This window comes from Tamandua tetradactyla, chromosome 10 (assembly GCF_023851605.1).
Source record: "Tamandua tetradactyla isolate mTamTet1 chromosome 10, mTamTet1.pri, whole genome shotgun sequence".
Taxonomy (NCBI): Eukaryota; Metazoa; Chordata; class Mammalia; order Pilosa; family Myrmecophagidae; genus Tamandua; species Tamandua tetradactyla.
Window position 1 is genome coordinate 6538719 of NC_135336.1, and position 144179 is coordinate 6682897.

Consider the following 144179-nt stretch of genomic DNA (forward strand, 5'->3'; position numbering starts at 1 on the left):
CTTCGTTTTTTTTCCTCAAGATGTTTTTAGCAATTCGGGGCACCCTGCCCTTCCAGATAAATTTGCTTATTGGTTTTTCTATTTCTGAAAAATAAGTTGTTGGGATTTTGATTGGTATTGCATTGAATCTGTAAATCAATTTAGGTAGGATTGACATCTTAACTATATTTAGTCTTCCAATCCATGAACACGGTATGCCCTTCCATCTATTTAGGTCTTCTGTGATTTCTTTTAGCAGTTTTTTGTAGTTTTCTTTATATAGGTTTTTTGTCTCTTTAGTTAAATTTATTCCTAGGTATTTTATTCTTTTAGTTGCAATTGTAAATGGGATTCGTTTCTTGATTTCCCCCTCAGCTTGTTCATTACTAGTGTATAGAAATGCTACAGATTTTTGAATGTTGATCTTGTAACCTGCTACTTTGCTGGACTCATTTATTAGCTCTAGTAGTTTTGTTGTGGATTTTTCCGGGTTTTCGACGTATAGTATCATATCGTCTGCAAACAGTGATAGTTTTACTTCTTCCTTTCCAATTTTGATGCCTTGTATTTCTTTTTCTTGTCTAATTGCTCTGGCTAGAACCTCCAACACAATGTTGAATAATAGTGGTGATAGTGGACATCCTTGTCTTGTTCCTGATCTTAGGGGGAAAGTTTTCAATTTTTCCCCATTGAGGATGATATTAGCTGTGGGTTTTTCATATATTCCCTCTATCATTTTAAGGAAGTTCCCTTGTATTCCTATCTTTTGAAGTGTTTTCAACAAGAAAGGATGTTGAATCTTGTCGAATGCCTTCTCTGCATCAATTGAGATGATCATGTGATTTTTCTGCTTTGATTTGTTGATATGGTGTATTACATTAATTGATTTTCTTATGTTGAACCATCCTTGCATACCTGGGATGAATCCTACTTGGTCATGATGTATAATTCTTTTAATGTGCTGTTGGATACGATTTGCTAGAATTTTATTGAGGATTTTTGCATCTGTATTCATTAGAGAGATTGGTCTGTAGTTTTCTTTTTTTGTAATATCTTTGCCTGGTTTTGGTATGAGGGTGATGTTGGCTTCATAGAATGAATTAGGTAGTTTTCCCTCCACTTCGATTTTTTTGAAGAGTTTGAAGAGAATTGGTACTAATTCTTTCTGGAACGTTTGGTAGAATTCACATGTGAAGCCATCTGGTCCTGGACTTTTCTTTTTAGGAAGCTTTTGAATGACTAATTCAATTTCTTTACTTGTGATTGGTTTGTTGAGGTCATCTATGTCTTCTTGAGTCAAAGTTGGTTGTTCATGTCTTTCCAGAACCCGTCCATTTCCTCTAAATTGTTGTATTTATTAGCGTAAAGTTGTTCATAGTATCCTGTTATTACCTCCTTTATTTCTGTGAGGTCAGTAGTTATGTCTCCTCTTCCATTTCTGATCTTATTTATTTGCATCCTCTCTCTTCTTCTTTTTGTCAATCTTGCTAAGGGCCCATCAATCTTATTGATTTTCTCATAGAACCAACTTCTGGCCTTATTGATATTCTCTATTGTTTTCATGTTTTCAATTTCATTTATTTGTGCTCTAATCTTTGTTATTTCTTTCCTTTTGCTTGCTTTGGGGTTAGCTTGCTGTTCTTTCTCCAGTTCTTCCAAATGGATAGTTAATTCCTGAATTTTTGCCTTTTCTTCTTTTCTGATATAGGCATTTAGAGCAATAAATTTCCCTCTTAGCACTGCCTTTGCTGCATCCCATAAGTTTTGATATGTTGTGTTTTCATTTTCATTCGCCTCGAGGTATTTGCTAATTTCCCTTGCAATTTCTTCTTTGACCCAGTCGTTGTTTAGGAGTGTGTTGTTGAGCCTCCACGTATTTGTGAATTTTCTGGCACTCTGCCTATTATTGATTTCCAACATCATTCCTTTATGGTCCGAGAAAGTGTTGTGTAAGATTTCAATCTTTTTAAATTTGTTAAGACTTGCTTTGTGACCCAGCATATGGTCTATCTTTGAGAATGATCCATGAGCACTTGAGAAAAAGGTGTATCCTGCTGTTGTGGGATGTAATGTCCTATAAATGTCTATTAAGTCTAGTTCATTTATAGTAATATTCAGATTCTCTATTTCTTTGTTGATCCTCTGTCTAGATGTTCTGTCCCTTGATGAGAGTGGTGAGTTGAAGTCTCCAACTATTATGGTATATGAGTCTATTTCCCTTTTCAATGTTTGCAGTATATTCCTCACGTATTTTGGGGCATTCTGATTCGGTGCGTAAATATTTATGATTGTTATGTCTTCTTGTTTAATTGTTCCTTTTATTAGTATATAGTGTCCTTCTTTGTCTCTTTTAACTGTTTTACATTTGAAGTCTAATTTGTTGGATATTAGTATAGCTACTCCTGCTCTTTTCTGGTTGTTATTTGCATGAAATATCTTTTCCCAACCTTTCACTTTCAACCTATGTTTATCTTTGGGTCTAAGATGTGTTTCCTGTAGACAGCATATAGAAGGATCCTGTTTTTTAATCCATTCTGCCAATCTATGTCTTTTGATTGGGGAATTCAGTCCATTGACATTTAGTGTTAATACTGTTTGAATAATATTTTCCTCTAACATTTTGCCTTTTGTATTATATATATCATATCTGATTTTCCTTCTTTCTACACTCTTCTCCATACCTCTCTCTTCTGTCTTTTTGTATCTGACTCTAGTGCTCCCTTTAGTATTTCTTGCAGAGCTGGTCTCTTGGTCACAAATTCTTTCAGTGACTTTTTGTCTGAGAATGTTTTAATTTCTCCCTCATTTTTGAAGGATAATTTTGCTGGATATAGGAGTCTTGGTTGGCAGTTTTTCTCTTTTAGTATTTTAAATATATCATCCCACTGTCTTCTAGCTTCCATGGTTTCTGCTGAGAAATCTACACAAAGTCTTATTGGGTTTCCCTTGTATGTAATGGATTGTTTTTCTCTTGCTGCTTTCAAGATCTTCTCTTTCTCTTTGACCTCTGACATTCTAACTAGTAAGTGTCTTGGAGAACGCCTATTTGGGTCTAATCTCTTTGGGGTGCGCTGCACTTCTTGGATCTGTAATTTTAGGTCTTTCATAAGAGTTGGGAAATTTTCAGTGATAATTTCTTCCATTAGTTTTTCTCCTCCTTTTCCCCTCTCTTCTCCTTCTGGGACACCCACAACACGTATATTTGTGCGGTTCATATTGTCCTTGAGTTCCCTGATACCCTGTTCAAATATTTCCATTCTTTTCCCTATAGTTTCTGTTTCTTTTTGGAATTCAGATGTTCCATCCTCCAAATCACTAATTCTATCTTCTGTCTCTTTAAATCTATCATTGTAGCTATCCATTATTTTTTCTATGTTTGCTACTTTATCCTTCACTTCCATAAGTTCTGCGATTTGTTTTTTCAGTTTTTCTATTTCTTCTTTATGTTCAGCCCATGTCCTCTTCATGTCCTCCCTCAATTTATCGATTTCATTTTTGAAGAGGTTTTCCATTTCTGTTCGTATATTCAGCATTAGTTGTCTCAGCTCTTGTGTCTCATTTGAGCTATTGGTTTGTTCCTTTGACTGAGCCATATTCTCAATCTTTTGAGCATGGACAGTTATCTTCTGCTGCTGGCGTCTGGGCATTTATTCAGATTTCTCTTGGTGTTGGACCCAGCAAGGTTGTAATATTTTTCTGTGAAATCTCTGGGTTCTGTTTTTCTTATCCTGCCCAGTAGGTGGCGCTCGTGGCACCCGTTTGTCTGCGGGTCCCACCAGTAAAAGGTGCTGTGGGACCTTAAACTTTGGAAAACTCTCGCCGTCCTGGGGGTTCGCTAGCCGAAACGGCTTGAGCCGGCCCGGGGTCCGAACGCAGGGAGGGTTGCTGGTCGCCGCAGCCAGGGAAAGAGCCCGTCCGAATTTCCTAGTCGGCCCTGGGCAACAAGCGTGGCGGGAGGGCGCCAGCGGCAGCGGCCTGCCCGAGAGAGTGCACGTTCCCCGGGAGTCACGGGTTTGGAAGGGGCCTCCCCCACCCGTCACCGTTCTCCGCGGCCTGGGGGTTTCCGATCCAATTCTCTCAGTTGGTCTGGGGGCTGCGCGTGGTGTGGGCGCCAGCCGTCTTTGTTTCAGGGGACCGCCTCTCCCATTCTCCCAGCCAGCCTGGGAAGGGGGAAGGGAGTAACTCCGGCCGCTTGCCACCCCGCCCGGTAAGGCCCGCGCGCCTCGGCGATCTCACCCGAGCTGCTTCTCTCAGCCAGCCAGCCGTTCCAGGATGGGGTACGCTGTCTTTTTTATCTCTGTTGTGGCTTTGGGTGCTTTCTGTATCGTTTCTACTCCCCTAGTAGGTGTCCTGGAGAAGAAACTAAGATCCGCGCGTCTTACTAAGCCGCCATCTTCCAGGAAGTCACCCCTCTTCACCTTTTTGACAAAATCTTTTGAAGTGCAGAAGCATTGGATTTTGAGGTGTTCCCATTTATCTATTTTTTCTTTTGTTGCTTGTGCTTTGGGTGTAAAGTTTAGGAGGCTACTGCTTATTACTAGGTCTTGAAGATATTTCCCTACATTTTCTTCTAGAAGCTTTATGCTACTAGTTCTTGTATTTAGTTGTTTGATCCACTTTGAGTTAATTTTTGTGTATGGTGTAAGATAGGGGCCCTGTTATTATTCTCTTGGCTTTTGATATCCAGTTCTTCCATGCTCAATTATTGAAAAGACTATTTTGTTCTAGTTTAGAGGCTTTGGGGGCTTTGTCAAAAAGCAGTTGACCATAGATTTGGTGGTTTATTTCTTCATTCTCAGTTCAATTCCATTGGTTGATGCTTGTATCTTTGTGCCAGTACCATGCTGTGTTGACCACTGTGGCTTTATAATCAGCTTTGAAATCAGGAAGTGTTAATCCTCCCACTTGATTCCTTTTTTAGGATGATTTTAGCTATTTGGATTCTCTTTCTCTTCCAGATGAATTTGGTAATTAGCTTTTCCAAATCTTCAAATAGACTGTTGGAATTTTGATTGGTACTGTGTTGAATCTGTAGATCAATTTGGGGAGGATTGACATCTTAACTATATTTAGCCTTCCTGTCCATGAGCTGGGAATGTCTTTCCACCTATTTAGATCATCTCCTTGGAGATGTGATTTGATCAAGAGTGGTGTGGCATATTTCTCAGGGACTGGAGCCTAGCCATGCTTAAAATTTTTTAATCCTTCTCTCCCTCTCTACATTCACTCTCTGCCCTCCGTACCTGTAACCCCCCTCTCTGTTCCCCCCTTCCCCCTCTTGTTGTAGACCGCCCATTTCTGTAGCTCACCACTAAACCGCAAGCCTTCCTGTTATTCTCTTCACTCCTCTATACCTAACCTAAGCCCTCAGCCTAGCAACTGCCTCCTGCCTTGTGTGATTGGCTGTCCCTTCCTGACGTGTGCGCCCAAGACTCCACCCCTCCCCGAGAGTACTTAAGCCCCACGCTTACCCCGCTCTGGGTCGTCGATAGAGCCCCGGGGTCTTCGGACCCCAGACGTCTCACTCTTCGGGTTCCCGGGTGACCCATCCCGGAGTGTAACAATAAAGACTTAAAACCCGCATCTGGCCTGAGTGACGACTTCTTCGCGACCGCCGGCAGGGGAAAGACGCTGGCTTCGGCTTACCCAGGTTAATTCCTGCGAGCTCGCCCCAAACCCACCCAGTGTACCGGTCACGCGGCCCGGCTGAAGCTATCAGCGGCAGAGTGGTTGTTAAACTGGATTAGGTGACGACATGTCTCCACCCATTTGGGTGGGTCTTGATAAGTTTCTGGAATCCTATAAAAGAGGAAGCATTTTGGAGGATGGAAGAGATTCAGAGAGAGCAGAGAATGCTGCAGCACCATGAACAAGAGAGTCCACAAGCCAGGGACATTTGGAGATGAAGAAGTAAAACACTTCCTGGGGAGTGTCATGAAACCGGAAGCCAGGAGAGAAAGCAAGCAGATGATGCCATGTTCGTCATGTGCCCTTCCAGCTGAGAGAGCAGCCCTGATTGTGTTTGCCATGTGCCTTCTCACTTGAGAGAGAAACCCTGAACTTCATCGGCCTTCTTGATCCAAGATATCTTTCCCTGGATGGATGCCTTTGAATGGACATTTCTACAGACTTGTTTTAATTGGGACATTTTCTCAGCCTTAGAACTGTAAACTAGCAACTCATTAAATTCCCCTTTTTAAAAGCCATTCTGTTTCTGATAAATTGCATTCTGGCAGCTAGCAAACTAGAACATATGGTATGTATGATTTTTTTCTTTTATCTTTTTATTTCTGTTTCTGGAGTGATGCAAATGTCCAAAAAAATGATCATGGTGATGAATATACAACTATGTGATGATATTGTGAGCCATTCATTGTATACCAAGTATCGAATGTTTGTTTGTTAAGAATGTTTGTATGCTAAGTTCTATCAATAAAAAGATTTTTTAAATGAAAAAAAAAAAAGACTCTGGACTGCTAGAACACAGCTCAACAGTTCCAGGTACCTTCCTCTGGCCACTCCAATACACCATAAGCTAAGAAGGGATATCTGTATAATGCATAAGGATAACCCCCAGGATAATCTCTTGACTCTGAAATCTCTCAGTCACTGAAACTTTATTTTTTCTCATTTCTATCTTATCCCTTTTGGTCAAGAATGCTTTCTCAATCTCTTAATGCCAGGTCTTTGGTGTATCCAAGGCTTTCTGTCCCAAATTGCCAGGGAGATTTACACCATTGGTAGTCATGTCCCACATAGGAGGTGTTCTAGTTTGCTAGCTGCTGGAATGCAACACACCAGAGATGGATTGGCTTTTAATAAAAGGGGATTTATTTTGTTGGTTCTTCAGAGGAAAGGCAGTGTGTCAGTTAGATTCAGTTGTCAACTAGGCCAGGTGAGCATACCTAGTTCTGTTGCTGCGGACACAAGCCAATGATATGTGAACCTCATCTGTTGCTAATTACATCTGCAGTTGGCTAGGAGGCGTGTCTACTGCAATGAGTGATGTTTGACTTAATTGGCTGGTGCTTAAATGAGAAAACGCAATGTAGCATAGCTTAGCAGCTCAGCATTCCTCATCTCAGCACTCGCAGCTCAGCCCAGGCCTTTGGAGATGCAGAAAGAAGTCACCCCAGGGAAAGTTGTTGGAACCCAGGGGCCTGGTGGGAGAAGACCAGCAGAGACCATCTAGTGCCTTCCACGTAAGAAAGAACCTCAGTGGAAAGTTAGCTGCCTTTCCTCTGAAGAACCAACAAAATAAATCCCCTTGTATTAAAAGCCAATCCATCTCTGGTGTGTTGCATTCCAGCAGCTAGAAAACTAGAACAGGCAGCTAACTTTCCACTGAAAGTTTCCACTAGCAGCCCAGCTGCTAGGCTGCTACATTGCGTTCTCTCATTTAAGCACCAGCCAAATAAGTCAAACATCACTCATTGCAGCAGACACGCCTCTTAGCTGATTGCAGATGTAATTAGGAACTGATGAGGTTCACGTACCTTGGCTTGTGTCCGCAGCAACAGAACTAGGTATGCTCACCTGGCCAAGTTGACAACTGAATCTAACTAACACAGGAGGGAAAGCAGTGAGTTCACATGCTGAGTTGGCTTAGAGAGGGAGGCCATATCTGAGCAAGAGGTTCTCTAGGGGTGACTCTTAGGACTGATTTTAAGTAGGTTTAGCCTATCCTATGCAGGGACAAGTTTCATAAGGGCAAACCCCAAGATCGAGGACTTGGCCCTCACAGTTGCCCCTACTGCTTGTGAGAATATCATAAATTCTTCAAATGGGGAAGTTGAACACCTCTTCCCTTCTCCCTATTCCAAGGACACCCCACAAATGCATCTTTATTCATTGCTGGAGGTCATTCTTACACAAGCTCCGGTTAGGCATTGCTACCCATCATAGCTTACCAAATCCCAACCAAAACCATTCCTGCCAACCCAAAAGAATACTTTGGGCATTATATAATATTCTACAAAGGTTCCATGGAGTAGGATAACTTTCCAGAAACCTACAACCTTCAGACCTGTCCCTGGACCAGATAAGGCCTGAAATGCAGATAGCTCAGTTTCTCCAGAACATCAACTAGTTCCATCTGTCCCCCATCCCATTTTGTCAACAGCACCTTTCAACATGAAAAAATAGAATGGGCATGGCTCAAATACCCCTGAAGAGTGGGGAAAAGATCAAAAAAGATGGTGGAGTTATACAGAGAAAGTCAGTTTTAACAAATGAGCATGAGTGCTAAATCAATAAATTCATATATTTTTAGACTTCAGAATCTTAGAGCAGCTAGAAGTAAAAACCATATACTGTGGAATTTCAACCCATACCTAACTCTGAAATCTATTGTACCAGTAATGTTTGCAATGTACTTTGAAATGTATTGCTTTTTTGTATGTATGTTATTTTTCATAAAAGGGGGAGAAAAGGAGTATTATAATAGAGAAGATAGGATTTAACAAATGAATATGTCTGCTGAACCATTATATTGATATTCTTTTTTGTCTCCAGCATCTTGGAGCAACTAGAAGAAAAAATGAAAAATCATGGAACTGTGACCAATACCAAACTTTGAAATCTGTTTCATAACTAATTGTTAAAATGTACTTGGAAATTTATTGCTTTTTTTCTACATGTGTTATATTTTGCAATAGAAAAAAGTTAGAAAAATAAAAAACAAAAAAAAAATGTATTAGCCAAATCCCTTGAGGGATGGGAGAAAAAAATATGAAACTATTAAACTTTAGCACTGGGGAAGCCCATGAAACTGTGTCAAACTTTAGGTATACCCAAATCAGGAGGTCAAGCCCTCGATCTTGAGGTTTGCTCTTATGAAGCTCATGTATGTAGCAGAGAAGTTTAGCCTATCTGTAGGGATGCCTAAGAGTTACTTCCAGAGAATCTCTTTTGTTGCTCAGATATGGCCTTTCTAAGTCCAACTCTACAAGTGAAATCATTTCCCTACCCCCTAAGTGGGACATAACATCCAGGCATGAAAGGCTCCCTGGCAGCCTGGGAGAGGACTCCTCATGATGAGTCTAGCCCTGTGATCATGGAATCAATAATGCCACCCTAACCAAAAGGGGGAAAAGAAATGTAACAAATAAGGTAAAGTGGCTGAGAGAGTTCAAATAGAGTCTAGAGGCTACTCTGAAGATGTGCTGGTTTGAAAGGAAGTATGCCCCCTAGGAAAAGCCATGTTTTAATATAAGTCCCATTTCATAAAGGTAGAATAATCTCTATTCAATACTGTATGTTTGAAACTGTAATGAGATCATCTCCCTGGATTTAGTCAAGAGTGGTTGTTAAACTGCATTAAGGGATGACATATCTCCACCCATTTGGGTCAGTCTTGATTGGTTTATTGGAGTTCTATAAAACAGGAAACATTTTGAAGAAAGAGATTGACAGAGAGCAGAGAATACTGCAGCACCACGAAGCAGAGAGTCCACCAGCCAGTGACCTTTGGAAATGAAGAAAGAAAACGCCTCCCAGAGAGCTTCATGAAACTGGAAGCCAGGAGAGAAAGCTAGCAGATGATGCCATATTCACTATGTGTCCTTCCAGCTGAGAGAGAAGCCCTGACTGTGTTCACCATGTGCCTTCTCACTTGAGAGAGAAACCCTGAACTTCATTGGCCTTCTTGAACCAAGGTATCTTTCCCTGGATGCCTTTGATTGGACATTTCTATAGACTTGTTTTAATTGGGACATTTTCTCGGCCTTAGAACTGTAAACCAGCAACTCATTAAATTCCCCCTTTTAAAAGCCATTCCATTTCTGGTATATTGCATTCTGGCAGCTAGCAAACTAGAACAGAAGGTCACTCTTATGCAAGCTTCAGCTGGATATTGCTACCTGCCATAACTTGCCAAGCCCTAACCAAAACCATTCCTGACAAATCTAAAGAATAGTTAGGGCATTATATAAGGTTCTGCAAAGGTTCTATGCACTAGGGTAACGTTCCAGAAATCTACAACCTTCAGATGGCTCTGTGGAGCATAGGCTGAAATGCAGAGGGGCCAGCCTCTCCAGAAAATCAACCAATTCCATCCCCATATCCCATATTATTAACAGCCCCTCCTAACATGAAAAAGTTAGAATGGATATAGCTCAATTACCTCTAAATATTGGAAGAAAGATCAAAGGTGATGGTGGAGTTGTACAGAGAAGGTAGGGTTTACCAAATGAGTATGATTGCTGAGCCATTATATTGATATTCCTTTTAGTCTCCAGTACCTTAGAGCAGCTAGAAGTGAAAACCTAAAATCATGGGATTACAACCATACCAACTCTGAAATCTGTTCTACAATAATTGTTGTGAAGTGCTCTGAAATTTATTGCTTTTCGTATGGATATTACTTTTCACAGGAAAAGAAAAATACATATTTCTTGTAGCCTCCAGTGTTTTGGAGCAGGGGAAGGGAAAATATGAAATAATGGAATGGTAACACATAACAAACTCTGAAATCTGTTCTGTAACTACTTGTTGAAGTGTACTTTGAAATCATTTTTTTCTTTCCTTTCTTTGCATGTAAATGTCATATTTAACAACAGATATATTTAAAAATAAAGGCCATCCATTTTTAGTATATTGCATTCTGGCAGCATTAGCAAACTAAAAAATTGTTTAGTAATATGTTCTTTAATTCCTGCATATTTCTGAATTTTTCATTTCTCCTTCTGTTATTGATTTCTAGCTTCATTCCATTGTGGCAAAAGAAGATACTTTGTATGACTTCAATATTTTTGAATTTATCATGACTTGGTTTGTGGCCAAATATATAGTCTATCATGGAGAATGATCCATGTGCCTTTGAGAAAAATGTGTATTCTGATATTGTAGGGTGAAGTGTTCTGTATATTTCTGTTAGATCTGGTTATTTATTCTATTCTTCCAGTCTTATATTTCCTTATTGATCTTTTTTTTTAACCTCTTAAAAATATTTTTTATTGAGAAATACCCACACACATACAGTCCAACCATATTATGCAATCAATGGCCTACAATATCTTCACATAGTTGTGCGTTCCTCTCCTTGATCATTTTTAGAGCATTTGCATCACTCCAAAAACCAAGAAAAAAGAATGCATATATTCCATACCCCTTACCTCTCCTTCTCATTAACCCACAGTATTCCAATCTATGAAGGTGTACTTTTGATTGGGTAGTTAGAGAAGGTCCACCAAGGAATAGAGCAGATGAAGAGAAATCAGCACTCAAAGACCTGGCAGAAAGCCTTCTGACAATTAGAAGTAGAAAGGCTCTGATTTGGAGTGGGCTTGGCTTTATTTAGGAACTGATGGGAGATACTGACAAATGGTTTGAGTGAGTTGGAAAGGTAGGCAGGAATGAGATCATGCAGTGCAATGATAAAGAATATGGGTTTTATTCTGATGGCAATGGGAAGCCACTAGAAATTTGAAATGGGGTATGTTGTGATCTGGTTTATGTCTTTTAATTCTGAATACTATGTGGGAAATGGATTTAGAGAGAGCAGAGAGTCTAGTTTAGACAATAGATAAAAAATTGCAACTATTTTTTTTTTGCATTGGTAGGCACCTGGAATCGAGCCCGGGTCACCAGTATGGCAGGTGAGAACTCTGCCTGTTGAGCCACTTGAGATTCCAGCTATTTTGAGCATAGTGGGATGGAGATAGAGATTTATGTTGTAGGCAGTCAAGGAAAACTACCAGGTTTTCTGTCTAAGCAAATGGGTGGAGATGGGGAAAAGGAGGGCAGGGGGTATTTAAAAATTCTACTTTGGGCATGTTAAGTTTGATCTGGCTTTTGGAGGTGTCAACACAATTGGAGGTATCAAATAGTTGACTGAATGATTTGTGAATCTGGAATTCAGTTGACTGGCTGGGACTGGAGATGGTCATCAAAGCTGAGATCATTAAGAAGAGAGAGAGGAAAATGAGGCAAGGGTCAGGTTCAGTGCTGTGGTACCTCAACTTTTTAAGGATAGAATGAGGAGGAGAATTCAGCAAAGGATATGGAGATGGAGCAGCTAATGAGGATGAACATCTTCCAATTAGATTTTTTATCCATTAGTGAAAGTGACATTTTAAAATATCCTACTATTAATGTAGAGCTATCAATATCTTCCTTCAAATATGTCAGTATTATCTCAATATATTTGGGGGCCTTGTCATTAAGTGGATGTATATTTATAATTGTCACATCTTTTGTTGAATTGACCCCTTTATCAGTATATACTTTCCACCTTTGTACCTTGTCCAAGTTTGCTACTGCCAGAATGTGATATACCAGAAACAGAATGGCTTTTAAAAGGGAGAATTTACTAAGTTGCAAGTTTAAAGTTCTGAGGCTGTTATAATGTCTAAATTAAAGCAAATCTATAAAAATGTCCAAATTAAGGCACCAATAAGAGGTTACCTTCACTCAGCAAAGGCTGATGAAGTTCAGGGATTCTCTCTCAACTGGAAAGGCACATAGCAAACATGGCAACATCTGCTAGCTTTCTCTCCAGGCTTCTTGTTTCACGAAGCTCCCCCCAGGGCATTTTCCTTCTTCATCTCCAAAGGTCTCTAGCCACATGGGCTCTAGTAGTTCTTATGGCTTTGCTACTCTCTCCAAAATGTTTCCTCTTTTAAAGGATTCCAGTAAACTAATCAAGACATGCCTGGAATGGGTGGAGTCACAGCTCCCTCTTATCAAAGGTTAATACCCACAATTGGGTGTGTCACACCTGTGTAGATAATCTAATCAAATTTCCAGTCTACAGTGCTGAATAGGGATTAAAAGAAATGGCTACCTCCATGAGACGTATCAGGATTAAAACATGGCTTTTCTAAGGTACATACTCCTTTCTAACCAGCACATATTTCATAACTATTTTTGACTAAAGTTTAATTTTATTATTTTAGTATAGCTACCCCAACTCACTTTGGTTACTACTTGCATGGTACATATTTTTCATATTTTCACTTTCAACCTATTTGTGTCTTTGAATCTGGATGAGTCCCTTGTAGACAGCATGTAATTGGGTCATGCATTTTTAATCCATTCTGTCTATCTCTGCCTTTTGACTGGAGATTTTCATCCATTTACATTTGAAGTCACTGCTGATAATATGGGGCTTTCTTCTGCTGTTTTGCCATTTAGCCTTTGTAAATCATAATGTTTTATCTCTTGATTATTCCATTAAAGTCTTTTTATGGTTTTGATTTTTTTGTATTGTACCATATCGAGTGACTTATCTATATGCATATATATTTTCATATATTTTCCTTGTGGTTACATCATATTAAAATTTAGCATTGTAAATATATAGCTACCATATTTGATATGATACTAACTTGACTTCAATAGAACACACATATGCTTTTCCTATATCCTACTGGCCCCACCTTATTTTGTGTTTGTGACCACTTATTTCTTTGTACATTGTATGCCCAAACCCTTAGATTTATCATTACTTTTTATGCATTTGCACTTTAGCACCTGTAGGAAGTAAGAAGTAGAGGTACATAGCAAAAGTATAATTATACTGGAATTCATAATTATTCAAAGATTACTGTTTTAGTTTGCTAAAGCTGCTGGAATACAATATACCAGAAATTGAATAGTTTTTAAAAAGGATGTTTTAAGTTGCAAGTTGCAAGTTTACGGTTCTAAGCATGTGAAAATGGCCAAGTTAAGCACCAACAAGAGGTCACCTTCACTCAAGAAAGGCTGATGTTGTCTGGAACACCTCCATCAACTGGGAAGGCAAGTGGCTGCTGTTTGCTGGGGTCTCTGGCTTTTGGACACTTCTGTCAGTTTGGAAGCTACATCTGCTAGCTTTCTCTCCAGACTTCTTCATTGGCTTCCCTGGGGATGTTTTCTTTCATCTCCACAGATCTTTGGCTGTGTGGGTTCTGTAGGCACTAAGGCTTCATCCAAAATGGTTCTCTCTTCAAGGACTCCAGTAAGCAACCCCACCTCAAATGGATGGAGATACATTTCCATGGAAACCAACTAATCAAAAGTTACCACCCACAATTGGGTGGGTCACATCTCCATTGAAACAATTAAAAAGATCTCACCCAACAATATTGAATGAGGATTAAAGAACATGACATTTCTAGGGTACACAATAGTTTCAAACTGGCACAATTACCTTTACTGTAGGTCTTTATTTCTTTATGCCACTTTGAAACACTTTCTAATGTCCTTTCCTTTCAGTCTGAAGAACTCCCTTTAGCATTGTATAGTAGGTCTAGTGGTTATGTGCTCCCTCAGCTTTTGTTTATCTGTGAATGTCTCAATCTCTCCTTCTATTTGAAATAAAAGTTCACCAAATATAAAATTCTTGGTTGGCAGTTATTTTCTTTCAGCATTTTAAGTATTTCAATCCACTTCCTTCTTGCCTCCATGGTTTCTGATGAGAAATTGGCACTCAATCTAATTGGGACTCCCTTGTACATAACACATGGCTTTTCTCTTGTAGCTTTCAGAAATCTCTCCTTGTCCTTTGCATTCAATAATGTGATTAATCTAATAGGGTGTATTTTTCTTCTGTTTATCCTGTTTGCTATTTTCTGGGCTTCTCAGATATGTATATTCACATCTTTTGCTAAGTTTGGAAAGTCCTCTATCAGTATTTCTTTTTCTATTCCTTCTGTTCTTTTTCCTCTTTCTTCTCTTCCTGGGGTGCCCATAATGTGTGTATTGGTACACATGATGTGTCTTAGGTTATTTTCCTTTTCTATAATTTTTTTTACTTCTTCTGCTTCTCAGCCTGACTCACTTCAATTTTCTTGTGTTCAAGTTCATTGATTCTTTTTTACGCCAGCTCCAATCTGCTGTTAAAACCCTCCCAAGAACTTTTCATTTCAGTTATTTTCTTCTTCAGCTCCAGTACTTCTATTTGGCTTTTAAGACAATTTCTATCTCTTTACTAAGAGCTCATATTGCTCACTCAGTGTTTTTCTGATAACCTTTAGTTTTTTCTCTGAATGTTCCTTCACCTTCTTGAGCCTTTTCATATCTTCTTTAATTAATTAATTAATTGGTATGGTTACATTGTGGTCTTCTTTGTTGGTATTCTCTGGATTTTTATCCTTTTCCTTCAGATAATGTACCATGTCCTATTTCTTTGTTTATTTTGTGCTTTTTTTTGTACTCTGTATGTCTTAACATGTTAAGATACCAACTCTGGAATTTATTTCCTGTGATGTCTGTTTCACAATTTAGTGACCATCTGATGATAAGACAGATTTTCTTGAGCTGCAGCCCTCTATTATAAAGTTCTGTCCAAGCCAATGCAGAGGGCAGGGTCCTCCTGTTTCTTGTCCTGGGCTTGGGTTTGTTAGTTGTTTTGGCTTTTCCCCCATGTAATGGTCAGGGTCATGTGTCAACTTGGCCAGCTAATGGTGTCCAGTTGTCTGGTCAAGCAAGCAGTGGCTTATCTGTTGCTGTGAGGACATTTCATGGACTTAAATTATTAACGTGTTGGTTACACATGGCTAATTACATCTGCCATTGGCTAAGGGAAGTGTCTTCTGCAATGAATGATGTTTAATCTAATCACCCAAAGTCTTTCAAGGAGAATTCAGAAGAAAAGATCTATCTGCTTCAGCCAGCCAGTCTCTCCTGGGGAGTTCATTGAGGACGTTCATTGGAGCTGCTAGCTTGCAGTCTGCCCTACAGATTTTGGACTCTTACATCCTCACAGTTGCATGAGACACTTTTATAAATCTCATATTTACAGATATCTCCTGTGGGTTGTGTTTCTCTAGAGAACAGTGGCAAATACACCCTGTTTACAAGCGTTTCAATGTCCTTCTAATTCTGTGGAGATAAGCCTCTGTTTCCTGGGTATTTAAAGCAGGCAAGCCTCTGCCCAGGCTGCCCACCTCTACAGTTTCTTATGCTCCTTTGGTAGTATCATGCTGCTTCTGCTTGGAGGGTAAATTCGGGGAAGGAGGCATACCAAAGAGGTGTTCTCTAAGTCAGTCCTTCCCAGTTGAAACAGAGTCAAAGATTTACAAAGGACAAAACATATTCCAAACTGCCCTGAAGAGGTATAAGGAGTAGCACAAGGAGCTTTCTCCATGATTCCTTGAACTTGGGCTTTCTTGACCTGCCTAGCAAGTACAGCACTATAATTGTATTATGCACCCCTGAGGAATTGTTGTGTTTCCTCCACTGCTGCCTTTAGGGTGGGTTGGAACAATGGCCACCCTCAGAGTTGGACCCTCCAGGGGTCTGAAGTCACTAATCAAAAACCATGATCCGTGATCATCCCTGGCTTTGAGTTGAAGATTTTTACATCCCATTCTGTTACCAGTGAGCTAACCAAGGTAAGCTAGCCACCTCATGGTGGCCTGCTGCAGAAGTGTGGGATGAGCTCTGGTAACAGCCACAGAGAGAGAAATTTATGGCTCTTTGCCACAATTTACCAGCCCCTGCTCTTCCTTGGATACGGGACAGTGTTCTACAGGCTTCCAGAGTTTCAAAGTGTTTGTTTCAGACAGTTCCTGATTGCTTAATAGTTGTTCTAGTGAAAGGGCTGATTGCTGGAACTTCTTACTTCACCATCTAATTCTGGGCAGAGGCAGTGAATTCCCTGCCCAGTGAGCTCAAAGAACAATTCCTGAAGTGCCAGGGTTTTAAAAAGAGAATAATTTAAAGTTAGCAAGAAACAGATGGCTTATCAGCCCTAAAATCTTTCTTCCTGAGTTTAGGGGGTTCAAGGTTTCTATGGATTCTAACAAAGGAAGGTGAAGTCATTACAATTTCAAAAGCAAGTATAAGCAGAAACTATTTACAAATGTAAAGGCGTGAAACTGGGGCTGGAGCCAGTTAATGGTTGACTCAAGTTCCTCATTAGCATTAGGGTGTTCACCCTTATAAATTTCCGAAGTAAGAAAACAGACAAAGGCACAAGATAAGGACTTTTACAATCATTCTCAGGGATCAGGGCAATTGAATTACAGTTCAGAGATTACAGGCATTTCCTCTCTGTCTACTTTAATACACCAAAAAGAAAAAAAAAGAATAGTTATATAATGTTTCAGTAGTCATAATAATTCCTTAAATCCTAACTCCTCGATTACATAAAAATTGTGCTGGTTTGAAATTGTTATGTACCCCAGAAAAGCCATGTTTCTCTTAATCCTAATTCAATTATTATTGGATGATAACTTGGGTGGATTGTTTCTATGGAGATATAACACACCCAGTTGTGGGTGGGACCTTTTGATTGGATTGTTTCTAAGGAGATTTGACAGACTCAATTGTAGGTGTGACCTTTTGATTAGATGGAGATGTAATTCCACTTGTTCAAGTTGGGTCTTAATTATTTTACTAGTCCTTTAAAAAGGGAAACATTTTGGAGAAACTTAAGATGCAGACGTAGACACAGATGTTTGGAAATGCAGAAATCCCAAGAGACACAGCTGTTTCATAGTTGATAGAGACACAGACATTTGAAGATACAGAACCCAGCACACACCACTATTTGCCCTCCCATTAGATGCTAAGCAAGCCAGAATCCAGAGCTGTGCACTGGAGGAGTTAGGTGAAGGCCCACAGATACCTAGAGAGGAAACCACAGACATCAGAATCTGGAAGCAATGGAACCAGGGGTAAGGACCAGCAGATGTCAGATATGTGCCTTCACATGTAACAGACATTGCCCTTTCTTGAATCTAGGTATCTTTTTCTGGATTCCTTAATTCAGACATTTTTATTGTCTTAGAACTGTGAATTTTTAACTTAATAAATTCCCTTTATAAAAGCCAGCCTATTTCTGGTATATTGCATTCCAGCAGCTTTAGCAAACCAATACACATATCTTCCCACAGTCTTTTTCCAAAGCCTACTTTCTACATCTGTAAAATTAGAACCATAAATCCAATCCTGTTTGTCACTTGGTGTAATGTTGTAAAGCTCACATGAAAGCATGGAGAGGACAGACTTTGCCAACTAAAAAATATTATAAAATAATAGTTTTAAGATACAATACAATTCTGACACTAGCCACTAGTTAACCCAGAATTCACAGGTTAAGAGCAGTCATCCATAATACTGCCTTCACTTCAGATACTGGTTGCAAGCTCAGGGGTTCCTCTGTGTCCTGCACTGCTGACCAACTGGCTATAAATTTCGGGGTCCCCACTACCTCCTGAGGTTTTATTACTCACCAGTATGACTCACAAAACTCAGGAAAGTGCCATACCTATGACTACAGTTTTATTTTTAAAAAAGGATATAAACGAGGAGCCAAAATAAAAGAAACCAAGGTCATAGGGATTCAAATGCCAAGTTTCTGGTGTCATCTCCCCATGGAATCAGGGCACATCACCTTCCTGGCACATTCATATTTATTACCAACCAGAGAAACTCACATGCGCTTCAGTGTCTAGAGTTTTAATTAGGGTTAGCTATGTGGTTGAACACAATTTCCAGACCTCCTCTGGTGATATTATGTCAGGGTCAGGGTGATATTATGTGCCTCAAAGTCCCAGCCTTATAATCACAATCTTGGTCTTTCTGGTGTGGCTAGCCCTGACCCTCAGTCATCTCATTAGCATAAACTATGAGGTATGGTCACATGGGCTGCCATAAATAACAAAGACAATTTAATCACCCAGGAAATTCCAGGAATGTAGATGATATCTCCCAAGAATAGGAGATAAAGGCCAGTCAAATTCTTTCTTACATAACAGAAAGGATAGCTGGTGAAGACTGGTGAAGAAAGTGAGAGTCAATTCCTCTCTGTGTTCATTCCCTTAAGGACACATCAAACACAGATCACAAAGTTTACAAAAGAAATTGCAAACATTTTGAATCTTTTTGTCTCCCCCAACACAGTATCAAGTACAGTAATTCCCAGTCTACAAAAATAGAATCTTAGAGCTAAAGATAAAAGACTCTTACTATGATCCCTTAATTAGAAATTCTCCCAAACCTTTCTTTTCAGAATGCATTTTGGGCTGGTGGAATAGAGGGTATATGCCCTGGAATAGGGGATACATACCCAATGGTTACTTTCCTAGAGAAAGCACAGAGTGGAGCAATAATGCCCCTGAGTAGAGGCATTTATTCTTGCTGTCAAACCCTTAATCTACTGTTTAGGAGGGTGAGTGAGAAGGGGACTAGCTTAATGGAAATTCCCAGCTAAAAGGGACAATTGGGCCATAGTTTTCTGGATCCTTAGGAGACCCAATCTCCACGAATAACTCTTCCTTTCATAAAAATTCCCCAAGCTTTTGAACTCACCACTATCCCTTGAATAGCCACCTTGTTAATTCCCCTGGAGTGATGGGAGTTGTAGAGAGGGGAATATTGTCGGAACAGGAAGATCTAGAGAGGGCAAATAGTGTCATAACTTGCCAGTGAGCTTCGAGTCCACTTGAAGAATCCAATTTTCTTTAAAAAGAGTTGACTGATGATAAGACATGAAGGGCAACCTCGGAGGAAGGACACACTTTTTTTTATTATTATCTTATGATATAATTTACATACTATGAAATGTACATATTTTAAGTATACAGATACATTTTCTCAGTTGAGGATGCCAAGTAAGCCACACCCCTATCCAGAATAAAAGCATTACTATCATCTTCCAAAGAAGCCTTGGGCTCTTTCCCAGGCAATCTCTGCCTTCCTTTCCCTTAGCCACCCACAGTCAGATTTATTTCACTATAGATTAGTTTTGCCTGTTCTAGAAATTAATATAAATGTAATCGTACAACATATATTCTATTGTGTATAACTCCTTTTTTTCAAGAAAAACAAGAAAATGTTTGTGTATCATTTATATTGATGACACACAATATTGTGTGTATCAGCTGCATATTCTTTTTTCTAATTTTATTTCATTACATGAAATCACAATTTATCTATTTCCCTGTTTATGGACATTCACAATGTTTCCAGTTAGGAGCTAATAGAATTAAATTGTAATAAACATTCTTGTATAAGCCCTACTATATAAATGGGTTTTCATTTTTCTTTGGTAAATACTTAGATATGAAAATAGTAGATCAAGGAATAGGTAAGAATATTTTAATTTCATGAAAAAAAATTCTTGTTAGAGTGACTTTCAAGTGGTTCCAATTTTATTTCCACCAACAGTTTATGAAAATTCTATTTACTCTATATCATCACCAATATTTGATATTGTCTTTTTTATTTTGGCTATTAAATTGGTATTGTTACCAGATTTTGGTTTTCAGATACTTGGCTACACCATAAGAAAGAATTCAGAGGCACAGCACAGACAGGGAAAGTGGTTAAGAAATTTATTGAGAGAAAAGCACATATGAGCACTCTCACAAGTAAAGAAAGGTGGAGGGCAAGAGGTAAAGGCAATGTGGGACACTTTTTTTTTTTTTGCATGGGCAGGCACCAGGAATTGAACCTGGATCTCTGGCATGGCAGGCAAGAACTCTGCCTGCTGAGCCACCATGGCCCGCCCATGGGGCATTTGTTTTTGTAAATTAGCTTTACTTATTCCCCCTCCCCATTCCTTGTACAGGGTTCTTTCTGCTGTCTTCTCTTCTCCCCCAGGGTGGTGCCTACTTGTAGATGGGGCATTTGGGTGGGTCCATTGGTTCCACCCTTCTCCATAGATGACTCATTCAGATGGGGGTCATTTAGATTTAGATGGGTCAGGTGTTTCCCCTAAGTGGGACACCAGGATGTCTGTGCCAGACACAGGACCTGCTGATCTTGATTAATCATCCTTGTTCAAGGGCTTTTTCACATTTTTTCCTATCACCCTCTCCTGCTCTAGCCTGCTTCAGTATCTCATTTTGGTTTTAATTTGCATTTCACAATTATCAAATAAAATTGAACAATTTTTCATGTGCTAATTGGCAAATGGAAGTACTTTTCTTTTGTGAAGTCCTTTTGCAAGCTTTTTGCCCATTTTAATTTTTTTTTCTTATTACGAGCTTTTATTACTGATATATAAGAGTTGTTTATATATAACTAGATACAATGCAAGTCAGATATATATTTCAATTTTTTTTTCAGCTTAGAGCTTGCCTATTCATTTTGGGATGAATGTCTTTTTGGTTAATGTCTTTTTCTAAGAAATCTTGGCTTAAACTGTGGTCACAAATATATCCTAAATTTTCTTCTAGAAGCTTTATAGTTTAGCTGTTACATTTATGTTTATGAGCTAGTGGAGATTGGTTTTAGTATGCTGTGGGGTATGGACTTTCAACCTCATGTTGAAAAAGACTGCCTTTCTTCATTAGATTTCTTTGGCACTTTGGTTGAAAATTGATTCTTTTGCAGGTCTACTTCTTGCCTCTCTATTCTTTTCCATTAATCTATTTTTACTTTAATACTGTAACTGTGAAATAGGAATCTAAGGGCTGATTTTGGTTACTGAACTATTGTATATATGTTCCTTTTTGCTTTCTGGTATATTAGAATAGACCAAGGGAAATACCTGAAATATTTGAATTACAATCCTTGATCTCTGAGTAGGATTGTGCAGCCTTTATCTTGTGCCTTTGTGACAGTAAAACCCTTGTGACTAACCTTCACTTGTACCCATTTATCCAGTTTTTCAACTTTAGAGTCTTGTCACCACTAAAGACAGCCCCTAATGTTTATTAATCAAGGATCGTGGGTCAATCCAGAACTAACCCACTTCAAGTCCGAAGTTATCTTGATAACAGAGACTAGATCTAACAAGAAATGGGCCCACCTGACACGATCAATAGCTTCGACTTTATAAGTCTCCTACACTTTATTTTTAGTATTATAATGCTAAAAATCACACCCATCATCATATTAAAGCTGCCATTTTCTTTTAAACATTCTGTGACTAAGCATGTAATCAATTTGCACATGCCCAATAATTAAGTCACCTCTAATTACATCATCTGGGGCCACTGTGCTCATTATCCTAAAACCTGCTCACCTTTTGATGCTATAAAGCCATGAGAATTACTGCAATTTGGAGAGACAGATTTTTGGGGGCCAGTAGGCTATCTGATCTCCTGCTACATGCTTAGTATTAACTTTTGGTTTCTGAAATTCTGGTGATGCAAGAATTAGCCATTTAAGTGCATTGGGCAAAAGAATCTACCCCCCTTGTCTGGTAACAATACCACACTGTCTTGATTGGTATAGCTTTATACTTATTATTATTATTTTTCAAGGTTTTAATAAGCCTTGAAAGCAGGTAGTATATGTCTTCCAATGTTGAGAGCTTTTTTTTATAATACTGTTTTGGCACTTCTAAGTTTTTTTGCATTCCATATAAATTTTAAAGTCAGTTTATCAATTTATACCAAAAAACCCTCTGGGATTTTTTTTTTTTTTTTTTTTTTTTGCATGGGCAGGCACTGGGAATTGAACCCAGGTTGCTGGCATGGCAGACAAGAATTCTGTCACTGAGCCACCATTGCACCACCCCCTCTGGGATTTTGATTGAGATTAAATTAGTTCTATAGATTAACTCAGGAGAATTGATATTTTGACAATGTTGAAATTTCCAATTAATGAATATAGTGTATATATCCATTCTTTTACATCTTTAAAATTTTTTCCCAGCAGTTTTTTGTAGCTTTCAATGCTGATGTCTATCCACATTTATTAAATTTATCCCTGGGTACTATGTGCTTTTGTTTGTTTGCTTGTTTGTTGCATATGTTGTATGGTGGGGTCACATTTCATTATTTTTCCATATGAGTATCCCTTTATTGCAGCACCTTTTGTTGAATTTTTTGTTTGTTTGTATTTTGGGAAGTGTATTCACCAGGATCTCCCTCATGGCAGGTGAGACTTTTACCACTGAACTACACTTGCATTCCCTACTTTGTGTTTTGAGGCTGTTATTTTTAAAAGGATTTTAAAATTTTTCATTTTTAATTGTTCACTGGTAAAATATGGAAATACATTTTTTTGTATTGACCTTGTATACTTCAATCTGGTTAAATTCTTTCATTAACTCTATTAGCTTTGAGGATGTTCCTTAGGATTTGCAACATTTGCAATCATGTCACTTCCTAATAAAGATAATTTTATTCTTCTTTTTTCCATCTGTATGCCCTCCCTTCCTTCTGTCAAATAATTCTATAGGCCCAGGATGGAGTTGCTTATGCCAGACCCTGCATAGGCAAACCAAAATGTAACTTGGTGTTTTCTGTAGATGTTGTCTCTCCCAGAACATTAAACCTGAGGCCAATGAATAATAGTCCACCAGCTCTAATTTAGTTTGTGTGTCCTGGCTCCATTAGTTTGGTATACCAGAACCAAATGAGGATAATTTCTTGATACAGCCAATGAAGTCATTAATACTGCTAGCTTGTTTGTTGGTTGTGTTAGTATACGCTTATCTATATACCCTTTCTACTACTTTTTGGAACTTGCCACTACTTTCTGTATGGGATGCTACCCAATTCATGAATTATTCAATACATTTATTAGATTCTAATTTTTATATTGTTGAAAAGTTTTTCTTTTAACACTTCCTTTCATCTTTCTCTCCTTCTGTCCTCCCTCCTTTCTTTCCCTCCTTACACCCTTTGCTTTCTCCCTTTCACCTTCCTTTTCTTCTTTATCCTCTCCTTCTCCTCCTCTTCCTTTTCCTGTCCTATTGCACTGTCTAAGAAGTCCAATTCAATTTGAATACTAGCAGTGAAAGTGAAAATTTGTGTTTTGTTTGTGACTTCTGGTGAATTACATTGATTAATTATGAATTTCCTTGATTGATACTCTTTTTTTTCAATATATAATTAACACATTTTATTATCAAGTAACCTAAGTACTTCAGGAGTAGGGTAGTAGTTTTCAAATAGTCTGTTTCTGAAAGATGATATTTCAAAACAGGGCATATAGAAAAACAAGGATAATCAAAATATTAAATACTCTATAATTTAAAATACCAAAATTCAAACTGCTAATTATGATCTTTACATCTTGGTAGAACCAGTTGGTTAGTTCCCATTCATGAAATTTACCCATATTCTCATGAGACTAAAAATCTCAACACAAACTCAATAATATAGTTTATAGTAATCAATACTGTTTTTTTTTGTGTTTAAGCATGCACTATAGAAGAAAACACAAAATCCCATTTACAGGGATTTTCTCTTCTTAAAAAAGTATGTCATTTTAGGTGTGGATAAAAATATGCTGTATCCTTAAAGAATAGGTTCCTATAAGAAGTGTAAGATAGCATCTCAATACTGCCAGAGTGATTATATATATAACTAACAGAAGGAAACTGGCAGTACTCCACTAACTCTGCTTTAATGTAGCAACCTTTTTTATAGCCGAATCCTCCATTTTTCTTATACTACCAACTGAACATGTACTCTATTGCTTTTGATGCATCTTTTTTGCATTTGTCTACCAGAAATAACCTGACAGTTGCTAGTAGACACTTTATATGCAAGAGGTCTCATGGTAAAAATCTTAGGATAACTTCCAGGCTGGGATGGGGTACCTAATGTTTTGAGTGGTGGTGTTAAGGCTAGAGATGGAGAAGATAAAGCACATATACCATTGTTATCCATAACACTTTTATCTATACATGGTATTTTAGTTTCCTAGACTCACAAGCAAATACCAAAGCAGTGGTTTGGCTTGAACAATGCAAATTTATTAGCTTATGGTTTTGAAGCTAAAAGAAAGTCAAAATCAAGGTGTCATTAAAGTGATACTTTCTCTCCAAGACTGTGTCATTTTGGGGCTGGCTGCCAGTGATCCTTACTCCTTAATTTGTCACAAAGCATAGGGCAGCATCTCCTGGTCCTTCCTTCTCTTTCAGGTTCCACGGCTTTCAGTTTCAGGCTGCTTCCTTGGGGGCTTTCTCTCTCTATATCTGAATTTTATCCTTTTATAAGGACTCCAGTAATGATTAAGGACCCATTCTGATTGAGGTGAGCCACACCTTCTTAACTGAAGGAACTTCCTCAAAAGGTCCTACTTCTAATGGGTTAAATAAATTAAATTTAGGAAAGTGTTTTTCTGTGGTACATAACAGCTTCAAACCACACATGGTTTTACACCAATCATGACGGACTCCAAAAATCTTCCTGTCTTTGCTTAAGGCTTTCTGGACCAGCAGTTTAGATTGATAATAAATATGCATCCAATTTACCATATTAGACATCACATATTTTAAGATACTCCCATACTGTGAAAATTCGAACAATACATAGGATGTAGATGCTTAAGGAAACCCCAAAATAGTCACCCAAGTATCACTGAAATGATCTTTCTGAAGTTGGGGAATCTCCACAAGTATTAAAATGATCCAGCTGGGCTGGAGATTCTGTAGCCTTTCATGGTTGGCCAATATGTGCTGAGCCAAACCAACGTTGTCCTATCCCAGGAGTAGTTGCAACTCCAACAAGAGGACTCTGCATTGCTGAAATACTTGGCTATCTTCTTGAAGTTGTGGGGGTTAATCCAAGCTCTGGACTGGTAATGTCATCATATATACTTCCAGCTGGTAGAGCTCCACTTTTATCTCTTTGAGCTCATACAACTGGTTGTGGTGGTGACCTGCTGGCATATAAAAGTGATCTCATTTCCATTACTCTTACTGAAGAGCCACTCACTGCTGAAGGGTGGAGTCACATGAGCTAGCAAATCCCACATTACAAATCTTGGTAAGAAGTGGACAGTAACTCCTACTTTTGCAAAGGTGGGTGAACCCAGCATGACTGGTTCAGATCCAGGTGGTTCATCAGATTGGTTCAGAACCCTAGGTGCCCTAGGGTTCTACAGCATAGATTGTGATCAGAGCAGCAACTACACTTATCTTAGGACCTTTACAATAGTCAAAAATGGCAGAAACTCTCCCCATGGGTAGTGCTGCACTGATTAATTTTCTAATGTGAGATCATGGCATTCCTATCATAAACCTCACTTGTTAATGATGCATTATTCTTTTAAGGTTTATTGCTACATTTTATTTGCTGATATTTTGAGGACATTTGAACTCCATTTATGAGGGATATTGGTTTGTACTTTTCTTGTAACATGTCTGATTTTGGTAAGAGGATTATCATAATATGTGTTGGGAAGTCTGCTCTGTTTTCTGGATTATTTGTTATAAAAATTAATCTTATTTCCTTCTTAGGTATTTGTTGAAATTGTCCACTGAAGCTATTTAGTCTTGAAGCTTTCTATGTGAAAATGTTTTCAATAATGAATGAAATTTTATTCATAGATGTCAGACTATTTTGACAATTTAGAATTTCTATTTTTTCTTCAATCTTGATACTTTATGTCTCAGGGAATTTGTCAGTTTTTGTCTGTTACTAAATTTACTGACATAAAGGCATTAAGAAATTTTTTTCTTTAAGTGTCTGTAGGTGGTTGTCCCATCTTTCATTACTGATATTGGCAACTGGTATTCTACTTTTCTTTTAAAAAATCAATTAGTCTTGCTCACAATATATTAATTTTGTTAACCTTTTCATAGATTTAGTTGTTTTTGTGAGTGCCTATATTGCTTGTCCTTTTTATATTTCAATGATTTCTGCTCTTAACTTTTCTATTTCTTTCCTTCTGTTTATTTTGGGCTTAATTTGCTTTTCTTCTAACTCTTAAGAGGGAAGTATAGATCACTGATTTTACACCTTTTCACACTCACAGCTATAAATTTACCTTTAAACACTATTTTAACTGCATCCTACAGATTTTGATCTGTTGTTTTCATTACCATTTAGTTCAAAATACTCGTTGATTTCCCTTGTAATTATTTACTTGACACATTGTATATTTTAAAATGTGCTGTTTAATCTCTAAATAGCTGGGGATTTTCCATATATGTTTCTGTTTGGATTTCCGGTCCCATGGTTATCAAAAATACATTCTGTCTGATGTTTCTTTAATTTATAGGTACTTGATTTTGACCCACCATATGTCCTTTGTTGGTAAATGTTCCCATGCACACTTGAAAAAACTGTATGTTCTGCAGTTGTTAGGTAAAATCCTCTAAAAATATCACTTAGGCAAGTTGATTGACAATTTTGTTTATGTCAATATCCTGTAAGATAATTGGTTGTTGTTCTATGAATTTCTGAAAGAGAAGTTCTGAAATCTCCAATTTAATTATGGATTTTTTTCTCCTCTCATTCCTTTTGTTTTTAGTTTCATGTATTTTGTAGCTCTATTTTTAGGTGCTACACATTTAAGATTATTATGTTTTCTTAGTAATTTGACAAATATTGGTATGATACGAAACGTCCCTCTTTTTCTCTACAGAACTCCTAGTTCTGCAGTTAACAGAGTCTCTCCAGCTTTCTTATGATTAGTATTTGCTTATTTTTCTTTTTGTAACTTTTACCTTTAAACCATGTTTTTATATTTAATATGTACCTCCTGTAAACAATATATGGTGGGTCTTGGTTTTTAATCAGATCTGATAATCTCTGTTTTTAATTGGATTTTCTCAGTCTATTCCTATTCAATGTAATTATTATGTTGGCTTAACCATACCAACTTGTTATTCATTTTCCATTTGTTGGGTCTGTGCTTTGTCCCATCCCTACATTTCTGCCATTTTTTGGATCAACTAAATTTTTTTTGTTATTTCACTTTATCTCCTCTATTGACTTATTAGCCATCCCTCTGTTTTATCTTTTAGAGATTACTTTATGGTTTAACATATGTTTTGTTAACTTATCACTGCATATCCTTAAATAACATATACTAATTTACATGCAAAGAAAAACCTTGTAACAATATACTTCCACTTCAGCCCTATCCTTTGCTGTTGTTATACACATTTTACTTGTGCACATACTGTAAACCCCATAAAGCATTTGTTGCTTCTGTTTTAAACAATCTGGTTTCAAAGTCTTAAAAAGTTGAGAGAAATTCTTCAAAATTTATCCATATATTTATCATTTCCTGTGCTCCTAATTCTTTTGGGTCAACCTCAGTTCCCATTTAATATTTCCTTTGGCCTAAAAAACTTTAACAGTTCTTGTAGTTCAAATCTGCTGTTGACAGATTTTCTTATCTTTCATTTGTCTGAAAATATTTTTATTTTTTCTTCATTTTTAAAACATTTTCTTTGCATATGTATTTCTTGGTTGGCAGGTTTTTTTTTTACCCCTTGCACATCAATGATGTCATTTTTTTTTTCCTGATGTAAATTGTTTCTGTATCTTATAGTTTTTCCCTTGTTTGTAATATGTCTCCCTTGTGTGTAATATGTCTCCCATCCTCCCTCCCTCCCCTGACACACTGCTTTTAAGTTTTCATTATTGTTGGTTTACAGAAATTTAATTATCATATATTGTGGTGTGTTCTTTATATTCGTTTTGCTTGGAGCTCACTGAGCTTCTTGTATTTGTGCATATTTCTCATGTCACTAAAAAAATTTCATGTTATTTTGTAAATATTTTTCTCTGCCCCAATCAGTCTTTTGTCTCCTTATGACACTCCAATTGAAGATGTTGTCCCACAGGTCATGAGGCTGTCTTCATTTTTTTCAGATTTTTGTCTCTCTGCACTTCCATTTATATAATTTCTATTGTCCTGTCTTCAAGTTCACTAATCTTTCTTATGATCGTCTACCAAATTTACTTATAATTTGTTCATTTCAGACAATGTCTTTTGATCCTGGAATTTCTATTTTACTCTGTCTTAAGTTTCCCTTTCTTTGGTAAGAGTTTCTATTTGTGCATTCATTATGGATTTTTTTCCCTTTAAATTCTTGAATATAATTATAATAGTTGTTTTAAAGTTCTTATGTGCTGATTTCATCCTCTTTCTCATTTCTTGATTTGTTTCTATTTTCTGAATTTTCTTCTGGTTATGGATTATATATGTATGCTCACTGACATATCTGGTAATTTTTCATTGTATGATTGATTTCTAAAGGATTACATTTTCTGTCATGATACCATTTAGTGTTTTGGCCCAGCAGGCACTTCATTTGTTCATGTCTCAACATAATCCTTTGAAGGTTTGCTTAGAAACTTTTAAAAGGCCAGTTTTTAATGACCATTTCCCTAGACCTGACAACTTCCATTCTCGAGGTGTTCCCTTTCTAGTTTTTACTGAATTTCTGAATGCTTAGCCAAATCTCTCCACCCTGCCTAGTCTGAATGCAAACATCTCCCAGCCCTGTGAAAAATGCTGGTGTTTGTTTATTTCGCAGTTTCCCAGTAGTTGTTTTTCTCTGGTATATTATTTTTACCTGGTTTTATGTTTTTTTTTTTCTCTGCATATATACTGGTTAGTATTCAGCCTAACACTGAAGAGGGTCCCTATGCAGGTTTCTGGAGCGCCTTCTCCGCACAGCAACATTCTCCCTGTCAAACTGCTCCACAAATTTCAGCTGCCCCAGTTGTCTTGAATTCTGATCTCTATCTTTTTAGCTCAGTGAGGTACCTGTGTTCTGTTTTACCTCCCATCCCTGCCCTTCGGTCTGGAAAGCGACTTCAGACAGAAAGCCAGGGTGATCATGGGGCTTCTCATGGTTGCCTCCCTTCTCTCCGATATTACTGAGCGTTCCTGCACTGCCTTTGGTCCACCATAAGAAAACAGTTACTTTATGAAATTCGTCCAGACATACGGTTATCTACTATAAGAGGGCTTGTGTGGTATACATTAACCCTTCATGGCAGGAACATATGCAATCCAAACAAACTGTTAATGCATAACTTGATACCAAATATTGCATTAGTCTTTGAGGATTTGCAGACAAAAGCACCTTCCAGGATGTGCTGGTTTGAAAGGGTGTGTGTCCCCTAGAAAAGCCATGTTTTAATCTAAATCTCATTTCATAAAGGCAGAATATGTTTGAAACTGTAATCAGATCATCTCCCTGGAGATGTGATTTAATCAAGAGTGATTGTTAAGCTGGATTAGGTGACGACATGTCTCCACCCATTTGGGTGGGTCTTGATAAATTTCTGGCATCCTATGAAAGAGGAAACATTTTGGAGAATGAAGGAGATTCAGAGAGAGAAGAGCAGAATGACATAGCCATGAGAAGCAGAGTCCACCAGCCAATGACCTTTGGAGATGAAGAAGGAAAATGCCTCCCGGGGAGCTTCATGAAACAGGAAACCAGGAGAAGAAACTAGCAGATGATGCCGTGTTCGCCATGTGCCCTTCCAGTCAAGAGAGAAACCCTGACAGTGTTTGCCATGTGTCTTCTCATTTGAGAGAGAAACTCTGAACTTCATCAGCCTTCTTGAACCAAGATATCTTTCCCTGGATGCCTTTGATTGGACATTTATATAGACTTGTTTTAATTGGGACATTTTCTTGGCCTTAGAACTGTTCATGAGCAACTTACTAAATTCTCCTTTTTAAAAGTCATTCCATTTCTGGTATATTGCATTCCGGCAGCTAGCAAACTAGAACACAGGCCTCAAGTTGCTTAGTACCTGGGGAAAAGGCAGTCAGTGAATATCACAGGAGCTTTACTCATGCATTCTGTACTGCCTTAGAAGTTAAGAAGAGGGAACATTTCACTGTCTAAGGAAGTCAGAAAATGTTTTCTAGAGGAGATAGCGTATAAACATGGAATTCATATTCTGCCGGTCAGAGAACTGAAAGGCACTTTAAGCAAATGTGCAAAAGAATGAAGATGTTTCATGGCTTTGGAGGAAAAAGTTTTAGTGAGAAGCACTGGATGACTCACATTTAGGCTGCATGGAGGCAGAAGAAAACTGTTGCTAGGTGAAACGGGAAAAATACAGTGCAAGGGGGTGTGAGGGTAGTTCAGCAGTAGAATTCTCACCTGCCATGTGGGATACCTGAGTTCAATTCTTGGCCCATGCACTTCCCAAACAAACAAACAAAGAAACCAACAAAAACAAACAAACAAAAATTTAACAAATGGTGTTGCAATAACGGGATACTCACATGGAAAAAGAATGAAATGTAACGCCACCATAGAGCATACAAAAAAAATACAGTGCAGACCTTGAAAACTCATAAACGTCACATTATATAGATGAACTTTTCCTGTATAGGAACATATCATCATAATGATTGAAAGCCAGGTCTCTGTGCATTCTAGTTCATGACTTACTAGCTGAGATGTGGGATACGTTTATTTTAAACCTCAGGGCTTTTAAATTTCTTTTAAAAAACAAGGTAATGTTAACCTGTCTTATTATCTTAGTGAAGTTTAAATTAGTTAATAGCACTTAGCTCAGTGTCTGGCATTTAGGTACTCAAAAATGGTAGCTGTTTATGTTATTATTGCTTTCTATAGACTAGTGGAGGCAGAGTTGGTTTGGGAAGCAGTTTGTTTAGTGACTAAGTGTGTTATTATGGGAAAACAAAAATGTATTGTTGGATGAATGAGGGACAAACCTCATGTAGTTAAAGGATTGGAAGAAGGAAATCAGAACGAGTAGAACATGGAATGGGCTAGACAGTATGTTCCATGGATGCTGGGAAGGCCACTCCTCAGTTGGCCGAAGCATGACATGCTCAGCATCTCAGGCTGTGGTCAATTATTTTGATCTGTTGGAGTGTGTTTCACCTGCATTTGTTCCAGACCAGAGGTGCCCGGAGGTGTACAGTAACCCTCACAGCTGAGGCATCATTGCCAGGGATGATATGCTCACACGTTCATTACCAAATTTATGATAACAATGTTTGCTATTTATTGAAGATTGTATTTTCTAAAAATAGCCACAATAAGATCTCTGATTGCATATGTTGAAACTCCTCCCATGTAGTGGTGTGGTTTTTATTTCCTCACCTTAAATCTGGCTGGGCCTGAATCTGGAGCAGAAGCAAGTTATGTAACTTCTGAGTCCAGATCCTAAAAGGCAATATGTACACCGTGCCTTGAGGAAGAAGAGGCCACGTAGAAAGGCGCTTCTAGGTTCTGTGAATAACAGCGCCTGCTGTTGATATGTCAGCATATCAACTCTAGACACGTGAATGGCTCAGCCTTTAAGTGATTCAACCTCCAGTTTTCTCAGCTCCACTGCGTCCCTGCTAATTTCGGCCCAAATTGCTGATGTGTGAGTCAAACAATTCAATGTTGTTTTAAAACACTCTGGTGGGGTAGTGTGTTAAGCAGCAATAAATAACTGGAACACTATTTTATCTCTTTAATGATTACTAAAAGTACAACTAATAGCATTTTGACGTCCTTAATTTAAAAAAAAAACCTTAAAAGGGGTCACCACACTCAGAAAAATGTCCCTTGAAGTGGCAATTTTAACCAATAAAGAGAAAGTATAACCGAGACTGTTGTACCTATGGTATTTAGTTTGCTCTGATAAAAAGATGATTCCCTGCCTATAAGAAACTGAAAAGTGTTTGCTGATTTCTATTTCCTGGCAATTATTTTGACAATATATTTTACTTTTACTCAGGATAATGCATTTATTTTCCACTGAGGCATAATTTGCTTTTTTAAAAACAAGAAAATCAAGCTTTTCTTGTCAACAAAACCAGGGGAGCTTAAGTAATTGGGAAAACAGGCATCTTTTAAAATCATTTCTGCCAATTTGTCTCTTTTCCTTTCCACCTCCCCATACTTCCTCCACACAGCTCTCTGCATGCTCTCTCAAACACGGACACAACAGTTGTCAATGACGACTAAAGATTAAGCTTAGTGGGGAAAGCAAGAATGAGAAAACTGGACCTGGAAACACCTCCAGTACTGTAGTTCATTCTCCTTGAGATTGATTCATGTAGAGAGAGTGCTGCTGTTCATGGTTTGAGATGGTCACGGTTTGAGATGTCAGATGATTCATACAGAGAGAGAGCTCTGCTGTCCATGCTTGGAAAAATTTTAAGGCCTTACAAAAGGGAAAGGATTGATTAAGCTATTGAGACCCCACAGACAGATACAACAAACACTTTTCCAACAAAATACCAGAACACACTGCTCAAAAGGCTGACAGTGGGGCCAAGCATGTGAATCCAGGACCTGTGGTCTGTTGCTCTTACAAAGAAGGATAAAGGGAAAATCTTCAACAATAGACCAGTGGCCCTCATCCATTCAGCATATGCCCCACTCCATTCTAACATAAAGCATTCAACCAGCACACTGGCCAGATTTAAAAATTTTCTTTTTAATCTATGCCCAAATACCAGTATACTTTCTGGAAAAACTGGATTTTTCAGACACATTAATTTTTTTTCTCATTTCAAATGAATTCCTGCATTTGCATGCCACATGTATTTTGCATTCATATCTCAGAAACTCTCAATAAATTTCCCCAGCTGACCACTGCAGAAAGACAGAGAAGTGTTTCTCTAAAAGGAAGATAAGTGGCTTATTCGTCTTCAAAAAAAGATAATCAATGTTTGCTGATTGAATCATTTAAACTGGGAAGTAGTAGTTTGCTGTTATGTTTTAAAACAATTTAAAAACAACCAATAAGAACAAGAGCCTTAAGGTAATGCCAATATTATAGGAATTTAAGAACCTAATTAAATATGAAGAATTCATGCTTCGAAAATGGCACAAATGCATGGGGTATATAACTTTTATTACAATTTCAGGAAGTTCATGGACTTATGATTAAGAATCTCTGCCCAACAATAACAAAATATTGTTGGAGACAAGGTAAGCTGGCTTGGATTCAAATTCAGACACCATTTACTGTAAACCTATTCTGTGTCACACTCTGAGCTAGGTATTTCCACTTCAGCATAACCCTGAGGAGTAAAGAAAGCCTCATTTTACAGATAAGGAAGCTTTTCTCTTCTATCATTTTTTCCCCCCATGACATCCAATGATAGTCTTCCAATGAGCACATTTCGGGAAATGCTAATCTAGCTCAAATTCTTCATTTTAAAGGTAAGAAAACTATAGCCCAGAGTCAATAACATTATTAGCTCTAATTTTCCTTTTTTTGAAAAAACAAAACATATTTTGTGATGTCCTCTTTATTACCTAGAAAGAAAAATCATAATTAATATAATCTATTAACACATATCACTTCAAAAACAGGAATATAATACCCTGAATTTAATACATGCAGAAAGCAAGAAAAGAAATTTATAACAAAATAACAATGTATTTTAGTAATGTAATTGTTAAGATACTTCTGTGCTAGAGTATATGAGCATGTGGTCGAATGCATCCACTTCCTAGAATCAGTTTGAATGCTACAGGTGTAGACATACAGCACGAGTATGTTATATTGAGATTCAAATACATTAGCATTGGGTATATATGTAAAACAGTGTTAAATACTAGGCTCAAATAATTATAAAATGGGATATTCATTTTCCACGTGGGCTACAGGACAATTCTTAGTTGTTTGGGACTGTCCTGTGCAACATAGGGCATCTATCAATCTTGGTTCTTGTTCACCAAATGCTAGTAGCAATCAAAAGATCTCACAACATTTCATTGACAATAACAATAAAATCCTGCTTGTTCCTCTACTTCTGATGATTTATTTCTCTAAGCCGAGAGTACTGATTATCTCTTTTTGGAGATCTTATCTTTCTTTTGTTGAAACACTTCCATGTCTTTCTGCTGTGGTCAATTGGGGAAATTTATTGAGAATTTCTGAGATATGAATGCCAAATAAATGTGACATGCAAATGTAGGAATTCATTTGAAATATGGAAAAAAATAATGAGTTTGAAAAATCAAGTTTTTCCAGAAAGGGTATTGGTATTTGGGCATAGATTAAAAAAAAAACACTCTGGCCAGTTTTCTGGTTGTATGCTCTATGTTAGAATGGAGTGGGGCATCCTCTAAATGGATGAGAGCAGTTGGTCTATTGTTGAAGATTCTCCTTCCATTCTTCTTTTTTAGAGCAAGCACTGACAATAATAATGACAAAATCCTATTTCTTTCTCCACCTCTGATGATTTATTTCTCTAATCCAGCCCCAACAAGGTCATCTCAGTCAACATCCTATACATGGGACAGACTGTGTATACCCACTCCCTTTCTTGCAAACCCTCCATGGGTCCTTCTTCCAAACTTCCTCCACCTGGAAGAGGACCTGGAGTTGGTCCAGGTGGTAAGTGTTTTCAGAAAGCTGTAGTTAGGGCCACTGCATATAATTGTGCAGGTTTTGCACTGCTCAATTCCAGGAGGTATCATTTACATTTGTGATGGAGATAATATATTATATTAAAAACAAAGAGTGTATATAGATAGGCTAGAGTCAAATGAAAAGTAGAAGTTAATAAGCCAGAGAAGAAAGTTGAAATAGAATTCCCAGTTGGAGCAGGGAGAGGAAGGAATCCCAAAGCTTTATTGAAAGGTGAAATTATGAAGCTGGAATTTGGGGGGCGGGGGGAAGAAGCAGAAGCAAGATTAGGAGGTCAGAGAGTCATTGTGAGGATAAACCTAATCAAAGCAGGGCCAGTATTCTATTAAGTGCTCTGAGAAGCCCTCAATATGTCCTGCATTGCCAGATGTATGGTGTTTTCGTTTCCTAGGCTGCTCAAAGAAAATACCAAAAAATGGAAATTTGTCCCCTCATGGTTGAGGCTAGGGAAATGTCCAAATCAAGGCAATGCCTTCTTCCCGAACACCAACTATCAGTGATCTTTGGCTCCTCTGTTACATGGCAAAGCACATGAAGGTGTTTTCTGATGTTTCCCTTCTCTTAAGGGTTTCGTTGATTTCAGCTTCTTGCTTCTGTGGCTTTCTCATTCTCTGTCTGAATTTCATTCTCTCATAGAAGACTACAGTAATAGGATTAAGACCCATTCTGATGGTAAAATAGTAGGTAAAAACTACTGACAATGGTTTACACTCGCAGGAATGGATTAACTTTAATAACATGTTTTTCTGGGGTACATACAGCTTCAAACCACCACATATGGTAAGGCTGTCCAGGCTCTCCTACAATCCTTCTCTCCTGGTCACTTAAGCACTGAAGCTGGTACTGGAGTCAACAAGACCTTGGTTGTTCCTTGTCCACATGTTTGTGCTCCCTTTCTGTGATTTCTAGGTCTGGGCTCTCGGAATGAGCAGTGGACTGTGGGCTGTTTTGGGGCCAGAAGTGGTGGAAGATGGTGAGGATGAGTATGAAGGATGGTAAATAGAATTATCAGACCGTAGTGTTGATAACTTACTCTTCTGGGAAAAGTCCCAAGCAATATTACTCTAGATTCTTCAGGGATGGGTGTTGACAAGAAAAGCCAAAGAACATCTGGCCCTGGTAATCATCTCATTGTTCATGGCATTTGTCAGTGTATGCCTTCCATCACTTTGTCCAACTTATCCAACCAAGTCCACTGATGGCCAAGAAGAATGAATATTGAAATGTCTCTGAGGGATGGAAGTAAGTAAAAAGTAGAGGGAGATTGAAGGAGATAGTAGCATGCTATTAACATAAAATTTCTTTGAAATCTCATGTTTTACTTCAACATCTTGTATTCTATAGTACATCAACGTGTTTATATACATATTTGGTGTATGTGTGTTGTGTGTGTGTTTGTGTGTGTGCATGATCTCCTCACTAAAGCAGTTGAGTGAAACTGGCATTATTTGAGAAATAGATATCACGTTTTCCTTACAGTTCAAGTCACCACCAATGGGTACAAACACCTCAATATGAGAAATATTGAGCTAAAATTGTTCTCTGGAGGACCATTGACTACTCTAGATCCTTTTTAGTCACCTGTAGCTCTTCAAGGACCCAGGTTAATGATGGTGTCTGGACTTTAGCTTTAACCTTGTCTGTGTGGCCACTCGGGCTCAGGCTTCACCCCCACTATCTGCTCCAGTCATGTAAACATAACAGCTTGCTTTCTCTGTTGCAGTAAAATCACTGTAGACTTCCTCCCCTTCCCCCCAAAACTCCACACCTCTGGGAGTTCTGACAAGAGAATTATAATGTGATCTGGCAGGGGGAACTTACAGTGGAACTTGGATAACTGTGTTCTCTGCAGGGAATGTAGGAAGAGACTTCACTTTTAGAACACAGATGATTCTGTCTATGTGAAAGTCAGTCCATGGATGGTGGACAGAAAACTGATTTAATTAACTCATCCAATAAACATTTACTGAACCCCTACTTATGTACCTGATAAATACTAGATGCTCATGAGAGTTAAAGTGGATGAGGATGTGAAAAACTTTGAAACACACCCTCTGAAAAGGATTACAAAGTGTAAGTCATGATTAGAGAGCTGATGGGTCATGAATAAAGTGAAGATTCCTTTACTCACAGCATGGCGGTGTGGAGTAGAGAACTAGGGCAAGGTAGCCAAGGTCCAATGTGAAGTTGTCCCATGAGTGGGTTCAGGGCTCTTCAGGTTTCCAGGAAGATCTTGACCACTTAATTATAATGGTTTAGTGCATATTAGCTTGGGTGTCAGGACACTTTATTTCTTTGGTTAGAGTATTTAATGGGCTACAGTAGGCAATCAAAGTGGTGGCATGCCCAAGTTCATAGCTGTGAGCCTCCCCAGTTGGTATATCTCCTGTTGCGCAAGTTCCTTTATCAGCTGCTCCCTCCTCTGGACTTCTTGGGGCAGCATCCACTTGCAGCCCATGGAATGGAATACTGGTAACATTCTGCATTCAGAGAATTGTTCAGTTAGGAGGCCACCATCAGCCCTTAGCACCAGGCTTGATGAGACAGACCATCTGCTTGGAAATATTGGCCTTATGGTCAAGAAGATGGAGATGATTGTTTTCACTTTCTCACGCTCTTCACCTTCCACACACTCCTCATATGAATCAAACATGATTTTTATTTAAAATTCCTCTGAAACTGCATTCTGAAAGCTCACTCTAAACATGTATCACAAAATCTCCATTTTCATTTTACTTGACTTAGCAGCATTTAACAGTGCTAACCACTTTTTTCTTCTTACCTGGGCTCCTTTGAGACTGTACCTTCCTTGTTATATTCCCATTTCTCTGACCTTACTTCTCACTCTGTTTACTTGCTCATCTTCATCTATTTAACTTTTAAACCAAGTATGCCCAAGGTAGAATTTTAGGTAGCTTCTCTTTTCCCTCTATATTCTTTTCCTAACTGCAGCCACATGTGGATTTTATTGCCATCTACTAACTAATGACTTCCCCCACCACCAAACCTCTCCATTTATGCAACTTTTTGCTGCACATCTTTGTGTGACCTACAGGCAGTGGTGTGCTGGAGTTGATTCTTTCTGGTTCACAAGAGTCTATTGCTAAATTTTCAGGAATTTTTAAAGTTGGTTTTGAAACCATTTTTGAAATCAACTGTTATGGGGGTGTTTGCATCATGAAAATCAGAAATCCTACAAATTACAGCTTCTCTTCCACTGGCCTTCCCCGAAAATTCATTTGCACAGCATTACCACAGGCACCGTTAATTCAACATTTCAATACTGCTCTATCAATTCTCTTCCCTAACCTCAAGCTTGGTTCTGTTCCAGCCTTTCTTCCCAGGAGAGTGAAGGAAACCACCACCTACCGAGTAGCTCCAATTGAAACCTTGGAGACAGCCTTAATACCGTTCTCCCTGATCCCTTCACATCTATCCATTTCCCTCGCCTATTTTTAAATCAACTTTGTTGAGGTATAATTCACATGCAATACTTTTAGAGGACAGTGTGCTCCACCTTTTTAACAAATGTATACACATATGTAATGTTATCCCTATCAATATAGAGAACATTTCCATACCAAATGGAATGTTTTTTCCATTCCACCCCCACAACTATTCCTTGTTAAGCTCACATCTGCTCTTTTCCATTATAGATCAGTTTTACCTATTCCAGATTTTATAAAAATGGATTGAGCATATAAAATCTTTTCTGTAATGTTTTTGAAATTAACCCGTGTTGTTATATATATATTGACAATTCATTCCTTTTTCTTGAAGAATAGTATTCTTCTATGTGCATACCAAAGTTAAGTTTCTCCCTTCTCCTGTTTATGCATATTTAGATCGTTACCATTTTTACCTATTATAAATAGGATTTTATAAATATTTGCATATAAGCATTTTTGTGGACACATACTTTCATTTCTCTTGGATAAATACCTGTCAGTGGAATTGCAGATGCCATAAGGCTATACCAGGAAGGCAGGATGCAGACAGTGCTGCTGGTGTTTTCCTTCTTTTAATGTCTTTCTCTGGTGGCAAGAGATATTATTATTATTAGATATCAGATAATATTAATATTATCTGATCTCCTATTTTCTGAAAGAGTTTGTGTGACATTGTTATTATTTCTTCCTTACATGTTTGAAAGAATTCAACAGAGAAGCCAACTGTCCTGGGAGTTTTCTTTCTGGAAGGTTTTTAATAAGAAATTCAATAACTTTAATAGATAGAGGGCTATTTAGAATTTTTATTTCCTTTTATGTAAATTTTGGTAATTCGTGGTTTCAAAGAATGCTTCCATTTCATATCAGAAATTGAATTTATTGCCATAAAATTGTCCAGTATAGTCTTTCTTATCCTTTTCATGACTGTAGAATCTGTAATCATGCCACCACTTTTATTCCTGATATTTATCATTTATATCTTCTTTGTTTTGTTATCCTTCGTTTATATCAAAATTAATTTTACTTATCTTTTTAAAGAATCAGCTTGTATTGTTTTCTCCACTCTTTGTACATTTTCTATTTGCTTGATTGCTAGTCTTATCTCTATTACTTGTTTTCCTACTTTGAATTTAATTTCCTCTTCTTTTTTTCCAGTTTTGTTAACATGGCAGCTTAGATCACTGATTTGAAACTTTTTTCTTTTCTAATATGATCACTTAAGTTATACATCTCCCTCTAAGCACTGTTTTAATTACGTTCCACAAATTTTTATGTGCTGTGTATTAACTTTCATTCCATTCAAAATACTTTCTAATATCCCTTCAGACTTCTCTTTTGATCCATGACTTACTTAGAACCGTATTGTTTAATTATTTTACAGTTCTCTTTCTGTTATAAATTTATAATTTAATTCTGTCTGGTTAGGGAACATATTCTCCATGATTTCAGCCTTTTAAGATTTATTGAGACTTATCCAGCATATGGCCTATCTCAGTGAATATTCTATACACACATACGAAACAGTATTTTTAACATAGATTTTGCTTCCACATATATCATAAGTTTCACAATACATTGTCGCTTTTGCTCCAAACAACCAATTAACGTTAATAAAATTATAAAAAGAAAAAAAGTGTCCACATATTTACTATTTCTAATGCATAATGCATTTCATTTTTGTGTGTGTAGATCACAAGTTTCCATCTGATATAATTTTCCTTTCCCATAAAAACTTAATTTACCATATCTTGTAGTTCAGTTCTGCTAGCAGCAAATTCTTTCAGTTTTTCTTAATCTAAACAAATTCACAATGTATCTTTTCCTTTGAGTGCTTTTAGGGTACTTTTTAAAAAATTCATTTCAGCAATTGGATTATTATGTGCTTTTGGGCTTTATTCTTTGTTGCTTACATTTCTCAGGGCTTTGTATTTCTTGGATCTGTGACTTTATAGTTTTCATCAAATTTGGAAATCTCTTGGTCATTATTTCTCCAAATATGTTTTGCTCTACCTTTCGTCTCCATCTTGGATGCCAGTTGCATGCATATTAGATTGCTTGTTATTATCCCACCACTTTGTTTTTTTTCCTTTTCTTTTTTTGGTCTCTGTTCTATAGTTCAGTTCTAATCATTTCTATTGCTGTGGTTTCAAACTCCTTATCTTTCCTCTGCAGTGTCTAATTGCTATTAGTCCCAGTCAATGAATTTTTAACTTTAGATATTAAAATTTTTAATTCCAGAATTTCCATTTGGCTCTTAAATTTTTTGAACTAATTAATGATATACAGAATGGTGCAAAGCAATGTATAGGGAGGTCCTGTGTCCATTCAAAAAGTGCCATCCCCTTCCCCCCAATGGTTCTACTATGGTTCTACAATTGTCTTCCCAATGGTGATATCTGGGAAAATAATAGCACAATAGCATCAATATTGACATTGGTACAATTCACAGAATTTATTCACATTTTACCAGTTATACATGAAATGTGTGTATGTGGCTCTACCAATTTTATGACAGGTATAGCTTCATTTAACAACCATCACAATGAAGACATTTAATGGGAACATCACCGTGAGACTCCTTTGTGCTGCCTTTTTACACACACACACACACACACACACACACACACACACACACACACACACACATACACCCCAACCCATTCTTAACCTATGGTAACCATCAATCTGTTCCTATTTTATAATTATTTTTTTCACAACTGTTATAGACGTGAACTCATGCAATATGTGTCCTTTCACATTGACTTTTTTACACTCAGCATAATTTCTTGATTTTCAACCAAGTTGTTGTATGTATCAGTAGTGCACCTATTTTTATTGCTGAGTAATTTTCCCTGGGATGGAAATACCAAAGTTTGTTGAACCACTTAACATTCAAGGACAGTCAGGTAGTTTTCAGTTTGGGCTCCAATAAGTAAGGCTACTATGAACATTTGTGTACAAGTTTCCATATAAAACTAAGTTTTCATTTCTCCAAAACATGGTTGTTAGATAGTCCATTTTCAGTTTTAAAAGAAACTTCCAAATTATATTCTAGGGTAGCTGTACCATTTTCCATTCTCACCAGCAGTGTATGACTAATCCAGTTTCACTGTATCCTCACCAGCATTTGGTATTAATACTATTTGGGTTTTTTTTTTGGCTCACGAAAGCACTTTTCATTTGAGGCAAGAATAAGTTTGGCTGAAAGGAATACAATTTCAAGCAATCCAAACCCAACTGTTAGTGGCATTATTTTGACATTATAGATTTTTTTCTCCTTGGTCAGAAAGGGGTATTCAACTTTGATTTCCTAGTTGCACCCCCCCCCCAAAAAGAGGGGAGCAAAGAATGAAAAAGACTTCTAACCCACAGATACTGCTCTTCATACCCCGCCATCCAGTTGGGTTAGTCATCAGGCTGCTAATGTACTGCTGAGGAGCTTGGGTCACACAACACTTGCAAGATAAGAGGAGGCAGGGAAAATAGGAGAGATGGTCACTTGAAGAAGAACTGACATCCAAGCTTCAAAACTCAGTAGTGTAGTGAAGGGGTAATCCTTATAGGAGGAAGTGCTCACCATGGCACAGACCCTCCAGTTTCTGTTGTAACTGAGTAAGGTAACTATATCCACACTATTAGCTCAAAGTCAAAGACCTGAAAGTTCTCAATGATCCATTCTGGTATCATGACCTTGGCGATCACCACCATATTCCTTGGCATGGGGAACCAGATCAGCACCTGTGCTGTGGTTTTATTATGCTTTGGTTGCGACTGTTTTGATCCTGAGAACCTCCAGTAGGGAAGGGTCCTCAGGCTTGGGCCAGAGTCACCACGATGTGTTTACACTGACAGTACTGGGATAACGTCTCCTGAGTTAGGTATAGATGCACACAATCTGGTTAACCACAGGCTTATATTTTAAGTCAGATTTATTTAAGATCCTCTTGATTTAGAGATGGTTGAACGCCAATAGCTTTGATCAGCTGTTCATACAACAGATCTTCTTTAGCTGCCCTCATGTCCGGTCTGAAAGCCTATAAGTCAGTGAATAAGGCAGAGGTTTAGACAGCCCAGCTTGAGGTACTAAGCATCTTCTGGCAGGCTTCTTGCATCAGGCTTTTCTCATGGTATGTGCAGGAAAGCTTGCTGATGATGAAGATGTCCTTGCACTTCACCAACTGCTCCTTGGGCTTCTCCTGGTTGGCCACCCCAACCTCGTTCTCATTCTGGTACACATGGGTGCAGTCACTGTGGTGGTACTTAATGTGAACAGCTACCTTCACAGCCTCTGTCACTTTGCCTGGAGGGACCTTCCAGGTGCCCAGAGCCAGGATGGGCATCTTGGTGCCATTGCAGAGCACGATGTGGTTAGCCGTGGCTACTAGACTTTGTTGACCCCAACCCAGAACCACCTAACACTTACTTTTTATTTTAGCAATTCTGATAAGTATCTAGTGCTATCTCACTGTGGTTTTAAATTACATTTCTCTAATAACTGATGATCTTACTATGTGCTTCTTTCCATCTGTGTATCTTCTTTGGTGAAATATCTGTGCATGTGTTTTGCCCATTTTCTAATTGGGTTGTTTTTATTTACTTTGAGTTTTGAGAATTCTTTATATATTCTAAGTACAAGTCCTTTGTTGGGTATGTGATGTTAGGAATTGAATCATGTCCCCACAAAAGGCAAGCTCAAGTCCCAATTCCTGGCTCTTTTGGTGTGAACCCATTTGTGAATAAGACCTTCGAAATTACTATTACTTAAGCTGTTCCCAAACTGAATAAGGGTGGCCCTTTTTCTAATATGGCTTAAGTACTTATGAGCAAAGGAAATTGGAAAAAGAAATAGATGCCACAGGAAATTGCAAGAGGCTAGAAATCAATGGAACTCAGAGGAATAAGAAGATGCCACAATGTACATTGTTCTGTGATGGAAAAGCCAAGATACCTCAAGGACTGCCAGCCAGCCAGAATATAGCAATGTGGGAGGAAGCAAGCCTTATAGCCTCTAAAACCAAGAGCCAAACAATGTCTGTTGTTAAGACACCTATTGTGCAGTATTTGTTTTAGCAGCTGGGAAACTTAAACACATTGAAATATTTTTTTCCACTCTAAAATTTGTTTTTATACCCTTAACAGGAACTTCTGCAACACAAAGTTTTTTATTTTGATGATGTTCAACACATCATTTTTTTTTCTTATGAATCATGCTTTTGGTGTCAAGTCTAAAATCCTTTTATGTAGTCCAAGTCCCAAAGACTTTCTCATGTATTTTCTTCTAAAAATTTTATAGTTCCATGTTTTGTATCTATGTCCATAATCCATTCTGAGTTAATTTTTGCAAAAAATGTGAGGTTTAGATTGAAGTTAATTCTTTTTGCCTATGGCTGTCCAATTGCTACAGTGCCATTTATTGAAAAGTCTATCCCTCCTCCTTTGAATAGCTTTTGCTACTTGGTCAAAATTTAATGTGGCATATTTATGTGGATTTCTTTCTTGTTTTTCTATTCCTTTCCCTTGATGTATATGTTTATCTCTCCACCAATAAAACACTGTCTTGAGTAGCTATATAGCAAACCTTGACATCAAGAAGAGCAATTCCTGCCACTTCCTTTTTCTTTTTCAAAATGATTTTAACAATTCTAGGGTTTTTCCCTTAAATTTTTCACTATCAAGTATGATTTTAGCCACAGGGATTTTTTTTAAACTGCTCTTATGAGTCTGAGGAAATCCCTCTATTAATATACCTAGAGTTTTTATCATGAATTTTGTCAAATGCCTTTTGTGCATCAATTGATATGATCACATGATTTTTCTTCTTTGGGCTGTTGATGTGGTAGATAACATTGATTAATTTTTTGAATATTGCACTAGCCTGGAATTATTCCTGGAATAAATACCATGTGGTCATTATGTACTATTCTTTTCCTATCTTGTTGGATTCAAATTTGCCAAAATTTTGTTTAGAATTTTTGGGTCTAAGTTCAAGTGAGATACTAGTCTACAGTTTTTTCCTTCTTTCCTTCCTTTTTTCCTTTCTTTTTATGCTACCTTTTCTGGCTTTTGTATCAGGATAATACTGCCCTTATAAGATGAGTTGGGAAGTGTTTCCTTCTCTTTTACTACCTGGAAGGGATTGTACAAAAACAGTGCAATTCTTCTTTGTTTAGTAAAATTTTCCAGTGAAACCATCTGGGCCTAGATATATTTCTCAGGAATTTTTAATTATCAATTCAATCTCTTTAATAGTTATGCTAATCTGGTTACCTGTTTCAACTTGGCTAAAATTTGGTAGTTTGTGGTTTATAAGGAATTGGTCCATTTCTTCTAAGTTGTCAAATTTATGAGTGTAAAGATGCCTGTAATATTTTCTTATAATCCTGTTAATTGCTGCAGGATCTGTTGTGATATCCCTGTTTCATTCCTGATATTAGTGATTTGTGTCTTCTCTTTATCAGTTTTGCTAGTAGAAATTTAGTTGATTTTTCTCAAACAACATGTGTTTTCATTCCATTAATTTTCTATATTATTTTCCTGTTTTCAATTTCATTGATTTCTTTTCTTATATTTATTGTTTCCTTCCTTCCACTTGTTATATATTTTGTTCTTTTTTCTAGTTTCTTGAGAAGCTTAGATTGTTGATTTGAGATCTTATAGATGTTTTCCTATGTAAGCATTTAGTACTTTTGTACTAAATTGTTTTAAAACAAATGACCTCAATTGTTTTAAATTTCTCTCTCATAGAGAAAGACTTAGATGGTTTAAGAAAGTGACTTTTTTAAGTCATTGCTGAGTACAGATCCTAAATGGGTATAAAAGGTTAAAAAAATTTGAAAAAGTGAATTTTGTAGTCATTACTGACTAAAGTGCTGAATGGATGTGAAAAGTTGTGAAAATTTAAAAAGTAAGTTTTGTTTGTAGTCTGCGGACTAAAAGAAGTGATAGAGAATTTATAAAAATGAGTTTTTTCTGTCTTAGTCAATGCTGCTCTCTGCTAAAATGCTCTTATGAAAAGTTGTAAAAAAAACTTTTCTTAATCACTTGAGCACTTTGCCTAAAAGATAACAATTTTATATCATATCAGAATAATATGTTCGTTAATGTCTATGTTAACTTTGTCATCCTTTCTTTCAAAAAATAAGTCTTCTCATACTTAAAACATACAAAGGATTTTTCTTTCACCTTATAAAAGTGAAGTGCTAAAATAGTTTAACATGTTACACAAAAAGTGCTTTAAAAGTCTGACAATAGTAATGTCCAGAGTGATGCTTCTATAAATCCCAGAGTGACTTGAACAGTGAATTAAAAAGTATTTGCAAACTCAACCTTAGGGGAATGGCAAGAAAGGGGAAAAATTCAACTTCCCCATGTGGAGAATTCTTAATATTTTCATAAACAGTGGGGACAACCAAAGCAACAGGCCAAGCCCCCAGTCTTGGGGTTTGTTCATATGAAACTTATCCCCAGAAAGGATAGGTTAAGCCTACTTAAAATTAGACTAAGAGTCACCCCCAGAGAACCTCTTTTGTTGCTCAGATGTGACCTCTCTCTCTCAGTCAACACAACAAAGCCCTCTCTGTGGGACGTGACTCCCGGGGGTGTGGACCTTCCTGACAATGTGGGACAGAAATCCTAGAATGAGCTGGGACTCAGCATCAAGGAATTGAAAAAAACCTTCTCGACCAAAAGGGGGAAGAGAGAAATGAGACAAAATAAAGTGTCAATGGCTGAGAGATTTCAAATAGAGTTGAGAGGTTATCCTGGAGGTTATTTTTATGCTTTATATAGATATCACCTTTTTAGCTAAGGTATATTGGAGAGGCTGGAGGGAAGTGCCTGAAAATATAGATCTGTGTTCCGGTAGCCATGTTTCTTGAAGATGATTGTATAATGCTATAGTTTTTGCAATGTGACTGAAAATAAAACAGCATTACAATAATTAAAAGGGATTTCTATCCTTCTCAAAAAAAATCTTCCCTTTCAGACTCTTTTAATTCTATACCACACATTTTGATATGCTCTGTTTTTATTTTTATTTAATTCTCTATATATTAAATTTCATTTGAGAGTTATATTTGGCCTATGTGTTATTCAGGAGTGTGTTGCTCTAATAAAAGGAGTCAATGATGGGGGATATAAGGAAATTCTGTATTTTCTGCATGATTTTTCTGTAAATATACAACTTCTCCAATTAAAAAAAGCTTATTGCTTACTTTCCAAGTGATTGGATATCTTTATGTTGTCTTTCTGTAATTAACTTCTAGCTTGATGCCATTGTCATCACAGAATATATTCTGTATGACCTCAATTGTTTTAAATTTATTAATATTTCATTATGATTCGGTATATGGTCTATCTTGGTAAATGTTCCATAGATGCTTGAAAAGAATGCGTATTCTGCTATTTGTTGGGTAGAGAATTCTATAAATGTTAATTGGATCTTGCTGTTATATGGTAGTGTTCAGTTTTTCTATATCCTTGCTGATTTTATGTATAGTAGCAGTTCTATCAAATGCTGAAAGGGGGGGATATAAGTCTCCAATCATAATAGTGGATTTCTCTATTTTTCCTTCAGATCTAGCAGATTTTGCTGCTGTATGCTGTAGCTCTGGTTTTTTTGGTGCATTTAATTCAGGATTGCTTTATCTTCATGGAATATTGCCTCTTTATCTTCATGGTATATTGCCTCTTTGTCCCTAGTAAATTTCTTTGTGCTGAAGTCTATTTCATCTGACATTAATAAAGCCACTTCACTTCATTTGATTAACATTTGCATGATTATTTTCTTTCACCCTTTTACTTTCACTCTAGCTATGTCATTAAGCTTGAATTGAGTTTCTGGTAGACAGCATATAGTTGGGTAGTGGCTATTTTATTTTCTTTTTGTTAATCCACATTGCTAACCTCTTTTAATTGGTGCATTTAGACCCCCATTTACATTAAAATAATTATTAATTATGTTAGGGCTGAAACCTACCATTTTATTAATTGTTTTCTGTTTTTTTACCTCTGTTTCTCATTCCTTTGAGCTTTTTTTTTCTTGCTATCCTATGGATCACTTGAATATTTTTTAGAGTTCAATTTTTATTTATATATAATGCTTCTGAATATATCAACTTTGTTTTCATTGTGGTTATTGTAGGTCTTACCATATATGTACATAACTTATGACAGCCTACTAGTGTCAATGTTTTGCCACTTTGAGCAAAGCATATAAACCTTACCTTCAGTTCAGTCTCTTTATCTTCCCTCACTTTGTAGCCATTCCTTAAGGATACATCTGCTAGCAAAAAATTTTCTTATTTTTTCTTCATCTGAAAATGTCTTGATTTCCCCTTCATCCTGAAGGATATTTTGTGGTATAAGGGATTCTGAATTAACAGTTCTTTTTATTCAGCACCTGAAAAAATATTGTGACCTTCTAGTCTCCATGGTATCTAATTAGAAATCTGCTGCCATTTCAATTATTTTTAATCTGTAGATATGTTGTCATTTTTCTGTGGTTGCTTTCAATACATTTTTTTGTTTTGTTTTTCATTTTCCAAACTTTAATCATGATGCATTTAAGTGTGAATTTCTTTGAAACTTTACTATTTGGGGTTAGCTCAGCCTCTTGTATCTATGGACCTAAGTATTTTGCCAAATTTGGGGAGCATTCAGCCATTTTCCTTGAAATACTTTTTTAGGCTCACACTATTTCTTCTGACTTTTTGGGACTCTACTGACACAGCTGTTCAATTTCTTTCATTGTCCCACAGATTCTCAAGGCTTTGTTCATTTTATGGTCTATTTTATCTCTAATATTCAGATTGAGTAAATTCTGTCAATCTGTCTTTAATTTAATTAATTCTATCCTCTGTCAGCTCCATGCAATTACTGAATCAATCTAGTAAGTTGTTATTTTTGTTATTGCATTTTTCAGTTCTATACTTTCCATTTGGTTCTTTTTCATAACAGCTGTTCTTTGTTCAGATTTTCTATTTTTTAAAACTTGTTTCAAGAGAATTGTAATTTATTGTTGAAGCATTTTATGGAAGATGCATTAAAATCATTGTCAGATAATTCCAACATCTGATCCATTAGCATGTCAGTTTGAAACTATTACGTATCCCAGAAAAGACTTGTTGCAATCCTGATCCGGTCTTGTGGGAGCAGCCATTTCCTTTGATGCTGATTCAAAATTGTAGGTGGGAATTTTTTTTTTAATAATTTATTTTATTTTATTTTTTTAAATAAACCCCACCAAATATATGTAAACATTCTTATTTTGATCATTCCATTCTACGTATATAATCAGTAATTCAAGATATCATCACAAAGTTGCATATTCATAATCATGATCATTTCTTGGAACATTTGCATCTATTGAGAAAAAGAAATAATATGAAAACAGAAAAAAAAATTATACATATCATACCCCATAACCCTCCCTTTCATTGATCACTAGCATTTTAAACTAAATTTATTTTAACATTTGTTCCTTCTATTATTTATTTTTATTCCATATGTTCTACTCTTCTGTTGACAAGGTAGATAAAAGGAGCATCATACACAAGGTTTTCACAATCACACAGTCACATTGTGAAAGCTATATCATTATACAATCATCTTCAAGAAACATGGCCACTGGAACACAGCTCTGTATTTTCAGGCAGTTCCCTCCAGCCTCTCCATTACATCTTAAATAACAAGGTGATATCTACTTAATGCATAAGAATAACCTCCAGGATAAGCTCTGGACTCTGTTTGGAATCTCTCAGCCATTGACATTTTGTCTCATTTCACTTTTCCCCCTTTTGGTCGAGAAAGTTTACTCATTCCCTTGATGCTGAGTCTCAGCTCATTCTAGGATTTCTGTCCCACATTGCCAGGAAGGCCCACACCCCTGGGAGTCATGTCGCATGTAGACGGCGGGAGGGTGGTGAGTTTACTTGTTGTGTTGGCTGGAGAGAGAGGCCACATCTGAGCAACAAAAGTGATTCTCTTGGGGGTGACTCTTAGGCCTAATTTTAAGCAAGCTTGACCTATCCTTTGTGGGGTTAAGTTTCATACAAACAAATCCCAAAACTGGGGGCTCAGCCTACAGCTTTGGTTGTCCACAGTGCTTGTGAGAACATCAAGAGTTCAACTTGGGGAGGTTGAATCCTCCCCCATTCTGCAGATGGGAAACTTTTGATTAGATTATCCCCATGGAGATGTGGCACACCCAATTGTGGGCATGACACTTTGAACAGATGGAGATGTGACTCCAACCATTCCAGGTGGATCTTGATTAGTTTACTAAGCCTTTGAAAGGGGAAACATTTTGGAGAAACCTCAGAAATGATAGATCTGGCAGAAACTTCAGAGCAGAGCTGACACAGATGCTGACACTTGAACAACCGAGGCAGAGATTTTTGGAGATGCTTGGAGCCCAGCAGATGTTGGCATGAGATGTTAAACAAGCCAGAACCTGGAGAAAGCCAAAGAAAGCCAAGAGGTGAAAGCCAGACCTGGAGTGGCAAAGTGGAGAGGAACCCCTACAGAAACACAGACTGAAATCAACAGAGCCCAGGAGCAAGGGACAAGCAGATGCCAGCCACATGAATTCCCAGCTGACAGAGGTGTTCTAGTCTCATTGGCTCTTCTGAATCAAGGTATCTTTCCCTTGATGCCTTAGTTTGGCATCATTTTCATAGGCTTTGAACTGCAAACTTGTAACTTATTAAATTCCCTTTTTAAAAGCTCTTCCAGTTTCAGGAGCCTGGGAGCTGAGAGGCAGAAAGTTGGAGCCTGGTGTGCAGGTGTGGAGCCTGCAGGAGTGCATGGACAGGAGCTGGGGACTGAGAAGTAAGCTAGGCTGCATTCTTTGGGTGTGCTACCCTCACCAGGGCAGCTCTGTTACTGGTGACTGATCCCACACTTCACACACCCTCACCCCCCTCACCCACTCCCATTCAAGATTCCACGTACTTATGGTGTTCAATTAAGCCAACCATACAAGCTAAATTAGGAACCCAAAATATAAACTTTGCACCAAATAAACATCTCTCACTTTAGTCTCACACAGAAGTTGAGTTTTTAAAATATGGATGATATCAACCCATACCCAGTTTTCTGATATACCTTAGTCCTATCCAGATCACCTTCATTCATATCTCTACTCAATGTCTGATCACTTTTTCAACTTTTTAAACAATCCCTGTATGGAGTACTGCTGACTTTCATAGCTTCAGACATCTAATCTTAGTCTCAGGTATCACATAAATACCTGAAATTTCTGGGAAAGACCATGCTATATACAAATAGCTCAGTATCTCAGAATTTAGAATTGACAATTACACCTTCTGAATATATATGCCTTTCATAAGAGCTTACAATCTAGGACCCTTTACAATATGCCCCCCAATCTGATATCCCATGCTTTCAATATTAGTTCACCAAATTTTTGTATTATAGCTAGCCCATAATATTAAGGCATGATAATATTTGCCTTTTTGTTTCTGACATTTCATTCAACGTATAGCTCTTAAGGTATTCATCTTTTTGCACACCTCATAACTTCATTCCTACTTGTGGCTGCTCAGTAGTGCATTGTATGCATACACCATAGTTCCCCCTTTCATTCTTCATTTGTTGTACCCTTTGGCCACTTCCATTTATTGTGGATCATGAACACTGCCACCAGAGATACCAGTGTATTAATGTCCATTCTTGTCCCCAAACTCAGCTCCTCCAGGTATATACTGAGCATCAGGGTTGCAGGATCATATGGCAACCCACCCCTAACCTCCTGTGGAACCATGACACTGCCCTCCAAATCCTTGCACCTCTAACTTCCCTACCAACAGTGAATAGGTACATCTCTCTCCACATTTTCTCTAGCACTTGTTTCTCTCTGTTCATTTTTAAATAGTTTATTCACATGTTATATAATTCAGTCTAAGTGTATAGACAAGCCCTCACCACAATATTCTACCTGAAGACATTTACTTTTCTCCCATAAAGAATCCATGCCCCTTTCCAAATTCCCCACCTGTTGACATTTAGTTTGGGCATATCAACTTTGTTACAGTCATTGGAAGAATATTACAATGTAACTTTTACCTATAGACCCTAGCTTGCATTGATTGTACCTTTTCCCATATACTATTTATTTTCAACACCCTGAGATACTGACATTCCTTTGTTCTTCCTTATGCAAAAAAGTTTTCTAATCTGTACATTTAATCACCAATATTGTACACTCTAGGTATTCTTAAATTATACTATCTCAGTTTTTATCATCTATCTTTCCTCCTGGCTTCATATATGCCCCCAGCCTTTCTCCTTCTATAATACTCACATTCAGCTTCATCAGTGTACTTATGTTTCTGTTACAGTCAGGTAGTATTGTGCTATCCGTTTGTGAATTTTTACAATCATTCCTGTTGCATAATCTGTTTTCCTTCAGCACCAATTACCCAATCTCTACTCTATTTCTAGCACCTGATAACCTGTGTTTTTAACTTAAATTCTCCAAGTTCAGTCATTAATATTAGTTCATATCAGTGAGAACAATAAGTATTTGTCCTTTTGTTTCTGGCTATATTCACTCAGCATAATGTCTTCAAGATCCACCCATGTTGTTACATGCTTCATGACTTTATTCTGTCTTACAGCTGCATAATAGTCCATTGTATGTATATACCACAGCTTGTTTAGTCACTCATCTGTTGGTGGACATTTGGGCTGTTTCCATCTCTTGGCAATTGTTAATACTGCTGCTATAAACATTGGTGTGCAAATGTCCATTTGTATACTTATCCTCATACCCTCTGAATAGATAAATAGCAATGGAATTGCTGACTCTTATGGCAAGTCTATACTTAGCTTCCTGAGGAACCATCAAACTGCCTTCCACAGTGGCTGTACCATTTTATATTCCCAGTAACAGTGGATAACTGTGCGTGTTTCTCCACATACTCTCCAGCACTTGTCATTTTCTGTTTTTTTTTTTTTATAATGGCCATTCTAGTGGGTGTCAGATGATATCTCATTGCAGTTTTGATTTGCATTGCCCCGTTAGCCAGTGAAGTTGAGCATCTTTTCATGTGCCTTTTAGCCATTTGCATTTCTTATTCTGAGAAGTGCCCATTTTTAAACTGGGTCGTTTGTGTTTTTGTTGTTGAGTTGAAGAATCTCTTTATATATCCTTATCTGACATGTGGTTTCCAAATATTGTCTCCCATTGTGTAGGTTGCCTTTTTACTTTCTTGACAAAGTTCTTTGATGCAGAAAGATGTTTAATTTTGAGGCATTCCTGTTTATCTATTTATTTTTTCAATGCTCAGACTTTGGGTATAATATCTAGGAAACTGCCTCCTATTACAAGCTTTATAAGATATTTACCTACATTTTCTTGTAAAAGTTTAATGGTCTTAGCTCTAATGTTTAGGTCTTTGATCCATTTTGAGTTAATTTTTGTATAACATGTGAGATATGGATCCCCTTTTACACTTTTGCATATGGATATCCAGTTCTCCAAGCAAAATTTATTAAAGAGGCTGTTCTGTCCCAGGTAAGTTGGCCTGAATGCCTTATCAAAGATCTATTGTCCATAGATGAGAGGGTCTATTTCTGAACACTCTATTTGATTCCATTGGACACTATATCTATCTTTATGCCAGTACCATGCTCTTTTGAACACTGTGGCTTTGTAATATGCTTTAAACTCAGATAGTGTGAGACCTCCGATTTCATTTTTCATTCTCAAGATATTTTTAGCTATTTGGAGGCATCCTGCCCATCCTAATAAATTTGGTTATTTGTTTTTCTAGTTCTGCAAAATAAGGTTTTGGGATTTAAATTGGTATTGCATTGAATCTATAAATCAATTGCATAGAATTGACATCTATGCTATATTTATTCTTCCAATATGAACATGCTATGCCTTTCCATTTATTTAGGTCTTCCATGATTTCTTTTAGCAACTTCTTGTAGTTTTCTGTGTATAGGTGTTTTTTTTCCTTAGTTGAATTTATTCCTAAATATTGTATTATTTTGGTTGCAATTTTAAGTGGAATTTTTTCTTGATCTCCTCCTCATTTGCTCATTACTAGTGTATAGAAACACTACTGATTTTTGAGTGTTGATCTTGTAGCCTGCCACATTGCTGTACTCATTTATTTGCTCTAGTAGCTTTGCTGTTGATTTTTTTTGAATTTTTGACATATAGTATCATATTATCTCCAAATAGTGAAAGTTTTACTTCTTCCTTTCCTATTTGGATATATATTTTTTCTTTCCCTCATCTAATTGCTGTTCTTAGAACTTCCAACACAGTGTTGAATAACAATAGTGACAGTGGACATCCTTGTCTTATTCCTAATCTTAAGGGTAAAGCTTTCAGTCTTCCTCCATTGAGGATGATGCTAGCTGTGGGTTTTTCATATATTCCTTTTATCATATTGAGGAAGTTCCCTTCTATTTCTATCCTTTGAAGTGTTTTCATGAAGAAAGTATGTTGAATTTTGTCAAATGCCTTTTCTGCATCAATCAAAATCATGCTTTTTCTGCTTTGATTTGTTGATATTGTGTATCATGTTAATTGATTTTCTTATGTTGAATCATCCTTGCACACTTAGAATAAATCCCACTCAGTTATGATGTATAATTCTTTTAATGTGCTGCTGGATTCAATTTGTAAGAACTTTGTTGAGGATTTTTGCATCTATATTCATTAGAGAGAATGTTCTGTAATTTTCTTTTCTTTTAGTATCTTTCTCTGTCTTCGGTATGAAGGTAATGTTGGCTTCATAGAATGAGTTAGGTAGCCTTCCCTTCTTTTCAGTTTGTTTGAAGAATTCAAGCAGGATTGGTGCTAATTCTTCCTTGAATACTTGGTAGAATTCACATATGAAGCTATCTGGACCTGGACTTTTCTTTTCTGGGAACTTCTTGATGACTCATCAATCTCTTCACTTGTAATTGGTTTGTTGAAATCATCTATTTCTTCTTGAGTCAATATGGTTGTTCATTCCTTTCTAGGAAGTTGTCCATTTCATTTACATTGCCTAGTTTATTAGCATATAGCTACTCATAATATCCTCTCATTACCTCCTTTATTTCTGCGGGATCAAGGGTTATACCTCCTTTTCCATTTCTCATTTTATTTATTTATTTATTATCTCTTTTTTTTTATCAACCTTGCTAAGTGTCCATCAATTTTATTGATTTTCTCAGAGAAACAACTTCAGGTTTTGTTGATTTTCTTGATTGTTTTCCTGCTTTCAATTTCTTTTATTTCTGCTTTAATCATTGTTATTTCTTTCTGTTTGTTTGCTTTAGGGTTAGTCTACTGTTCTTTCTTTAGTTCTTTCAAATGAACAGTTGATTCCTTGATTTTTGCTCTTCCTTCTTTTTTTGATGTAGGCATTTAAGGCAATAAATTTCCCTCTTAGCACTGCCATTGCTGCATCCCATAAATTTTGATCTGTTGTGTTTTTATTTTCATTTGCCTCAAGACATTTACTGATTTCTCTTGTAATTTCTTCATTGACCCATTGGTTGTTTAAGAGTCTATTGTTTAGCTTCTATATACTTGTGAATTTTCTGGCCCTTTGCTTGTTATTGAGTCCAACTTCATTCCTTTATGATCTGAAAGAGTGTTTTGAATTATTTCAAACTTTTAAAATTTATTGGGACTTGCTTTATGACCTAACATGTGTTCTAGCCTTGAGAATAATCCATGAACACTTGAGAAAAAAGGTGCGTCTTGCTTTTGTGGGGTGTAATGACCTGTAAATGTCTGTTAAGTCTAGTTCATTTACTGTATTATTCAAATTATCTGTTTCTTTATTGATCCTCTATCTAGATGTTCTATTCATTGATGAGAGAGGGGAATTGAAGTCTCCAACTATCATGTAGGTAGTTGGAGATGAGGTGTCTATTTTTCTGTTCAGTGTTTTCAGTGTCTGACTCATATTTTGGAGCACTCTGGCTTGGTGCATAAATATTTATGATTGTTATGTCTTCCTGTTGAATTATTCCTTTTATTAATACATGGTGTCCTTCTTTGTCTCTTTTAATTGTTTTACATTTGAAGTCTAATTTGTCAGATATTAGTACAACAGGTCCTGATCTTTTCTGATTGCTGTTTGCATAAAATATCTTTTCCAAACTTGTCACTTTCAACCTATTTTTGTCCTTGGGTCTAAAATGAGTCTCCTGTAGACAGCATATAGATAAGTCCTGTATTTAATCCAGTCTGCCAGTCTATATCTTTTGATTGGGGATTTTAATCCATTAACATTTAGTGTTCTTACTGTAAAGGCAGTACTTTCTTCTACCATCTTGCCTTTGGATTTTATATGTCATATCTATTTTTTTTTCTCTTTTTACCTTTGCTGATAATCTTCATTTCTGCATTCTTCTCCATACCTCTCTCTCCTGCTTTTTCCTACCTGCCTGTATTATTCCCTTTAGTATTTCTTGTAGAGCCAGTCTCTGGGTCACAAATTCTCTCAATGATTGTTTGTCTGAAAATGTTTTACTTTCCCCTCCATTTTTGAAGGAGAATTTTGTTACATATAGAATTATTGGTTGGCAGTTTTTCTCTTTTAGAATCGTAACTATATTGTACCACTGCCTTCTCACCTCCACGGTTTCTGCTGAGAAATCCACAAACAGTCTTATTGGGCTTCCCTTTTATGAGATGGATTGCTTTCCTCTTGCTGCTTTCAAAATTCTCCCTTTCTCTTTGACATCTGACAGTTTGATTAATAAGTGTCTTGGAGTATGTCTATTTGGATCTATTCTGTTTGAGGTATGCTGAACTTCTTGGATCTATCTGTAATTTTATGTCTTTCATAAAAGATGGAAAATGTTCAGTGATGATTTTCTCCATTAGTCTTTCTCTTCCTTTTCCTTTCTCTTCTCCTTCTGGGACACCCACAACATGTATATTCATGCACTTCCGTCATTATTCAATTCCTTGAGACTTTGCTCAAATTTTTCCATTCTTTTCCCTATATTTTCTTTTCTGTGTTGGATTTCAGATGTCTGGTGCTCCAGTTCACTAATCCTTTCTTCTGCTTCTTCAAATCTATCATTGTAGGTTTCCATTGTTTTGGGTTTTTTTTAAAATCTCTTCTACAGTGACTTTCATTCCCAGAAGTTCTGTGATTTGTTTTTTCCAACTTTCAATTTCTTTTTGTTCTCTGAATGCCTTCTTTATATCCTCCCCCAACTCATTGATTTGATTTTTGATGAGATTTTCCATGTCTGTTTGAACATGAATTAGTTGCTTCAACTCCTGCATCTCATTTGAATTGTTGGCTTGTTCCTTTGGCTGGGTGAGATGTTCAATTTTCCTAGTGTGACTCATTTTTTACTGGGTCTAGGCATTTGATTTCCTCAATTAGTTTACTCTGGAGATTGTTTTCACTCTTTTACATAGACTTTTCTGGCTGTATGGCTTTATTCTTTATCTGTTCTTTGACACTTCATTTCAGCTTATTCTAGAACTCCATCATAGGTTTTGTTTTTCTGATGAGAATTTTTCAGTTCTTGTTTTTCTGTTTCTTGCCCTGCCTATATGGAGCTTTTTAATTTTTTTCTATTTTTTTTTACCTTATTAATTGTAATTTTTAAATAATTTTTTATTAATTAAAAAAATTACAAGAAACATAAACATCCTTAATATACGCTCATTCTGTTCTATGTATAGAATTGGTAATTCACAATATCATCACATAGTTGCATATTCATCATCATGATCATTTCTTAGAACATTTGCATCAATTCAGAAAAAGAAATAAAAAGGCAACAGAAAAATAAAACAAAAACAGAAAAAGAAAAAAAAATTACATACCATACCCCTTACCCATCCCTTTCACTGATCACTAGCATTTCAAACTAAATTTGTTTTAACATTTGTTCCCTCTATTATTTATTTTTATTCCATATGTTCTACTGTTCTGTTGACAAGGTAGATAAAAGGAGCATCAGACAAAAGGTTTTCACAATCACACAGTAACATTGTAAAAGCTATATCATTATACAATCATCATCAAGAAACATGGCTACTGGAACACAACTCTATATTTTCAGGCAATTCCTTCCAGCCTCTCCATTACATCTTGGATAACAAGGTGATATCTACTTAATGCGTAAGAATAACCTCCAGGATAACTTCTCAACTCTGTTTGGAATCTCTCAGCCCTTGACACTTTGTCTCCTTTCACTCTTCCCCCTTTTGGTCGAGAAGGTTTTCTTAATCCCTTGATGCTGGGTCTCAGCTCATTCTAGGGTTTTTCTCAATCCCTTGATGCTGAGTCTCAGCTCATTATAGGATTTCTGTCCCACATTGTCAGGAAGGTCCACAGCCCTGGGAGTCATGTCCCATGTAGACAGGGTGACAGTGGTGCATTTGCTTGTTGTATTGGCTGTTGACAGAGGCCACATCTGAGCAACAAAAGAGGTTCTCTTGGGGGTGACTCTTAGGTGTAATTTTAAGTAGGCTTGACCTATCTTTTGTGGGGTTAACTTTCATGGGAACAACCCCCAAGACTGGGGGCTCAGCCTATAGCTTTGGTTGTCCACAGTGCTTGTGAGAATATCAATAATTCAACTTGGGGAGGTTGAATTTTCCCCCATTCTCACCATTCTCTGAAGGGGACTTTGCAAATACTTTTCCACTCACTGATCAAATCACTCTGGGATTCATTGGGGCTTCACTCTGGACAAACCAACAAAATCTCATGTCCTACCCAAGGTTCCATGTACTTATGTTGTTCAACCAACTATCTACATACATTGTAATAGGAGATGCACTAGTCAAAATATAAATATTGTACCAAATAAACATTTTTTGCTTTAGTCTCACACATAAGTTGAAATTTTAAAATATTAATTACCATCTATTTTCAGCACTCACAGTAATGACATTCCTTTGTTCTTCCTCATGCAAAACATTTTAAATTTGTACATTAGTCATTATTATTATACACTCTAGGCATTCCTAGATTATACCATTTCAATCTTTATCATCTATCTTTCTTTGTGATTTCATTTATGCCCCCAGCCCTCCTCCCTCTATCATTCTCACATTCAGCTTCATTCAGTGTTTTAACATAATTGTATTACAGTTAGGTAGTGTTGTAATGTCCATTTCTGAGTTTTTATATTCAGTCCTGTTGCAAAATCTGTATCCTTTCAGTTCCAGTTACCCAATATCTTACCCTATTTCTATGTCTTGATGGTCTCTGTTGCCAACAAAATATTCCAAGTTTATTCACTAATGCAGTTCATATCATTGAGAAAATACAGTATTTGTCCTTTTGTTTTTGGCTAATCACACTCAGCATAATGTCCTTAAGGTCCATCCATGTTGTTACATACTTCATAACTTTATTCTGTCTTACAGCTGCATAATATTCCATCGTACGTATATGCTACAGTTTGTTTAGCCACCCGTCCATTGACGGACATTTTGTCTGTTTCCATCTCTTGGTAATTGTAAATAATGCTGCTATAATAATTGGTGTGCAAATGTCCGTTTGTGTCCTTGCTCTCATGTCCTTTGAGTAGAGACAGTATATAGATGGGTCTTGTTTTTTAATCCATTCTGCCAGATTATGTCTTTTGATTGGGGAGTTCAATCCATTAACATTTAATGTTATTACTGCACAGGTAGTACTTTCTTCTACTATTTTGCCTTCTGGATTTTATATGTCATATCTAATTTTCCTTCTTTTACCTTTACTCATAGTCTTCTTTTCTACACTCTTCTCCACACCTCTCTCTTCTATCTTTCATACTGTCTCTAGTGCTCCCTTTAGTATTTCTTGCAGAGCTGGTCTCTTGGTCACAAATTCTCTCAATGATTTTTTGTCTGAAAATGTTTTAATTTCTCCCTCATTTTTGAAGGACAGTTTTGCTGGACATAGAATTCTTGGTTGGCAGTTTTTCTCTTTTAATAATTTAAATATACCATCCCACTGTCTTCTCGCCTCCGTGGTTTCTGCTGAGAGATCTGCACATAGTCTTATTGGGCTTCCCTTCTACGTGATGGCTTGCTTTTCTCTTGCTGCTTTCAAGATTCTCTCTTTCCCTTTGACCTCTGGCATTCTGATTAGTAAATGTCTTGGAGTACGTCTATTTGGATCTATTCTCTTTGGGGTACACTGCACTTCTTGGATCTGTAATTTTAAGTCTTTCATAAGAGTTGGGAAAATTTCAGTGATAATTTCCTCCATTAGGTTTTCTCCTCCTTTTCCCTTCTCTTCTCCTTCTGGGACACCCACAACATGTATATTCATGCGCTTCCTATTGTCTTTCAGTTCCCTGAGTCCCTGCTCATATTTTTCCATTTTTTTCCTATATTTTCTTTTTCTTGCTGGATTGCAGATGTTCCATCCTCCAGTTCAGTAATCCTATGTTCTGTCTCTCAAAATCTACTATTGTAGGTTTTCACTGTTTTTTCATCTCTTCTACCGTGCCTTTCATTCCCATAAGTTCTGTGATTTGTTTTTTCAGACTTTCCATTTCTTCTTTTTGTTCATTCCTTGCTTTCTTTATATCCTCCCTCAATACATTGATTTGGTTTCTGATGAGGTTTTCCATGTGTGTTTGTATATGCTGAATTAAATGTTTCAGCTCCTGTATCTCATTTGAATTGTTGGTTTGTTCCTTTGACTAGGCCATATCTTCAGTTATCCTAGTGTGATTTGTTATTTTTTGCTGGCGTCTAGACATTTAATTACCTTAATTAGTTTATTCTGGAGATTGCTTGCACTTCTTTTACCTAGGATTTTCTTGCTGGATGAATTTGTTGTCTATCTGTTCTTTGACATTCAATTCAGCTTTATCTGGACCTCTAGCTTAAGTTTTGTTTAACAGAGAAGAATCTTCAGTTATTGTTTTCTTGTTTCTTGCTCTGCTTGTATGGTGCCTTTTCTCCCCCACACTTAGGACGGTCTACTTAGGTATTATAGACCCCAGCCAGATTTTCCCAGACCAAACTGGCCTCCTATCAGGAGGAAAGAGTCACCTGTGTTGGTTTTCCCAAAGGGTGTGACCTAGCAGGTTGAAAGACTTTCCTGTGAAGTCTCTGCATTCTGTTTTTCTTATCCTGCCCAGTATGTAGTGCTTGTCTGCCTGCAGTTCCCACCAGCATAAGATGATGTGGTATCTTTAACATTGGCTGAGGGCATGGTGGAGACAGAGGAGAGGTTGTAGGCTGGTTTTAATGGCTTCAAATTACCAAGCCCTGCTGTCTGAATTCCTTCAGGGAGGGATTCCAATTGAGTTGGGCTTTACCCCTCCCCTGAGGAAGGCACAGGCTCTAGAGAAGCCCTCAAACGAGCTTGTTTCTGCCTATGCCTGGGGCAGTTGAAGCCTGAGGAGCCCTGCCGCTGTATCCAAAGGCAGTCAAGCCTTTGCAGAAACACAGTCACAAATACCTCTGTTTCCTTCTTTTTTTCCCCTTTTTCTGTCAGCCCTGCCCCCTTGGCACCGGGACAAAAATGAGCGACCTCCACTTTGACCAGGTTCACCTGAGCTGGGGCCTATTTTTAGTAGTCAGAATTTGTTAATTAATTTCACAATTGGCATTTGGTTGGGCTCAGCCCCTGCTGCTGGTAAAGTCTCTTTCCTTTCCTCTCTGGGAAGCAGCCTGTGGGGTAGAGGTGCCGGCCACCATGGCTTGGGGCACTCACGGTTCTGGGGGGGCTCGCAGCCGGTCCAGCTGGTTCAGTTTGGGGTACGCTGTGTGTTCAGCCACTGATGTGGCCCCAGGAGCTTTTCTGTACTGTGTCTGGTTATTTAGTAGTTGTTCTGAAGAACGAGCTAAAATGCACACATTGTTAAGCCGCCATCTTGGCCCAGAACCTCCTTGTTTTATTTTTTGAGAAAGGTTCTCTCAGATATTGTAGACCCCAGTTAGAATTTCTCAGACCAGAGTGAGCTCCTCTCAGAAGGAAGAATTGCCTGCATCAGTTTTCCCTAAGGGTGAGACCCAGCAGGCTGACAGACCTTGCTATGACACCTCTGAGTTCTGTGTTTTTCCTATCCTTCCGAGTATGTGGTACTTGTCTACACACAGCTTCCCACCAATGGAAAGTGATGTGGTGCCTTTAATTTTAGCAGACTCTCTCTGCTGGAAGTGTGGTTGAGAGAGAGATGAGGTTGTAGGGTGGCATTAATTGCTTCAGTTTTCCAGTCCCTGGGGCCTGAATTCCTTGAGGGAGGAATTCTACCTGAGCTGGGCCCCACCCCTTGCCTGGGAAAGGCACAGGCTCCAGGGAATTAACTCCTTTCACTTGACTAGTCACTTGGTCTCTCAGACAAGCTTACCTTCATCCTTGCCTGGGGCAGTTGGAGCCTGAGAAGGCTTGCAGTTCTATCTAATGAGCTTTTAAGTAGTAGAAACAAAGCAAAAAAAAAAAAATCCTTTCCAGAGCAGGACACACATTCCTTGGGTTTGTCAATCAAGAGCTTATGTTGGTATGTTGCTGTATATATCTCCAGGCTCTATGTGGCCCCTTTTTAAGGGTCCAGCTCTTTTCAGATATTTTGCACTGCCCAACTGCAAAATCCTCCACTTTTTTCTTTTTTCGCATCAGCATAGTCCCCTCTCTACCAGGGTAGCTTTAGTTCTTATTCCAGGTTTATCTGAGCTGGGGGTCTATTTTCAGTAGTCAGAATTTGTTAATTAATTCTGCAATTGGAGCTTGGTTGAGCTAGATCCTTACTGCTAGTAAAGTCTTTTTCCTTTCCCCTGGTGGAACCAGCTGTCTATACCTTTGGGGGAGGGACACTGGCTTACCCAGCTTTGGTGACTTACAGTTCTGTGTGGGATTGCAGCTGGTTCAGTTTGTCCAGACTGGTGCATGCTGTATGTATGCTGTGGCCCCAGCAGTTTTTCTGTATTGTGCCTGAATATTTACTAGCTGCTCTGAAGGGCAAACTAAATTCCATACCTCGCTAAGCTGCCAGCTTGCCCCTGTTCTGCATCTTTTTGGCCATTAGCTCTTTTGTGTGTTTGAAATCAGTTGTCCTGTCCTCTAGTTCACTTATTATTTCTTCTGCCTCTTCAAATCTTGCTGTTGCGTGTCTCTAGTACATTTTTTTATTTGGCCTACAGCATTTTCAATCTCTGTGCTATCTGCTATTATTCTATTTATTCTTTCAAATTTTTCTTTATGCTCTTCCAGTGTCTTGATCTCCTCTATGTCATTAGCCATCCCATTAATTTTACTTAGTAGAGTTATATGAACATCTTTGATTAATTGTTCCAAAGGCTATATCTCCTCTGGTGCATTAATTTGGGCATTAGCCTGGGCTATATCTGTCTGTATCTTCATATACTTAGTGATCTTCTTTTGCCTTTGAAGCATGTAAGTATCTTTATAGGATTACTTTGGGAGCTGATTTACTTCAATAATCTAAATCTTTGTATTTGTGGGATGGATGTGGAATGAGATGTGGGGCATGGGGCAGGCCACAAAAGTGCTGTGACAGGTTGCAGTGCAGATATAGGCATGGGTTGGAGATGCTATGCTGGTGTCTTTGAGCATGGGGTGCAGGGTGTGAGGTTGTGGAGCACAGTATGGGGGCTGTGGGGGTAGGGTGCAACTCAAGCAGACCTTGGAGAAAAGGAGCAGGGTGGGGTATGGGGCACACAGAGGTTGGGCATGGCAGGAGGCAGATGGGGGTGCTGTGCAGATGCCTTGCATAGGCAGGATGTGAGTGGGCATGTGGTGCATAGGTGTCAGGGTGTGTGGTAGGTGACACAGAGGTCAGGGCACAGGGAAGGCAGGCTATAGATGTTTTCTTGCACAAGAGGAGGGATTCGGGGGGCCTGGGATGCAGATGTGTGGCTCTGTAGTCACAAGTCATGGGCGTTGTAGGACATGGGTCAGGGGAGGTGATGTCGAGTGGTCAGAACCATGGCGCTGGTGTGTAGGTGCAGGAGATAGGGGTAGGGGTGCATTTGTGTGCAGGTCTAGGGTTGTCTAGCACAGATGCTCCTGTGAGCACCTGCCAGATAATAGGAGCAGGGTGCTTGTGCCAGGAGGTGGGACAAGGATGGGGACATGTGCCGTGCAGGAGGTTGGGGTGCAAGAGTCAAGAGTTTAGTGCATGGATGTGTGGGAGCTCGGCGGGGAGTATGTCTGTGCTTCTGCATCGTTCTGGGGGTGGGGGGCTTGTGTGCATGTGCCGGGAGCTCAAGGGCAGTGGGCTGGGGTTACGCCTGTATGGGCTGCACCCTGCCACCACATCCAGGTGTGGCCTGGATGTGCAGGTCAGCACTTGCCCAGAGCTGGGGAGCACGGTGCAGGTGAATGTATGTGTATGTGTGGATCTGGGAAGATGTATGCTGATGTACACGTGTGTAGAGCTCAGGGGGTTTGGGATGGGGCTGCACTATTGTATGGGCTGGGTGAGGGTATAGCAGGTGACCACCTGAAGAGGGTAGGGAAGGGGGGTCAAGCGGCTTGGTACCTGTACATGGGTCTTGGGAGGGGTGGGTGAGACTGTGTGCTTCTGTGAGAGAGAGATGGGTTAGGCTGTTTGGGCTGGTGCAGGCATTGATGTGCACAGCAGAGGAGTGGGGCAGGAACTCATGGGACTGGGGTAGGGTGGGGGCAGAGGGGTTGGGAGGTTCAGGACTAGGGCACTTGGAGTACAGTTGTGGGGGCAGGTGACAGGGTTCAGGTGCATGGGGTGTGAGGTGAATGACAGGGCACAGGGTGGGGGGGCTGCATGTGTGATGGTAGTGTCTTCCAGGAATGTGGCTTGGCTTACTTCCTTGTTCCTGTTTCCCTGTCTGCGCACTCGTGAGAGCTCCGGGCTTCCATTTCAAAAGGGGCACATTAGGCTGTTTGTACTAGCTGGAAACTTTCCATTCTCTACATCTCAATTCTTCAGGTTTTGCAACCAGGGTTTCCCTATGCCATGTAGAAGACCCTCCCAGGTCACTTCCACCTGGAATTTCTGTCTCACTCACCTTTCAGTCCCTTCTCTAAATGTTCTTTGTAGCAGGGGTGAACTTGATCATCTTATTCTGCCATCTTCCTGGAACCAGAAATGGGTGGCTTTTATAAAGGGAATTTATTAAGCTACAAGTGGCTTCTGATTTCAAACAGCTTCCCCAGGGACATTTTCTTTCTGCATCTCCAAAGATCTCTGTGTTGACTCTAAACTTTGCCCAAAATTGTTCCCTCTTCAGTAAGTGAATTAAGACCTGCCTCGAGTGGGCAGAGACACATCTCCATGGAGACCACCTAATCAGAAGTTCCCACCCCTAATTGTGTGAGGCACATCTCCATGGAAACAACCTAGTCAAAAGGTCCCACCTAAACAATAGGTCTGCCCTCACAAGACTGGGAAAAGAACTTGGCTTTTCTGGGGGATGGGGGGAGGGAATAGTTTCAACCAGCACAAACAATCAATGAGTCAAACAATAAAATACAAAGAAAATTAAGAAATACCTTGAGATGAATGAAAATGAAAATATAGCATATCAAAACTTGTGGAATGCAGTGAAGGCAGTGATGAGATGGAAACCTATAGCTTTAACTGCTTAAATTGAAAAGAAGAAAGATTTCAAATCAGACCTACCTTCAAAACTGGAAGACCCAGAAAAAGAAGAGCAAACTAAACCCAAAGCAAGCAGAAGGAAGGAAATAACAAAGATTAAAGTGGCAATAAATTAAATAGAGAATTAAAAAAACTATAGAGAGAATCAACAAAATCAAAAGTTGGTTGTTTGAAAAGATTAATAAAGTCAGCAAACATTTACTAAACTGATGAAGAAAAAAAGGTAAAGGACAGAAAGGGCTAAGATCAGAAATGAGAGGGGGCATTACCACTGACCTCACTGAAATAAAAAGGACCATAAGATTAAAAATTGCACAACTGTATGTCAACAAATCAGATAACCTAGATAAAATGGACAAATTCCTAGAAACACATGAACTACTTACACTGACTTGAGAAGAAACAGAAGATCTCAAAAACAAACAAACAACAGGTTATTAGTACATAGACTGAATCAGTGCACCAAAACCTCCCAACAAAAAAAAAACTTTGGACCAGATGGCTTCATAGGGGAATTTTGACAAACATTCCAAGAAGATTTAATTTCAATTCTATTCAACATCTTCCAAAAAATTGAAGAGGGGAAACACTCCTTAATTTATACAGTGAGCCCAACATCATCCTCATACCAAAACCAGGTAAAGATGCCAAAAGAAAAAAAAATACAGATCAATATCTCTTATGAATATGACTGCAGAAATCCTCAACAAGATATTAGCAATCCAAACAGAACAACATTAACATAATTACACACCATGAGCAAGTGGGATTTATCCCTGGGATGAAAAGCTTGTTCAACATAAGAAAATCATATGGACAGATGAAGGGGGGGAACCCACATGATTATCTCAATTGATGCAGAAAAGGCATTTGACAAAATCTAGCACCTTTTCCTAATAAAAATGCTGAGAACACTAGGAATAGAAGGAAGCTTCCTCAATATGATAAAGGGCATTGTTTTAGTTTGTCAGTGCTGCTGGAAATGCAATATGTGAGAAATGGGCTGGCTTCTACAAAAAGAATTTATCAAGTTACAGATCCACTGTTCTAAGGCCATAAAAATACCCTAAATAAGGTATTATCAGAAAGATACCCTGACTCAAGAAAGGTCAATGTCTGTCCCATGAGAAGGCATGTCAGTGGTGCCTGCTGATCCTTGTTTTTGGTTCCATTGCTTCCAGCTTCTGATTCTAGTGGCTTCCTCTTTAAGCATCTGTGGGACATCACTTAACTTCCCCAGGGTAAAATTCTGGGCTCTGACTTGCTTAGCATTTAATGGGAAGACACATGGTAATGTCTGCTGAGCTCTGCATTTCCAAACATCTGTGTCTAGGCATCTGCTTTCTCTGTTGGCACTCCAAGCATCTCCTTGAGCACTCAAAGTACCTTCAAATGTATACATCCATGCTGCTTCTGAGTTTTCTTCAAATGCTTCCCCTTTCAAAGGACTCCAGTAAACAAAACAAGATCTACCTTCGATGGGTGGAGCCGCATCTCCATCTATCAAAATGCCACACCTGCAATTGTGTGTCACATACATATAGAAGTAATCTAATCAAAAGTTTACACCCACAATTGACTGGGTCAATGTCCATGGAAACAATCTAATCAAAGATTTGTACTGTACAATATTGAATCAAGTTTAAAGGGCATGGCTTTCCTTGGGAACACAACACTTTCAAGTCAGAATGGCATATATAAAAAACCCATACACAAAAACATCCTGTTTAATAGTGAAAGACTAATGTCTTTCCTTCTATGATCAGGAATAAGACAAGGATGCTCACTGTCACCACTGCTCTTCAATATTGTACTGGAAATTCTTGCCAGAACAATTGGAAAGGAAAAAAATAAAAAGCATCTAAATTGAAGAAGAGGAAGTAAAACTTTCCCAATTTACAGATAATATGATCCAATGTACAGAAATTCATGAAAAATCTACAACAAAGCTCTAGAGCTAATAAATGAATTCAGCAAAGTTGAGGTACACAGTCAACACCAAAAAAAATCAGTAGTGTTTGTATACACAAGAAATTAACAATCAGAAGAAGAAATTAAGAAAATTAAGAATTGCATATACAATAGCAACAACAAGAATAAAATATCAAGGAACAAATCTAACTAAGGAGGTAAAGAACTTATACAAAGGAACATATGAAGCATTGCTAAAAGAAATTTAAAAAGACTTTAATAAATGGAAGGACAATCCATGCTCATAGATTGGAAGACTAAATATTTTTAAAATGTCAATCCTACCCAATGTGATTTACAGATTCAATACAATCCTAATAAAAATTCCAACAGCCTTTGCAGAAGTAGAAAATCTGAAAGGGTAAGGCCCCCCAAACAGCCAAAACCATTCTGAAAAAGAAGGATGAAGTTGAAAGACTAACACTCCCTGATCTTAAAACTTATTACAAAGCTATGATAATCAAACTAGCATAGTACTGAAACAAAGACAGATATATAGCCCAGTGGATTCAAATTGAGAGCTTACAAATCAATGCTCACATTTATGGCCACTTGATTTTTTTTTTTTATTTTGCCGATTGATTTTTTATAAGGGGCAAAAAGCATTCAATCAGAAAGAAAATTCTCTTCAACAAGTGGTGCTGGGAAAACTGGATCTCTATTTGCAAAAGAAAGGAGGTCTAGAGGTCATTCTTATGCAAGCTGCAGTTAGACTTTGCTACCAATCAATAATTTGCCAAACTCCAACCAAAACCATTCCAGCCAATCCTAAAAAACACCCAGGGCAATATATGAGATTCTACAAAAGTTCTATGTACTAGGGCAATTTTCCAGAAACCTACAACCTCCAGATGGGCCCCTGGACCAGATAAGTCCTGAAAACTAGAGGGCCCAGCCTCTCCAGAACATCAGCTAGTTCCATCTCCCTACCCCTTATTACTGACAGTCCCTTTCAACATGAAAATGTTAGAATGGCCATAGCCCAAATACCTCTAAAGAATGGGACAGAAAGGTCAAAGGTGATGGTGGAGTTATATAGAGAATACAGGGTTTAACAAATGAGTATGATTGCTGAATCATTAAATTGATATTTCTTTTAGTCTCCAGTGTCTTAGAAGTAAAAACCTAAAATTGTGGAATTGTAACCCATACCAAACTCTAAAATCTGTCATACAACTAATTGTTGTGCTGTGCTTTGAAATTTATTGCTTTTTTGTATATATGTTATTTTTCACAAAAAAAGAAAAAAAGTCAATTGTGTTGATAAAAAATATCTATTACTTCTAGCTTCCTATATTCTGGAGCAGCTAGAAGGAAAAATCTGACATGATGATATGGTAGCTCATGACAAACTCCGGGATCTGTCCTGTAATTACTTGTTGAAGACTGCTTTGAAAAATATTGCTTTTTAATTTCTTTTCTTTGTATATATGTTACATTATACAATGAGAAAATAGAAAAAAAAGAAAGGAGGACATTCTACATTGCACCTTTTATAAAAATCAACTTGAAATGGGTCAAAGAGCTTTTAAGGGCCAGAACTATAAAACTCTTAGAAGGAAGCAAAGAAAGAACTCTTAGTACCTTCAGGACCTTTGTTAGGCAATGGCTTCTTAGACTTTACACCTAAAGCACAAGAAACAAAAGAAAAAAATAGACAAATGAGACCTTATCAAAATTAAAAACTTTTGCTCTTCAAAGGGCTTTAACATGAAAGTAAAGCAACAACCTACACAATAGGAGAAAATATTTGGAAAATACATATCTTATAAAGGTTTAATAAATGGAATATTTAACAAAATACTTAAAGTTAACAACAAAAAGACAAGTAATCCAATTAAGTGGGTCAAATACTTGAATGAACATCTCTCCAAAGAAGACATACAAATGGCCAAAAAGCATATGAAAATATGCTTGACATTGTTAGCCATCAGGGAAGTACAAATAAAAAACATAGGATAGCATTTCATACCCATTAGAATAGCTACTATTTAAAAATTGGAAAATTACAAATATTGGAGAGGATGCAGAAACAGGAACACTTATTCTTGGCTGGTGGCAATGTAAAAACATGCAACTACTACAGAAGATGGTATGGCAGTTCCTCAGGAAGTTAAGTATAGAATTACCATATGACCCAGCCATCCCATTTCTAGGTATATACCCAAAAGAATTGAAAGCAGAGACTTGAGAAGATACTTTCACACTGATGTTCATAGTGGCATTTTTCACAATTGCCAAAAGATGGAGACAGCACAAGCGTCCATAAAAAGAAGAATGGATAAACAAAATGTGCTATATACATATAATGGACTATTATTCAGCCATTAAAAAGTTTGAAATTCTGATGTATGCGATAACATGAATGAACTTTTAAGACATCATATTGAGTGAAATAATGCAGACACAAAAGGGCAGATATTGCATGACTCCACTGATTTGAAATAATTCAAATAAGCAATCTCATAGAGTCAGAATCTAGAATATAGGTTACCAGAGGATGGGGTTGAGGTTAGGAATGGAAAGTTAAGTCTTCAAATGAATAGGGTTCCTATTTGAAATGTTGACAGTGTTTTAGTTATGGATAGTGGTAATGTTAGCACAGTATTGTGAACGTAATTAACAGCATTGAAAAGTATAATTGAGTGTGGTTAAAAGGGAATATGTTCAGTTGTATATTCAGTAATAGGATGAAAATTAAAAAAAAAAATTCCATGGAACTGCATTACATAAACAATAAACTCTAAGCTAAACCTTGTACTATAGTTAATAGTACAAAAATAAAAATGTACTTTCATCACTTGTAACAAATGCGCCACACCAATGTAAGGTGTTAACAATAGTGTTTGGATATGGGAATCCTGCACTTTTGCATGATTGTTCTATAACCCCACAGCTTCTCTGAATGAAAAATAAAAGTAAATAATTTTTTTAAAAAAGAAAATAGGCTCAGAAATGTGTGTTAACACACATTTAACTAGAATTAAACCCTAGGGCTTCACTATACTGTTTGTCATCTTTTCCATCACAGTGGCTCATTTAGGTATGTCTCTGATAGGCTTCTCTGTATGGGCTAATTCCCTGGGCTTGCCTCTTAATTAGCACAGCCTCTGAGCACTAGTCGACTATTCTTGGCAAACTCTAAATGCCAGCTTCTTGTCTTTTCAGCTATGTGTTACAATATTGGTATCTGGCTGAACCTGAATAGTTCCATACAGTCATTTTCAGGTAAGGAACACAACCATATTTAAAAGTAAAGGAAAAAGAATTCAGCAAAAATATTTCCAAGGGAAAACAATGAGTGGCTGGCAAGGATCATGACTCCTACCTCCTCAAAGGAATGAAACTACAGGAGTGCATAAATGCAGGTTGTTCTTCTGAAAACAAAAAAGAGACTCTTCAACCAGGGGTCAGGTAATTCTCTCCTTCTCCAATCTGCCCTCCCTTGACATACAATCTCCCAACCAGAATCATCACCTCCCTACCTTGAAACTTACCTGGGAAAGGAAAGACACCATGGGAATAACTGAAGGAATATTTGCTCCCATCCTGACATTGGCTTACTGTGTGACCTTCAGGGAGTCACTTTCCTTCTCAGAACCTCAGATTGTTTGTCTTTAAAGTGGAAAGAATCCTACCAGATATATACATTGGTGAAATCTGTTTATCTTACACCTCAGCTTCACTGTGCTTGGCAAAGAGTTCAAGGGAACGCATACTCAATGAAACCAGTTATAATTAGTCATGGCCATTTAGAGGATGAACTAGACAGAGAAGTCTGTCCCCTTTCCCACAGGCCTTGATACATTTCACAAGAAAACACATGGGGAATATAACGATGGTATGCTGTTTTCACCTGCATTGTTAATCTTCAAGGAACACTTCTATGCCATGCTGGAATCGGGAAGTTGCAGGGGCCAGTGGGTGGATGGCCAGGCTTTAGGGAGCAGGGGAAAACTTGCGGACTAAAATGGCTCAGTATGAGGAAATTTCAAGAGAGAAAACCTGCTCCTGGAAAGAAGCAGTACTTTGCTACCAGGCCAAACACACCCCTTGGCATTTCACAACCCTTTATGAAGAAAGAGAGAGGTAGCTCATCTCAGCAACAGCTCTGCTGCAGGCAGTAAGAGGGCAATGGAGAATTCAAGTGTTGCCTATTGCAGTTATTATTATAACTGTTGTCATTATTATTATCATGTTGCACATTCACTTAATGCTAACAACAAGGTCTGTTCCCAAAACAGGTCTTAAAAAAGATGTAATTGCTGCCCAGAGGCCTAATTTTTGAGCTGATGTTTTTCTGGTAATCCATTCTCACAGTCCTTTGGTGCCTATTGTGGTGGATATGTCTGTGTGCTTAGACCAGCCTGGCCAGATAAATATCAACAAGCTATGCACACAGAGTTACTGTTTTATGAACACTTTACTTTTACCAGGGCCTATTCTCAAGATAATGTGACAGATTTATTCACATAATTATGTGTATACTACCATCTTCTAAGATAGGATTTGGAGAACCTAAAAAATGCCTGGTTTTGGAAATGACCTGATAGATCCAATTTGATCTAGTGCTCAAGTTCTGCCCTTGGTCACCCCCACTTGCCTATGCTTGAGCACCCCTGGTGTTGGAAAACTTAGTAACTATTGGAGCAGTCTGTTCAATTGTTAGACTTCTCTGACAGGAAGTTCTTTCTTCTATAGTACCTCAAGTGTCCTCTGAATTATCTTCTTTCTCAATTCAGACAGCAAGGTACTCTAATCTATATAGGAAAGCGGAGGTTTCTTTTTATTTTCACCCATGCCTCTGCCTTTTGTTGGCTCTTCTAATGCTCTGGTTCCTCTACGTTTGTCCTCTAGGCTCCCTGGACACCATGTGCCCATTCTCCACTAAATGACCTGATGCTTGATAAGGCTTGCCTAAACTTAGTGGCTTAAAACAAATTGATTCCATTATTTCCGGTGATTCTCAAGATAGGCTCTATGGTTTTGCTGAGGCTCCCTCATGCAGATACATTCAGTGGAAAGCTTAGCTGGGCTGAAAGTTACCAGATGGCCTCACTGTGATGTTTGGCAGTTTGTACTGACAGTTGCCTGGGACTCCTTTGTTTTCTTTCACATGGACTTTCATTCTCCCTTAGGCTAAACTGGTGTCCTTACGTGGTAGTCCCTGGACAGTCTTCTGAGAGGTCAAAAACAGACACTTCAAGACTTCTTATGTTACAAACTTAAAAGTTGCAAACCACTTTTGTCACGTTTTATGGTTAAAGCACATCACAAAGCCAGCCCATATTCAGGGTGGAGAAACAGAGTCCACATCTTGATGGAATGGAATGTATTTTTCATTCTACCAACACCCCATCTGCTAGACTGTAGAAGATGCAGGTGGAGCACAGGGCCTCCCCCCTTTTTTTTTTCTTTGCATAAGCAGGCATCAGGAATCGAATGTGGGTCACTCACATGGCAGGCGAGAACTCTGCCACTGAGCCACCATTGCCCACCCGGGCATCCCCTTCTTGCTTGCCACTCTGTTACTTCATTTTCTCAAGACCAGTATTGTTGGTTGTATGGTTACATGCAAATTTCTTTTCTGAAAAGTTTCAGTGATTTTAGAAGAAAATTATTATATAGAAAAGCATATAGTTCTAAAAAAACGTGAACATTGCCTTGACTCTCAAGAATAAAGGAATTTAAAGGCTTGTGAGGGAATCCTCTATGAACACTTTCCAACTGTCAGCCTGGATCCTCTGTCTTCAGATTCTAGTTTCCTCCTCCCTCATCTTACGTGCCCCATTGTTCAAGGCTCTCTGTTCAAATTTCCATCCCCATTTTCTTCTGGGAAACCTTGCCTTTTCACAAAGGAAGAGAATTTGCCCCTAGATCTCCAATACATAAAATGACTTAAACCTGAATCTTTTGATCTTCTTATTACCCCAAGCCCTCGGTGATGTTGATCACCAGCCAAATCTCACGACAGGCAGACTTGCGACTGGTGCTAGATCCCAGAAGGAAATGAAAATGTAGTCACCTTTGCAGTTTCCTTTTTGATAGCCTCAAGTGAAGGCTGAAGCTTCAGTTCCTCTTGCAAGGGACCTGTTAAAAAAAGATCACCTCCTGTTTTAAGTCTGCCAAAGCTTCCAGAATGCAACACACCAGAGATGAATTGGCTTTTAATAAAAGGGGATTTATTTACTTAACTTATAGTTTTTCAGAGAAAAGGCAGCTAACTTTCATCTGAGGTTCTCTCTTCCATGAGAAGGCACAGGGTGATGTCTTCTGGCCTTCCTCTTGGCTTCTGGGTTCCAATACCTTCCTCCAGAGAGATTCTTTCTGCATTTCCAAGGAAGTCTGGCTGAGCAGTGAGTGCTGAGATGAGGTATACTGAACTGCTTGGGCTGTGCTGCATTGAGCTCTCTTCTGACCTCTCTCTTTTAAGCCCCCAACCAATTAAATTACACTTCATTCATTGTGGAAGGCACTCCCCTTTTAGCTGACTGCAGATGTAATCAGTCATGATGAGTTTCACACGCTAATGGATCAAGGACACAGCAACAGAACTAGGCACCATTACCTGGCCACATTGACACCTGAACCTAACTACCACATCTTCCAAGGACAAATATCAGTTATATGTGTGTATGTGTTTGGGTGGAGGGGTTGGGCATGATTTACATGGTCTGAATACACACCGAGCGAGTTTTTCTCAATTAAAATGGAGTCAATGGAATGTCTATTATTGAATGAGAAGTATTTGGCTTCTGTCCTGCACAGCTTGGTCCCTTCCATAATAATAAAAGAACAGTTTTAACCTTAATTCTTGTTCTCCTTATTATTCTGTTATCCAATAAAAGCACCTGTTTTAATTTTTTTAGACTGCTCAGGCAAATACCATGCGATGGGTTGCCTTAAACAGTGGTAATTTATTTTCTTATGGTTTTGAGGCTAAGATAGGAGACCAAATCAAGGCATTGTGAAGGCAATGCTTTTTTTCCCCTAAGACTGTGTGGTCTGGGGCTGGCTGCTAAGTGATCTTTTGTCCTTCACTTGTCACATGGTGTATTGGTTAGGGTTCTCTAGATAAACAGAATCAACAGGGAACACTTGCAAATATAAAATTTATAAAAATTTATAAATTTATAAATTTATAAAATTTATAAAAGCAAATATTAAATTTATAAAAAATTTAAAAAAATTTTAAATTTTTTAAAATTTATAAAAGTAGGAACGCAGAGTCCAAAATCCACAGGGCAGGCTGCGAAGCCGATGACTCCAATGGATGGCCTGGATGAACTCCACAGGAGAGGCTCACCAGCCAAAGCAGGAATGCAACCTGTCTCCTCTGAGTCCTCCTTAAAGGCTTCCCATGATTAGATTTAGCATCACTAATTGCAGAAGACACTCCCCTTTGGCTGATTACAAATGGAATCAGCTGTGGATGTAGCTAACGTGATCATGACCTAATCCTATGAAATGTCCTCATTGCAACAGACAGACCAGCGCTTGCCCAATCAGATGAATATGTACCACAACTTGGCCAAGTTGACACCTGTCCCTAACCATGACACATGGCAAGACACAAGGTGGCCTCTCCTGACCTCTCTGTTCTCTTCCTGGTTCCAGTGAATTTCAGATTCTGACTGCTCTTGTGGCTTTCTCTCTTTCTGTCTGAATTTCATTAAGTTATAGAGGACTCCAATAATAGGATTAGGAGCCATCCTGATTGAGCCAGGCCACAATTTAAGGTCCTCTTACAATAGGAATGGATTAAATTTAAGAACGTGTTTTTCTGGGGTGCATGTGGCTCCAAACCACCACAGTGCCCCGGACTGTTGATTCAGTGATTTCTACTTCACACATACACACCACACCTTTCTGAAGGGTCATGCTGACTCTTCTTACTACATCCTGGAGGAAATCTATCTTATAACCTCTACCCACCAGTAATGATTTCCTCCTGAGGACATACAGACGAAGTCTAATTCATATCAAAGTCTAATTCATATTCATATTTTATGAATTAGAGAGCCTTTATTAGAGGTTTTCATGTATTTCAAGATAATTGCCATGCCTACCACCAGTCTTCTATTCTCTTAGTGAAACCCTGAGGTTGACTTAATAAAATGTGTTACCTGGCAAATGCCATTTGATTGATATTAAAAAGAAGAAAACTTATTTGCATTCAAATTTATTTATTTTCCTAGATATTTCAGTAGTGCAACCAACAGAAATCCAAATGATTGGACACAGGATATGGATGATGCATGGGATATGGAATATAGGTTTAAATTATTAATTCTCTTTCTATTTCTCTTCTTTTTCATCTAGCTCATAGTCAAAGAAGACATGAAAGAAGGCTGTAAAAACAGATTGCATGTTCAATCTAATAATTCTTTTTCCAAACTGGACAAGTTCTACAAATCTGTTTAATAAGTATTTAATAGCAATCAATAGATTTATTAAACATTTCTATATGTCAGTCACTGTGCGTCTGGCACCTGGACAACTCTTGGTAAATGCTTGTTGAATGAATATTAGATATCACTGAATTCATATTGGAATTTGGAAACTATAGCTCTTATGACCTTAAACCGACTGAATGTGGCCCACCTACACTATCAAGGGTAATCAACTTTGTTTAAGTTAATTGATTATGGATCCTAATCACAGCTACAAAATACCTTCATAGCAATATCTAAGACAGTTTTTTTTTTTGCCAAGCAACTGACACTGTAATCTAGCCAAATTGACACATAAAACTAAGCATCACAAGGAGGTTAAGTGACTGAGCCAAATTCTTACATTTAGAAAATGCTAGAACCTGCGTCTTTTTAACTCCAAACCCAATACTTCTCCAACCCCATCAATCACTGAACTCAATGCGTTCCCTGTTCTGGGCACTGGGGGATATGGGGTAGAGCCAATAAAAGAGGTTTCTGCCTTTGTATATTATTCTTTATGTGTGAGGTAGAGCAGTTAGGACTCAATTAGGAGAGGAGGGGAGGATGGATTGATCGGGAAAGCAAAGTAGCGGGGGACATAGACTGAGGGGAGCTTAAGAGGCAAGTTATGGAGAGAGGAAAATGCTGGGGGTGCTCAACAGATACAAGTAGACCCATTTGGTTGGCTAAGAAGGACTCATTCTGGGGGTGCTGGGAGGGTGGTTTGCAGCTCTGTGTGAGTTTGACTGTAGTCTCTGATATAGTTTGACTATGGAGTACTTAAAATAACAAATTAAGAAGACTTGTTACTATGGCTTGGTCAAGGCCAAGAATACTGACTGGGCACATTTCCAAAGGTGTAAATCAGCCCGCATCAGAGAAAATTCCTTCTGTGTTGATGTTTGGCAAGTTCTGGTCTGGCTTGCTCCCTACTGAAATGGTATACTATGAGATTAATATGTAGGTTTGAGATAAGGGAGCAGAGTAGTTCATTTGACTTGCTTACTTGTTATTAGAGTGGAGGAAAAATAAGAGCTATTCACATGGTATTTGGCATATATTTTCCTTAGGAGTCCCTATAAATCTATAGCAATATAATTCAAAGATTCAGAATGCTATAGTCTACCCATCTAACCCTTAATCTTGTCTCATACAAAGTTCAACGAGAGGGAGCCAATGGATACTTTCAGAAGAATTGCCACTTGATGGAAAACAGTGTGATGGGGGCAATATGTCTTGGCTTAGAGTGGAGTCCCAGGAGGCAGGAAGACCAGGTAAGAAACATTTCACTACTTCAGGCCAGAAGTGGGAAATCTGAAGAATTTGTGCATCCATTTATTCATTAAATCACTCATTTATTCATTTATTTATTCACTCAACAAAACTCATAGAGAAACTACCAAGTGCCAGGCAATGAGCCAAAGCTCTTGGAATCAGGCTCGAGCCACCATAATTATATTGTTGGTATTCAATATTTTAAGCTGATAGGATGTTATAGAATTCAAGGTGTCCAGCAAAAGAAATGGATACTTGATTATGCAATGTGCTCCATGGCTATGGAAGTGGGAGTCCACTAAGTGGGAGCTGGACTTAAATTTCTACTAAAGTATCTTCCAAACATGGAAATAAAAGAATATAGAATTCATGTTTATAGATATACATATCTGAACCTATAATGGGTCATCTTGACAGGATTGATCTTGAAAGAAGCCCAAAAAGGAAGTGGGAAGATTTATTTCTTTACTTCTGGAGGAAAAGCAATGTGGGGAGTGGGCAACGGTGACTCAGTGGCAGAGTTCTTGCCTGCCATGCTGGAGACCTGGGTTTGATTCCTGCTGTCTCCCCAAGCAAAAAAAAAAGCGACGTGGGATCAAGCAATCACAGGCCAAGTCTTCTCAGAAAAGTTGGTTAGGAATGTGTAGCGTTGTCACAATTATTTCACAAAGAAAAGAAGAATCACCTTCCAGGCTTAGCCTGGTCCCCAACTCAAGAAAGCATGGGATTGGTTTCCTTTTTCCTGGGCTTGGCAATTTAATTTGCTCCAATTAGGAGAAAAGTTTGGATCAGTTCCTATCCTCAATAAGTTCACCATTAGGTGTTTGGAACAAAGATGCATTCTTAGTAATATGCTTGTTTCTTTAGCTTATACCTACGTCCTGCATTTGCACCAGCTCCTCCTCAAAGCCTCATGAGATTATTTCTGACACAATTTATTATGTAATCTCTCTGAGACTCAGTTTCCTCATTTGTACAGTGAGGCTGATAATACTTTCTTTTCAAGCACTGTAAGGATTAAATGGAAATAAGCAATTTATCAAACATGGTACCTGGCACTTGGCTGGCACCTAATACAGAGAGGTATGCTTCTTTTTATACTTCTCTCAAACTATCATATCCAGGAAAAGTAAAATACTTTTTGAAAAGATAAAATACTTTTTGCCCATTTTGTGAAAGAAATATGGCAAGAGCAACAAGAAGAATTATTTTTCCCAGTTAAGTTCTAAGTCCCTTAAGTTTTTCATCTCAAGATATGTGAGAATGAGACAAGATACAGGATAGCATTTTGCACACTATTAAGTACGGTGAACACATGAGGGGGCATCTTAGGTCTGAGTGGAGATTGCTCTGCTTATTTCAGACAAGAATACCTGTTTCCCAAAGCTAATGTCACTGCCTAGAAAGACATTCATTATTAGCCCTGTGTGCTATGCTAATCATAACCACAAGTGGACTTGAAGTTTCCCATCATCAAGCCTTCTTACGCCCCAATTTGTGCAGCCTGCTGTCTGCTCAGTTCTGGAAGCTTGGGTCACTGAGGCTGTCAACAGATAAGGTCATCGGGGTGAATCTCCGCCCATCTCCTGCCAGCCTGGATCTGACTTTGCAAGAAAAGATAAATGAATAATATGCCCATGGAGAAGGGAGAGAGTCACTTATAATTAACAATTGGGATAGACAACAGAAGGCTGGTCAGGAAGGCAGTGTACATTGTATTGCTGCCCTGCAATTGCTGCTCTAATTCCTAGCACTTTCATGGGCAGATCAATGACAACACATGGAGGATCTCTCTGAAAACTGTTTCTGGGGGTACTTCTGGGAGGAGTAGAACCAAATCCCACCAGAGCTTTCTTTTGCCAAATCCATTATGTGTGTCTTCTTGACTATAGACCTGATGACACAGTTCTTAACTTAAAATGGACTCATTTCAGCATATTCTTTCTCAAAAGAAATGTATATGTATGCACATATGTAATACCTATATACATACATCACAGTACAAACCCATACATATATTCATGTATGCATACATAGCTGGCTGCCAGAGTTAAAGACCTGGTTCAACTACTTACCAGCTGTATAATCTGGGCAAGTTACTTAAATTCTCTGTGCTTCAGTTTCCTCATCTCTAAAATGAGGATAATATAAAGTGGGGATAATATCTAGTTCACAAAAAATTGTATAAGATTTAAGTGAATTACTACATATAAAGTATTGAGAATAACACCTGGCATATAGTAAGCATTCAATACATGTTATCTATATCAGTCAGGGTTTGAACAGAGAAGCAAACCACTTTGAGAATAAGAGGTATATTACAGAGATTAGATCATTGCAATTATAGGAGCGGGTTAAATTTGCTATTTAAGGTTGTAATTGCTGCATTTGGGTCTGGGCCTGAAATCAGCAGGGCTGGAATTGTAGAAGGGAAGATGGACATAGAGATCTCAAGGACAGACTAGAATACACAGCAATGATCTGGAACAGTAGCTGTTTCTCATCTCCTTTAGTTTTAAAGATCCTGCTGACCTGCAAGATAAACTGGATCCCTGCATCACAGAGCAGCATCTGCCCTGGCCAAGGACTCAGAGAAGTTGAAGGAAGAGATCAGGAGATGCTGCAGCTCCAGCTATGCCCCAGATTCATCAAGTGAACCACAGATAATCGACAATGTGCATAAGCTATCACAGTGCCTGCCCTCATCAACCCTCAGAGTTTAAAAAAACAAACTGACTTTCCTTCACATCCCCCTTCTAAATCTCACAGAAGCCTAATTTAGAACCTTAACTTGTGGCCACTCTAACTCAGAACCATATAAGGAAGGGAAATCTAGGACCTGTAGTTCTAGCTATAGTACAAAACCATTATATTATCTATTTCTCTTAATATACACTGGGAAACTCAGACACAGAGATGTGAAGTAACTCATGCAAGGTCATAAGAGGGGAGATAGATAGGACCTGGAACTATGCTTTCCCCTTCTGTCATCCAGCCTTCTGGTGACAGGAGGTTACAAATCATTAGAACTTGTCCATCTGAATGTTCCTTGGGCTTTTGTTTTAGTTTATAAGCTACTAGAAACAGGAATAGCTTTTAAAAAGAGGAATTTATTATGTTGCAAGTTTATAGTTCTAAGGCCATGAAAATGTCCAAACTAAGGCATCCAGGGAAAGATACCTTGATTCAAGAAAGGCTGATGGGTCCAGAACACCTCTGTCAGCTAAAAAGGCACATGGCGATATCTGCCAGCGTTCTCTTTTGGCTTCTCATTTCATAAGGATTTCCCAGGGGTGTTCCCTTTCTGCATCTCCAAAGATCTCTGGCTGTGTGGGCTCTGTTGGTTTTGAAGCTTTTTCCAAAATGGTTCCCTCTTAAAAGGCTCTAGTAAGCAACCCCACCTTGAAAGGGTAGAGACACATTTCCATGAAAATCATCTCATCAAAAGTTACCACCCACAACTGGGTGGGCCACATCTCCATGCTAGACCCCACCTAGCAATGTTGAATGAAGATTAAAGGACATGGCTTTCCTGGGGTACATAATAGCTTCAAACCAACACAGCCTTCAGAAAGAGGGCTCCAAGTGTGATCAGTCTACCTCAGAACATTTACCAAGGGCCTACTCCATGTCAATCATTTGGAGCCTAAGCAGGAACTCTCACATTTTAAATACAATAAAAGAGACAAATACTTCAAAGTGAGGAATAGCGGTAGTGTTTTGGAGTAGAGTGGAGCCTATTAAGAGAGGGGATAATACCTAGTGCTTTTTGTCAAATAAACCAAAGGTCATCAAGACTATCTCTCTAATCTCTTATCCTTGATGCTCTACCCTGGATAAAGAGGGAGGATGGGGCATTTACACTGTGGTCTCTTGCTGTCATGATGTAATTGATATCGTGATTATCTCCCCCAAGTAAATCAGGCTAGCCTTTACTGCCTGACACAGTGGTTGGTTTGGTTTACCCAGACCTGGGTCAATTAGCACACAGCATTTCCCTGGCCCAGGGATGGAACAAATGAGGTGAATGTGAGAATTTTTATTAAATGGCTGGAGGAAGTACATTTTCTCTCCCACTGGACACTTAAAAGGAGTCATAGCATAGATTGCTGCTGGCAGCAGTACTACAAACACAAGAGGAGCGTGAAGAATGGCGCCACGTCATGGGTGGTGAAATGCAGAAACGTTGCTGAGCCATTGGCTCAACCATCTCTGAAAACGTCTTTAACTTTAGTGTTTCCAATTAAGTAAATCAATACCTGAATCATGTTTGAAACAACTTGAGTTGGAGATTTCTGTTACTTGCTTTGGAAAACATCCTCAATGATATGTGTGCCTTTGAATATATATATATATTTTTTTTTTTCTGCTAGAAAACCTGTTCCCTCTACATAATCTAAAAGCTCTTACTTATTTCTCAAGAACTTGTTCAACGTCTTCTCTACCCTGAAGCCTTTGCCAACCTATTTCCAGAGCCTAAAACAATGTCTACCTCTTCCTGGGTTGTTCTTTCATATGTATGGAGGGCATATGGAGAATGATGGGAAGGGGCGAATGTGAATAGTAGAATGTGTGGACCTTAATGGATGTGGGGTTAGGACCCTTTTTTCAAACCACCCTGGGCAACTGTTCCAGTTCTGTCTATACTCTAGAGACTGACATGACAGGCATGGCCTCTAAAACTCACATTAGGTACTTTCACCCTCATGTACCTATTTCCCACAGCCACTCAATAGAATTATATAATTACCACAATGCAATGGCATCTAGTTGACCCTGTACAGTCACTCTCCTGCTTCTACTTCCATGATTCATTCATTTTTCAGACAATTATTCAGTGTTGTGTTAGTTAAAAAATGTTATGCACCCCCAGAAAAGTCATGTTCCTCTAATCCTGATTTAATATCGTAGGGTGGAAACCTTTGATTAGATTATTTCAATGGAGAATGACCCATTCAATTGTGGATGTAGCTTTTTATTAGATGGAGATGTGACGCTGCCCATCAAGGTGGGTCTTGGTTAGTTTACTCGAGTCATTTAAAAGGGGAAACATTTTGGAGTTGCTTCAGAATTGACAGAAATGCAGATATTTGGAGATGCTTGGAGTGCTGACAGGAGGTGCTAACAGAGACACAGACATTTGGAGATAATTAGAGTACCAGCAGAGAGAGCAGACACCTAGACAGGGATGTTTGGAGGAAGATTTTTGGTGCCCCAGTCCTCACAGGGGATGGAACACATAAACCAGGGATTGGAGGGGAGCCTGGGGATCACCCCATTGTTCTGGTGAGGTTGAGCATGTGCCCCAGAGATGGCAGAGAGCCCAGGTGCTGCCTCTATTCCTGGAAAGGGTGGAGCTGAGAGAAAGGCGGTTGCCTTAATGTACCATAATGTGGCACCCCTCATCCCAGTGTTTGCAGAGAGTAGGGCCACTGTGTAGGCCCTTGGAAAGGATGGGATTGCCACTTTATAAAGTCCTGAGGATGAATGACTCTCAGACATTGAAATCTAGTGAACTTGCCCTGCAGGTTTTTGGAACTGTATGGGTCAAGTGACCCTGTTTTTTTTTTTTTTTTTTTTTTCAGTTTTCCCCTATGCAATGGGATCATTTATCCTATGACTGTCCCTCCTTTGTATATTGGCAGCAGATAACTTGTTCTGAGTTTTACAGGTCCAGAGTCAGAGGAATTTTGCCTTAGGACTAGACCATGCCTGTAACTGACCTTGATGAGATTCTATACTGTTTCTGATTTTATGTTGCATTTATTTTGCTACTGAAATGGTTTAAGGCTTTGGTGATATTGTGATTGAATGAATGTATTTTGTACATGGAAAGAATGAGTTTTTTTGAGGGTCCAGGGGGAAATTGTTATGTATCCCAGTAAAGCCATATTCCTCTAATTCTGATTCAATATTGTAGGGTGAAAACCTTTGATTAGGTTATTTCCATGGAGATTAAAACCACTCAATTGTGAATGTGACCTTTTATTAGATGGAGATGTGACTCTGCCCATTCAAGGTGGGTCTTGATTAATTTACTGGAATCCTTTAAAAGGGAAAACATTTTGAAGTTGCTGCAGAGCTAACAGAAATGCAGACATTTGGAGAGGCTTGGGGTGCTGACAGAGAGAGCAGATGCCTAGTTATGGATGCTTTGAGATGCAGAACCCTGCAGCTATTGTCACGTGCCCTGCTATGAGATGTTACGTAAGCCAGAACCCAGTGTTGTGTCCCAGAGGAGCTAAATGAAGGCCCATAGATGCTTAGAGAGGAAACCACTGGCATTGGAAGCTGAAAGCCACAGAACCGGTAACAAGGACCAGTGGAGGCCAGTCAGGTGATTTCTGATGTGAGATACGTCAGTCTTTCTTGAGTCAAGTTGTCTTTCCCTGGATACCTTAGTTTGGACATTTTTATGGCTTTAGAACTGCAGACTTATAGCTTAATAAATTCCTTTTAAAAAGCCATTCCATTTCTGTTATATTGCATTCTGGCAGCATTTACCAAATTAAAAGAGGTGTCTACCATGTTTTAACACTGTGCTAGGTGCTCTGGATAAAGAATAATTTACAGCCAGAAAGACAGACATATAAGTAAATAATCACAGCATAATGTATCAAATGCCATAGAACAGGTATAAACAATATGCTGTGGAATATGGCTACAGGTGTGACCTCTGGAACTAGACTGCCTGGGAAAGAATTCCACCTCTGCTACCCACTAACTGAACAACCTTGGGCAAGTCACTTAACTTGTCTATCCTGTTTCCTCAAGTATAAAATGGGAATAATAATAACATTTACTTCATAAAGTCATTGTAAAGATTAAATGAATTAGTATATTATGTGTGCTACTATTTGCCTACAATGTACTGAAATGCTATTTATGTAGCGATTGTTCTTCCATCTCCTAGAATGTAAGAATTTTTGCCTGTTTGACTCTCTGTGAAGATCTTAGTGCCTGGAATAACTCCTGGTTCATAGCAGGCACTCAATATTTGTTGGATGAGTAAGAAAAGAAATGAAGTCTGTGGGAATGCAGACCAAGGGGGAAAATAAATTGTCTTGGAGAATGGATATAGCTTTGGAGCATTTGAAACCTTGAAGAATGAGTTAGAGTTTGTTGGGAAGATAGGTAGAAAAGGGAATTACAGGAAGGAAAAATAGTATGAGCAAAGACACAGAAAACACAGAAAAGCATACTCTGCTTGAGGAGTGATGAAGAGTCAGTTGAGGGGATGGATGCAAGGGTAGTTCAGTGGTAGAATTCTCGCCCGCCATGTGGGAGACCTAGGTTCAATTCCTAGTCCATGCACTTCCCCTCAAAACAAGCAAATAAGCAGGTGAGCAAGCAAACAAAAAACAAACCAAACAAAAATTCAATAAATGGTGCTGCAATAATGGATATTCACATGGAAAAAGAATGAAATGTGACCCTCACCATACAGCATATAAAAGAAGTCCATTGAAGCTAATCTTCAGAGTACAATGGAGGCATAGCAGTTAATGATCAATGAACTCATTGGGTCTGTGAATGTCAGAGTTAGAAGAGCCCTTAGAAATACTCTAGCTGATCTCATTTCCCAGCAGGAAATCATGGGGACAGTAGGATGACCAACTGTTTTGGTCTGCTTGGAACTGAGGGGTTTCCTAAGATGCAGGACTTTCAGTGCAAAAACCAGGCAACTCTGGCAAACCAGGATTAGCTGGTCATCCTAAGGCCCAGAAAAGCAGATGACCCAAAGAAAAACAGCAAGTAAATAAGCTAAGCAAACTTTGAAATCAAGTCTGACATTCTCTAAGCTGTTATGATAGACTGCTAAACAAACAAACAAAAAGCATACACTGACTTTGAAGCTCTCCACTCAACAAGCCCAAACAACACTTGTAAGTAGGCAAATAAAAGGACTCAGGATACTCCAGTAACCCTCAACTTAACACTCAGTTTCTGAAATCCTCTCAACTCTCGTCTTGGTTTTTATGTTGGCGCTCTGTGCTTTTGACAGTGAGTCTCTCACAATCTTTGGCTTCATTGCTGCCCTATTGATTCTCCCCAATTAAGAAGAAGCAGAGAAGGATAATGACACTCAAAGCACCCAGGACCTAAGACAGAAGATGGACCTTAAACAGAAAAGAAGGCATTAGAATCCATTTTTAGTTGCCAGTGCTAAGATGGCCACTTAAGAAATCCTCTAGCTCTTTGTATGGAAAATTTGAGATTACAGGGGTGCCTGGCAGGACCTTTAGCTCCCACCGTGCAAACATCATATCAGATGAATCACCTTCCGGATTGGATCTACCAACCAGGGTCTTTGTTTGGCTTGCACAACTAAAATTAGCAGCACATTCATAGTGCATAATGGCTAGGGAATTATCTCATACACATGGGACAAAGAAGAAGGATCTGAAGAGGGGCCCCCTTCCCTAAGTCTCATCCACGAGATTCTTCTTGTTAAAGAGACACTCTCAAGCATCCAATTTGCTGCAATTATAGCAATCAAAAAAGTATTCAGCCTCCTTCCGCACCTGACAACCCAGCTCACGCACTCTCTGAACAGTCATGGGGTGGATGCTAATGCAACTCCCATCCCCCTGGTTCCAGCTACCACCATCAACACCAGCCCCCATCCCCACAGCTGGAATTGGACCAGTCCAGAGGGACTCGATTGTGCCAAAGCCTCAGGCTGGGTCTGTAGCTGCCCAGACCCGCATAAGTCCACTGGTTCCCCAGAGAAAGGTGGTGATTATCCTTTCGTGTTGGCTTATATGCCCCCACCCTGAAAGCCCAGAAGAGAACTGATTATAGACAACCTCCTCCATTTTGTAAGTTTCTAAGGGCTGATAAAGAAGTTCCTGCCACAATAACAGGCGCAGGTGTAGCACCATGGAGAAGCTGGGGCCTGTCTGATTGCTGCATTATGCCAGTATCCATGGCACTTGAATGGGTGCTTTGTGAGTATAAAGTCTCCCCAGATTGCAGGGATCCGCTGCTGCTGGTGGAGGGGTGGAAATCCTTTGATGAAAGACCCATTAACAAAGTGTAAATTACTCTCAACTTCCTCTTCTCACCTGCTTCTTTGTTTTGCGGAAATATGATTTCTGCTCTCTCAGAAGAGCTGAAAATGTTATTCATTTATTCCTCACCCCCATGCTGTTGCTACTACAACTCCTTCTATAGCATACTGTCCCCAGCAAGGCATTTGATCATTCTTATGAACTGCTCCAGGCTTGCCAATAGACATAAGAATTTTGCAACTGCTCCAAAAGGCCAGGCAGGTGTTAAGTTATCTACATTGACCACCTCTGCACCACTTCCTCTAAAAATTCTGGCTTCTCCCACCTGTGATACACTTCTTTCTTCCTTCAAGGTTCCCACACCATGGCCTTTAAAATATCACTGGTCATGTTTTTCTCACCCTTTGCTGAGGTCTTTGAAAAGCAGTATGCTAGTGTTTATTGTTGTTAAGGACTGTCACTTAGCCTCAAGGGAATTTTACTAACTTTTGCTCAGTTTCCTCATCAGTAAAATGGGGCTGTAAAATGGAGATCACCAGCCCTTCTTAAAAGACTTGTTGTGAGTCCCAAATGAGATAATGGCAGCAAAACACCTAATGGATAGTAGATGCTTAATTGAAGGTCTCTATTATTTCAGTATTATTTCTGTCATGTGATTGTTAGATTATTTTTTGTAATACCTTTTTTTGGAATGTCTTTTTATCTCCCAATGTGATAATAAACTCTTCTAGAGAGGGCACTTTTTCTAGACCTTTTCATTTGTTCAAACAATTTATCCAATGCCTACTTTGTGAAGGCAGCTGGATCATGGACTGAGTATGCGAGTAGGAGCTAGGGGCTTCAAACTGGAGTCTGGATTCTTACTTTTTATGACCATGTCTCTCTGCCTGCTTGTCTCATATTAACTGTCCTTCTGCCTTGTCTGTGTCCTCACTCTTCCCTCTTTCCTTAAATACTCACTCTTCTCTCTTGATCCCACATGTTGAAATTTCTTTCCTTTTTCACAGTTCAAACCACAAGACCCACCTCCCATGACTCTCTTCTTTAATTGTTCTCCCCTCCTCTTCAGTGGCATCTCATACTCCAGACTTCTAATTCCTTGGTGGTCAGCACCATAAACCTTAGCACAAATTGTTTTTTAAACGTCTCACTTTAATACAGATAATGGACTGTAAGCACAGGGACAGTCTTCTTAACCTTTTGGCAAAACCTCTTCCCCATTGTGTGTCCTCCCTCTATACAGCACTTTAGAGTAGTGGTTAGCAAACAGTGGCCCACAGGACAAACCCAGCTAGCCTTGTATATGGCCAAGAGCTGAGAACAGTTTCTACATTTTCAGTGTTTGAAAAAAGTTAAAAAAAGATTAATATTTTTGACAGGTGAAATTTATATGAAAATTCAAATTTCAGTGTCTATAAAGAAAGTTTAATTGGAGCACAGGTGCTCTCATTTGTTTGTGTATCATCTATGCTACTTTCATATCATAATAGTAGAGTTGATTAGTTGTAACAGAGACTGTATAGCCCACATTGCCTAAAATATTTGTCTGTCCCTTACAGAAAGTACTTGCTAATCCCTGCTTTCAAGTATAAACCCCCCTTCACATTTTCACATTCATTTAATTCTCATGATAGGCTGATAACATTTCCATTTTCAGAAATGCAGAAACTGCTTGTGCAAGACCATTCAGCTTCTAAATGGCAGAGTTGTGGTTTCTTATGCACTCTTCTGATATCTAGAAGCCTCTGCTCTTCAAGCAAGCCAATATTTCAGGCATCTCTTTTGTCTTGAAATCCATTCGCACCGCATGCCCCCCACTCAGCACCTCTGGGGAACTCCCTCAAGTACTCTGGGCATGAGGGACCATGGGTTAGCATCAGTGGTTCCCAAGCCTCTTTAAAATTGGTTGTAATTGTTAGCAAATGAAAGTCATCAATAACCAATAAATGGCTGTGCTCTTGGGTGATGCTGAAGCTGTTTGGGCCCTAGAGGGCTATTTTCTACCAAATCATAACTCCTTTCTTGGCTGACTCTGATAAGGTTTAATTAAGGAGAGGTGACATACTGCCGGTCCCCACTGATTACCAGCAAAATTTACAGTTGAACAACACCTAGTCTCTGGGAGGGACAGACAGAGATCCTTGGCCCCCATCCAAGCCAATCTCAGGCAGTAGACTGCCTGCCTGGACCTCTTCCATAAATGCCTGCTGCCCTCACTCTTCTCCCCAGCTCATGTAGTAGATGCTCATTGAATGTTCTTTTTCTTCCCTTGGTCTTCAACCACACTATTCCCCAGGGATTGTATTTCTTTTCCAGGAGCTTGAGGTTACTTGTCCTAACTGAGCTCAATTTCCACACCTGTTAAAGACTGCTTGTTTTGTTTTCTATTCAGGAAGACTATCATGCATTGTAATTCAGATGTACTGTGATGGTTAGGTTCTGGTGTCGGGCAAATGATTATGTCCAGTTGTCTGGTCAGGCAAGCACTGGCCTAACTATTGCTGCAAGGATATTTTGTGGCTTGTTGACAAACCAGAAATCTGGTGTATTTAGTCATCAGTCAGATGATTGCATCAACTGATTACATTTGAGAACAACTAAGGCTTATCTCCCAAATGAAATAATCCAATCAAATGATGGCTTTTAAGATAGAAGAGAGACTCTTTCACTACTTCTTCAGCCAGCAAGCCTCTCCTGTGGAGTCCATCCAGACCCTTCATCAGAGCCACCAATTTTACAGCCTGTCCTATGGATTTTGAACTCTTCCATTGCCTTGGTTGCATGAGACACCTTTATAAATCTCATATTTACACATCTCTTCGGTTGGTTCTCTTTCTCTAGAGAACCCTGACTAACACAGCTTGGTACTAGGAGTGGTTCTTGAGAACCAGAGTCTTAAAAATGTTTTTTATATTTTTTTTACAATTGGTTTTCCACTCTGATTAGACTCAGAGGTACTAATGACTGTTTCCAATAATCAAGATGGCACTGACAGTCCATGGGGTGAGTTGGCAAAAGAGATATTCAAAACATCACCATTAGATTCTGCTAAATGTATGCTCATATGAGGCAAGGCTCTGGGTGATAATATTTTTGACATCTTTATGGAGTCTTGTGGAATTAAGAGCTGTTGTGATATTGGCTGATTGTTGTTAGATATGTTGGATACAGTTATGAGGAAAACAATGAGCTTAAGGCTTCAAATTTGAAACTTCAGTGATGTATGAATGACATAAAATTCTCCATGTGTGCCCTGAAATAAAATCTTAATTTCTGCCATCATAGACTTGAGATCTGTGATAACCAAACACAAACCCCATTGTGTGTGTAGCATATTTACAATATAAACTAAAATCTCAATCTTGCAGGGTATCTGCTGTTAAAGTATGGGCTCTGATTGGAAAAGAATAGGGTCCTGAAATGTGTGGTGGTAATATATGGCTTGATAATGATAGTCATGGGGAGACAGGATCCCAGGAGTCTGCTGAGCCTTTGCTAGATTAATTTGTAATGGACTACCCTGAGGAAAGAGCTTCTGAATCTCCAGCCTGCCTTGAGGAAACAGCTTCCCAGCCTCCAGTCTCCTCAGAGAAGTCTGCCATCCAACCTCCACCTAATGGGATTAACTCTTCACTACCTGTTAACCTTATAACGACCTCCCCTAGGAAAACTGCCCTCACTCCTCTGTCTGGGACAACTAATCTTGTTTCACCAGATGAAACTGCAATGGAATGCCCTGAGGTAATTGGCTTGAAAGGCACTTCTATTTCTTTTCATGACTCACCCTGAAAGGTGAGGTACAATGTGTGACGCATGAGGAGGTATGCTATACACCAAAAGAACTGTGTGTGTTTTCCAATCTATATAGACAGAAATCAGGGGAATATGTGTGAAAATGGATATTAAGGGTGTGGGATAATGGTGGAAGGAATATTAAGTTGAATCAAGGTGAATTTATTGATATGGGGCCCGCTAAACAGAGATTCTGCATTCAACATTGTAGCTCGAGGGTTTAGAAAGGGCATTAACAGTTTGTTTGGATGGTTGGCTGAAACATGGATCAAAGGTGGCTGATATTACCTGAGGTTGAAATGCCAGAACTGCCCTGCTATACTGTAGATGAAGGGATACAGAGGCTTAGAGAGATGGGGATGTTAGAGTGGATTTATCATGAAAGACCTGCTCGCTCACCCCAGGAATGCCCAGAAGACACATCTTTCACCAGAACCTTCAGAAATAAATTCATGAGACTAGCTCCATCATCCTTGAAGAGCTCTGTAGTCTCCTTTCTCTGTAGTTCAGATATTACTGTGGGAAATGCTGTCAATGAGCTGGAATCCTTAAGCATAAGGGGGTGATCATATCCCAAGTTGGCTGAAGCCATGTGGTGACAGTTAATCACCATAGGCAAGGTGGGTATGGCCCCCATAATGGACAGCAGAGTCAAACCAGCAATCAAAATAATCTGATTGCAAAGGCTTGTGGCATTGACTAGTAGATCATGGGATACTTAGAACTAAAATAGATGGGCAGTCTACTAAATTCTTATTTGAGTTGTATAAGCAGAAGAATTCTAGGTCAAGTGAACCGAACTTAGTATTACAAAAACAGAGAATCAAGGGTGCAAGGATAGTTCAGTGGTAGAATTGAACTTGGGTTCAATTCCCTGCCCATGCACTTCTCCACCCAAAACATTTTTTTTCAACAACTGGTACTCCAATAACTGGATACTTACATAGAAAAAATAATGAAATGTGACTCCCACCACACAGCATGCAAAAAATAACAACAAACTAACAGAGCATTGTGGCCCCTTAATCAATTTCCAGACTTGAGACAGTTTACAGACCCAGGACCTCTCCAATGAGGGGAGGGTGGGTTACCTTTGGGGAAGGACCCTTTTACACTGCCCCAAATTTACACTGTTAACCTTCCTCCTGGCCTTCCCCAAGGAAACCTATGGCCTTTTACCAGGGTGACTGTGTACTAGGGAAAAGGAAATGATCTTCTACTTCAGGGATTATTAGACACTGGCTCAGAAATGACACTAATTCCAGGAGACTGAAAACATTAGTCTGGTCCACCAGTCAGAGCAGGGGCTTATGGAGATCAAGTGATGGATGGAGTTTTAGCTCAGGTCCATCGCACAGTGAGTCCAGTGGGTTCCCAGACCCACTCTGTGGTCATTTCCACAATTCCAGAATGCATAATTGGAATCGACATACTCAGTAACTGAAAGAATCCCCACATTGGTTTTCTGACTCATGGAGTAAGGTCTATTGTAGTAGGAAAGGCCGATTGGAAGCCACTAGAACTGTGTCTACTTAGCAGAATAGTGGCTCAGAAGCAATACCGTATTTTGGAGGGATTAAGTGCCATTCTTAAACACGTGAAGGAGGCAGGGGTGCTGATTTCCATGACATATTCATTCAACTCTCCTATTTTGCCTGTGCAGAAAAGAAATGGGTCTTGGAGGATGACAGTAGATATTTGTAAATTTAACCAACTGATAACTTCAATTGCAGTTGCTATTCCAGATGTGGTATCATTGCTTGAGCAAATCAACACATTAACTGGTACCTGGTATGCATCTATTAATCTGGCAAATACTTTTTTCTCAGCAGCTGTTAGTAAGGACCACCAGAAACAGTTCACATTCACTGGCAAGACCAGCAATATAACTTCACTGTCCTGATATGCCTCAGGGGCACATCAACTCTGCAGCCCTATGTCACAGACGTGTCCACAGGGACCTTGATCATTTCTCCCTCCTACAAGACATCACACTGGTCCATTAAAATGATGATATCATGCTGATTGCACCTAGTGAACAAGAAGTAGCAACTACTCTATACTTATTAGTAAGGCATTATGGGCCAGTGGATGGGAAATAAATACAACAAATATACAGGGGCCTTCTACCTCAGTGAAAATTCTAGATGTCCAGTGGTGTGGGGGCATGTTGAGATATTCTTTCCAAGGTGAAGGATAAGCTGTTACATCTGGCCCCTTTTGTGACCAAAAAATAGGGACAATGTCTAGTTGGCCTCTTTGGATTTTGGAGACAGCATATTCCTCATTTGGGTGTGCTGCTCCAGCCCATTTACCATGTGACCAGAAAAGCTGCTAGTTTTGAGTGGAGACCAGAAAAAGAGGAGGCTCTGTGACAAGTCCAGGTTGCTGTGCAAGCTGCTCTACACTTGGGCCACATGATCCTGCAGATCCAGTGGTGCTGGAAGTGTCAGTCACAAATAGGGATGCTGTCTGGAGCCTTTGGCAGTCCCCCGTGGGAGAATCACGATGCAGACCCTTGGGATTTTGGAGCAAAGGCTTACCATCTGCTGAAGATAAATACTCTTCTATTGAGAAACTGATTTTAGCCTGCTACTGGGCCTCAGTAAAGACTGAAACTTAACCATGGGTCATCAAGTTACCATGAGACTTGAGTTGCCTGTCATGAGCTGGGTGTTGTCTGACTCAACAAGCCATAAAGTTAGGTGTGTACAGCAGCAATCTATCATAAAATAGAAATGGTATATTAGAGATAAGGCTCAAGCAGGTCCTGAAGGCACAAGTAAGTTACATGAGGAAGTGGGTCAAATGCCCATGGCTCCCACTCCTGCCATAATGCCTTCTTTTTCCCACACCAGAGCTATGGTCTCTTGGGGAGTTCCTTAGAATCAGTTTCCTGTGGAAAAGAAAACTCAGGCCTAGTTTACAGATAGTTCTGCATGATATGCAGGGACCATTCAGAAGTGGTCAGCTGCAGCACTACAACTCCTTTCTGGGATATCCTTAAAGGACAGGGGTGAGACGAAATCCCTCTAATGGGCAGAACTCCAAGCAGAGAACCTGGTTGTTCAATTTGCTTAGAAAGAAAACTGTCCAGAGATGCATTTATATACTGATTCATGGGCTGTTGCTAATGGTTTGGCTGGATGGTCCGGGACTTAAGAAGAGTACAATTGGGAAATTGGTGACAAAGAGGTCTGGGAAGAGGTATGTGGATAGACATACTTTACTGAATGAGCAATGAACTTGAAGATATTTGTGTCCTATGTGAATGTTCACCAGAGGGTGACTTCAGCAGAGGAAGGTTTTAATAATCAAGTGGATAAGATGACCCATTCTATGGATACAAGTCATCCTCTTTCCTCAGTCACTCCTACCACTGCTCAATGGGCTCATGAACAAAGTGGCATGGTGGTTGTGATGTAATTTTTGCATGGGCTCAGCAACATGGACTTCCAATCATCAAGGCTTTGACCTGTCTACAGTCACTGGTGACTACCCAGTCTGTCAGCTGCAGAGACCCATAGTAAGTTTGTGATATGGCACCATTCCCTAAGGTGATCAATCTGTTACCTGGTGGCAGGTTGGTTATACTGCACCACTTTCATCATGGAAGGAGCAGCAATTTGTTCTAACTGGAATAAATATATACTGTGGATATGGGTTTGCATTCCCTGCACACAGTGCTTCTGCCAAAACTACTGTACATGGACTTACAGAATGCCTTACCCACCATCATGGTATTCCACATAACATTGCTTCTGATCAAGGAACCCAAGCAAATGAAGTGCATGAATTGGCACATGCTCATAGAATTCTCTATTCTAACCATGTTCCCTATCATCCAGAAGCAGCTGCACTGATAGAATGGTGGAATAGCCTTTTGAAAACCCAATTACAAAGCCAACTAGGTGGCAATACTTTGCAGGGCTAGGGCAGTGTTCTCCAAGAGGCTGTGTATGCTCTAAATTAGTATTCACTCTATGGTGCTGTTTCTCCAATAGCCAAGATTCATGGGTCCAGGAATCAAGGAATGGAAATGGAAGAGGCACCATTTACTATCATCCCTATTGAGCCACTAGGAAAATTTTTGCTTCCTGTCCCTGAAACCTTAAATTCTGCTGGTTTACATGTCTCAGTTGCAAAGGAGGAATGCTTCTTTGCGAGACACAACAGTGATTCCTTTGAACTGGAAATTAAGATTGCTACCTCACCAGTTTGGGCTTCTCGTGCCTCTAAGTCAGAATGCACAGAAGGGATTACTGTTCTGTCTGGGATGATTGATCTTGACTATCAAGGGGAAATAGGACTGCAACTACACAGTGGAGGTAAGGAAGAGTTTTCCTGGAATACAGAAGATCCCCTAGAGTATACTACCATGCCCTGTGATTAAAGTCAATGAAAAACTGCAACAAACCAACTCAGGTGCAAGGACCAATGGCTCCGAAACTTCAGGAATGAAGGTCTGTGTTACCCCAGCAGGCAAAGAACCAGAGCCAGCTGAAGTGTTTGCTGAGAGTAAAGGGAACATATAATGGGTAGTGGTGGATGGCAGTGATAAATATAAACTGCAACCGTGTGACAGCTACAGAAATGAGGACTGTGATTGTTTTAATGTTTCCTCCTCATTTTGTTATAAAAATGTTTGCATTTGTCCATAAGCAAATATCTTCTCTTCCTCCTATGTATGGCATAAGTTGTATTGTTCATGTTCATTGTATTTAAGTCATAGGAAATGAAATTTAAGAGTGAGTGTTACCTATGGACTTTCATTCTATTCTGGCAAGATGTAATATGTTTCTGGTTGTACACAGAACAGCTGAATATTTTTAGGAGAAACATATGTCTGTTATTGTGTTTTATTTGGAAATTGTGTTTCAAGGTGATATGAATAGCTGCCACGTTGACAAGGGGTGAACTCTGACGGTTAGGTTCTGGTGTCAATTTGGCCAAATGATTATGTCCAGTTGTCTGGTCAGGCAAGCACTGGCCTGACCATTGCTGCGAGGATATTGCGTGGCTTGCTGATAAACTGGAAGGCTGGTATATTAAGTTATCAGTCAGATGATTGCCTCTGTGGCTGATTACATATGCGATCCACTAAGGCATTTCTTCTACAATGAGATAGTCCAATCAGATTAAGGCTTTCAAGAAAGAAGAGTCTCTTTCACTGCTTCTTCAGCCAGTGAGCCCCTCCTGTGGAGTCCATCCAGACCCTTCTTCAGATCTGCCAGCTTCACAGCCCACCTTATGGATTTTGGACTCTTCCATTCCTTTGGTTGCATGAGACACCTTTATAAATCTCACATTTACAGATTTCTCCTGTTGGTTCTGTTTCTCTAGAGAACCCTGAGTAACACATGGGCATAGTGTCATTCCTGACATGTTGTTAGGACTTAGTAAGTGACATCACCGTATTTTACATGATGCCACTTTATTTTCATTTAGTCTCAACAAAGAGAAGCACAAAGCCTTATTCTAAGGGTGGTTTCTTCTCCCAGGAGCTCTAAGACTTGGGTACAACACTCCCTCTATCTTTAATCTTCAGTTCTCACGTTCCCTGACATTCCCTCACAGCTCACTTTTCAGGACAGCCAGGGATATCTGTTGATAAGACCCCTGCCCTGGGAAGGAGTGGGGCTGTGAACCAAGTTGAGGCCCCTCAGTGGGAAGGCCAGTCTCCATAGAAAATCCTCCAAGGCGATTAAGTCCACTAACCAGGCTTTGCTCCCCCCACCAATCAGGGTTCTCAGACTTTCATCGAGGAATACCTTCCTGAGGCTGTGCAGAGTGCCCAGGAGTGGTCCAAAACCACCCACTGCTACCTCTGTGGAGAATCCCATTTGCATGTTAGATAGTCTCCATAAACACTCTTTTTATTGTCTCTACCAGACATTTCTTAGTTTCTCTTTTTAAACAAGTGTATTTTAGAAGGTAAAACAGCTGGCAAGCCACATGATATACTTTCTCTGTCCAGGGTGGCCAAATAATGGTACTATAAATACTTTCTCATGCTGGGTATACTTTCTCCACTGTATAAAAGCCTCCTTTCAGTCCACCATCTCATTGGCTTCTCCAACAAGACTGGTGGTCAACTGGTCTAATTACCTTGTTTTTCATATAAGGAAACTGAGAACTGCTCGGGAGAGCAGGCTTGGCCAAAATGAATCCACATAGTAAATTTTTGAGGAGCCAGGGCAACTGAGTGGGTGTTGTAGAACCTGGCTCAAGACATTACACAAAGTTGTACAATTAGCAGTAATGAAGCCAGAGTTCAGACAGCAGCTTTGAGTAAGTGTGGGATTCTTTTAATCAAGGGTCTGTAAGGAAATATATTGTGACTTTGACATTTAGTGGTTGTCCTGGTTAGCTCATTCACTTGGGTCATCTCGCTTTGTCTTTGACTGGGCTGTTTGACAACTTTATGGATAGAAATTAAGTTGTAGAAAACTGATAGTAATGCAAATAATTCTTGACCATAGAAATGCAAATTATATCTGATGGAATGCAATAGATTATTTCATTGTGAATAGTGACCAGCTTTGTATCTTCTTATAAATTCATTTATCATTCCATATTCAACTGTAAATGTGTGGCACTCTGAGTTCACTATTAAATTCAGTGTAGTATCTAATCTCCTTATTATTTGAAGAGTTAAATAACATTTTTGACCTGTTCACTTTTTATCTTTATGAGTCACGATTATATACCCTGTTTTAAAATATATCCTTTAATAAGTCTTCGTGTGAGCAATACCTTATTTTCCACACTTTGCTCTGTTCCCATAGTCCGCTTAAAGTATAGATGTAAGTTCCTGTGAACTTCTGAACACTATGGGAATAATAGCTCATTTTGTAAAGTACTTTAGCATTTACAAAGCTCCTTCACGTTCATCATCCCATTTGATTCCTGCAATCAGCCTAGAAGAGCAGATACCTTTCCCATTTCACAAATGGGGAAAACGAGGGCCAGAGGGAAAAAAATGTGTTTTATAAAATCAAGGGCTTATAGCTATGGGGGACAGAGCCATGGCCTTGGCATAAGTCTCCTCTCTCAAGCTCTATGCTCATCAACTTCACTAAGCATGGTTTTTCCCTTGATAAAAAATGCCATGAATCCCACTGACAGGCCCTGAGAGGGAGAGCTGTTGCTTTGGAAAGAATAGGGCCCAATATTTGGATGCATTGAAAATTCTGAGAAGTGACAGTTGCATCACCAAGGATATTGTTCAGTTCAGCTCCTTTTTTCATTTTTCCCCTTGAGAACAAAAGCCAATTTTACATTTTAATGGATTTAACTACTGCGTGGAGTTCTGAGCAGATAGAAAAGTAACAGGCAGTGATGATGCAGGGATTTGAATTAATTTGGAGTTTTCATCTCTGTGATGAATGTGGTTATTAGTGTTAATGCTTGAACTTCATGTTAACAGGGTGTTGCTGTGAATTTGAAACATTAAAACTGGCCTGATTTCCTATTATTTGTTTGCTTAATTATTAATCAGTCCATTCATAATTGCTACAGTGTTGATTAAAAAAATGCCCCCTGCATGCAACTTCTCAGCTTGACTTAATAAAGAATAACATCAAGTCTCATTTAACCAATGTTTAGTACTAATAGGTTGTCCTTATCTATTTTGATGCCTTTCCTCTTGAGATCCTAAACACAGCGTGGACATTCCCTCCTTTGTTCTCATACCATTGTGAAGAGGAAGACAAAGTCTCAGAGCTTATGAAAACTGCCTGAACTGGAACTTAAGAGTACCAGAGCTCTGTTCATTTAAACTCTCAGAGCAACCCAGAAAGACCCATGCCTCTTCTCTGGGCCTCAGTTTCCCCTCTTCTCAAGTAAAATAAGAGCTTTAGAATAGAAAATATCTCTGTTTCCTTTCAGTTCTATGGTTCAGAGAGCAACTCAAAATGGAGAGATGACTGGTGAGTTATAGTGTTGACTAAGACATTATCTATCTTATAATACATTCATTCTGCAAAGAGGACAATGAGACCCAAAATAGATTAGAGGTGTCAAAGTTCAGAGAGCAGGTTTGGCTAGAGCCTGAATCTGAATCCAAGCTTCCTAATTCCTAACCCAGTGCTGTATGCCTCTCACTTTATTTATAAAATATCTTTCATATGTAGTAATGAATATATCAGACTTCGATAAAAATTTCTACTCTCTTAATACAAATGTTAACTTTTTGCCATATTCATTCTCTTTCGTCCCCCACCTCAACATAATATTAAAATTCAGCTGAATCCCAAACCCTCCAGCAATCATCCTCAAAAGTGACCACAATCTTGTGGTTTGTGTGTATTATTCTTATGTTACTGTTGTGGTTGTTAATATTTTTATCATATATGTAAATATTCATTTTCTATTTGATTCATTGAAATTTATTCTGTTTTCCTTTTTACTGGCTTGGAATTATACCTTCTATCTCTTTTATTTTATGTATTGATTTTTAATATACCTACTTGACATTAAAATGATCTCCGTTTAATCAGAATCTCTTGTCTCTCCTAAGAAAAGCCAACAAGAACACCTATCCTCTCACTCTTGTTGTTGGTTGTCAATAATTAAATTCTATGTTTTTAAAGCACATCTAATTAGTCATTATTATTTTTTTATAGCCTATGCTTATTTAGACTGAGGCAATGTTACTTAAGTATTTTCTCATCACTGTTTCTTAAATAGCACTACCCAATACATCTTCAGGTTTCTAGGTTTAATACCGAGAAGTCTGTTGTTAGTCCAATTGATGTTCCCCTAATGACAATTTCTCTTTTTCTCTGCAGTAGCTTTTAAGATCTTATCTTTCTTTGGTGTTCTGTACTTTCACCTCAAAATAACTAGGTCTGCATTCATTTCTTCTTAGTGTTACTCGGGATATATTATAAATTTCTAATCTGAGGGTTAATGTCTCATCAATTCTAGAAAATTATCAGACATTATCTCATTGAATATTCACTCTCTCCTATTCTTTCTTCTTTCCCTTTGAGTTCTTATTAAAAAGTTGCTGGCTGCATTCCAGTTAATGTCCTAAATCTGTCTTTTAGGCATTAATTCTCTCTGTAACTGTATCTAATCTGTTATTTAACTATCTGTCAATTTTCGATTTCAAAGATTTAGTTTTAACTTCTATAAATACCATTTCTTTCTTTCTAAAATCTGCCTATTCTTTCTTCAAGGAGTTTAATTTTTTTCTAATAGTTTAATAATTTCTTATTTTTAATAATTTATTTTAGATTCTTCCTAAGATGACATTATCCCAAGTTCTCTCGTTTGTTATATCTATTTACTTTTATTTCTCTTGTGTGTTCTGCAATCTTGTGTGAGCCAATTTTCAATGATAGTTTGGGAGTAGGTAGAAATTAAATGTGTAACCAAGAAATCAGGATTTAAGGGATGATTTTGATTACTGAATCATTGTATAAATATTTCTTTTTGCTTTCCGGCATATTGGAGCAGATAGGGAAATACCTGAAATCTCTGAATTGTAATCCAGCTGCCTTTTTCTCTGATAATGGTTGTATAGCCCTTATCTTCTGCCCCTGTGATTGTAAAAACCCACCAACCTTCATCTGTACCTAGTTATCTAGTTTTTCAACTTTAGAGTCTTGTAATCACTAATGATAGCCCCAATGGTTTTTAATGAAGGGTCTTGGGTCAGTCCAGAACTAACCCACCCCAAGTCCCCAATTATCTTGATGATTGAGATGAGATTCAACCTAAGTGGGCCCACCCGACATACGCAGTAGTTTAGACTTTAACCTACAAGTCCCCTATACCTCATTCTACCATTTTCATATACGCATTCTGTGACTACATGTAATCAGTCTACAGATGTGGTGGACTGAATTATGACTCTCAAAGAAATCAAAATCATAATTCCTGGAATATGTGAATGTTACTTTACATAGCAGAAGGGATTTTTGCATACAGGATTAAGTGAAAGCTTTTGACATGGGGATGTAATCCTGTGTCATATGAGATGCCCTAAATGTAATCACAAGTGTCTTTATATGAAGGAAGCAGATGGAGATTTGACTACAGAAAGAAGGTAATGCAATGATAAGAGCAGATACTGAGGTTGAAAGAAGTGGTCATGAACCAGAGTACAAGGACTACAGTTCTTGAAGTTGGAAAAATCAAGGAAACAGATTCTTCCCTAGAGCTTCTCAAAGGAGCATGGCCCTGTCAATACCTTGATTTTAGACTTCAGACCTCCAGAAATGTAAGAGAGTAACTATGCGTTGTTTCCAGCCACTGTGTTAGTAGTAATTTGTTATAGTAGCCATAGGAAACAATAGAGCTGAAAAGCAAAGATTTTCCAGTACTCTCTTTGAGAGCACTGTGCTTCAAAGTCTTCTACTAAGAAACGTTACTTGCTTTTCATGAAGGCTAGCAGTGAGGATGTTGTCACTTCTGCCAAGTCAGGCTGGGAAGACATTGAATGACAAGATTCTACAGCCCTCCTGCCTGTAAATCATCCTTAAGAGGTAGAAAAAATATATATGATTTCATAAGTCTGAGCTTTTCTTATTAACCAAATCAGTGACTCCAGATAATATGTTCCAGTTGTTAGCGACAGTGGTAATAGAAGGTGGTGCTTGTATTCCATGTGTTTTATAAATTTCCACACATAGGCAGGAAAAGGAACTTGGGCAACTTATTTAAGTTCTACAGCTCAGTTTTCTCATCTGAAAAATGGAACTAATAATAGTAGTACCTCTTTCACAGTGATATGGTAAAGCTCCAATTATACAGCACATGCAAAGTGCCTCGTGGCCTTTGCCATGCATGCAGACAGACTGAGGGTCTCTGGAGGACTTAACTTAGGAGGAGCCCACAGTGACTGTTGTCCAAGAATTGTGAGAAGAGAGTAGGGTGAGATGGACCCAGAAAGATTCATGGGAAGCTTTGAGGACTGTACTGGTTTGAAAGAATTTATATACCCTACAAAAGCCATGTTTTTTCGTTGTTGTTGTTGTTGTTTGTTTATTCATAATTTTTACTCATTGGTCCATACTCCAGATAAAGAGAACATCAGACACAAGGTTTTCGCAATGACACAGTCACATTGTAAATGTTATATCTTTATAAAATCATCTTCAAGAAACAAGGCTATTGGAGAATAGCTCTATAATTTCAGGTACTTCCCTTTAGCCACTCAAATACACCATAAACTGAAAAAAGATATCTGTATAATATATAACAATAACCTCTAGGATAACCTCCCAACTCTGTTTGAAATCTCTCAGTCACTGACACTTTATTTTGTCTCATTTCTCTCTTCCCCTTTTTGGTCAAGAAGGTTTTCTTAATTCCTTGATGCTGAATCTCAGCTCATTCTAGGATTTCTGTTCCACATTGCCAGGGAAGTTTACACCCCTGGGAGTCATGTCCACATAGAAAGGGGGAAGGCAGTACGTTCATTTGCCATGTTGGCTGAGAGAGAGAGAGAGGCCACATCTGAGCAACAAAAGAGATTCTCTGGGAGGTGACTCAGGCCTAATTTTAAGTAGACTTAGCCTATCCTTTGTGGAATAAGTTTTATAAGAACAAACCCCAAGATCAAGAGCTCAGCCTATTGATTTGGTTGTCCCCACTGAAAAGCCATGTTTTAATTCTAATCAGTCATGTGGGAGTAACCATTTCTTTCAATGCCTATTTGATAATGTAGGTTAGAAACTTGATTGGGTTGTCTCCATGGAGATGTGACTCACCCACTTGCAGGTATTAACCTTTCATTAGAGGGGGATGCGACTACACCCATTCCAGGTGAGTCTTGATTTGTTTGCTGGAGTCCTTTAAAAGAGGAAGCATTTTGGAGAAAGCATGAGAATGATAGGAGAGCAACAGAGCAGAGTCACGAGAATGATGAAAGCAGCAGAGACACGAGAACTACAGAGTCCACCAGCCAGCAACCTTTGGAGATGAGGGAGAATGCCCCCAGGGGAACTTCATGAAGCAAGGGGCCTGGAGAAGAAGTTAGAAGATGTTACCATGTTTTCCATGTGCCTTTCCAGTTGAGAGAGAAACCCTGAACTTCATCGGCCTTTCTTGAGGGAAGGTAACCTCTTGTTGGTGTTAATTCGGACATTTTTATAGACTTGCTTTAATTGGGACATTTTCTCAGACTTAGAACTATAGTTTTGTAACTTAATAAATTTCCCCTTTTTAAAAGCCATTCCATTTCTGGTAATCACATTCCTGCAGATAGCAAACTAGTACAAGGACTAAATAAAGAAATGAAATAAATTCTACCATCAGCACAGTATTGGAAAACTGGAGGCAATTCTGTTTATTTTTGAAGGATAAGGGCTTAGTTTTTGAAATAGAAGATGCTAATAAGATTGCTATGTTGTTGATCCAACAAACATGTGCTTGCAGGATGATTTCCCTATGAAGTCTAGATGCTAAGTTCTGTGAAGGAAACAAACCTCAACAGCAGCCTTACTTTTCCCATGTATATAACACTCACCTGTTACAAGGGGGCTTTCCTACACGATATTTGCAAGTAAATCTCATTAGCATCCTCTGAGCTGAAAAGTCCAGAAACTACTTATCTGCATTTTATTGGTGAAAAAGCAGACCCCAGGCTTAACAGGACAAAGCTGTGTCTCAGCCCAGTCTCCAGTTCAGCACAGTTGACCTTTATACCATGGACAACAAAAGGGATTTTGAGTATTGGTGTTCACATACTCAAAATCGAGTAAGGAAGAAAAGACAGGCCAAAAATTAAAACAAAATGGAAGGCATTACAAAATAGAAAGTGACCACTGCAAAATATAAAAGGTGACAAAAATAAAGGTCTTTGGAATCTCAGTAAAGTGTGGTGTGGGTTCAGGTGCCTGGCATAAGATACCATGTCCTTGGAGGGACATTAAAACCTGCACATTTCAAATTCATCAGTTTGAGAGCTAAAATCCCACAACTCAACAGTAATGTAAATGGTTTCAGGCTATGTCAATGTGTTGCTCTGCATTCTCAATTTTACATGCAATGATTATGCACTTACTTTTTGTTGGGAATTGATCACACCGAACAGAAAACTATATACCATGGAACTAACTTGATTTAGTGAAAGGCGTGTTCGTTCCACTTGAGTCACCAGGAGAGCTGGGTTTCAGGTCCTGCTGTGCCTGTGGCCTTGGATAATGTGTTTTCCCTTCAGTCTTTCTTTTCCCTTACATATATTAGGAATTTAAAAATTCCCATGCTGCTCTAACATTCTAAATTTGAATAAGGATGAAGGCTACTCTGGGGCCTTCTTTTTCATTTCTCCTTCTATTTGCCATTGTCTTTAAAATGATTTCCCTTCTATTCTTTCCACTTATTTCTTTCCCACTCCTTTGGGGGTGGCCCCTCCTCTTTCCTCCCTCATGTTTATTCGCCTTCTCACGTTCTGTCCTGTGTCTGCATCTTTTCTTCCTCATTACCTAAGTATATGGAAATTGGCCATGCTGCTGATGCGGAAGCAATTTTTAAAATTGGTATAATGTACCAACGTCAAACATGACGAATTCTTCCACTTTTGGACTCCTCATGATTTTAATCATCCCAAATCAGCCAGTTAAGAAATGACAGCATGAGGACCAAATTTCCTTAGCATTACTTTTTTTGTTTTGTCCTTTGATGGTTTGTGTGTGTGTGTGTGTGTGTGTGTGTGTGTGCGCGCGTATGTGTGTGTGTTGCATTCAACAAAGTCATTATTGGGCTCAGGCACTATTTAACTCATCAAGTGGCATTGAGCAATGCCATTTGAGCATCTGCTGTGTGCCGGGCACTGTCTGCGTAGCTGGAGGTGGGGGATATAAAAAAAGAACAATCTTTAGTGTCTGCAGTCAGAATGGTATATAAGGGCTCAGTGAATGAGAACACGTGGGGATGGTTAGAATTAAAGAAAGGAGCTTTGATGATATTTTAGTCCATAACCAAGGAATGCCTAACTTTTGTTCTAAGCACAGGTTTCTTGGGTATTGCTGAACACACAGTAAATAGCAGCAGCATAGGAATAAAATTTCCCTTTGGTCTCTGAAACTAGGGACTCATAATTCCTGATAAAAGGCTCTCTGGTAAAACCTGATTTAGAGAACATGACTTAGACCTATTAACTGCCTTCCTAAGCACCAAATCTCTATCTTGGGACACCTTACTAAGGATGGAGAAAGAAAAAGAATTGGGGCCCCAGAGTAACCATGGGCTTGCTTACTCAATCAGCCATGAGTGGAAGCCAAAGACCAACAAAGCTAGCTAATCTGGCCTGGGGACCAGACTTTGCATGAGACCCAGGCAAAGAAAGCAAGATAAAACACTGCATAGTGGTGCTTCTAGTACAATGTACAGTATGCCAGGCCACAAGTAAATCGGTGTCCCTGAATGTCATTGCTCTGGAAAGTTAGAATATTCTCCTGTCTTTGGAGGGGGAGTAGCTGGAGAGCAAATGCTCCCCCTATCCCATTAAGGCAGGAGAAGTTACTGATGTGATGTAACTTGCATTAGTCTGTGGGAAGAGCAGGAGGATTCTGTCTACCAATGGGGCTACTGAGGAGGATAGATTCAGGGTAGAGGAGTGGGGTCAGCCCCACTTGGGATTATATGAGAAAGTTCAGAAAAATGGGCAAAGTATTGTCGTATCTGGATAATATGGTGAATTATATTCTGATTTCTGAGTAAATTCTCAGATAGGCAAAGTGGCTTAGCCAAGGCCACGCTGCAGAACCAATCACAAAAACTGGATTTTTTGAATCCAACTCCAGGATTCTTTCCATTTTACCACAGTAGCCAGGATTATAGTCACAGGTCCAGGGAGTCGGTATCAGCAGATTACTGTAGCAGGGGCCCAGAATACAAATAGTCTGAAAAAAAAACCAAATGTAAAGACCCAGACTGGGCATCAAAGATAGGATCCCAATCCTCAGGAAAAGTACAGGACAAAGGAGAATGGAAAAAAGCACGGCAAGGGCCTAATCAGAGAGGGATTTGGGATGAGCTTGGTTTCCAGGAAAACACAGATAGAAAGTTCAAAAGTTGAGGCCAGTTGGAGTCCACTGCAGACCAAGGCAGGATGTGAGTCCCTGGGCCAGAACCACCATGTCAGAGGGCTCCTGTAGCCAACCCGCCTGTGGCTAGGTTATCCTGACCTAACCAGCGAAGGCTTCAGAACATCTATTGGTGTGCCCAGGGTTGTTCCACTCATGCATATGTCTCCTTCTCTGTGAAATTTCTGTAAAGGCCCTTGTCTTCACTAATATCATGAGTTATGATATTTTACATATGTAATGGGGTGGGAAGTTGTTAGAATAAAAGCAGCCACCAGAATTTCTTGGTAGAAGGGAACTGTACTTAGACAAATTTTGAGTGCTTAGAGGAGAGGGTTATAATGAGAGGGATATACAACAGATCAGAACTAATTTGCTCAAAATCAAAAAGGGATTGTTTACTACTTCAGAGAGGAGAAAGGAAGTCATCCACGCTAATGTGACCCTCACCATGATCTCCTCAAAATCCAGAGTAAAATCTATAAAATCATTGTAAAATACTTGATAAGAGTAGATTTCATGGGGGCACAGCTAAAGGGATTGTATTCAAAGCATTGCAGGGAAGACAGTTCCCATGAGCACTGGCATTGAGTTAAGAATTCAGCAGAGATCTCTAATGGAAATCCTAGGGAGGGCTTCAGAATATAACAGGGGTAGAATGGAGATTTAGGGCAGGTTTAACCAGACCTCCCAGAAGCAGAAGGGCTTCTTGAGTCTGATGTCTGGACTACATTCAAGCATCCTTTATGCCCTGAACTGCAAATTTTCTGGTAGCAGGGGCTCTCTCTACTACATTTTAGTTTCCCTGGTATCTAGCACAATTCTTGGCACATGGGATGCTCTAAATAATGGAGAATGCACAATATAGAATAAAGTCAAAGGAACCACCAAGGAGACCTTATTATTGCCTGTGGCAATTTTGTAGCTCAGATTGAAATCTCTTTCATTCACCACTTAGATGCTATTGAATATAGTTTGTCCAAACTCTGTTATTCAAAATTTGATTAATTTGAGCTCAAAATGACATTTCCAAATTCCCTATTTCCAAACACATAGCTCATCAGAACACCTCCCACTATTTACAATTTTGCTTCATTGAAATATGATGATGCCAGGCAGATAGCGGTGTGTGTTCAGTGGAATTCAATTTTCCTGATCACTGACTCCATCGATCAGTCTGTCTGCAAAGGGCTGATGCAAGCATCAATCCACCTCTTATAGGCAGTGGGTGAGCTGCTCCTATTATTTCTGCATGTGAAAAGGGTTGTTAGTCTCTAATTATGGGATTCTGGAGGATCACTTGATTATTGTTGCTGTATGCTTTATGGAGTTCCTACCGTGAGCTAGGCATTTTTACTATGTGTTCATGTTTAATCTTTAAAATTGACATTTTGTGGATAAAGAAGCAGAGGCTGAAAGCACTTGGGGGAATTGTCCCTGGTCACAGAGATGATTATGTGTAGAGCCATGATTCAAACACAATTCTTTTGATTCCAGAACTGAGTGCCATCCATCATGCTAGGCTTTCCTCTTGGGGATTGTTTGGGGCTGAGGCAGGAAGTTAGAGAGAGGTGATTACGGAAAAAAATTGGAGACAAGCTAAAGGGGGAGAAGCATGACTATTTTCTATCAATCCACAAACTCAAGGGCTTTCAGTCTCTCCTGGGATCCATTGCGCCTGCACAGGCATTTATCACTGCAACTGGTAACCCATAACCCTCCCTTGCAGGCCTCTCCCGGTAAAGTGTGAGCTCTTTGAGGGTAGTGCACCTCGAGCATGTGCAGAGCTGAGACCCAGGCCGTGCACAGCCAATGCCAGACAGACTGAAGCCCAGGGAAGGAGGCTTTGTGGATCCTGCAGGAAAGTGGCTTCCTCATTGGATTTGCCAGAGAAAATGACCTGGGTATTCAACTCAGGCAGAAGGACCGAAAATATGACTGGGACTCACCCAGAATTTCAACATACCTGATAGCATAGCCAACTCAATTCTGCCTCAATATAAAACTCGCACTATATGCTCCCTTTTCTAACGCGGGTAAAGTTTGGGAAGTGCCCATGGGGCATTTGCCCCAGCTCCATTAAAGACCAGGGACAATGATTTTCAAGCTTCATGAAACTTTCTTTGTTGCTGGTAATTGTGTTAACAGATATCTGTTACATCATAGCTTCCCTCAAAGCATGAAATGCATGCAAAATCTCAAAGTTCCCAAGACAAAGTTTGAGAAAAGTTCTTTCTTCAGAAAAGAATTATAACTAATCAAAATTGATTAATTAATTAGCCTAAACTTCTCTAAAGGCTGAATCATGCATCAAGAATATTCCCTCTTCAAAATACTTTTTTTTTTCTCAGAACAATCACTTTTTTAATTCAAAAGTCTGGATGTTTTCATAAACTTCTGGACTTGTCAACAGGGCCTTGTTAACAAAGCAGAGGATCACATATGACACACATAGCAAACCTGAAGTAGTGCAGATACTATTATTTCCATTTCACAGATGGACAAACTGGTGGTCAGAGATTATTTGTGACTTATCCAAGTTCACACAGCTAAAAACGATGGCACCGGAATGAGATCTGCATACTGCGCTGCTCAATTCAACATCATGCTATACATTAATGTTAGACTCATGCCAAACTCCGTTTTATCACAGTCATAATATTATCATTCAACTTCGACCCCTTAAACCTTCAACCACATTCATTTTTCCTAGAAAAAAGGAGCCAACACAGATTTAAACTGCTGGGTTGAATACAATCCAGCTTCGCCCTGAGTGGAGAAGCTCCAGAAAGTAATTTTGATGGGCAGCAAAAGGTCATGATAGTGTCTGAAAAAGCTGTATAGGCTTTATTTAAAGTTGTCTGTCAACATGTGGGTTCTTAAGCAGAGTCTTAGATAATCTTTCTAATCCTATTAAAGGCTAACTCCTATTCCCAACCAGCTGATAAAGTCCCACAGTATTGTGGATCAAAATAAACACTCTGGGTCAAAAGATTTCATTGTTTTGCTCTCAGGCTAAGTATTTGATTCCTTTTATTTCTGTTTTGGACAGCAGTTTTCAGAGCTTCAAAGGTGTAAATGTTTGTGTGTATCTATAATGTTTTCAAGTCCTAGAAATTATATGGTAAATTTCAAAGCAACCTACATTGGTAGCCTCTCAGATAGAACTAATACGTCCACTCAGATATATTTATATTTTAATTATACAATTATTAAGAAGGTTGTCTAGAAATTGGTTAGTCACCTTGAGTCTGATATTTTGTGTTCCAACTGCCAAAAAAAAAGAATGAAAACCAGAAGAAACTTGAAAAGAAATGAACAGATGGAAGGACATATGGACACAGACACATAAACATCAATAATAACTCCTAAAATGTACAAAATGTGCTACAGTTTATGAAGCATGTTACTTACTAACATCTGTATTTTGACCTTCAACACAACCCTGTATCTGAAGTGGATAAACTTTAATTACCACCATTTTTAAAATAAGGAAGTAGAAAGGCAGAACCAAGTCTAGAGTCCAGTTTGGGGGCTTCCAGTCTAGAGTGTTACCTACCCTGTCATTTCCAGCCTCAACTCACAAACATCTATGTTAGCCGCCTTCATTTACACAGTGTTACCAGTATAAACCACTGGTAAACGTACTTTATGTTGACTCATTTAATATGTAGATGCACATACTCTGACCCAAAATGCAATTGAACTTTTCCAGTTTTATATAAATCCACTAAGTATAATTTATGGCAGCAGAGGTATGTTAATCACCAAAATAAAGTTAACCAATGGCTACATAAATAGTACAGTTTTAAATGGTCTGTGCTACATTTGTTCAACACTATCCACTTTTCAAAACACTCTCACACACACTCTCTTTTTATCCTCACCAGAGTCCCATAAGGTGGGCATAACTATCTCCATTTAACACTGAACGGATACTGAAGCTCTGTTTCCTAGAACTGAGTCAAAGTTGTGTTTTGGGATTTTTGTTTTTGTTTTTTGACAAGAAGCCAAACCTGTTGCTACTGGTGGCTGCTAGAGATGGGGTGTGTTGGTTATTGGGAGGGAGAGGTATTGGGAAAAGCAAGGAATGGAAGGTGGGGTAGAGGGAGAACCCAAGGGGCTCAGAAGGCAAAGCCAAAGACTTGCTTTGAATAGCAGTGCGATCAAGGGAGAGGCTTTCTTTTCCCTCATGCTTTATCTTTTATTGGCATTTTTCCCCTCACTTTCTATATACTCCTTCACCGTGAACCCATTATGTGCTCAAGAGCCTGTGCACTGCAGATATTCTCCTCCCAGGACTCTTGTAATTCTATCTGCCCCCCCATTCTATCTGCACCCACACTCTGGAGATATGGAAAAGAAGGTGGTAGGGTGGGAGCAGGGAGACCAGTACCCACTGTCTCCCTGGAAGCCTGATGGGTTGGGATAATTATAGGGATGCATAGATGGAAATATGCACACTTCCTCTCAATTCATGGTGACAGCTCTACAATATCTGTGGTTGACCGCCGTGACCACCTCACCTCTGCACTCCTGGTGCTGGTATCCTATGAAGCCAGAACTTTAGGGGTCTAACTACCACTTGGCAAAAACTTCAAGGTTCTTTTTAAATTTTTTTTACAATCATTTATCATTCACTGAAAATGAGCGCCATACAGAGAACAAGGGAGAGAGGTAAATTTTTATTTATTTAGCAGGTACTTTCATACTTGCTATGTTTTTGGTATTACTTGAGACAAAGTATCTAAAATAACAAGGTGAGACCAATGACTAGACTGTTCTAAATAAACAGTTCAAGAATGAAGGTTGCTGACAAATTACTTGTAATTACCAAATTGCTGGAGTAGGCATCAGGATAATTTTACTGAAACATTCTCAGAAGATGTTAGAGGCTTGTGCAGGGTGTGGAGGCAGACGGTGGTCCTAGCATATGATTGGGGAAGGAGAGTGATATGGGAGGTGTCTGAGACACACAAGTAGTGGTGATGACATCAGTCAGTGGGTCCTGGGACCTCAGATATAGAACTGGAAAGAAGACTCCAGAGAGAAGGCGGAGCTTCAGTACAGTAGAAATTCAAGACCCCAAGGACTCGTTTAGAAATTCCATTGAGAATATACCCAATAACTATTGACAAGGAAGTGACCCTCTTCCAACAGAGTGGGGGGTCACCCCCCACTCCAATGAGTGAGTTTGGGAGGGACACATTTGAAGTAAAGAGGAAGGAAGGGATCGCCTATTTGAGTGGCCAGAGAGTGCAATGAGGCTTGCTCTTTGATGTGGCTGAAATATTATGCCCCTTCTTGTTCATACGAGATTGGAAGAAGTCAGTGTGCTTTCTAGAGAGCCCGAGCAGGAGTCAAGGGGCTAAGCGGCCAAACAAGGGCTAAATTTACTGGACTGGGGATATGTCATGGGGGCTTGGTCAGAAGATTAAGGCAAAAGATCCCCATTTAAAGAATATGGACCCAAGCAGGATCAGCAGCTAGGTTGTCTTGATGTTAATTACCCTGCACTCCTCGCATGTGAAGATTTAAATCCCTTCTGTCAGTGATAGTACTGATCTCTGAGACAGTTATGGGACTGAATTAGTAGGGGGCTAGTGGAAATACAGTGATAGAGGTCAAGGACAGCAAATTCCAGGATTGGAGGAGTGGGGATGCAAGGGCCCAGTCAGCCCCTACAACTTGTTCAAACTGTTTATCCACAGAACTTTGTGTACAGCTCTGTGTCGGCAATTATTATAATCTATCACAACTATATCTGTTTACCCTGTGGACTACAATTTTTTGGAGGTGGGGGGCACATGGGCAGGCACTGGAAATCAAACCTGGGTCTCCGGCATGGCAGGCAAAAACTCTACCCCTGAACCACCATTGCCTGCCCCAGACCACAAATTTTTAAGTAGAGATTTTGAAGAGAATGCCTAAGAGCATCAGCTCAGGCACCATAAAGCATAGATTCAAATTCCAGCTCTGACACTTACTGTTTGTGAGATCTCATACCTTCCCTAGGTCTCAGGTTTCTCATTTTTATAATGGGATAATATCCCTTTTACTGCTGGAGTGAGATTTAAATGAGCTAATAAGGACATTAGAATATCTCCTTTCTGAGCTTCGATTTCCTTATCTGTAAAATGAGGTGGTGGGATGGATCATATGACTCCAAAAGTCTCTTTTCACCTCTAGAAGAATGTAATTCTAACAGATCAGGTCAGAGTTTAAATTTGGATCCTGGTTGTCTCTCCTGTATTCTGCAACTTATGTTTTTTTTCTGGAAAGGTTTAGGAGCAGTGTCTTCAATATAAAGGGTTGTCCTATGAAGGTGGGATCTGATACAATCTTAGAGTACCAAGGAAAAGACACCAGATGAAAGTTACATTCAATTTCCTAATTATGTTCTAACAATTGCAACAAATTTACTGTGATTTACATATTTACAGCTGTTAAGAATGGAATCATGTTCCCCATAAGGGCATGATCAATTCCTATTCCCCCATCCCATGGGTGTGAACTCCTCTATAAACAGGACCTTCAAAGGTTCTATTTGGATGAGGTCAAATTGAATCAGGGTGGGACTTAATCCAATATGGCTGAAGTCCTTACCAGCAAAGGAAATTGGACACAGAAGTAGGAATCAGAGGATAAGACAAGAAAAGACATATCACCATGGGGTAGAGGATTGCTGGAAAATTGTTATCAGAACACAATAGACTTTGGAGAAATTGTAGACTGCTGCCCCTTGATTTCGGACTTGTAGCCCCCCAAACAGTTGTTTAGGCCAACCAGTATGTGTTATTTGTCATAGCAGCCCTGGCAAACCAAGACTTGAACCTGATAGTTTTTTTCTTCATTAAATCACTGCAGCTTTATTGAACAGTATCAAAAGAGGTGGAATACTCCTTTTACTGGTAAGACATCAATCCCATCAGTGTTAATCACTAAACCTAGTAAGCGGTAAAGTCAACATCTGAGCTCATGCCTTATCTCACTCAAAGCTTGGAATTCTTAACTACTACCTTTTACTCACCATTGTAAAAGTAAAAGAAAAAAAAAGACGACATTCTGCTTTTAGTAGTACATGCTTTTGTACTGGCTTTAAGGTAGTAAATGTGGCAATAGGAAATCATCACACCTTCATTTAAGTCTCTATGCCAGTGGCCATTTTGCTGTGAGAACCTAGGGGTTCTGAAGTAGCTCTTTAGCAAAGAGAGTGAAAGAAAGTCTTCTTTTTTTTCAGTTGTCTCATTACTTTCTATGACCTTTAGTCCATTCTGTTAGGTGTTTATTTCCATATGGGTCTGGTGTATTTTAAGCCCATTTTGTCTTTGATCTGCCCAGTGCTGGTTTGTGACTTATAATAAGGTAGTTTGTGAAATATAGTCCCATCAACTGTCCCTTTACCCTTGGGGGAGGTTTTCTTAGGATAGGAAGTTATTTGTAGAGTTGACAGTCATCCCAGTTGATGCTTTAAAGCTGCATGTGACTTAAGAGTCACCACAGACAGTAAGTTCTTTTTTCTGGTCCTCTTTGTATTGTTATTTTCTTGTCTTTATAATTAACTTGCCTTGAATAACATATTAAAATTTTTTCTCTTTAAGGAAAATATTTTTAACCATTTTTTACATTTCATATTTCTATATTTGTGTGACCCCGAGTTCCTAGTAAAACTATTTTTCATATGGAAAACTTTCAGCTTAATTTTTATGAGATCAGTATAGTATTTACGAAGATCTGAGTCTCCCATGTCATCTGCCTTCTGTATCTTGCGTATCAGGCCTTAGGGTAACAATAGTTATAAAAAAGATACCCCCCAAAATGCAATAACTTAGAGAAGATAAATTTCTCACATAGCAGCCTAGTGCTCTACCAGGTATTTCAAGGACCTGGGCGCACACTGACTATGCTATTTTCAAAACAGGACTCCCAGAGTCATTCCAGCAGTCTTCATTCTAGCCAGTCTGAAGGCAGGACCTCTGGAAGTCCAGGCTCTTTTAAGCAAATAAGGTGAAGTGTTATTTCTCTCATTCTTTGTAAGAACTTGGTCACATGATTACTTATAGCTGCAGGAGAGACTGGGAAATGTAGTCCCTTCTTGCACAACCAGATCCAGTTATTACAATGGATTGGATGTAAAGATCGTGAAATTTATTTCTAGTTTTTCAACCTATTGGAATGCGTTTGAAAGCTGCACTGATTCAGTACTGGCGGCTCCTTGAGAAACGTCACCAAGGTATTGTACCTAGATGGGGGGCGGGGCGAACACTTCTTTGGCTTAGAGAACAAAGCGTGGAAATCCTCCCGCGCGGGGCGTGTTGGTGCCACCGGTTCCTGCCCGCGCGAAGGTGGGCGATGCGCGCCTTGTTTCTTCCTGGCCTCCCTCGTGTGCTTCTTCCGGCGCTGTGCGGACCTCTTTCTCCCTTGTGATGCTCGCTCGTGGGGGTGAGGTGGGGGGAAGGCTCACACTCGGAGCTTCTTGGGGCCATGCTCAGGACAACCCCAGGAGGCATCTGTTAGCCAGGAGTGACCGGGTATTAGCACTTATTGCAGGTTACCCTTCTATGCTCATTACATCCTCATCAGGAACAGCTGACATTCGTTGTTCCCTGATTAGGATCCAGGAGCCTTGCAGCGTCTTGAGGCTAATAATTTTTAGAAAAGAACAAAAGTGTTTAGGACTTGGGAAACGTGTAGCTAAGAGTAATCTGAAGGCACTACTGCATCTAATTGAGAGACTAACTCTCGTTTGGAGTCAAGCTGAAGTTTTAAGGATGTTCGGTAGCCACATTAATGGATTAAAAAAAGAAAATTCCTGGGGTAGGGAGAACTTTGGAGATTGCATTGTCCAATGCATCTATTTTATATATCATGAACTGAGGCTGAGAGGTTAAAGAGCTGCATGGTGTTAGTCAGAAAACTTTTGTCTTCCCCTTGTCATTGCACTGCCCCAAGCTGTTATCGTCATGCCATGTGACAGTTAGAAAAACTTAATGGCACCAGGCTTAATGATTGATCGATTTTTCTCAAGTGTTGTGTTCCACACAAAAGGAGGAATCACTGAAATCTGAATTGCGACACAAGCTGCTCCCTGTGAAATTTCGAAGTCTTTGCTACTACACCCAGTTGTAGGAACGACCTTCATCTCAGAGGCCATAATTCAGATGATGCTATAGTTCTTTGCAATCCCAGCCTCTGCCTTTGTTATTACCCAGTACTATAGGCACATATTTAATAGTGTTAAACTCACTGAAGTTGCTCAGCTCCATCCAATAAAAGCGATTGGCCAAGATCAAATGAGCATTTCATTGGCGATTTTTAATACAATACAAATTTACTGAGTGATGATGACAGGATGTCTCAGAATTGATAATGTACTGAATTGTCCTTCAGATTCAAATTCCCTTACTTGTGCCTGCCCATGCAAAAAAAAAAAACAAAAACAAATAACCCCCCCCCCCCCCAAATTCCCTTGCTTAGGAGAAAAGTGCAAAAGGGAGATGGCTGAGAAAACCAAGACACTTTAGCATCATCACAGAAGAGGCATATCTTTAAAGGTATGAGAATAGTTTCTTTGCATGGCAATTTTCAGAGCAGGGTTCCAGAAGAAGTTGCAGAAGAGTCAGAGTGGCTTTCCTCAGGTCATATACTGAGGAAACCTTCTGATATCCCATGCTGGAGCTCCTGTGAGAAACCAGAAGTTCAGGAGATGTGGTCAGACCTAGGACATTGGGAACTTCTCTGGCTTGCAAGCTGCCCCTGAGTGTGGTGGCTATCAGTTCAAGCTCCATTGTCCAGGGGAAGGTGAAAACTGCTTGATGGGAGCTGGAAGCGCCAGAATGGAGTTCCAGTCTGACAGGAGGGGCGTGAGGCAGGAGCACTCGAGCAATGGCGATGTGGACTCAGGCTTGTGCAACAGCAAAGTCCATAGGAACAGCTTGTTTGAGCAGGACTCCAGAGCTGATGGGGTGACGGGGGGGGGGGGGGGGGGGGGGCTGAAGGTGGAAGGAAAGACCAGATCTGATTTCCTAAGATGAGGGGTATGTTAAGACATAGGTGGGGTGTCTTGGCTGAATGAAAATGGCTAGTGTTTATACAGACTGCATTCTTAGCAGGTAATTGGGAGAGAAAAATCTAGTTGCATTGACTGTGCAAACAGCAGGATGCAGGTCAAAACTTGAATGAGGGAGTATACTGGGCTAGAGTCTTCCTAGGCAAGATGGCCACCAAGCACAAAGCAGAACTCACTCTACACCTTGCCCAGTGACCTTAGAACTCCAGACTTGGCTCATGAAAGAGGAAGGAGGCCTCAGTCTCACAGTGGGAAAAGGTCAGCACGTAGGGACTGGAACTGATGTTTTGAATGCCACTGCTCATCTATAGTCAGATATTAGCATCATAGAGGGCACATAGTTAAACTCTGGCAGAGAGAACTCAGTGCCATTCTTTTTTTTTTCCACAATATTGCATATTTTTAATAAAATGCACCATTGTGTTAACATGAGCAAAATGATTAAAACCTTTTAGATATAGGTAGTGGAGTTAAAGGGCAATGTTTGATTTAATAAAATGTGAGTGTTAATGAAATATAGATTTTAATCTAAATTTTCATAATGAACAGTCATGGATTCACCATACTATCACTTAAACAAGATCAACCTACAGGAAATAAAAAAGCTTCCAAACTCAGGAAAAAAACTAATTTTAAAATTTGTAAAATTTTTACTGTTTAAGAAAAACACTTGATTCCATATGTTAGTTCATTTAACTAAACTTTTAAATGCGTTTCTTAATTCTCCTACATATAAAATTATTATATGAGGAGAAAAAACATGAAAAGGGGTGCACAAGGAGTGTTTATAGTAAAATTATTATTTTGTATAATTTCTTAGATTACTTTCTTTTTACCATGTACCTTATTAAATAAAGCATTGTACTCAATGCCAATTTTTCTCTCTTATATTTCTTTGTTATATGCCTTTCATTTCTCTATTATCTATTAGTTATACAAGAAATACATGGTCTGGATAATTTTTTTTAATCTGTAAGTAAAACAAGTATAGTCTGTCTTAACCCTGTTTTGGTTTGTTAAACGCTACCAGAATGCAATATTTCAGAAGTGGGTTGGCTTTTATAAAGGGAATTTATTAAGTTGCAAGTTTATTTTTCTACAGCTACAAAAATGTTCAAACTAAGGCATCCAGGGAAATATACCTTAATTCAAGAAAGACTGATGGGTCTAGAACACCCCTATCAACTGGGAAGGCATGTGGCTGCTATCTGCTGGGGTCTTTGGCTCCTTGTTTCAAATAGCTTCCCTGGGGTGCTTTCTTTCTTTGTCTCCAAAGGTCTCTGGCTGCATAAGCTCCAAAGCTTTTTCCCAAATTGTTCCCTCTTAAACGACTCCAGTAAGCAACCCAAGCTTGAAGGGTAGAGACACATCTCCATGGAAACTATCTAATCAAAAGGTCCCACCCATAACTGAGTGGATCGCATTTCCATGAAAACTGAACTTTATCAAAAGATCCCACCCCATACTGAATCAAGGTTAAAGAACATGGCTTTTCTGGGACATACAACAGTTTCAAACCAGCACATACCCTTAGTTACACTCTCCGCTAAAGGTAGTCAGTATTAATATATTATTATGTGTTTTTCTCTAAACAGTTGTATGCATTTTTGAACAAAGATCTGTGATGTGATTAGTAAATGATTTTTTTTTAGTCATTCATTATGTTTTCATGCCTGAGCATGATTTTCAATTGCTAGAAACATGTTGATGTGCTAGACTAGGGACAACATTATATTAACATAACATTCTCAATTACCTTGATTAACAACAACTACTCCTCTATCTCAAATCCTGTCAAAGTCACCAGTACTTACTCTGAAAATATCGTAAGTGTTCCCTGAAGAACTCTTAAATTCTTTGGCTCCAGGAATTTCAGCAATTGGTTCTACTGAGTAAGGAAGTTTCTGCTCTGTAAAAAATTCTCGAATCCCAAGTTCCTCATCTCCACACCAACTACACTTGTCCTCAGTCTGCAAACCATCGCATCTTAACTGCTTTTCCACAGAGGAAAAATATCCTGAGTCCTCCTTTGCCGTTAAGAAAACTATCCAAATGCTTCTTTAATGGCTGATGTCCTTGTTCTTGACGAAATGAAATGTTGCAACTTACCCACTTTTCTTGCCATTCTTCCAGAGTTAATACTCATTTTTCTGTACCTCAGTACTGGGGTACTCTATAATTTTGAGTTACGTTCTTGTAGCATTCATAGTTTTGTAGACATCTTTGCTCTACAAGCAGATTGCTTCAAGCCACTTTTTGATTGGTAGTAAAAACCCAGAGTACATTGTCTGTATTGTATTTGAGCTGGCCAAACTTTCCATAGAAGGATCTTCCAATTGCTGTGTTAATGACCACATCCTTGGGGCCACTGATCTCTTTAGCTGCCTGCGGCCTTTCTTCAGCCACCCAGTGCTTCTTGGTGCTATTCTTATGAAGGCTTCTTCCATCATTATCTATCGGGTGACCTGTAAGGTACCCTGAGAAACTCACGTCTGCCAAAGCAGAGAAGGCAGCAATCAGATCAATACGTTGCCACTGCTAGGTAACGTATCTGTGTTTTATAAGGACTTACCCAAGGTTGCAAAACTGTATCTCCTAAATCCAAAATCAGTGTATTTTCCAGGATGATGTAAATGTTGGGCTTTGATGCTTGGCTTTGAAGGAAAACAAGGGAAGAAAATAAACTGCGAAAAGGAATATGCGATGTCTTAGTGTCATGGGCTAGTTATGACCCAGTGGCACTGCTTCTTCAAAATTGTCCTGATTTTAAAATTAACATTTTCCTGCACTTAAATATTTTCATAGAAATTAAATGTACAGTTTTATGGCTATAACCACTTAGAAATACAATGTATATTTTATTACCCCCCTTTATACTTACACAATTAGAGGTCCAAAGAATGAAAGTCATTTGCCCTCAGCTAAATCAGTAGAAGAGTTGCAGCCAAGACCTGCTCTTGTGAATTCCATGTCTTGTGAATTCCAAGCACTGGATTTGTCACCATTCCATGTGGCTTCTCCATCCCAGTGCTGGGTGGAATGAATCTAGGGCATCTGGAGATGTATCCGTTATACCAGCCCTAGAGAGAAGATCATTCTTGACTTGGAACCCTGGAAACCCTAAGCCATGTATGTTCTCAATCTTTTATTCTCCTAAGATTAAAGCTGAAGGACTGCTTTCTCTTGGGCTAAAATTTATCTACCCCATTTTCTGCTTTGGGTCTAAGGAACGCCATTGCTCTGTGGCTGTGACACAACTGTGGTCTTGCTACCCAGAGGGAGCCAAACTTCCCAGTAAATCTATTCACTACAGGCTCTGGAAACCTTGCTGAAAGGCTCAGGGGAAAGCAAAGATATTATTATTATTTTCCACTGTTTGATTCAGGTAGCATTCATTAGATGATTATAGCTGTTGTGATATGATGGATGGAGAAGTCTGTCTTGTCACTATATTTCTGAGCCAGTCTGTAGCTACTCAGTAATTACCATGCAGCAAAGTGGGGCATGTTCAGGAATACTAATGGATTATCAGTTTTATATAGGCCTCATTAGATTTCTTGATAGCAAAACCTCCCATTGACAAGATCTCATCTAACATGATTTTCCCAAGTCCCTTGTTGCTTGTAAGGTGCAAGACTTTGTCTGGGTGAGATAGTTTGGAAACTATAGTGATTTCTTGCTATGCCAACACCTCACACATTTGTTTTGTAACAGCTAATCTGTGAGTGCATCTGTAGTGCATTTGTATTAGGGAACTGGGGCGGCTGGGGGGCATAGACTGAAGTCTCTGGAGAAAGTAAAACAAAGGCAATACTGAATTATATTACAGATTTGAATTTTCTCATTGGAAATTATTTTAGACACATCTTGAAGTGCTGCCCTTCACTCCCAAATCTGCTTTTCTTCCAGTATTCCTCATAGTAAATGACAAAATGATACACCCAGTTATTCAGGCCAAAGCCTATGTGTCATCCTTGATTCCTTTCTCCTTTATCCCTCACATGCAATCCATCCATCAGCAAAGCCAACCCTCAGACAACTCCTATAGAAGTGCCCTGTTTTTTTTCCCTTCATAAAGCTTGTCATTTCTTTGGATTAATTTCTATATACCTATATTTTTACTATCTACCGCCCATAGCTAGAACATAAGCATCATGAAGGCAAGGACCTTGCTTTTCTTGTTCATTGCTATATCCTTAGAACCTTGAAGAGTCCTGGCACATTGTAGGAGCTTCAAAAATGATTGAATGGATGAACGAATCTAGTATAACTCCTTTCTTTCTAGAAATGAAGAAATGGAAGCCCCATATTGGAAGTGATTTGTCCAAGAGCTACAAAGAGGCAGAGCATATTCTCCTGATTCCCTGTTCTAGGATCTTTCCAACATATTGAACTGCTTTTTCAAAGCGGTTCTCCACTCAAACCAATTTTGCCTGCCAGGGAATATTTGGCAATATCTGAAGAGACTTTTGTTGCCGTAAGTGGGAAGGGAACCCTATTGGCATTTAGTAGATAAAAGCCAGGGATGCTGCTAAAGATCCTACAAGGCTCAGGACTGTCTTCACAACAAAGAATGATCTGGCCCAAAATGTTAGTTGTGCTGACATTGAGAAACGCTAATCTAGCACTTGGAAAGGCAGGATACTCCCCTTGGGTTCGTTGCTCTTCCTCTGGACCACCTAATAATCTTAAAAAAAAAAGACATATTTTTCCTAGACTTCAGTTTTCCTATCTAAGAGGTGCAATAGCCTCCATCCAGTACGAATGTTGTATTTGAGTAACAAATTCATCTTCTCCCTCTCTAAAAGTAAATCTCTCAGTGTTTAATTAGTATAGCATATTTGAGTTGAAATTAAATGTTGGTTATGACCTTTGGTAAAACTTAGTCACCCAAAATTTCTTTTCTGGTCATTTACATTTTATGTACCTTTCAGAGTCTTAAATTCTACCACTTTCAGGAAACCCTTCCTGAGTCTCCAGCCAGAGTTAATGTCTCCCTTATACCACTTTCTTTTAACACTGAATTTATTGTATTCATTAAAACACTGACCTGAGCCTTAGAGTTCTTTTTTATTCTTCTTGCTGTTTGTCTATGAGTTACTTGAGGGCAGGCACTGAGGCTTTGCAGAGCACTGGGCATAGACTGGGTGCTCAGTATATTCAACAAGGAAAATGCATTTCTCTGGCAGGCTGCATATCCATTCAAAGTGGCAACAAAGGAAACCTTGCAAAATGAACACTACAAGTGAAAGGAAAAAAATTCCCACTCTCACTGCAGCCAAAAAAGTTTGAGAGGCAGGTGCGTTAATTGACATATCTTTTCAGAGTATCGGTTCTCTTTTGTGGAAGAACAGAGGCATTCATGAGGCGGGCGAGTGGAGCTAGCTCCTTACCAACTTGGGAAGAGCCAGAATGAGTAATTATCGCTAAGTTGGTGGCAAAGGTTCCATGTGTGGGAGGAACTGTGTGGTCTCTGCAAATCCCTAAGCCAATGACAGGGACGGTGCAGGCGGCAGACTGTGCTATGAGCATCCCAAGGGGAATTAAGGAGAACAAAGAAGGAACCTTCCTGCTGCTTTCCTGGGAAGCAGGTTAGTTTGCCTTAAGTGTGGTGTGCTATTTAACTCAACGCATCTGCAAATAAACAAGATTAGAAATGAATGATAGATTTCTTTTCTTAAATAGAACATGAAACAAAAACTTTTTTTTTTTTGCCTTTTTTGCCACTGTAGGCAAACCAATGGATATGCCTGCCATAGGAAAACAATTCCAACACACCAACCCTTCCATGTCCATGTAAATTACCTGCCCAAAACACAAAACACAAAATCTAGAAAGGCCTTTAGAAATACTGCCATGTCTTCATTTTGTATATGAGGAAACTGAGACCTTGGGAGAAGGGACTTACCAAAATCACACAATGCCCAGTGGAAGAGCCAAAATCAAAACTGAGTTTTTGGTCCTCTAGGTCTACTGTGTATATGTGATGTGGAGAGGAGGAAGGTCAGTGGATCAGAGAGTCTGAATACTTGGGTTCTGTATCTCAGTTCATCAAATGACAAACTGTCACCTTGGGCAAGTCCCTTCCCCTCTCTGAGCTTCAACTTTCCTGTCTGTGAAATATTGGCTTTGGACTAAAAACCTGCAAGGTTCTTCCTGGTTCCAAAGTTAAATAACTATGATTTCAGGGTATGCTAATAACAACCAATGAATAAAATTTATGGAGTGCATAGTATTTACTAAATATACTAAGCACTTTTTCACACAATATCTCATTGGATATTGACAACCCTATAAAGTATGCATGTCAATTACTGTCCTTTACATATGAGGAATCTGTGACTCAGAAGGCTTAAGTAACTGGCCCAGAGTCACACAGTAAGGGCTGCTTTTATGAGCCCTATTCTAAATCTTTCTCTAATTAAAGATTTCCACTTACCTACCTGGTTCTCCATTAAGATCTGCTTTCAGTTCCCTCACTACCCTAACAGAATGCCTCTACTGCAGTATGTCTAACTCTTTCATCTTACAGTATTATTACTGAGGGTGGGAGCAGAGGTGATGACTTTAGCATAAGTTTGAATAGGAACTCTTGTGTTTTGGACCATGATGGTCATGGGTACCAAATTACCTTCTCCTCTTTTTTTTTTTAATATATATTTTATTGACAAAACAAAACAACATGCAAACATGAATATTCTTAACATATGGACATTCCATACTTGATTTACTATCAATGGCTCAAAATATCATCACATAGTTGTATATTCATCACCATGATCATTTTTTTAGAACATTTGCATTACTTCAAAAAAAATAAAAAGAAAAGTAAAACTTATACATACCTTACTCCTTACCTCTCCCTCTCATTGACCACTAGTATTTCCGTCTATAGGGTGGGAACTTTTGATTAGATGACTTCCATGGAGATATGACACACCCAACTGTGGGTGTGATCTTTTGATTAGATGGAGATGTGATTCTGCCCATGCAAGCTGGGACTTGATTTGATAACTGGAGTTATTTAAAAGGGGAAATATTTTGAAGGAAGCTTAGATGCTTAGAGTGTTGACAGAGAAAGAAGGTGTAGAAAGAAAATGTCCCCAAGGAAGCTTTTGAAACCAGAAGCCAAACCAGCCACGTGCCTTCCCAGCTGACAGAGCTGTTTTGGATCCATTGGCCTTTCTTGAGTCAAGGTATCTTTCCCGGATGCCTTAGTTTAGACATTTTTATAGCCTTAGAAGAGTAAACTTGCAACTTAATAAGTTCCCTTTATAAAAGCCAACCCATTTCTGGAATATTGCATTCTGGCAGAATTAGCAAAATGATACAGAGAGGGACTCCAAACAGAGCTTGGTAGTCTTTCTGATTTGAGGTAACAGAATTCAGAGGCTGTGGAGCCTCATGTAACTGGATTTCCTAGGGCATAGTATTGCAGAGCAGAGAACAAGAAGGGGAGAGAGGAGGAAGAAGAGAGAGAAGAGATAGAGAGAAAGACCTTCAGAAATTTACAGAAGGTTCACCTCATGTCTTTAGCTAACGTCTGATCAGTGTAAGAATGTAAGGAAACCACCTGAGATTGAGAAAAAAACTAATAGAAAGTCATAGGCAGAACAATCCCTAGAGTTTATACAGGGCTGAAAGTAGTTCGTGTTCTTGCAAGCTTAATGTTGAAAGACCACATAGGGGTTATTGAGGAGAATCGTCAGTACTGTGTTGCCTGAGGAATGGGAACAAATTACCCCTAGACTCAAAAATATTCTGAAGCAAACAAAACTTAAAAGCAGATCTCAAAAGGATCAAATTGTTTTCAGTAACCACAATGTATTCATAAAAAGCAAAAATATTTTACTGTATACAAAAATGTCTGGCACTCAACAACATAAAATTCACAATGTCTTGCTTCCAATAAAAAATTGATCAGGGCTGTGAAGAATAGGAAGATAGCAGTAATTAGTAGTATTGCTTCTTCTCTCTTTTTTCTTGTTCTGTCTATTTAGAGGTTGTTTACATTTTATTGATCTTTTCAAAGAACCAATTTTAATTTCATTGTTTTTTTTCTATTAATTTCTTATTTTCAATTTCATTGATTTCTGTTCCAATTTTTATTTCTTTTCCTCTGCTTACTTTGGATTTAATTTATTCTTCTTTTCTAATTCCTTAAGTAGATTATGAGTTTATATCATCTTCATTAACAAATTGATCAATTCAGTGCTATAAATTTCCGTCTAAGCATCACATTTGCTGCATCCACAAATTTTGATACATTGTATTTTCATTTTCATTTTGTTCATAATATTTTTAAACTTCTCTTGAGACTTTTATCTATGCACTATTTAGAAGTGTTGTTTAAAGTTAAAATATGTGGGAAATTTTTAGCTATTTTTCTGTCAGTGATTTCTAGTTCAATTCCATTGCAGTCTGAGAGCACATTGTGGACTCCCATCCAAAAAAATTTGTAGAGGTGTTTTTTTATGGCCCAGATGTAGTCAATCTTGGTGACTGTTTCATGTGAGCTTATGAGCTCGTGAAGCATGTGTATTTTGCTATTTTGGAAGAAGGATTCTATACATGTCAATTAGATCCAATTGATTGATGGCGAGGTTCAGTTCAACTACAGCTTTATTGATTTTCTACCTGCTGGATCTGTCAATTATTGAAAGAGGGGCACTGAAATCTCCAACTATAATAGTGAATTTGTCTATTTCTCCTTGCAATTCTATCAAATTTTCCCTCCAATGTTTTTATGCTCTATTGATAGGTGCATATACACTAAGGATTGCTATGTCGTTTTTTTGGAGTATTGGCCTTTTGTCATTGTATAATAATATTCTTTATACCTGATAATTTTCCTTGCTCTGAAATATGCTTTGTCTAAAATTAATATCGTTAATCCAGCTTTTTTTGAGTAGTGTTAGCATGGTGTATCTTTCTCCATCCTTTACTTTTGAACTATCTCTGCCTTCATATTTAATGTGGAGTTCTTATAGACAACATAGTATGAGGTCTTAGTTTTTTAAATCTTTTGTGAGGGTCCATTTTAATTGATATATTTATAATTTTCACATTAATTTGACTATTGATATAGTGGGATTACCATATTTGCATCTGTTTTCCATCTTTGCTTTTCTTTGTTTCTTCTTTTGTCTTCCACTCTTTCTGACTGCTCTTGCTTTGATTGAGCATTTTATATGATTTCTTTTTCTCTCCTCTCTTAACATGCAATTATACTTCTTTAAAAAAGTTCTTAGTTCTTGAGTTGCAATATTTTACAAATTTGCAACATTTGCAAATAATCTAAGTCCATTTTCAAATAGCACTATAGTTCTTCAAAAGTAGTATATGTACCTTATCATAGCATATTCCCAGTTCCTCCCACCTGCCCCTTATAGTGTGGCTGTTATTCATTTTACCTATCCATAAGCTATAACCCTCCAATATATGATTGTTGCTATTATTTTGAACAAACTATTATCTCTTACATTACTTAACAATAAGAAAAAGAACTTATTGTATTTTACCCTCATTTATTCTTTCTTGAATTTTCTGCCTTTTTGTTTTTTAATGCAGATACCAGTTTCTGATCTACATCATTTTCTTTCTCTCTAAGGAAACTTTCAATATGTCTTACCAGGCAGGTCTACTGGTGACAAATCTGAGAAAGTCTTCATTTCTCCTTCACTTTTTTTTCTTTTTAACATGGGCAGGCACTGGGAATCAAGCTCAGGTCTCTGGCACAGCAGGTGAGAACTCTGCCACTGCACCACCATTACCCACCTTCTCCTTCACTTTTGAAGGATAACTTCACTGAATACAGAATTTTATGTTGATTATTTAATTCTTTCAAAACTTTAAATATTTCACCCATTCTCTTCCTACTTGTATGGCTTCTGAAGAGGAGTCCTATGTAATTCTTATCTTTATTTAATGTAGACGAAGTGTTATTTCCCATGGCCTCTTTCATGAATTTTCCCTTGTCTTTGACTTTCTGCAGTTTTAATACGGTATGCCTACATGTAGTTTATTTGGCATTTATCCTGCTTGGTGTTCTTTGGCCCCCCGCATCTGTGTTCTGGTGCCTGTAAGCCATTATTACTTCTTTTTAGCTAAAAAGACATACATGAGCAATTTATATGATTCCTTTCATATATGAAATATATGTATTCTCCCTCTTGTATTCCCATTACCTGTATGTTACACCTTTTGTAATTATCCTTCGGTTCATAGATATTTTGCTCCATTTATTCTTTCAGTCTTTTTTGTCTTTGCTTTTAAGTTTTTGAAATTTCTGTTGTCTTACCTTCAAAATCACTTTGGTAGGTTGAACTATGAACTCCAGAAACACAGCATATTCTTAATTGTATTTCCATTTCTATGGGTGTAAACCCATTATGAATAAGACCTTTTTAAGATATTATTTTTACTTAAAATGTAGTCACCTGAGTCAGGATAGGTCTTAAATTGATCACAGAGACCTTATGAAAAGCAAGCCACAGAGAGGAGCCAGAAGCTGGAAGTCAGTGGTACCTGGAAGAGAAAGAAGAGGATATCACGAGGGGATGGGAAAGCCAAGAAGCCCAAGGATTTCCTGCTAGCCAGACAGGTACCAACCTCAGGAGACAGAAATCCTTCTAGCTTCTGAAACTATAAGCTAATAAATTCTTGTTGGAAAAGTTAACCCACTGTGCGGTATAAATTAATAGCAGCTGGGAAACTAACACAGTTTTTGGCACTGGAAAATGGAATGTTGCTATTACAAAAACCTAAAAAAGTGTAAATAGCTTTGAAATTGGGTAATGAATAAAGGCTGAAAGAGTTTTGAGGTTCTTGATAGAAACAGCCTAGATTGCTTTGAAGAGACTGTTGATAGAAACACGGACATTAAAAGTACCTTCAATGAGACCTTATAAGGAAATGATTCTGTTATTGGAAGCTGAAGGAAAGTTGATCCCTGTTATGAAGTAGAAGAGAAGTTAGCTGAATTTTGTCCTAGTGTTAGACTGAAAGTGGAACTTGTAGATAATGAACTTCGATGTTTAGCTGAGAAGATTTCCAAGTGTGGAAGGTACAGCCTGTTTCCCCTTGCAGTGTATAATAAATTGTAAGAGGAAAGATTTAAGCTGAGAATTAAACTGTTAAACACAAAAGAATCAGAAATTCGTTATTTGGAAAACCCTCAGCTTATCCAGATAGTGTGTTCTGGGAGGAGGGCTAGAAGTGGCTCCATCGGACCTCCCAGAGCTTCCTAGAAGTGAGTCCCCCAAGAATAGGCTCCATGTGAGGATATAACTAGACAACCCTTTGCTAAAGATAAAATTCTAAAGTTCTAAAGATTAAATTCATAGTCTGATAATTCTAAAATATCTGCCATATCTCAGTCTGGTTCTGATGCTTGCTCTATCTTTTCAGAGTATGGTTTTTTTTTTTTTGTTTTTTGCCTTTTAGTATTATTTGTAATATTTTGTTGAAAACTGGACCTGATGTGCTAGGTAAAGGAATTGAGGTAAGTAGGTCTTAAGTGTAGGGTGAAATTTTATGTTTATCTGGCTTAGGTGTTAGGATGGTGTATTGGTTAGCATTCTCTAGAGAAATAGAATCAACAGGAAACACTCGCAAATATAAAAATTTATAAAAGTGTCACACATAACCGTGGGAATGCAGAGTCCAAAATCTGCAGGGCAGGCTGTGAAACCAACAATTCCGATAGAGGGTCTGGATGAACTCCACAGGAGAGGCTTGCTGGCTGAAGCAGGAAGAGAGCCTATCTCTTCTGAATCCTCCTTAAAAGGCTTCCAGTGTTTTGATTAAGCATCACTCATTGCAGAAGACACATCCCTTGACTCATTACAAATGGAACCAGCTGTGGCTGCAGCTGACGTGATCATGATTTAATTCTATGAAATGTCCTCATTGCAACAGACAGTCCAGCACTTGCCCAACCAGACAAACAGGTACCACCACTTGGCCAAGTTGACACATGCACCTGACCATGACAGGTGGTTTATTGTTTGCTGTAGCTATAGTTGTCAGAGGCTAAAATTTCCTCTGGTGTCCCAGTTTTTGTCTTCTCTGCTATCTTTGGGTTTCCCTAGAGATTTCTTCTTAATTAGGGTCTGAGTCTTGAAGTTCTTTTTAGCTGTAATCATTATTATATAGAAGCCCTATTGATGTGGTAGTAAGACGTTCTATAATTCTATGATTATATCTACATTTTTCAATGAGACTGTGCCCTGGGCTGTGATCTTTGCAAGTCTTTCTCAGCTTTTCTTCATATTTTTTTTCACCGCATAGGTGAAACAGAAAAGCTGGAGGGAGCTGGAGTCAGGTATTTCTCTTCTTTCAAGTCATTTAGGCTCTGGTAAAACTTAGGTTGATTTAACTATGGTAAAATATTTTCCTTTCAGGGCAGATCTTTGTTAAGGAGAACAGGATGGCCTGGGCATATTTCAAATGGTCATACACACACCTTCCCTTCTAGAAGCTAGGTCTTCAGGAATTTTTAGCTCTCAAGTTAGGTCAGCGGTTGTCAATTATCCTTCAAATATTCTTACCCAGTGCTGGCTCCAGTAGTACTTTCTGCTCTCAGTAAGCAGTGATTCTCTATATCTGTCTCCCCAATTTTTGTGGTGGTGATTTGCCTGATGACCTCAAAGCTCTGATGAACCTAAGAAAAGTTAATTTTCAACTTGTTCAGCTTTTTTTCTTTTTGTGAGGATGAGAGTGATGATTTTCATGCTCTTTGCATGTCAGACTGGGAACCAGAAGTAATTCAATAGAGTTTTCACAAAATTACAAAGGGAATTAAATGGAGAAAGTATGATCTTTTCAACATGGTATTTTGGCACAATTGGCCAATTATGTCAAAAAAAAAAAAGCAACCTCGACCTCCAACCTTTAATATATCCCATATATAGCAATTAACTTAAATGAAACATAGACAATTTCAAAAGATAAAACTATGAAATATTCAGAAGAAAGCAGAAAAAAATTGTAGTGACCTTTAGGTAGATGAGATACCTTAAATAAGACACTCAAAGCATAGCATATAAAAGACAAAAATTGGTAAATTGGATTTCATCAAAAATTTTAAATGTGCTTTTTGAAGAACACTGTTAAGAAAATAGAAGGTAAGCCAAAGTAGAAGAAAATATTTGCATAATATATATCTCTTAAAGAACTCATATCCAGAATATACAAAGAACTGTTACAACTCAGTAATAAGACAGCAACCCAATTAAAAAAAACAGACAGGAAAAATGATTTCAACTTGTACTTTACCAAAGAAGATATATGATTGGCATATAAGTACATTAAAAAATGTGTAACATTTTTGGTCATTAGTGAAATATAAATTAAACCACAATGAGATACCACCTCACAGTGACTAGACTGGCTGAAGTTTAAAAACAAAAGCAGAAGAGATCCTTATAAATGTTGACTTGGGTGTGGAACAAATGGAACTATCATAGCCTTCTGGTGGGAATATAATTTTAAAAAGTTAAATATACATCTACCGAACAGATCAATCTACTTCTAAGTATTTACTCAAGAGGAATGAAAACATTATATCCACACACAGCATTCATGAATGTTCAGAGCAGCTATTTTGTATCAGTCAAAAATTAGAGTTCATTCAAATGTTTATCTAACATTAAATAGTAAAAAAAAAAAAAAAGAAAGGTGGTAAATCCATACAATGGAATAGTACTCAGCAATACAAAAGAACAGACTATTGCATCATACCTCAACATAGACAAATTTCAAAACAGTTATACTGAGTTCAAGAATCCAGTCAATAAAAGAGGACACACTGAATAAGTGTGCATTTTAGAAAATGAAATGCAAGCTAATTCCTAGTAACAGAGAGCCAATCTGTTTTACTGGGAATAGAGTAGAGAGAATGTTATATCACAAAATGGCATGAAAAAAAATTGGGGGGTTGATGGAGATCTTTGCTATCTTGGTTGGGGTATAATTACAAAGGTGCGTTCATATGTGAAAACTTGTCAAAGTTTTAGGCAGTAAATATGTGCCATTTATTATATATTGATTATACATCAGTAACAAACATTTTTAAAAATAAAAACAGGAAGTGAAGGAACACTTAAAATTTTTAGTAGGGAACCAGACTTAAACCTCAATGAGAAAAGCACATGAGAGAGAAAGATATTGAGGAGCTGATGGGAAGAGAAGTTAAGGAAAAAGACCACGATAAATTAGGCACAGGGCTTAGAATCAACACCATTTTCCCCAGCCATCTTCTAAGTCCTAGTTGATTCAGATTGGCTTTATAGAAGAAATAGTCTGAGAAGAGGCTTAGGAGTGGTTTTAGAGTATGACATATGATGCTTGTGCAGGGTATGAGAAGAAAGAATATTAAATCATGGGCTTGAAAGTGTCACCTTATCACAACTTCTGCTTCCAACCTCAGTTTATGCCAGAGACGTTTGGAGAAGAGAGTATTTCTGTAGTCTCACTATCTAAACTGTGTCAGTAATATCAGGAAATGCCTAGTCACTCAGCAAGAACTTTGGATTTGTCTTTGACTCCTCTATTCTTATTACTGTGGCAACTATGGAAAAGGGTCTTGCAGATCTCTCCTGAGAGACAACCCTCTTCAAGGGGTGTAGTCAACTGACAGCGTCTAGGTGCACTGACTGGATCCAACACAGCATTTGAGCTGAGACTTCCAGCAGCTTCTGATCTATTAATTAGCCTCACCATTCCTGCCCAATGTGGGATTCCTCTCCAGACAATCTTTGCTTTAGAGCTCCCATGATGAGTTGGCCAAAATTTTCTCAGAAATTTACCACAATATGGTTTTTTCATACCCAATCATCCTTCCTTCCTGCTTTCCTTTCACAAATGCCAGACCTATATCCTCTGAAGGCTTCTCCTACGTACTCCTGCTCCTTCTCCCCTTTATGTTTTTTTTTTGCATGGGCAGGGGCCAGGAACCGAACCCAGGTCTCCAGCATGGAGGGTGAGAATTCTGCCACTAAGCCGCCATCATACCGCCTTCCCCTTTATGTTTTAAATGCATTACCTGCTCCACCCCCACCCCCAATACATCTCTTGTACTTCTGACTCCAGCTTGACTTGGCATGCATTCCCTCAACCCCTTCACATATTCTAAGTTACCCTATGGAATCTATTCTCAAACTCTTCCTTGAATTTGTTTCCATCTTCTCCAAATTCATTGCCATTGTCCCAGGTAAGAATAATGTTCACAGCCACTAGTTCCATTGTTCAAGAATTTTCCTTAGAATTGATCAGAGACGGTGCCTGGGTTTCAGTGCTATTGTTGACATAGGAACTGAGTGGTTGCTCGTGTAGCCTGGATATCTAAGAAGTTCACACTATCCTTAACAATAGGATATGAATTGGAATAGGGCTGTGAAGTCTGTCTTCCAAACTTTGCTCTGGTGATTAACTGGCATCTAGTATTCCAAGCTAAAATTTTACCTTATTTATTTTCCATCTGAAATGAGAAGAGTTTAATCACCTCTCTACTCTTCTTTGCAAAGAATCAGTGAGGCTGATGGAAATTTCACTGGTAAAGTGTTGTGAGTGCCTTAGAAGCTTGGACAGTAGGAATGAAAATGCTGACCTGCCACTGTATCCACATGTTTTTATTTGAACTCTAAACAAGGCCAGGATGCCTTAGTCTGGTATTGGAAGCCTCCAGTATTCTCTCAATAGTCCTCTCATCTGACATAGCCTCCAGCCAGATGAAACCACTCACTTTTTTCCAAGTTCAGTCTCTGCTTTCTCACTTCAATAATTTCACTTATGCTCTTTCCTTTGTTTGGAATCCCCTTGTCTCTCATTCCCAAAGCTGGATGTCCAAATCCTACCCATCATTTAAAACCTAACTGAAATATGTTTTCTTCTAAATATCCTCAGATGTGCTCTCTCCCTCTGCCACCATTTCACAGTAATTTTTTCTTGTATATTTCTCATGACAATAATTGCTTTCCTCTTTGTCTTGTGTATATTAGGTATATATCTCATACCCCCTACTAGGCTATAGACTTCTTGCCCATTTCTCTGATCCCCACTTGCTACCCACCCTGCAACCCAGGGCCTGGCACTAGGGACTGCTCAATACCTTGATTCTCAATGGGTTCATTGTTTTCACAGGTGCTAGTGGGTTCCCTCGTGTTCTGTGCATTCTCATATGGTGTCTCTTTGAGACCAAACATCAGATGGTAGGGCTGCTGAAGACGGCCCTGGGCAACTTTGCTAGGAAACCAAGTATTTTCCTGAGCAAAGCCCATGGTGCAAGTCTGTGCATCTTGCATCATAAGCACAGTTCTCTGGTCAAACTGGCTAAAAGAACAAATAAGCAGAATATCTCCCAGGCTTTGAGGATGTGAATGACCATCACTGCTATAACAGATGACCTTACTTCCAGTTTCTGAGCAAAGGGTTTCAGCAGAACTGCTGCCAATGGGAAGAACATCAGTATTTATAGCCTCTGCTTTGCCCCTGAGACCCACTCTATTCTGTGTTCTCTCATTCTGATTCTGAGAGCCACCACTCCCTGGGCATTCACTCCTCACTCTTTAAAGTTCCAGCCACAATGTGGACAGAGCCCAGTGCATTTCTCTAGGAGTTTTAAACTGACCCTAACCTTGCATAGGGGTTCTCCTTCTGCCCCAGGTATCCAAAATCAGCCTCTACAAACACTTCCTAGGTCAGTAAACATTCCATAAAATCACATATTGAGGTATGCTGTGGGCCAAGAATGGGGGTGAACATTTATTCAGAGACAAATAAAACCCAGGTCCAGCACTCAAGAAGCCATCAGTGGGTGAGCCAAAACATCCTTTATTTTAGGATACAAATTAATTTGTGATCTCCTTGGACCCTTCAACTCTGTCAATTGCTATTTTATGGTTCAGGTCTAGGATAGTTTTGTTAGGCAAAATGAGCCTCCTTGATTCAGATGATAAGCTCTGCCCATCATATTTGTCCTTGATAGTGAGGGCCCCACCCATCTCCCAGAGAAGAAATTTTACAAAAGCCCTGAAATGCATCATCAACATAATATTACAGTAATACCAATGTATGAGTTAAGGCACACACATAAAAAGGACGATTGTTCTCTGGCTCCTGGGTCTTCCATGCAATGTAGAAGGTTTTTGAGTTTTCTCAAGTAATAAAGATAGCTGAGAACAGAAAGTTCTAGAAATCAATTCAGAAAAGCCTCAGGCAGATGATCATCATTTTAGATGGCAATTTTCTCAGGTGTGGATAATTAGGTCTGGCTGAAAAAGCAAAAGTGTTTCCCCACCAGAGCAGGAACAAACCTGGTGTTTGTCTTAATTTGCAAAAGGTTTCTGACAGTAACATTTTTAATCCTCAGACCAAATAACAAATAGCTGCTTACAGCCCAGGTTTGCAGGCCTGGAATGCAGTCTGACTGCTAATTTCCTGAAAGTTTAGCAAAACAAAGTTGGATGCCAGATTCTCAAGAAAAGTATCCTCTTCAAATAACAAGTCTTCCTCCACCTTCTTAATCTCTTCTGAAGTCTAAGCCAAGGTAAAAGAAATATAAAAGCATCACTTTGGGTCCTATCTCACCACTACTGAAAAACGTATTGCCGTTTGCCAGCGGTGCCAAAGCTTCATCTTGTCAACAGGTCAAATGCCTTGGGATTTTTCCATTCTTCTGATCTGTCATTATCAAGACACATGCACATTAATTAGTGAGTTGCTTCTAACTTTTAAAGAGTTGCTCCTGAAACAAATTTTAAAATATAGAGGACTTTGGCTATGTGGAATTAGCCCTGGAATCAGAGTCAGATGACCTGCAAGTTGGAACCATGTTATAATATTAATTCACTGTTTATCCTTGAGATAGGCATCCCTGAAACCATTTATTCATCTGAAATACAGGACTAAGCCTATAGGATGCTTTTGATCGCAAATGAGATAATACAAGTGAACAAACTCGGTTAAAAAAATCACTGTAAAAATATAAAGAAATAAAACAGAAGCTGGTGATTCTGCTTGACCTTGTGTATTGCCTATGTAAACCACATGGACACAAATATTTAGAATTATCATTTTTTTAAATAACAAAGAATGAAAATAATTGTGTTAGGTTTAAGAATCAACAAATCAGTAGACTGGTTCTTTGAATTTTTTTTTTTAAGCACAGTATAAGACACATGTAAGACTACATTTTTGTTGAATAAAAAACTGTACAAATGGAAGTTCCAAACTCCATCTCCGTGTTAACTTGTGAAAGGAATCTCAGGAGCGGGGTTGGGTGGGGTGGGCTGTTGTCTCCTGAAGGGTATGGCTAACACAGCAGGATATTACCATTGCTGAAACTTGTACCAGGACATTGGAGAAAACCAACAAGTACAGGCATTCAAAAGGAGTTGGGTGTCATTTTAATGTCCATGGCATTTTAATTAGAGACATTACATTTGAGAAAACAGATGGAAGCCATGACCCCACATCTTACTTCTAGTGGTACTCTGGGTGGTAGAAAATCTAGATAAATTGAGCTAACTCTTCTCATGGTCAGCTTTGGAGTCCAAGAGAAGCCCTGCAATCCTCCCTTTCATGTGTCAAGTCCTTAACCCGTCTCTGGCTTTATGACTTTCTAGTAACCAAAGGATGACTCTCATACAGTATTCAGTGGCTATTGGCTGGCCCACTGGTCTTCCAGATATTTCAGCTTTGAATGCTACCTATGGTACCTTCTACCCTTCTCTTGGCCATTGTCTATTTTAAGGGGCTGGCTGCTTACTGATTACCTCTGAACCTCTCACCTCTCTGCTTTGTTCAGCACGTACCTGCTTATTTCAATTAGTCCATGAATGAGAACTGCACCACTTCCAGTCATCTTGGTGATTCTGGGTCTAACTTGTCATGATGCTGCTCAGGCTTTCTCCACTGCCATCACCTGCAGCTTGGTCACTGCCTGTCTGTTTTTCTTCAGTATTCAATACTCTCTTCTATAAGGAAGTACACAGAAGAGTACTTTCTACATTCCACTTGGACCTCCAGGTCCTTCCTTCATCCCACTTGGACCTCTCACCCACAGCCTAGGAACCCTGAAGAAATTAGTTGGGGGAGTTGAAATTAGGGCTTCTAGGGGCTCCGAGACCCCAGTTTGCCCAGGACTGTCCAGGTTTTGCACTGAATGTCCCCCAACTCGGGAACCTCTCAGTCTGAGGTAAATCAGGACTCTTGATCAACTTAAGACAACTTCTCAAATTTTAAAGGGCATGCAAATCCCCTGGGGAGCTTTTTAAAATGTGGATTCTTATGCAGTAAATTGGGGTAGAGCCACATTTTGAATGCAGGATTTAAAGTACAGCAGCATTGTTTTTTCCAAGTATCTAGTTTTTTTTTCCTATTAGGCCTTCTATTGTGTCTAAGCATCCATACAAGAGTCTATTTAAGGTGATTTTCATTTACTGCATGAGCCCATTTTTCCCTCACTGCAATGTGGCTTCTGCCAGAGGCTCCTCTAATCTATCAGATGCTGCGGTGATATTCTGTGGTAGCAGAAGCTGTTACTTTCCTACCCAATATCTGTCCTTCACATCTCCCTTCCTACAGAGCTTGAGAAGTACATAAAAATGAATCCAAGAGGGGTGCAAGGGCAGTTCAGTGGTAGAATTCTCACAAGCCATGCAGGAGACCTGGATTCAATTCTTGGTCCATGCACTTCCCAGAAAACAAACAAACAAGCAAAACAAACAAACAAAAACCAAACAAACAAAAATTCAACAAATGGTGCTGCAATAATGGGATACTCACATGGAAAAATAATGAAATGTGACCCTGTCATGCAGCATACAAAAAAAAAAAAAGAGTCCAAGAAATTTTAGAAACCATTTGCTAGCTTTTATGTCTGTAAATTACTTAAGAGCAGGACTCCGTTACTCACCCCTGATCCTCAAAGCCTGAAGTATGATTACTTGGTAAGAGTTATTCATAAACCTTGATTCCTGCTCTAGTCTCATTCTTTAGGACCTAATTAGTATTTGGAATCTTCTGGGAAATAGAGAAATGATAGTACCAAGGCCATTTTGAATTTGTAGGGAAATAGAATTTAGAACGGGGTTAAAGAATATCTGTGCATGTCTCTAGGCTGCTAATTTACCATGAAACGCTATAATTTGTCTTAAACAGAAATGCCTGTTTGGTATGTGGGACTACACTTAGGGCTCACTTATTGACATTAACCAAAGAAAATAGCTTTTAGGTGATATGAAAAAAGCACATATCAGTGGAAACTCAAAAAAGTAGTGTTAATCTAGGACAGAATATCAATTAAAACATGTATAAAGTAGACTATTTCTGTCCAACAAATAGCAAATAAACTAAAATCACATTATAATAAACACACTTCAGTGTTTTTTTTTTTTTCTTTATGGTGGCTTTCTTTGCAAAGATAGAGGAAAAAAAGGAAGAACATTTAAGGAAAAAGTTAGGCAGCAACCTAACATCTATGCTAAAATAGTTATTTTTAAATAAACCTTTCATGGTATAACCCACCTAAAATATAAAATCACTTATTTTGTTAATGTGTGAATGAGCTGTTGGAAAAGAAAGAAAGAGCAGAATTTGTCCTTGTGCCAGCTTTGATCATGGGTGGCCTAGTCTGTCTTCTAACTGGAGACAAAGCCTGAGAAGAATGGGGGCTAGGATTAGAGAACTCCGCATGAAGCTGGGTCCCTTAAGGGAAATAAAAACCCTAACATGAAGAGAGAAATGTTTGACTTGACTTTGAGTCTGGGTAGGACAGATAAAAAAAAAACAAAAAAAAAAAAAACAAAAGTTTCCTCTGAGAAATCCAAAAGCCAGACTGTGTTCAAGTGAACTTGAGACCAGAATTTACCCTACTTGTGAGGCACTAAAAGCTCAAGTTCAATATTTTGTATAAAGTGGTCCTGGAAGGAAAAAGTTTCATGATGACTAGAAGGAGTAGATGTAAATCCTCTCTGCAGAAACACACTTTAAACTCAGGCCTCAAAAGCCTTCTTCCCAGAACTCTCAAAGAATGTAATTTCACATCCTCAAACTTTCATATACATGAGTCAGTCTGTGTATAAAAATGAGCAAAAACAACAAACTACCAAATTTTTTCTATGAATATGGTAGATACTGCCATTACCATCAATGGAATATAAAAGAAATATAATTAAAATGCCTAAAGTATAAAAGAGAGCATTGAAATAAGATAAACAGACAAATGATTGTAAAATTTGACCAAGCAGAAAAACCTAATTATAGAATGCCTATTCATTAAAAACATAAAAACTGGCATTAGAAGCTTAATGGATAGGTTAAATAGTATATTAGACGTAGGAGAAGGAAATTATTGAACTGAAAAATAAAGTTGAAATTACATAGAAAACATAACAGTGAGGAAAATAGATGGACACTTTAAAAAAATGAAGACACATGAAGGATAGAGCAAGAATCTCTAATGTACTAATCAAGATTTCAGAAGGAGAGAATGGAGGGAAGAAAATGCTTGAGGAGGTAAAGGCTAAGAGTTTCTGGAATTGATGAAAGACACCTGTGCTCATGTTCAGAAAGCCTATTCCTATTTTTAGGAAAGTGAATCCTAAAAATAAATGAAAATATATCCACATTGAGAAACATTATAGAGAAATTGTAGAACACTGAACACAAGAGAAAACTTAAAAGCAGTTGGAAAAAAGATTATCTATAAAACTGATAATTTACTTCCCAGCTACAACCACTGAAGGTAGAAGATATATCTTCAAAGTGCCAAGAAAGATAATTGTCAAAATAGTTATATATATATATATGTATATAGTGAAATTATCTATCAAGAACAGGGAAATGGAGACATTTTCAACAAGACAAAAACAGAGTTTGCTTCCAAAAACCCTCACTAAAGGAAAGTCTGGATGACGTTCTTCAGAAGAAGAAAGTAATCCCAAGGGGAAGGTCTTGGAAATGAAATGAATGCCAAAGGAAAAAAAAAGTGAACTCGTGGATAAAACTAAACAGATATTGACTGAAAGAAATTAATATAATCTGATTTGTGGTGTTAAAAAAATTAATGGACAACAATGGCATGTGGAGTGAAGAGAATGATTGCCTCAAGGCATTTTAATGTCTGTTTTTTGTTGTTGTTCAGATGGGAAATAGCTATGTTAACTTACTGTGCACTTTTTAAAGTTAAATGGGTATATTAAAATTTTAAGGGTAACCCCTGGAGAAAGAAAAGCATAATGTAAACTTCTAATGCTGAAGAAAATAAAACCGAATGGAATGGATATGGGTAGGGGAGTCACAATCAATCCAAATGATGGCATGTAGTTGATTGATTATATACGCCAACATAGGCACGTTCTTTTTTTTTCACATGGCCGGTCCCCAGGAATCGAACCTGGGTCCTCTGGCATGGCAGGTGAGCATTCTTGCCTGCTGCTGAGCCACCATGGCCCGCCCCATAGGCATGTTCTTAATCTTCATCCCTGCGGGTGTGAACCCATTGTAAATAGGACTTCTTGAAGATATTATTTTTTTCAAGTAAGGTGTGTCTCAAATGAATGTGTGTCTTAATCCATATTATTGGGGGCTTTATGAAAAGAAGAAATAAGAAAAAAGAGAAGTTGAAGATGACCACACAAGGAAGAAGCTGGAAGTCAGGAGAACGGGAAGAGCCAACACAAGGAGAAAGAGATTTCCATGTGATGAGAGGCAGATACAAGCCAAGGATCCCCCAGGCTTGCAGCTACCCAGCACCAGAATGCTATGGACTTTGGGAGAAAGCATGGCTTTGCCGATGCCTTGATTTTGGACTGCTACCCTTCCAAACTATGAGCTGACAAACTCCTGTAGTTAAGCCAAATCATTGCTGGCATTTGTTATAGCAGCCTGGTAAACTAAGACAGATGGAAAGATAAGATAATTTTAAAAAGAACATTAGAAAGGCAGACCCAGTTTCTAGGAACTTGCACCATGACATCTGGCTGCAAGATCAGCTCATCCATCCTCAACAGCCCCCTGTCAATTTAGGGACAGAGTGCCTATGGATGCTGGATCCAGAGCTCATTGTCTGCATCTGGATGTAATTTACAGGCATTTTATTCCCCACAGCACCTTTGGTCACTCTGTGGTAGAAAGCCTCCATAAGTAGCTGGGCCAGGACCTTTTCTCTGACATGCACATGATAGTGTCCAGGCTGGGACAATGGGTAAAGCCAATAGCTGTAGCAGGGACCAATCAATACCCCTTCCACCTCAAGGCTACTAGGAACCCAGGAGCTTTGTTTAAAGACATTCAGGAGAATAGGATGAAGTTTGGCTTGGCCATCAAACCAGGAACTACAGTTGAGTATTTGGCACAATGGGCTAATAAGGTAGAAATGGCTTTGGTTATAACAGTGGAACCTGGATTTGAAGGGCAAACATTCATGGAAGATATAATGCCAAAGGTTCACTGATTAAGGACCCAGTTCCCTTCTTTGCACATAGAGGTTGATAGTAGATAGGTTCTGACACTGTCCAAAAATGAGCAGAGGCAGGAACTAGCTAACATGGTCATGTCTGACAGTGACGTTGTGAGGAGTGATGACCTGAAATCCGTGATCAACCCCTTGAGAAATGTTTGCTGAGAAGCTGCTCAGAAATGTTGTTTTGATCGATGAAATCTCAGAGAGCCCAATGTTTCTGCTCATGTAATCTCCTTTTTACTGGAAAACAAGAAAATTGTCTACCAAATCATACTGCAATTGAAGCTTTGCTGCTTTTCTGAGCAATTATTCATTTGTGCAGAATGTTCTTAGAGGTTAGAAATTGTTGTGTATATTATAACTACATGTTTAGTGGAGGAATTAAAGATTAGTGTGGTAAGTACCCTATTTTTACCTGGAAGCTTGATTTTTATAAAGACTAAAAGCGTGGCTGCATTATTAATGTTTTAAACAAGAAATGTGACTAATACCTAAGGGAGGCATATTAGCTATTTTGACAAAAAGGTTTTTTTCTGTACTTCTCACAGAATTTTATTTCTCAACAATTTTCAAAAGCAAAGAAATGCTTATATTTTATTGTTTCATGACATTTGTGATTTGTGTTTATGCCTAACAGCATGACTAAAATGGAACTTATGAAACAGCTAAGCTTGGGTCTGGCTTGGATGGGATGTCATATTCTTCTTACAAAAATATCTATTTTCTACTTTTCTCCTCATATTTGATGAATCAAACCAGCTTTTAAAGATGTATGAAAGAAAGCAGAACAAATGGAAAATATGCAATAAAATGAAAGAAATTAACTTAAACTATCAGTTATCACAATCAATGTGAGTGAACTAAACTCTAGTTAGAAGACAGAGATTTTTTAGACTAGATTTAAAAGCAGGTAAACAAACTTGGGCATATGATATTTACAAAAGATACAGCAAAAGATAGAACATAAAGGTAGAAGAATTTAAAGCAAACAAATGGAAAAAGGAATTATAGGAAGTCAGAGTAGACTTTATAAGTATTACTAGAGAGAAAATTTATTAAATATTAATTTATTAAATATTGATAAGGCTTCAATTCTCTAAAAAGATAATGCTGAATTCTTATGTACCTAATAACAGACATTCAACACCCAGCAACAGAATAGTACACATCATTTTTGAGCCCACATGGACTCTTTGCAGAAAAGTGGCCTCAGTTTGAGCCACGTTATACTGGAGAAGTCTCTATACACTTAAGGAGTTTTATATATATTCTCCGATCACAACACAAAGAAGTTAGAAATCAGTACTCCCTGCCCCCTCCCCAAAATAAGATGAGGAAATTATAACCATGGAAGTATGCAGTCTTTCAATGGCAAGTTTATCTCAAATCTTTCTTTGAAGCTTTACTGATTGAAAATTATGATAAATTCATGTCTTGTCACTTTCTGAAACCTTCTGTTCTTGTAATGCACCAAAATATCTGGTTGAAGCCCAAACATTTTGTTAAATGGGATTTCTGGTGTCATGCTGCACACATGTTCATGCACATTCACGCACTGATTCTTTGGTTGGTTGGCAGAACTCATTTTAAAAAACAAACTAACTCGGGCGCATGGGTAGTTCAGTGATTAGAATGCCTGCCTTCCATGTGGGAGACCCGGGTTCAATTCCCGGACCGTGTACCACCCCCCCCCCAAAAAACCCAAATATATATATATATATATATATTTATTTATTTATTTATATATGTATGTGTGTATATATATATATATGTATGTTTGTGTATATATATATATTTTTTTAACATGGGCAGGCACCAGGAATCAAACCCAGGTCCTCTGACATGGCAGGCGAGCATTCTTGCCTGCTGAGCCACCATGGCCCACCCACAGCTATATTTTCAAAATGTGGTTTTCCACAGTAGCCAAGCTACTAAGGACTCTAAATAACCAAAATCATTTAAAAATCCCTTTGGTGTGATTATTTTTTAAGTTCAGTGATATGAATATAGATTAATTTTTGTACTATAAAATTTTAAAATATACAGTTCCTGATCCTCGTGACAATTTTTTAACTTGAGTTGTGAGTCTACAAGATGTTTTCAATGATCTCAAGGACATAAATTTAATTTAAGTAATTTAAATGGAAATAATATACAGAATTAGTTTGGAAAAGATGAAATATATTCATGAAATTGCATATTATAAAATATATTTATTGTAAACTCCATGAAGGCAAATGCCATCATTTTTTCTCACCATTTTATCTTCTACTTAACATGGTATCTAGCATAAATTAGATAATCAATAAATATTTTTTGAATGAAAAAATGTAAATATATTTGTAGGCTGATAGTTGAGTGGTTAAAATACCAGAAATAAGAAGAGTGCAATTAATATAAAGGGAAAGGCAAAATCACTAATAATTTTATTTCATTCAGTCCGTCTCTATTGGCTACTCTGTGCCAGAAAATGTTCTAGGCATTATGTGATATATTGGTGAATAACAGGAATGGTTCCTACCGATGTGGAGCTTACAGTCTGGCTAGGGAAAATACTTGTTTGTAATATCTAGATGGTCACAAGGTTAGAAATTCTTAGCTTCTGAAGAGTGTGGGAAGTAGGTAGGGGAACTCAATCCATCTCCTACTGCAGACAGTGGAATTTTGTTTTTACCCCAAATTTGACCACCTATGATGACTCTTTAATATCTATAGTTTGCACAATAAGTTAATATCAATCATCTTATTTAAACAGAAATACCAGGGGTCATGATTGGTTGTAACTTACAAATGAGGAAAATGAGGTCCAGAGCAAATAAATTACAGGAATACATTTTGGATTTCCTGAATCCAAATTATTGGAGATAAAGGCTATGTATCCTTATTTTTATTGTTGTTTGGGGTTTGTTTGTTTTTAGCATATACTAAAAAAAACTGAAAAAAAAGAGGAAGATTATAGTCTACCATTTGCACTTTTCCAAATATCAAGCTATCTGGTTTTAGTAAATAGTAATTCTGGGTGATCACTGGAACTTTTTAACTTTGTTTGAGGATTAGCTATGGACTGTGGAGATACTCAGAAAGTCCTATGTTATATTAACATTATTATACTGTGATTTTCTTAAAGCTAGTGACATTTATCAATCATCTCTTTTTTCCATTAGTCCCACACTTAACAGAGCTGGCTGAGCAAAGATGGGGTCAGCAATAAGTGTCTCAGTTCTCCACTCCCTTCTGGCAACCACAGCCCTGACTAAGGTTCTCGTGACCTTGCATCCTGAATTATTTTCTAAAAACAGTTCTAACCGTTGTTCCTCTGCTCAAAAACCTTAAATAGCTCTCTATTCCCTACTAAATATTGACCAAATTCCTGTTCATCAAAGGTTTTCCATAATCCTTTTAAGGTTTATTGTGTCCTGCCAATCTCCCTTTCCCTCATTCAACACCCCCTCTCCTCGCAAAATAAGCACCCTCAACTATTTTGCTTACTATAACCAAAACACACGTGGTTGTCCTATAATCCCATGCCTTTGCTCAAGCTGTTTCTTCTGTTTGGAGTACCCCCGCCCCTGCCATTACGTATCTGTTGAAATATAACACATCCTTCTCCTACCATACCCTATTTTGCATCATAGTTATTGGGCTAAGCATAAGGTTCTTCGGAATGCCTTGTGTGTAGGTCACTATCTTATTCATGCTGACTCCAGCTCAGCTCGGTTGTATAGTAGATGTTTTATAAATGTTTACTAAATTAAAATCCATTTGAATTAATCAACTATGAGACAAAATATTCAGAAACTCCAGAACCCCTCTCTACATAATCAATTTGACCCTGAAAAAAAAAAATTTCCACTGAAAAATGAAAGCAGCGACAGAGAAATGGCAACATTGTCACAATCACAAAGCAAATGTCAAATATAATATGCGAGCTGCCATCTATTTGTAAAAATCAAGAAGACTTGGAAACTGAAGGCAGGCCTTGGAAATTAAGCCTATCTGTTCAGTAGTGCCAGGATGTTACCAACCAAAGTTGTGTACCAATTCCAGCAATTGATTCTGCCAGGGACAAGTGATTTCTCACTTCTATGCTTGTTTTCCCCATATTGTAAAATTAATTTGCATCTAGCTCTCCTAAACTTTTATCTTGCTGGCTTTCAGTCTCCCAAATTCAAAAAATATATATTGAATTGCTTCTGACATCTAGCTGGCTTGATCCTGAGTACATGCATAATTTAAGCTGATTGAATATTTTTCCACATTAGAGTGGAAAATATCTGCATCCCCCAAATAGGAAAAGAAAATGACAGGTTTAAATACCGCTTGGCATCACCTTCAGTGATTTCCACCAGGTAATTAAGGTCACCTAGGAAGCTGAAATGGAAATTTGCCTTTAGCTACGGGATTCAATCATAAGCACCCTAAGCCCAGAAAGAAATGTCTCTGGCTTCAACTTATGTAAAGACTTCTTTTCTCAGATGCAAGACAAAATAAACACATTCCTCAGCTTCTTTTGCTCATTTCTTGTTTGTTTTTTAAAGATGCTTTTGGAATTGATTTCCATTTTAAGCAAAAAAAAAAAAAAGTTGGGTTTGGGAAATGCTTTTACTAGTAAATGTTTTTGTTTTCTGGCTGACAATCTAATATTATGCAGTAGGTTGGCTCAATAATGGGAATTTATTGGCTTACAGTCTTGAGGCTAGAAGAAATCCAAAGTCAAGATGTAATCAAGGCAATGCTTTCTCCCAGAAGACTGGCATTTTGGGGCTGGCTGATGGCAATCCTTAGTCCTTGGCTTTTCTGTCATATGCCAATGCACATGGCAACCTCTCCTGGCCTCTCTGTGGGTTCTGTTGATTTCTAGCTTCTGGCTGTTCCCTGTGGCTTTCTTTCTCTGTTTGAATTGTATTTTGCTTATAAAGGAGTCCAGTAGTAGGATTAAGACCTATCTGGACTAAGTTGGTATGGTAGTTATGTTCAGGTGTCAACTTGACCAGGTGAAGGTGCCTAGGTCAACTGCTGTGGATATGAGGCAATGTCATGTGAACCTCATCTGTTGCTGATTACATCTGCAGTCAGCCTGCTGCAATGAATGATGTTTAATTTAATTGGCTGGTGCTTAAATGAGAGAACTCAACGTAGTACCGCCAAAGCAGCTCAGCATACCTCATCTCAGCACTCATAGCTCAGCCCAGGCCTTTGGAGATGCAGAAAGGAAACACCCTGGGGAAAGTTGTTGGAACCCAGAGGCCAGGAGAGAAGGCCAGTAGAGATCACCCTGTGCCTTCCCACATGAGAAAGAACCTCAGTTGAAAGTTAGCTGCCTTTCCTCTGAAGAACTAACAAAATAAATCCCCTTTTATTAAAAGCAAATCCATCTCTGGTGTGTAGCAGTCTGGCAGCTAGCAAACTAGAACAGATGGGTCACATTTTAACTGAAGTAACTTCATCTAAAGGTCCTTTATAATAAATTAATACCCACAGAAATGGATCAAAGTCAAAAACATGTTTTTCTGGGGTACAAAGCACCAAACCACCGCAGTAAAATTTACTTAAATTTGAAATAAAAAATAATGTTCCTGAAACCCTTATGTTTTTTTTTTTTTTTTTTTTTTTAAAGGAAAGACAGAGAGAAGGAAGGAAGGAAGGAAGAAAGGGAAACATTTTTAAACATTTTCTTGTTTTATTGTATTCTGTTTCTCCGTTTTTGTTACATGGGCTGGGGCCGGGAATCGAACCGAGGTCCTCCGGCATAGCAGGCAAGCACTTTGCCCGCTGAGCCACCGCGGCCCGCCTGAAACCCTTATGTTTTGTTAGAAAGAAATAGCTAATAAAACAGCCAAATTTCTAGGGGTCATAGTTGTTCTGTCTCGTCCTCTTCACTCCAACCCTCTGCCTCTTCTGACTCTGTTACCTTCATACCCCCATGGTGTGCTCTGGCTACATTGTGTACACATCCAGAATTCTGAGCCAGGGATGAAATCCACCTGTAATTGGAGTAGAAAGATAGAAGGAGATTTGGTACCTTCCAGAGTCATAGTTACATCTATATAACTATAGCATTGACAGAACTAAGGAGAAATCTACCAGGAAAAGAGATGGGAGAAACTAGAAAGTGAGAGCAGAGATGCAAATGAGCCTCCAGCATTGTCCATGATGGGGAAGAC

General features: G+C 38.6%; 4 pseudogenes; 1 reads left to right on the forward strand and 3 right to left on the reverse strand.

The window, feature by feature from the left end:
• Positions 1-24262: 24262 nt before the first annotated feature.
• Positions 24263-25644, reverse strand: LOC143647791 (nucleoporin NUP35-like; annotated as a pseudogene).
• A 16187-nt stretch (positions 25645-41831) lies between these two features.
• On the reverse strand, positions 41832-114267 carry LOC143648907 (aldo-keto reductase family 1 member B1 pseudogene; annotated as a pseudogene).
• A 1993-nt stretch (positions 114268-116260) lies between these two features.
• On the reverse strand, positions 116261-116755 carry LOC143648908 (thiopurine S-methyltransferase pseudogene; annotated as a pseudogene).
• Positions 116756-137522: 20767 nt separating this feature from the next.
• Positions 137523-138210, forward strand: LOC143647793 (ribulose-phosphate 3-epimerase-like; annotated as a pseudogene).
• Positions 138211-144179: the final 5969 nt, after the last annotated feature.